Below are 144,179 nucleotides of genomic sequence, written 5' to 3'. Positions count from 1 at the left end.
TACAATTTCAAATCAGCTGTACAAACATAATACCTTAAACGAGAGTAGAAATATACATATAGTATAACAAAATTAACTTTACATTTGTATCAATAAACTAAAATCCATAGCAATGTAAAACACTTCAAACAAGATTTGCTGGGCAGGGGTGGCGCACGCCTTTAATCCCAGCACTCAGAAGGCAGAGCCAGGGAGACCTCTGTGAGTTCGAGGCCAGCCTGGTCTACAGAGTGAGATCCAAGACAGGCACCAAAACTGCACGGAGAAACCCTGTCTCGGGGAAAAAAAAATTCAAACAAGTTGTTGCTCTTTAAAAGTAGATTCAATAATCAACCCTTTTATCCTATCATATCTAAAATACCCCCTTTTCTTCTTTAGAAAGAGGTTGCATTTATAATCAACCCCCTTTAAATCAAAATAAACATTTATAAACAATATTTTAGGAATTTGGGTGTAGCTTCTCATATGACTTCCTGCTGGTTGGGGCTGCTAGCAATATTATGGGGATTCTGAGAAAATTAAGAATTATAGTTAAATCTTGGCTGAGGAGTCTGTAAGGCTATATCAACCCCTCAGGGGGTCTTTGTTGATCAAACCATATTAGCCTGGAAGCAATCCACAGGTAGGTTCTCATCTTCTGTGAAAACAAAAGCTGATCCTCTTTTCCAAAGCCACGTATCCTTAGACACAAATTTTCAAGTCAAGATACCTTTAATATATATATCCATATTGATTTAACTCAGCAGCTTTTACAATCAAATGTCTTTCTGCAGTTAAAAATACCAAAGACAGCCGGGCGGTGGTGGCGCACGCCTTTAATCCCAGCACTCGGGAGGCAGAGCCAGGCGGATCTCTGTGAGTTCGAGGCCAGCCTGGGCTACCAAGTGAGTCCCAGGAAAGGCGCAAAGCTACACAGAGAAACCCTGTCTCGAAAAACCAAAAAAAAAAAAAAAAAAAAAAAAAAAAAAAAAAATACCAAAGACAATATAATCCAGACTCTCTGTGTAATATCCATCTTTACATGGCTTGTTGTTTGCTTGTTTTTTATATTACTTTTACTGTCTCTTTAAAGACTATTTTTTTAAAACTATCTATTTCTTTATATAACTGTTAAATCCTTGAACTGCATGGGTAGGGCAAAAAGCAGCAGCCTTGGCTGCTGACTCCACCTGACTTGGTTTTTCAACATGGCACAGATATCGAGTCGTGCTTACCTCCCCAATTCTGGGAAGTAGTATTAAATAATATGACTGTGTTTTTAAGTCCATGGCTGTGCTCCCAAGCCCGCTGGGAAAAACCCCTTTGTATCACAGCCCAGCTCGTCAGAGACCGTGTGAGTCTGCCATGTTGGCGCTGAAGCCCACCACGACCAGTGGACATGTCTCTGTACCGCAGTCCTGCATGAGACCTGAAGTAGGAAAATGTTTTTAGCTCAATCTTAGAATCTCTTTTTAAATTCTCTCAGGTTTTAGGTGGAAACTCTTGCTCCATGTTGGGCAGCCAAATGTAGCTGTAAATTTTCTCAGGTCCCACCCGGTACCCATGGTCCCTCACCCACTTATAAAATAATCATTCAGAGGCTTAATATTAGTTATCAACTGTATGGTCTACAGCAGGCCTCTTGCTAGCTAGCTCTTATAGTTTAACTCAACTCATAACTGTTAATCTATGTATTGCCACATGTTCCGTGACTTTACCTGCATCCCACTCATTACATGTTGCTCCTAGGATGGCAGTCTGTCATCTCCCCACTCCACCTTTCTCTTTCCTGTCTCTCTCCTTGGATCTCTTGCCACAGGCCAAAGCAGCTTATTTAGTAACCAATGAGAACAACATATATTCACAGCATACAGAAAGACATCCCCCAGCAGGAGGTTTTCAAATTTTTACTCACGAGCTTGTGATAGGTCAGTGAAAATAACTAGCCTAACCCTGAAGTTCATCCCTAGAACCCACAGTGGGACATGAGAATTGACACATACCCCTCAAGAAAAAACTGTCCTCTGACAACTCCTGCCTAAACTCAAACGTGTGTCTCACACACATATGCAATCACACAATAATAAAGGACCATTTAACAGTTTTTAAAGTTTATTTAGAGCTGGAGATATAGCTCAGTCAGTAAAGTGTTTATCTGGCATGCAGGAAACCCTGGGTTCAATCCCCAGTACTGCATAAAACAGAGCATGGTGGCACCTGCCTGTAATCCTAACACTTCAGAAGTAGAGGCAGAAGGACCAGAAGTTCAAGGTCATCCTCAGTCACATATTAATTTCAAGGCCAGACTAGGACGATCAAAAGAAAAAACATAGGGGCACTAGGGAACATGGAAAATAAGGCAGGTGGATTTCAATAAATTGAAGGCCAGCCTGGACTAGAGTGAGACCTTATACCACCAAAAATTATTTTAAAAATAATAATTATTATTATTTGTCTGGAGGGTACCTTACTGTTAGAGCACTTGTCTTGCAGGTACAGAGCCCCTAAGTTCCACACCCAAAACTGTCAACAACAACAACAACAAAAATTCTTGTAATACTGCTGGATTATACAGTGTGTGAGGCTCTGTGTTCAATTTCCCAGTACTGGGGTGAAGGGAAGATAAGTTATTTACTTTGGCTAATATTCTTTATTTATTTATTTATCTTTGGTTTTTTAATTATTCCTTTTTAATTTTTATGTGCATTAGTGTTTTGCCTATATGTATGTCTGTATGAGGATGTCAGATCCCCTGGAACTGGAACTGGAGTTACAGGCAGTTGTGAGCTGCCATGTGGGTGCTGGGAATTTAACCAGGGTCCACTGGAAGAACAGCCAGTGCTCTTAACCTCTGAGACATCTCTTCAGCCCTATCTTTGGTTTTTCAAGACAGGGTTTCCCTGTTAGCCCTGGCTATCCTAGAACTCACTCTTAGACCAGGTTAGCCTCAAAGTCAGAGAATCGCCTGCCTCTGTCTTCTGAGTGCTGGAATGAAAGGCCTGTGCCACCAGCATGCTTGGGACATTAATATTCTTATTTTAGAAAGTACAATATATTTTAAAAAGAGGACAAATTGACTAGTAAAATATACTTCATTTGGTATTTTTTTAGACTTTGGAATTTTTATCCATTTATTTTGTGTGCATGTGTGTATGCGGGAGTTGAGAGCACACGTGCCATGGCACTTGGAGGACAACTTTGAAGAGAGCTATTTCTTTCCTCCTGGAACCACATAGATTCTCAAAATTGAACATAGTCAGGCTTGGCAGCAGGTGTCGTTAACCACTGAGTCATGCCAGCCCTTCATTTCATATTCAGTAACATGGCTTTTCTTTTCCTTCTCTTGCTTTCTTTTTTTGTTTTGTTTTGTTTTGTTTGTTTGTCTGCCTGTCTGTTTTTTCGAGACAAGGATTCCCTGTGTGTAGTCCTGACTGTCCTGGAACTCTCTCTGTAGCCCAGGCTGGCCTCGAACTCAGAGAATCGCCTGCCTCTGCCTCCGCAGTGCTGGAATTAAAGGTGTGCACCACCACCAACCTTCCTCCAACTCCTTTTCTTTGGTGTTTCTTGGACTAAAATGTGAAAACAGAACAGGAGTATATTGTTAAGGAGCCACATTGTTGTAAAGTCTCCATACAAGAATAGGTTTCTATTTCTAGTTAAGAATAAACCTGCCAGGTGGTGGTGGCGCACACCTTTAATCCCAGGACTTGGGAGGCAGAAACAGGCAAATCTCTGTGAGTTCAAGGCCAGCCTGGCTTACAGAGAGAGTTCCAGAACAGCCAGGTATACACGAGAGAAGTCCTATCTCAAAAAATGAAAAACCAAAAATCAAACAAAACAAAAGAATGTTTCTGTTTCCTAAACCTAATTTACCCTGGAAAACATGTTTTTCAACTTACACTGCACTTATGACCCCATGATGTATGACCACCCTTTGCTTTGCTGAACTCATGACCCAATGATGTATGATTGCCCTCTGCCTTACAAAATATGTTTTCAAAATACCTTGATATATACCTTGACCACCCACCCCATAATGTATGACTCCCCTTCTGCGTGATGCATATTCTGGCTTTCATCCTTACTTTTCATTGTATTGTTTTCCTAACAACCAGTTATCCTGCCCCTATAAACACACTTGTAGCTGTCTTCTGTTAACCTTAGCTTTTGCCCATAAGAGGGACCTCAAAAAGCCAGTCAGGGGCTTGCTCTCTCAAATCCTGACTTAGGGTGCGAAGGCCAGATTGCCAGGCCTGGGTGCACCTCTAAAATAAAGTTTGCTTTAGTCGGACAATCATGGCTTTGGTCTTTCATCTCGAATATTCAAGTTTAACAAAAACCCAGAACTTCTTACATAGTAGGCAAAGGCTCTACCACTGAGGTACATTATCCCTAGGCCTTGATCTGATCCATTTCTTGGGGTTTCTTTTGTTGTTCTTGTTGTTGTTGTTGGCTATGAAGACTTAATAGGGAAGGTGAGTTTGAATTCAGAAAAGGAAGAAAACATGGGCTTAATAACATTAAGCACCCCAAAGAGGCCATGGCCCTGAACTCCAGCCTCTAACAGGAAGCCAAGAGGCCCAGGAGATGCCTGGAACCATGCTACTCAAATGCCCCATGCTTACTGAATTCAAAAGGAAGTTTCAAGCCAGGCATAGTGGTGCACACCTTGAGTCCCAGCACTTGGGAAGCAGAGGCACAAGTATCTCTGAGTTTGAGGCCAGCTTGATCCATATAGTGAGTTCCAGGACTGCCAAAGCTATGTAGAGAGACTCTGTCACAAAAAAGAAAAGGGGGAAGAAAAAAAGGAAGTTTCTTTGCAGCATTGACAGTCTTCTTGGGAGATGTGAAAGGAGTCTCCAAGAACCCATCAGTGGAAGGAGCAGGTTTTGGTGGCCACCTAGGTGATCTGACCAGATCTCTATGAAAACAAAAACAAAAACAAAAAAAAAACAAACAAAAAAATGTGGGCCCTGGCCCCCCACTGTGAGTGGTTGCCACCTTGCTTGCCAACCTTGACCAGATGTCCTCCCTATTCAGATTCCCTGCCGGTTTCCTTCTCACCTAACGTTCTACCAGAGGTTCTTTGTTCCTGTATCCTGCATTTGGTGTAAACAGTTTAGATGCAAAAATGTGGCGAACTTCTGCCCTCCGGGGATCCGCCATTGTGCTGTAAGCCTGTATTTAAGGTTTCCTCCCTCTTTCAATAAACGGCATTCGGCTGGCATTCGGCGTTCAGCCATGGTGAATGACTCGCTGTCTCTTGTCTCTACTTTTTAATCCACAGCCCCTCGCTCGGACATGGTGAACGGGTGACGGTAACACGGGCGTTGCAGTTACAAAAAAACAGTTTGATGTGACTGGCAACAAGGTGTTTTATCTCACTTTTGTTTTTGTGTTTGTTTTGTTTTGTCTTTGGGCCAGGTGAAGGGTTCACAACACGCCCCCCACGGTCGGGCGTGTTTGCATGTGCCCGGCGGACACTTCCGCCTAGCCAGTTCCAGGTCAGGATAGCCATTTCCGGGTCAGGGCGTCTCGCGTGAACAGGATGCCCGGCAGACCTGGACACTTCCGCCTAGCCAGTTCCAGGTCAAGATAGCCATTTCCGGGTCAAGGCGTCTCGCGTGACCATTATCCGTGACGTTGCATGGCTACGTAGGTGCGCAGCGTAGCCATGTGATCTACACGCATGTGTGGAGTAGTGAGGTCGACCTGTACACGCCCAGCCTTTAAAAGCCGGCGCCATGTTCCCGGTTCCTTCTTCTCCACACACGTGTTTCCTACAGGCCTGAGCAATCTCTGTCCCTTTTATCTTTAATAAAACTCTTATTAGCGGATTCTGTCGTGTTTCGTGACATTTCCTTGCAGGGTAAGGGCACAGCGCTGCAAATAACTAACATTTTTGGTGCTGTGAAACGAGCGGGCGCTTCCGGGCGCCCTGCACCTGGAAACCTGTAAACCAGGGACTGTTTCACACAAACCTGAAACTCTGCTCCATACGTGACAGACTGCTGTCCATTTCGCCTGACTGCACGTAAATTCCATCCAACACTGCTTTCTCCGATTGGTGAGTTCCCCCACTTTTCGGCCAGTGTAAACGGTTTCCTGAATCTGTGAGAATGACCGTTGATCATCCGGCACCTCATCAAGTATTCTTGAGACCGGGGAAACCCCCGGCCACGGTCTTTATTGGCTATGGTTGGCCCCTATCGCAGGCCTGAGATTTCTAGCCCTCTCCCACGTCTGCAGCCTGAGATATTTCTCGCATTGGGACCACCGCCGTTGGGTGCGTCCTGGGAGCCACATGAGGGCTGATACGTTCATCCGACTTGACGAAGCGGCAGACGCTGTCCGGATTCCTGGGGAATCCTTTCCTCAAGTGGCGGGGCCCCCACTTCTGTGGCTGATGAGCCAAGGAGCGGCTTGTGCCGGTATCCGTCCTTGGCCTTGGGGACGCCTGGGGCCTTGGCTCTGGATCACATTTGTTTTTTAATTTTTTTATTGTTCTGCCTCTCCACTGCAGACATGGGAAACAAAGCTTCCAACCCTGTTAGTCCTTCCTCTCCATTAGGCTGTCTTCTTGAAGCTTTAAAACCTCTCACCTTAGCCGGGCGGTGGTGGCGCATGCCTTTAATCCCAGCACTCAGGAGGCAGAGCCAGGAGGATCTCTGTGAGTTCGAGGCCAGCCTGGGCTACCAAGTGAGTTCCAGGAAAGGTGCAAAGCTACACAGAGAAACCCTGTCTCGAAAAAAAAAAAAAAACTCTCACCTTAATGCCTTACATAAAGATTCCTAAGCTAACCCGTCTCTGTACTAAGAAGTGGCCAAATGGCCAAAGTATGCTTTACAAAACAACAAAAAATGGCCTCCGAGCAGCTCCTTAGATCCCAATATTTTACAGGAGTTATCTAATTACTGTCAGCGTGCAGGCAGATGGAAAGAGTTGCCCTATGTGATAGCATTTTTCTTTCTCAGTGCTAAACCGTCTCTTCTGGATTCCTTCTCTCCTGCTCATATGCTCTTAACTATGCCTAAACCGGAGGATTCTCTGACTCCGGAATCTCTAACTTTAGACCCTGCTAACGAACCTCCACCTGTTCGACCTCCGGCTCCAACTCCTACCCCTAGAGCGACTGTTCCTTCAGCTCCCCTTCCAGATTCTTCTTCTTCTAAAGCTGATCTTCCTTTGGCAGCAGCTGCTGCTCCCTCAGCAGTGGTCGTTTCCAAAGGCCCTGCACGGGCTCCAAACTTCACTCCTCCTACCACTCACTCTCGAACTGCTAAATTGCTTGATTCCATCCATCCAAACCCTTCCACTGTTCTCCCTTTGTGAGAGGTGGCTGAAGTGGATGGACTGATTAAAGTTCATGTTCCATTCTCTCTAGCAGAACTCTCTCAGATAGAAAGTAAGCTGGGTTCTTATACTTCTAATTCTGCTGCCTTTATTAAATAGTTTCAATATATAACTCAATCTTATAGTCTCACCTTTCATGATATATTCATGATACTTTCTAATAATTTACTTCCTGAGGAGTGCAGGCGGGTATGGGAGCAGGCTAGGATCCATGCAAACGAAATTCATCAGACTAACCTTTCATACCCTCCAGGAGCTGAGGCGGTTCCTGACCGAGAACCACACTGGGACTATAACACCCAGGGTGGCTGTCTAGCCAGAGATAGGTTTAGTACCTGTCTCCTGACAGGTCTCCGTAAGGCTGCCCTAAAACCAGTAAACTATCAAAAACTAAAAATGGTAATTCAGGATAAGGATGAAAATCCATCTCACTTCTTAGAGCAGCTCACCAAGGCTCTACTTAGCTTAGACCCGGAGAGCCCTGAGGGCAGGCAGCTGCTAATGACCCACTTTGTCTCACAGAACTTCCCTGACATTAGGGATAAACTTAAACCTTTGGAGAACGGCCCTCTGACTCCACAGGCAGATGTGCTGACAATAGCATTTGAGGTGTACCATGGGAGAGATGAAAAGGCCCAGAAAAGGAACTGCCAGATGCTGGCAAACACTATCTGACCAGCTCCCCGAAAGCCGTCTGGTCCCCGTTTCAAGTGTGGGAAAGAAGGCCATTGGGCCCGGGCATGCACCACCGCCCCACAAAGGGCACCAACAAAGCCTTGTCCAAAGTGTTGCCAAAAGGGTCACTGGTCAGCTGACTGTCCTAACGTCCCAAGGGACATAGGAACGCCAGACGAAGGCCACCCTCCGGCTGACTTTCGAGGCTTGGCCTACAGTGAGGACTGATGCTGCCCGGTTTCCACCCCGGCCACTCCCATCTCACACAGGGAACCAAGGGTAATAATAAAAGTGAATGGGCGCCCCATCTCGTTCCTTTTGGACACCTGAGCTACCTACTATGTCCTGAGAGAGTTTTGGGGGCCTACCTCTCCTGCTCGTCTCCCTATTGTCAGGGTTGGGGGACAGCCTTACCTGCCTCATCAGACACCACCACTCAATTGCATTTTCAGAGGCATCCCTCTCACACACACATTCTTAGTGGTGCTAAGCTGCCCTGTACCTTTAATGAGGAGGGAACTTCTAGCTAAGGTAGGAGCGTCCATTTCTTTCCCTCCACACATTTGCCTCATCCCAGACGCGCCAGCAGCTCCTCTACTTCTCCTCCTAGCCACTCACTCTTCTGACTCTAACAATTCTTTTCCCTTGCCAGCCTCTCAGGTAGACCCAAAAGTCTGGGACACCCAGAACCCTTCTATTGCTAGACACCATCAGCCTGTTATTATCCAGCTACAAGATCCTGCCAGATATATCACCCAAGCTCAGTACCCTCTCTCATTCCAGAGCCTGAGAGGACTTAAGCCTATCATTTCTGACCTTCTCAGGAAAAAGCTGCTCTGCCTAACCTCTTCACCTTTTAACACCCCCATACTTGCAGTTAAAAAGTCCAATGGAACCTACTGCCTGGTTCAAGACCTCCGGCTCATTAACTCTGCAGTGGTCCCCCTCCATCCTGTAGTGCCTAACCCTTATACTCTCCTGTCCACTATCCCTTCGGGAACCTCTCACTTCTCAGTTCTAGATCTCAGGGATGCCTTCTTTTCTATTCCTCTCAGTCCTCAGTCTCAAAATATGTTTTGCTTTCACCTGGACTAACCCCGACACTCACTGGTCCACACAGCTGACCTGGACTGTTCTGCCACAGGGATTCAGAGACAGTCCACACCTATTTGGTCAGGCTCTGGCCTCTGACCTGCTTTCTCTGCCTCTCCCTGGCTCTAAACTAATACAGTATGTAGATGATATTTTACTCTGTAGCCCATCCTTACAGGTTAGCCAAACTAACACCTCTGCTCTCCTAAATTTCTTATCCAGTCGGGGTTACAGGGTATCTCCTTCTAAATTTCAGCTGTCAACTTCCCAGGTCACCTATTTGGGTCTATCCATTACTCTCACTCACAAGGCTATTACTGTAGACAGAAAGCGTCTAATCCAGTCCCTCACAGTCCCTTCTACTAAACAGGAGATTCTGTCTTTCCTAGGAATAGCTGGCTTTGTACGGTCCTGGGTTCCATCTTTTTCTCTCCTTGCTCGCCCCTTATACGAGGCAGCTCAGGGCTCACCGCACGAGCCCCTCCTTCATCCTGTCACTAAACCTTTCCAAAAACTCCGACAGGCTCTTCTTCAGGCTCCAGTGCTCCATCTCCCAGACTTAACCTGTCCCTTCTCCCTCTATGTAGCAGAGAAGGAGGGATTTGCCCTGGGAACTCTAGGGCATCAGCTGGGACCCTCCTTTGCACCTGTAGCCTATCTGTCAAAGAAGGTAGACCTTACCAGTCAGGGCTGGGCACCTTGCATCTGTGCCTTAGCAGCTGCAGAGCTCCTTATTCGGGAATCAAAAAAGCTAAGCTTTGAGTCACCCATTATTGTGTTTTCTCATCATAATCTGTCCCATCCTTTAACTTATAAAGGCTTACAAGCTTTACCTCCTTCCTGGGTTCTTTCTCTCCAGGTGGCATTACTAGAGGATGCCACACTTACTTTCCGGACTTGTCCACCTCTTAATATTTCAAGCTTCCTCCCTCAACCTAACGCTGACTATTCTCTTCTCATTCCTGCACTGAAACCTTAGAGGAACTGTTACCTCACCCTTCACACATACAGGAGGGCACATTGCCTCAGGCTACTTACACCTGGTACACAAATGGCAGCTCCTTCTTATATGAAGGGACCCGTAAAGCGGGTTATGCCATAGTGTCAGATACTGAGATAGTAGAGGCACAGGCATTACCCACACACACCACTAACCAATAGGCTGAGCTGATAGCTCTCACCCGTGCCTTCCAATTGGCACAGGGACAATCTCTAAACGTTTACACAGACTCCAAATATGCTGTTCATATCCTCCTGTCCCACGCTGCTATTTGGAGGGAGGGTGGCCTTCTCACAGCGAAAGGGGGATCCATATCTAACTCAGGCCAAATAATGGCCATGCTGGAGGCTTCCCACCTCCCCAAGGCTATAGGAATTGTCCACTGCCGGTCTCATCAGACCGATAGCTCCATCATCTCTAGGGGAAACAACCGAGCTGACCAGGCAGCCAGGACAGTGGCCCTCCAGGGCCAAGTCTCACCTCACCCACCACAGGGAATCCATACAGTACAGCCTACACCCTCACAGGGAACTCCAGACACTAGACAAATTCTTTCCTATCTACACCAGCTCTTTCATCGTAATAATCTTGCTCTGCCTCAATTCATAAAAGCTCACCTGCAGCACACCTCTGAGGACTTACAGTTCTTAAGAACTATTACTGCCTCTTGTGAGATCTGCCAAAAAACAGATCCCAATGCCAAGTACAGGAGTCAGCCTTTTCCCACCCACCAGGCTAGAGGTTCCCTTCCAGGGACTGACTGACAGCTCGATTTTACCCATATCCCCACCGTCAGGAAAGTTAAATATCTCCTCGTGATGGTAGACTCATTTTCAAATTGGGTGGAGGCATATCCAGTTTCTAATAAGCGGGCTCAGACAGTTGCAGACCTCCTTCTCCGAGAAATTATTCCTCGGTTCGGAGTCCCTGCTTCTCTCCAGTCTGACAATGGCCCAGAGTTCACTTCTCAGATTTCTCAAACACTAGCTAAGGCGCTTAACATTCCTTGGCATTTTCATATCCCATACCGTCCTCAATCCTCAGGAAAGGTGGAGCGTACCAACTGGTCTTTAAAAACTATTCTTACTAAGATGTCACAGGAACTTCATCTCGACTGGGTAAGATTATTGCCTCTAGCTCTCCTCAGGCTCAGGGCTCTCCCTATAAAGCCTCTTTCAATCTCTCTGTTTGAACTAATGTATGGAAGGCCAGTTCTAACACCAGGTCTTTTGTCCAAACCTCCAACTATTCCAGATAGCCTATTAACTCCCCTTTTATGTCACCTAAGGTCTATTCTATGGAGCTATGCAGACTGTTCATTACCTCAGCCATGTGACAACAAATGTCCACCTCCAATACACATTGGGGATCAGGTTCTTCTCTTCCCTCTAGGCCAGCGCCCTTCACCCCTTTTTCCTAAGTGGCAGGGACCCTTCAAAGTAATTCTTGTGACTCCTACAGCTGCTAAACTGGAGGGCTTTCCTCACTGGGTCCACCTGTCTCATCTAAAACCTTTTATCTCACCTCCATCCCAGAAAAATCTCTCTTCATATACAGTGAAACAAACAGGGCCTCTCACTCTCAAGATCCAGAGGACACCAGGATCCACTGCCTTGTCACCAATTCCAGAGGAATAAGGCATCACCCCTTCCTTTCCCAACTAGGGCCACACAGAGCCAGAGGCAAAAAAGACCACCAGAAATATCCAGGCGGTAAGGAAAAATGTAATACAACAGTCTATCATTGTTCAATACTCAGTAACTGATCACCTGCGTTTCCTTAATGCTAACCTAAAAAGGGAAACAGGTGCCTTAAATAAACTACCTCTAATAAGGCTTGTCTCAGATAAAAATTAAGCAGAGTACTAAGGCCAGATCTACCTCAGGTAAATGTCACATGTCTCCATCTGGGCAGGCCAGATCTACCTCAGATAAATGCCAACTCCAAAATAAAATAATAATGATTCTTTTTCTCTAAGCTTTTTCTATGTCAACAGTATCTTGTCAAACAGAAGGTTCCCAGCCACAGCACGGATGGACAGCCGCAGAACGAGGGGACGGCAGAACGTCACTCCAGGACCTCCCCCCATCATCCCAGGACTTCACAAGATACCCTCTCATCTCCTCCCCAAAGAGCCAACCAACTCCCACTATTCAGCTGGAAGCAGTCTTTGAGAGAAACGTCACCCCCATACCCAGTCAACCACAATTCTTTTTCTTTTTTAAAAGGAAAGAGTCAGGGATGAAGGGTTCACAACAAGCCCCCACAGTCGGGCGTGTTTGCATATGCCCGGGCGGACACTTCAGCCTAGCCAGTTCCAGGTCAGGATAGCCATTTCCGGGTCAGGGCGTCTCGCGTGAACAGGATGCCCGGCAGACCTGGACACTTCCGCCTAGCCAGTTCCAGGTCAAGATAGCCATTTCCGGGTCAAGGCGTCTCGCGTGACCATTATCCGTGACGTTGCATGGCTACGTAGGTGCGCAGCGTAGCCATGTGATCTACACGCATGTGTGGAGTAGTGAGGTCGACCTGTACACACCCAGCCTTTAAAAGCCGGCGCCATGTTCCCGGTTCCTTCTTCTCCACACACGTGTTTCCTACAGGCCTGAGCACTCTCTGTCCCTTTTATCTTTAATAAAACTCTTATTAGCGGATTCTGTCGTGTTTCATGACATTTCCTTGCAGGGTAAGGGCACAGCGCCACAAATAACTAACACCAGGGCCTCACTCTGTAGCCCAAGTTGGCCTCAGTTTTGTGGCAATCCCCCTGCCTCAGCCTTCCCTCCTCAGTACTAGAATTAGCCAGTAAGTAAGCGCTACCATGCCTGGCACATCTAACATATAGATGTGTCATAATTTAAATAATTTCCTACTGACTGACAATAAACACTTCTCATTTATCACTGTAATGAGTAATACAGAAATGAGTACTATTTTAATTATGTTTTGAGTACATGTACATGACTATTTCTATAGGATAAATTTCCAAGATATAACTGGTATTTCAAAAGATAAGCACTTTTTAAAGACCTTTCATCTATAATGCCAATTTGCCTGCTAGAAATGTCATATGAATATCTGCTTCCAGTGCTAATCTGTACATGTTCACATTTATCATTTCCCCAGACAACATTAAATGTATCACTTTTATCTTTGACAGTTTGATACTTGAAAAACAGTATCTTAGGGCTATGGATACAACTCAGTTGTAGAGCGCCTGCTTTGTATGTTCAAAGTCCTAGGTTTAATCCCCAGTAACAAAAAGAGTGTGTGAGTGTGTGTGTGTGTGTGTGTGTGTGTGTGTGTGTGTGTGTGTGTGTGTTTTCCAAGGCAGTAGAGGGCAGATTGTGGTATCTCTACTTCCTTAGGCCATCTCCTGAGCCAGCTAAAAGCCACAGTGGCCCAGCAGTACCTGGGAGTAATTGCTGGGCAGGAAGATGGTTGTTGCACACTTGAGGGACATCAGTATTTCTGGAAACTTCTACAGAAACAAGTTAAAGTACCTGGCCTTTCTTCGAAAGCAGATGAACACCAACTCTCAGCCCTTTTTTTAATGAATTGTGCCAGGCATGCTGCCAACACCAAACAAAGCCAGGCTGCCCTGGGCTGCCTCAAGGTGTGTGATGGAATCCTTTTATCCCATGACAAGAAAAAGCTGACCATGGTCTCTGCCACCCTTTGTAACAGGCCCCCAGACCTTAGCACAACTGACTCCCCGTGATGGAAGTACCATTTTGGCCATAAAACTCAGCATATAGACAGCACCACCTGCCAAAATAAAAACAAAGACCTACTCCATCGAAGTTCATAGCTCTGGGAAAGTCTCTAAATGTACTAACTTTGCCTTTTGGCTTCTGTAGTTCTGCTTCTGGCTAACTGTTCTTGTTAACTGAAGTATGTCAACCCAGAACATGGTTTTTGTGCTTAAAAGCTCACCCTGAGATAGGCTCAGGACTACAGTGGGATCCCAAATCCAGTGTAGTCTCTGTGTAAGGGTTATGTCCTTAATTACGTCACCAGCCTGCCATGGCGTCCCAGCCTAAAAAGCGGGCGTGCCCTCTCTGTGCATTCTCTTTTTTCCGCACTCTCTCCTTCCGTATTCTTTTCTCTCCGTGCGGTCTCTTTCTCTGCCTTTGTCTCTCTCTCTCTCTCTCTCTCTCTCTCTCTCTCTCTCTGTCTCTCTGTCTCTGTCTCTGTCTCTCTCTCTCTCTCTCTCTCTCTCTCCCTCTCCCTCTGTCCCTTTGTCCCTCTCTCCCTCTCTCTCGCAATAAAGCTCTAGGAAGGTAACTATGGCTCGTGACTCTTCCGTCACCAATATATCCAGCACTCTGCTCCGTCAGCATGGCTGCCACGGGTGGCGACCAGCCATGAGCGCCGCCGCATAACCAGCACTCTGGCCAGCTAATAAAGGCTTCCTGTTGCCTTAAATTCATCTCGGAGCAGCCTTCTCTGGTGGATACCCCACAACACCTCAAGGTTGTGTGCTGAAGTCTACTATTAAGTTTGCTTACCTGGACTGTCTGCTCATGAGGTCAGCTGGACTAAGCAGGTAGTGAGGGCCACACACCAGGTGGTAAGGGCCACCCTGGAGGAGAAGAGAAGAAGGTTGAGATCTACCACTGGAAGCAGCAGCTGGCAAAGCTACACAAACAAGCAGAAAACAATGTGACTAAGACACAACCACTGCTGATGTCAGCCCAATAAAGACTATATTTAAAAGAAGAAGAAAAAAAGGACTTTTTTTTTTTAATGCAGGGTGGCAGTGGGGTGCTTTTTCTGAGACAAGGTCTCACTGTGCATTCCTGGCTAACTTGAACTCATGATATGGCCCAGGCTGGCTTCAAACTTATGATCCTCCTGCCTCAAGTCCCCACCACCTGCTCACACACTCATGTGCAACGCGCGCGCGTGCGCGCACACACACACACACACACAAAACCCCTGAGATTACAAGTATGAGCCACCATGCCCAGCTAATGAATATCTTTTCAATGTTATATAGTTTCCTTTCTTTCTCTTCATTTTTTTTCAATTTTTTTAAAGCCTAGGCTGCTAAGGATGATTCATGTTTAGTCAGTTTTTTTTTCCAGCACCACAGTCTCCCCTTAATTCAATCAGTCCCCTTATCCTATAATGAATCGCTACAAGATTGGGACAACTTGATGGCATGGGGCAGAACCTCAACTTATCCAAGAAGAATATTAATTAATAAAATAAGATTTAGCAATGTATTTAATCAGGTAAAAACAGAAGAACCAAGAGACCGCTGGAATTAAGAAGTACTATGGGACCCTATGAGGGCCTTATCTCTGCTTACCTCAGCTTTATCAACCTCACATCCATCAAACAATGGCAAGAGTTCCTTAGTTCTCTAGTGGCTGACAGTTCCAAAGCTTTGTTGAGACTGATTACAAACCTAGGTTAGATAAAAACTTAGTGACCAGTTTAAGATGTCCTTTGTCATTTTAAGCAATCCTCCTGTAGGGCCAGCCCAGCAGGGTGAGTCATGCTATTTTGAAGACTAAGATAGAACCTCAAATTTGCAGCCAGCATGGGTAATTTAGTGAGACTTAATCTGAAAAAAAAAAAAATTTTTTTTTTTTTCTGAGACAGGGTTTCCCTGTGAAATGGTCCTGGCTGTCCTGGAACTCTCTGTGTAGACCAGGCTGGCCTTGAACTCACAAAGCTTTGCCTGCCTCTGCCTCCCGAGTGATGGGATTAAAGGCATGACCCACCACTGCTTGGCTGAAAATTCATAAAAAAAATTTTTAAAGAGGAATTGTGGATATAGCTCAGTGGTAAATCACCTGTTTAGAATGTAAGAGCCATGGGCTGTATATAAACCTCAGTACTCCCCAAATGAATCAACATTATGTATTAATTTATGTATTTATTTTATTTATTCATTGTGCTTGAAATTGAACCCAGGTCTTGATTCTAAACATGCTCGCCCTGAGTTCTAGTTTTGTAACTACACTTCATTGTTTGCCTGTTTGAGACAGGGTCCTGCTCTACAGCTCTAACCCTGACCTCTAACCCTGAAGTCCAGGTCCTGGAATTGCAGGTGTGCTCCACTAGGCCCAGCTATATATTTCAGATTTACAAAACAATTGAGAGAGGGAATAGGAAGTTTTACCATCCACTTTTTCACTCTTTCTATCATTTTTTTGTTTGTTTTTTTTCGAGACAGGGTTTCTCTGTGTAGCTTTGACTGTCCTGGAACTCACTAGACCAGACTGGCCTCGAACTCACAGAGATCCACCTGCCTCTGCCTTCCTGAGTTCTGGGATTAAAGGTGTGCACCACCACTGCCTGGCTTTTTCTATCATTATTAACTAGTTCTACTACTGCAATACATTTGCTTCAACTAATGAACCAACATTCAGGTATTAAAGTTCACAGTTCATTTAGATTTCCTTAGTTTTTAGCTACTGTCCTTTTGTTTGTTTGTTTCTTTGAGACAGAGGCTCACTGTATAGCCCTGGCTGTTCTGGAACTCACTATGCAGAAAAAAACTGACCTCAAACTCAGAGATCCACCTGCATCTGCCTCCTAGAGAGCTGGGATTAAAGTCATGGGCCACCAGGCCCCTTCTGTTCTAGGAACCTAAGTAATACATGGTTACATTTGTTAGTTTATATAGCTTGGTTTTGGAGCTAGGTTCTCACTCTTTGGCCCAGGCGGGCCTGGAACACCCAATCTGGCCTCCAACTGTCAGCAACCCTCCTGTATTAGCCTCCCAAGTGCTGAGTTGATGGGCATGAACCACCATACCTGACTATTACAATACATTCAGTTGTCTCGTCTCCGTAGACTGCTCTTGGCTGTGACGGTTTGGAGGCTTCTCTTGTTTTGGATGGCCTTGACAGTTTGGAGGTGTTCTGGTCAGGTAATTTCTAGGACAGTGGTTCTCAGCCTTCCTAATACTACAACCCTTTAACAGTTCCTCATGTTGTGGTGACCCCCAACTATAAAATTTCATTGCCACTTCATAACTGTAATTTTGCTACTGTTATGAATCATAAATATTTTTGGAGATAGAGGTTTGCCAAAGGGGTTGCGACCCATGTATAGAGAACCACTGTTCTAGGGTGTGCTGTTATTAGAATTGGTGCTTTTCTCAGGATTCAACTAGGATTTTAGGTTAAGTGGGGGAGATAACCAAGGGAAGGTGTTCTAGTCATCAAATCATCTCATGAATACATACAATTGGCCTTCTGTATTCTTGGTTTCTGCATTGAGAGACTCAACCAAATTGAAAACACTTGAAGAAAAATTACATCCAAGTTGGTTATGGACACTTTTAAAACTGTGTAACTGTCCCTAAAGAATATAGTAAAACAATCATTTAGGTAGAATTTACCAGTTATTAGAAGTAACCTAGAAATGATTTAAATATACGGAAGGAAGCTGGGCATGGTAGTGTATGCCTGTGATCCCAGACATTAGAAGATGGAGGCAGGAGGATCAGGAGCGTAAGGCCAGACTCAGCTACGTTTCCAGTTCCAGGCCATCTTGGGCTACAGGAAACCCTCAACAAACAAAACAAAACAAAAAAACAAATACATGTAAAAGACAGACAGGTTTTCTTCCTCAAACTCCTCAGACATGGTCAAATTCAACTGCAAATCTATATGGTAGAAACATAAGGAAAGCGGTGTTAGAGTGCGTGACCTAGCCTGTGTGAGACCCTGGGTTTCATCACCTACAGTACTAAAACGTAAGAGTGAGAGAGAGCAAGAAAGATTGCTTTTGAGTTGCAGGCCAGCCTAGACTACCTAGGAGTTCCAGGCCAGTATGAAGTACACAGCAAGACCCTGTGGCAAAAACAAACAAACAAACAAATAAATAAGTAAATAAATAAAACAAACCCAGCCGGGCGGTGGTGGCACACGCCTTTAATTCCAGCACTGGGGAGGCAGAGGCAGGCGGATCTCTGTGAGTTTGAGGCCAGCCTGGGCTACAGAGTGAGTTCCAGGAAAGGCACAAAGCTACACAGAGAAACCCTGTCTCGAAAACCCTACCCAAAAAATAAAAATAAAAATAAAAATAATAATAATAATAATTTGAGTTCAGTGGGTCTAGCTACTCCTAATGGTTAGCCATTGGAAACCATTTCATGTTTATGAACCCGGGAGTCACATTCCACTCAACATAGGTCTTAATATACCATGACTATTAAGCCAAAAAAATAAATAACCTCTGCCACCTAGATTGTTCGGAAAATCATGGAAAGGAATTAACAGAAGAATATGAGAGGAATGGAATTGAAATCGCTTGCCCTGGCTGCACTAGTGTTGGCACAGTCCTAGGATAAAGGCTTGGTATCAGGGTTTCCAACATGTCAAAGTACAAACACTGGTTCTAAAGAAAACAACCCAAAACAATGGTGAAAAGGCAGGGCAGGGTTTTAATTAAAATAGCCATTTTGGCAAGACAGAAATTAAACATTGGGTCGTTTGTGGTTTGGTCAAACTGTGGTCTGGTTGATCACTACATTAGTTCTGGTTCTGCCAGGTGGCCTCTTATCACTTGCAGGACAATATAGTTTCCATGAAAAGCTTGCTTCTGCTTAGGGGGTGATTTTATCATAGGGTGATCTGTGCTTTTCCTGGAATCCAAAGCAATTGCAGGTTTAGGACAATGACTGGACACTTTTAGGGAATGCCTTTTGGAGTACCTGGAACAGACCAAGGTAAAAGCTGATAGTATGCTATCTCAGCTATTACCTTTGTGCCTTCAGCCTTGAAGGGAGATGAGTAGGTTAGGTATTTACCACTTTTTAAACAGGCTTTGAATGATTAACTGCTCATGTGCCTCATTAAGCAAAGGTCTGACCCAAAAGAAAGCAGACAGATTAAAAAAGGGGGGTGGGGGGTGGGGGTGGGCAGAGATGTCCAGGCGAGGAACTTAGTGCTTTTTTTACACAAGGTGTTTTTAATTATTTATTCTACTAGTCCTAAAGCTTATGAAGAAATGTTTAGAAAACTCATACATGCTGAGTGGTTCTCTCCTGAGTCTAGATAAGCTAGGACCATACTGACAGTATAAAACAGCCCCAGATTTGGAATTAGTCACCAGAAAACAAAGGAGGGAAAGGGTTTGGTTTTCTTAATTGCCATTTCTTGTCAAAAATGATCAAAATATGGCCCTTTACAAGGCCCTCCAAAACCCAGGCCTGGCCTCTGCAGGGAATGTGGAGCATGGAGGGTGCAGAGGAATGGCCTCCATCCCACTCCACATATAATCTTCAGTCATATATAGGCAAAAGCTTCCATGTTCATTCAAAATGCTAGGCCAGGCCCTAAGGGGAGCACGCACACTCCCACTTGCATATAATTATTACTATTTCAGATTTAGCTGTAGCTATCGCCTTCCTTAGCAACAAATATAAGCAATGTAAGGAACAGAGTACTTTGGACCTTGTGATAGCCTAAACAGGGGTCTTAGGAGTTCTCTGTACAGCCACCTCCTACTCCAAAAGCCTATGGAGCTCAGGCAACTCCTGTGTGGACCAGGGCCCATCTGCATTCCAAGACTGGTTGATCAGTTGCTATCCCTCCCTGTTCCTGGCTTGGGGAAGAGGGCCGTGCCCACTTGAGTATGGGTGGAAGAGAGAGCCCGTCTGTGAACTAAGACTTCTCCCAAAAGGCCTCAGAGATAGTCAAATTAAAGTGCAAATTCCTGTGGAGAGAACAGATGAAGGAAAACCCCAAAGGAGCCAGGAGTGTAGTTCCACCTTACCTATTTCCTCTGTTCTGTGGCTTCCTCCCAGCCTCAGGAAGGCTTGGTCTGAGTCCCTACTCTGTCCAAGGGGTTGTCAGTAGCACCCAGGCCCAAGACAAGCAAGGGGAGACAAAGGAGCAGTGCTTCCAGGTTTTTACAGACCAGAGTGGGAGCTGGAAATCCCCTGTGCTGCCTGTAGGCCACAATCCACTGGCTTTGCCTCTCCCTGGACTTGGGCCCCCAGGGACAGATAAGAGGGCCTGCTTATCCCCACACCACTGCTTTCTTTCCCCAAACCACCAGATCTTTCTGGTGGGCAGGCACATATTTGCCACAGGAGGAAGTCTAGAGTGTGACAGGAGGCCCTTGCTTCCCCCCACATATACTAGGAGAGTAGCAGCAATAAAAATAAAGGGCTCCTTGGGGGTGTATCTGACCTGTACCCCCAGAATTCACATGTCAGACCCAACACTTGGCCCTATGCTTGGCCAGTGTACACATAGGGGTGCATGTTTGTGTGTGTGTGTGTGTGTGTGTGTGTGTTGTGTCTTGTGTCTCCAATGGCTGCTTTCCTGAATCTTTTAAGGACACAAATTCAGTTTAGAATGGACACAGGAATTCCAGAGAGAGCGGAGCAACTGATCAACAAGTCTTGGAATGGAGATGGGCCCACAAGGGAATTGCTTGGGCTCTACAGCAGGGAGTCCAAGGATAAAGGCTTAGGGAGGGTTGCCCAGGCAATTGCCCTCATTACTTAAGAACCAACCCCCAGACTTCAAAGCGCGCTCTCCAGCCTCCTCGGTGAGCCTCTCCATCACCTGGATTATTGAGGCTCTGCTTCCCTACTGGAGTCCACACTTGCAAACTGCCTAAGCTCCAGTCAACAGCTGCATATCCTGTTTCTTCCCTGCACTGGGCTCAAGTTAATTCACTGCTTTGTTTTGCTGTTTGAGCAGGAGTTGGGGGGTGATCTCATGTAGCCCAATACTGGGTGACAAACTGTCCTCCTGCCTCCATTTCTCAAGGAGTTGATGTCACCCAGGCAGTTAACTCACTTTTGCTTCAGAAATTAATCCTGATGTCTTGTTTTACCCTTTTCCATTCTCATTCCTATAGCCTTTCCCCCATGCCACCCCCAGTTTTGGATGGATTCTAGAAGTATTGGTAGGCAAAACTGTTTTCATTTTTTAAATTGTTAGTTGTTTTAATTGTGTTTAACCTTTTAGGTCTACCGTTGTTTAGCACGATGATTTATAAGTGAAAATGGAGGGTCCTTAAAACTCTGCATGAAAGGTTCAATAGTAGGGTGCTTCCTAGCTTGTGTGAGGTCCTGGGTTCTATACCCAACACCATCAAAAAGAGAGGCCTTGGAATTAATCACAAATAGAATAGCACATTATGTCATCAAAGACCAATCCCTAGCTTGTGTTTTCATCTATTACTGTTATGATAATATACAATGGTCTCCAGGCTAGACAGGAGCTAAACAGATAAAGTAAATGTATAAAGAAGATTGGGAGTGTGTGACCAGATAGTTCAGCAGGTGAAGGTGCTCGCCACCAAGACCTGAGTTCGATCCCCAGGCCCCACATGGTAGGTAGAAGAACCAACACCTACAAGATTCTTCTGACCTCCACAGGAGAGTCGTGGCATTCTCTCAATAACTAACTGACTGAATAAACAAACTAATAAATAAATAAATAAATAAATAAATAAATAAATAAATAAATAAATAAATAGCCATCAATGGCTGTAGCATACCTAAACTCAAGGCAGCTGTGGTTGCCTGTACAAGACCAAGCCAACCAAAATTCCACCATGGGAAGAGGGGTTGTGTTGAGCACCCATCCATAGGGAAGTAGCTGTTGGCAATTGATTCGTTGATTAACTGTTGAGGGATGGAGAGCCATTTTCCTTTGGAGTTGTGACTATTGGTGGGTTGCCCATGCCCAAATGAATGGTCCCATACCCATTCATGTATGGTTAGCATTTATTGAACACAGGTGGTTATTATAAAAATGAAAAGAAGACGTAAATTTGGAGGGAGATGGTTAGAGGGTCCTGGGGATGGACATGAACAAAATACATTGTATCCCTATATGAATATTTAAAATAATAAAACATTGTTTAATAGATGTAAAAATGTTTAACTGTTGCCTGAGACTCTTGGAACATTGCAGGGAGTTGTAGGGGTAGGGATTGGTAAAGTACTCTGTGAATTTGTCTATAAGAGTACAGTAAGTAATTCACATCTGCAGCTTCATGCTTCTCCAGAGGAATGTGTGTTTGTAGTTTCTAATCTTTACCTTCTTCCTAGAGAGACTAAAAATAAGCATTTTATGAGAAATGTTCTACTTTTTTGTTTGTTTATGACCATAGTCATGTAGCCCAGACTGACCTACAATTCACAATGTGGCCCAGGTTGGCTTTAAATTCCTAGTGCTTCTACCTCCAAAGCATAGAGGCTACAGGCCTATACCACCAAGCCTCCCTCCCCCAGTACTGGGGATTAAACCCAGAGCCTTAGGAATGCTAAGCGAGCTCACTACCCTCTATGGAGCTGCATCCTCAGCTCTCCACTTTGTAAATGTTGGCATCTAATTCACAAACACTGTAAAACAATGTGCAAGTGAAACAACTTGTTTGTGAAGCTGCTTTTCTGTCTTCTGGCATAGGAATTCTGATGAGTCAAAATAAGGTGTACTTCCTCTGAGTAGAAAGAATTACCTAAGTGAAGAAAAAAAGGACTCAAATATTGAGTGTGCCTTAATAAAAGTCGAGATCTGTTTTCCCTGTTCAACTCTGAGACTCCTGAACATATGAGAAATTAAATTCCAGATGGTTTGGAGGGATGCAAATGCAGAATCCAGGGCTGGGAACATAGCTCAGTAGTAATGTCCTGTACGATGTCTAGACAGTGGGTTTGATTCTCAGTACTTGTGGGAGGGATGAGGGAAGCAGAATAGTGTTTTCCCTTTTTTTTAGATACAGTCAAGCCAAGTGAGATATCTACAGAAGTTTGTGTCAGCGTGATGTAGGAGTTTCATGGATTTCGGCAGATCGGACTGAGATTGTCTTAGTCAGGGGCAGGACTATGTATGCCACTGTGTCTGAATGTATCTTATTGAGACAACACAGAGTGACAAAATCAATTCTAGAGGCCAAGAGGATCACAGAAGTGGAACGATATTCAGTTAAGTGTCTTTCAGATGAGAATGGTCACATGTACGTATTTGTGAGGTTCACAAAAGAAAAGATTGTAGTTTCCACTGTAAAAATGAGTTGTATTTCTTGAGCACTTGGGTTTATGAAACAAAAAACTATAAAAGCTCACTACTCTTGTTGTAAACTCAGTCATAGCCACGGTTTGACATAAAGTATTGCCTTTATTTTTTTCTGATCAGTTCCCACTGCAACTTCCACTTTTTGTCTTATCACAGTTAACTGTCCATCCTGGGTTTTTGTTGTTGTTATTGCTGTTGTTTGCTTTGCAGTGCTGGGGATGGAATCCAGTACCTTACACAGGCTGGGCAAGAACTCTACCTACCACTGAGCTAGACTCCCAGCCCCAAACTCCACATTTTCATATCTATGAAAGTATGTTTTTCAGAAACTCAATTGTTTTGATTTCTGAAGTATATTTTTTGGAAGCACAGGGACAATTTTATTAGAGAGAAAACAAACAAACAAACCAAAAAACCTCAGGGCAGGGAAGCTGGTGCCTGGAGAATGGAGGGGACAAGGGAGTGAGTTGGGGAACCCTGTTATTAAAGCTGTCTATGGAGATCAGACAAAAGGTGGACAAACAGGAGGATGGGGGCATGAACACCTGACAAAACACTGTTAAGAAAAGCAGGCTTGCCGGGCAGTGGTGGTGCACACCTTTAATCCCACCACTCGGGAGGCAGAGCCAGGCGGATCTCTGTGAGTTTGAAGCCAGCCTGGTCTACAGAGCGAGATCCAGGACAGGCACCAAAACTACACAGAGAAACCCTGTCTCAGAAAAACCGAAAAAGAAAAAAGAAAAAAAAAGAAAAGCAAGCTTTAGAAAGAGAGACAAGTAAAGGAAAAGTCACACTTAAAGTGTGTAGACTTGTGACCCTACCTAGCATCAGTTCATTAGACTGCCTTCTGAAGAGTATTTTTGATTGATGTTACAGAAGCTTCAAACTATACTTAATTATAATGGTTATATTTTCTTTTATATGTAAAGATATGTAAATCCAAACTGTATTATCAATTTCTGCAATTCCATAATATGCTGTTAAAGGTTTTTGTTAAGGGGCTGAAGAGATGACTTGGCAGTTAAGACTACTTGCTCCTCTTGTAGAAGGAGTTCCTGTCACACTGTAACGGCACCTCCAGGGCCTCTAAAGGCACCTGCACTCTGTGCACCATCTCCATATGTATAATTCAAATTTTAAGAAACATAAAACAATAGAGCTGGGGAGATGGCTCAGCAGTTAGGAGCACTGGCTGCTCTTCTAGAGGATCCAGGTTCAATTCCCAGCATCCACATGGCAGCTCACAACTGTCTGTAACTCTAGCCCTAGCGGATTGAAAATTCTCTTCTGGCTTCCATGGACACTTCATGCATGTGGTGCAGATATACACACAGGTAAAACACCCCATATCTATATATAAAATAAATAAATAAATTTAAATCATATAAAATAAGTAAAACATTTTTGATGCTCCTTTCTCAAAATGACTCTTACATATTATACATATTTTCTGGTTTATAATTGTAGATACACTGTATGAAAGCTTGTAAGAGGTGTCTTTTTGCAATTTCTAGTTCTTGCTGGCCTTGGTGGTATGTACCTTCAAACCCAGCACTTAGGAGGCAGAGGCAGGAGGACCACTGAGTTTAAGGACAACCTGGTCTATGTGGTGAGTTCCAGGACAGGCAGAGTCACATGAAAAGACCCTGTCTCAAAAAAACCAAAAAGAAAAAATAAAATTTTTTGTTCCTATTATTAGTATTATTTAATTTCCTATTATTAGCATTGTATGTATGTGTGCATGTGTGTGTGTGACTGTATGTGTATATGCCTGTGTGCCTTGTGTGTGTAAGAAGACAACTTTGTGGAATTGGCTCTTTACTTTCCTCTTTATGTAGGTTTCAGGAACCACACTCAGGTGGCCAAGCTTGCACCATCAGGTGGCAAGCACCTTTACCTGCTGGGCCATTTCACTGGCCCAAGATGTCTTCGAATATTTTTTAAAAGCTAGCAAGATCAGAACCGGGTGTAGTCGCTCACACCTATAATCTCAGCACTTGGGAAGTTAAGGTAGAAGGAGAGATGTATGTTTGGGGGCCAAACCTGGGGTACAGAGTGAGCTCTTGATTAAAAACACCAAAAAAGCCCTTTAGAATAAAACCAAACAACCAAAAAGCTAACAAAGATCAATTATCCAAAGCTATCAGTATAATACAATTAAATTGAAAAGCTTGTCAAACTTAGAGTTTCAGAAACAGTTTTATTTGCTCTAATGGTCTCTGAGGAAATGCTCCTTCATCAAGATGTTCTTGCCCCCACCTCCAAGAAAGTACAGTTTCTCTTCTTGTCTTTTAGTTGGCTTTCTTCTGCTTCATGGCTGTTTGCCTTTATCTGACACACATACATATTATTTGTTTGTAAATTCAAAGGCAATGTTCTAAGCTTATTCTGATGTTTTCACTATCAATTCCTAATGAAATGTGCCAAAACGAACATGTTCAAAGAGTCCACCAGTTGTCTCCCATTCAAAATGCCTGCCCTCTATGGATTTCAACGCGACAACCAAACAGCACATTGATGATGTTTTTGATGGTTTTTCCCCCCCAAGTCTTTTCCTGTCTTAAGATGGTAATTATGGCGACTTAGGAGTAGCTTCTATCACCCTTTTGATTAGTAAGGAAATTTTACAAACAGCATAGCTAAAGAGTAAAGAAGAGGGGCTTAAAAGTACTAAGTACTAAGCGGTAGCCTCAATGGGGCATTCCCTGGCTAGATGTCCAGCTTCGCCACAGCGGTAGCAGCTGACTTCGCTCGCCTTGCTGCAGTTCACTGCCATGTGGCCATTCTCACCACATCTGTAGCACTTAATTTGGGTGCAGTCTTTCTGGATGTGCCCAAATTCGCCGCACGTGTAGCATTTCTGCTCTTCCTGCCGGCCGCAATCACGAGCCAGATGACCAGGTCTACTGCAGATGTAACAGCACTGCTCCCTCTCTCGTTTAGGCTGGGTACAGTCTTTAGCGATGTGGCCTCTTTTCCCGCAGTTGTAGCAGGCGTCCTGGAGATCACAGTCCTTGGCATAATGACCAGTTTCACCACAGCGATAACAGATGTCAGACTGGCTGGCGGAGCTGCATTGAGGACCTCTGCCACGACTTCTTGGTGTTCGCCCTCGAGTTCCTCCTTTAGGACACTCCCGGGCCCAGTGGCCAGAGCGTCCACACTTGAAGCAACTTTTACTGCTCATGGGTACGGTGAGATCTTCCAGTGAGCAGGCCCACACACCGCTGCCACGGATCCCCGAGGCTACCCCACTAGGGTGGCTTAGATACAAATGGCGCTTTTTCCTAGCTGGCTTCTGTGACGTTGCGTGAGCTTTGCACACGGCCTCAGTGGCCTGGCGTCACAGGTTTTTTGATATGCGCGTGTGCATTTAGTTTGGTTTAGTTTTAGTTTTCCCAGACATCTTGACATCATGTCACCACCTATTCCAGCTTGGTCTTGAACTCAAGATCCTTTTGCCTAGGCCTCATGAGCGCTGGGACTATAGATATGCACCACTCACTACACGAGTCTAAATATTTTTCGTTGGTTTTCAACACTTAAGTTATTAAAGTTGACTTTGAATCCCTTTATGTTCAGGAATTCTGACCTGTAGCATATTTCATAATTTAGTTATTCTCCCTAAATGTGGTGGCACAACCCTATAATTCCAGGCTCAGAAGGCCTGCACAACATTGTGAGTTCTACACCAACCTTGGGTACACAACAAGAAAATTTATTTACTTACTAGATCACAAAGAAAGCCCTTTCCATAGTTTCTATGTAATTTTAATTAATTAATTATTATGAGGCAGTGTCTTGCTGTGTAGTCATGGATTACCTGGAACTCACTATTTACGACAAACTGGCCTCAAACTTTCAGGAACTCTCTTGCCTTAGCCTCCTGAGTGCCGGGTTTACTGGTGTACACCATATCCAGCTTTGATAACTAGTGTTTGTTTTTAAATAAAATATGTTTATAAAAATAATGTGTCTACACTAGTGGAAGCCCATGAACTGTGGACTGGTGGCTGTGCAGCCCCCATGGGACTGGACTAGGTCCTCTGGATATGGAAGATGGTTGTTTGACTCGAACTGTTTGGGGGGGCACCCAGGCAGGGGGATCGGGATCTGTCCCTGGTGCATGGACAGGCTTCTGGAAATCTGGTGCCTGTGGTGTGACACCTTGCACAGCCTTGGTGCGGTGGGAAGGGGCTTGGACCTGCCTAGGCTCAGTGTGCCGGGCTTTGCTGACTCCCCATGGGAGAACTCGATTTGGGGGATGTGGGGTTGTGGAGTGGCTTGGGAAAGAGGGCTGAGGGGTGGGAGGAGGGAGGAGGGGGATTTGTGGATGGTATGTGGAGTGAGTAGAAAATTTCTTAATAAAGAAAAATGAAAAAAACAAATAATAGGTCCACAAGGGCTGATGATATAGCTCAGTGATACAGTACCTGCCTAGCATGCACAGAGCTTACATTCCATCTCCAGTAAACAACAAATCAGATAGATATGTATTTTTATTTACTTATTTATTTTTATTTTTATTTATTTATTTATTTATTTTGGTTTTCCGAGACAGAGTTTCTCTGTGAAACAGCCTTGGCTGTCCTGGAACTCACTCTGTAGACCAGGCTGGCCTCAAACTCACAGAGATCCACCTGCCTCTGCCTCCTGAGTGAGTGCTGGGATTAAAGTCATGTACCACCACCACCAGACTTTGGTTTTGTTTTTCAAGACAGGGTTTCTCTGTGTAGCCCTGGCTGTCCTGAAACTAACTCTGTACACCAGGCTGGCCTTGAACTCACAGAGATCTTCCTGCCTCTGCCTCCGGAGAGCTGGGATTAAAAATCTACAGTGAAATTTGCTCACAGTTTAACACATTTTATTACTGCAAACTTAACTTTCCATGTTTGTGGCAATGGGGGGGGGGGGGTTCAAGTAGCCCAGCTTGCCTTGAAGTAACTCAGGATGAACTTCTGATCCACCTGCCTCTACCTCCAAAGTACTAGGATTACACAAATGGCCTGCCATTCCTGACTTGTAATCTTCACTTTTAACATAAATGCATTATTTACGTTATTAAAGAACAAAAATGAAGCATTCAATATAAAAACAATGTTTTTGCTTGGAAAATAAATGCAATTAAAATGAGTTGGCTATACAGCTGACCTGTATAGTACTTGCTTAGGCTGTGGGTCTGATCCCAATCAAAACAAAATGTTTATAAATACATTCAAACATGGAAATTATTTGGGGTTTTTTTGGTTTTGTTTTTGTTTTTTTTTTAAGGATCTCATGTAGCTGGAGATGGCCTTCAACTTTATCCTCCTGGCGCTGCCTCTCAGTGCTGGGATTATAGGCATGTGATACCACACTTACCTTTACTTTTAACGTGGGTGTGTGATGCTGGAGCTCTAACTCTGGCTCTTATACACATTAGGAAAGCACTCTACAACTGGGCTATATCCAGCCCTTGCGGTCTCTCTTTTCTTTATTTTAATGGAGTTTTACTAGATTGTGTGGCTAGGGCTAGTTTCAAATGATCTTTCTGCCCCAGACTACAAGTACATGCCACTCTACCCTCTTGGTCTTCTTTATTTTATGTCTGTATAGATATATGGATATATGCATGTATGTGTAAGAAATAATATCTGACGGTTCATTTTCAAAATAACACTCGAAGTCAGTCAGTTTAGGTCACAAACTAGAGAGAAAGAGGAAACACTAGACCCCTAGGGGTTGGAGCCTGCTAAATCAGCTACCCTCCCCCGATTTCTGCTGGTCTAGCACCCCGTCCCCAACTAAGTGATTAGAATGGAAATTACTAACAGCCAAGCTTGCCTGCAAGGCCTCACAACTGATAAAGTTTAAAATAACTAGGGTGTAAAGCAGAGATGAACCTATTCATGTTTTTTGTTGAGAAAAAGACAAATGTAAGCATCGGGCACTGGTCGCCCAGCCTTTAATCCCAGCATTACAGATGTGTGCCACAATACAGGTTTAAATAGTGTTGAATCTGAAGCCAGGGCTTTTTCCAGGCTAGGCAAATATTCTACCAACTGAGATACGTCCTCAACCCTAAAATACAATTCTTGATACCCCTTATAATTAAAAATCTCAGAGAAATTAAATTATAAGAAAGAAACATCTTGGAACTTTAGAGATGATTTTTAACATTTCTAATTGTGTTAACAATTTGTCGGATGTAAAAATATGTTGTTTCAGGGCTAGAGAGTTGGCTCAGCGGTTAAGAGCATTGACTGCTCTTCAAGAAGACCCAGGTTCAATTCCCAGCATCCACATGTCAGATCACATTTGTCTGTAACTCCAATTCCAGGGCTTCTGACACCCTTGCACAGACATACATGCAGGCAAAACACCAATGAACATTAAATAAAAATAAATTAAAAAATTGTTTATCCTAATGGTAATCTAGAAGAATGTTCTTAAATGTAATCTTCAGACAGAACTAAGCTAGTTTTACAGAAAAGTATTAGGTCGAGCTTTGTAACTACAATCTGTTTTAATTCTGTATGAGTACAACTTTTGTTCTGAGATGCTATCTAACACTTTCACAGTGGACTCCAGGTACACTTAGCTTAAAGGCCTCTTCTATTGCTTAAATTTGGCAAAAAAAAAAAAAAAAAAAAAAAAAAAAAAAGAGAGAGAGATTTTTCATCACAGTCTTCTCCCCCTCAGAGAAAAAGTTCTTTCAGAAATGAGGGAGGGAATTGTGAAAGTTGGAATGTCTTACTGAAAAGGAGTGACTAGAGCTAAAAACATCGAGGTTCTTATGCATGTTACGTATCTGTCCACTAGGTGACGCAATATATTTTATGGCCCTGCCTTCTACTTCCATTCCGCTCATGCTATTTGTTTCAGGTATCAGCATGCAACTGTTTTTCTTCTCCTCCTCCTCCTCCTCTCTCATTTTTGCTTGTATGCTTCTGGTGCTCTCCGTGAAAATGCACACTGTAATGAAGTGCTGGATAGACAGGCGCCGGTCAGATTACACTTTTTCTAGTCTCTCAAGATCTAGGAATGAATAAGAAAAGGGGGTGTGTGTTAAAGAGACCCTTAAAAACTAAGACTCCCCACAAGAAGCAGCATGCTGGGAGTGAAAAGAGCCTGCCCCCAAAGCCCTGGTTCCAGGTATCAGGAAAAGATTTACCCCAGTTTCTGCAACTTGGACCCACATCTAAATCTATATACATCTATTTCCCCTTTTTTGGAGGGGTGGGGGCTTTTGTTTGGTTGGTTTTTTTCTCTCCAGGAACTTTTGTGGCACAGACTGGCCTAGAATCTACTATGTAGGTGAGGTTGAACTCTTCACCTTCCTACCTACTTCTCTTAAATGCTGGAATTACAGGCACTCATCATGGTCAGTTTTTTGTTTGTTTGTTTGTTTTTGTTTGTTTTGTTTTTTTCCAAAACAGTTAGAATATTCGGCACAACAGGAAATACTCAGGGATTCTGCAGAGCTCCAGAGTCGCAGAGAAGGCCACGAAATGGAGGCTAAGTCAGGAAGGGAATAATAAGTTGTGAGACTTGACAACGGAATGGTAAATTAGGAACGATGGGGGAGATATTGACGACAGAAGAACGAGCTGCGGAAGGGATGGGTGGTAGGCGCCACTGCGAGCAGAGAGGTGGGAGAAGCAGGGTGGGCTAGGGACCTGGGTCCGGGCAAGCAGTGAAGGCTGGGGGGGGGGGGGGTTGTTGTAGGTTGTGAAGGGGCGTTCTGAGGCAAGGGGCAGGGGGTGGGGGTGGAGCGGAGCGCATGCGTCAGAGCGCACTGCAGCGCTCCTTGGAGAGGCTGTGGGCTTTCGGCATCGGCGCCGAGGCTGCCAGGGCAGCAGGTTTCCTACCTGGTGTCCATTGCCGTTAATTCAAGACGGCTGCCACCCAGGCACGTCTCTGGGTCCCGCCGCTCCCTCCACACTCTCGGCACGGCTAGCAGTAAGAATTTTTGCCACGACACTCGCTTCAGCAAGAGGTAAAGGGACGACGAAGGGCAAAAATATAACATGGAGGGCGGCAGAGGGAACGTGGGTCAGGAAAATCCTTAATTTGTGCGTCCTCCCCTTTGACGGGAGGGAAAACTGGAGGCCAATAGAGCCCCAGCCCTCCAAAAGGATGTCGAGCATTTACTTATGAAAGACATATTTTGACTCTCCTCTAAGTAGGGTTGAGGCACCTGAGCATCACTCCTTTCCTTGACATCCCTGTTGAAAACAAAACAAAAAACTTTCGAGTTCTTCATTTGTTGCGAGTGTATCAAAAGGATGAGGCCTTATCTGTTTTTGTTGTTGTTTTGGTTTGGTTTAGTTTGGTTTGTTTTTTTTGTCGTCTTGAGACTGACTGATGGGGGCCTCGAACTCGCCACCACCTCCGGCTAAAACTGGGATTACAGGCGTAAAATGCCACGTTCGGCTCTGATGCAGTGGTTTAGCATAAGAAGTTTCCTTGCCTTTGTTCAGGTTGGAGGGTTTTAACTACATCAAGGGTATTTGTGGACCCGGTAGCCTCTCCCTTAGGATGCTGGCGGATTGCATCTAGATTTGGGATATGCTTTATTTTTTTTTCCCCATATGCAATTTAGCTGGTTCATCACACTTAACACTGTTAGGTAATGTTTCTAATGATACCCTTTAGTCACCCGGGGACAACTTTGGCGAGAAACACGTGCAGATGCACCCGGCGTTGAATTTATATCTACACACACACACACACACACACACACACACACACACACACACACACACACACACACACACACACACACACACCACGGGAGGGGAGGCTAGTAAAGACAGGCGCGCTTTGCGTGTACTTTAGTCACCCGGGGACAACTTTGGCGAGAAACACGTGCAGCTACACCCGGCATGGAATTTATATCTACACACACACACACACACACACACACACACACACACACACACACACCACGGGAGGGCATGGAATTTATATCTACACACACACACACACCCCACACACACCCCACGGGAGGGAGGCTAGTAAAGACAGGCGGGCTTTGCATGTTGTACTTTAAGATCCCAAATGAGGAATCAGCACCAAGTGGTGGCGCTCAAGTACTCTTGAGAAAGCCTGACATAAGGGGAGGGGCTCCACTGGCACGGAGATCGTGGCCCGTTGGGTGAGGGTGGGGTGGAGAGGCAAGGAGGAGAAATCACGCATGCTCATTGCAAGCAAAGGCGTCTGCGCGGCAATCAAAGTGCGCATGCGTAAGTGAGAGCCCGGGGACCGGTTGCGTTCAACACTAGTGATGGAGAAGTGCGCCAATGGCTTGGCTGGGAGGGCGGGAGGCGCGGAATGTTCTGGTAATTATGATTGCGAAATAGCGAGGGGTTCGGTAAGTTGTCCTTGATCCAAATCGCCATCTTAGGCTAAGGGGACTTGTAGAGAGGCAAATCTACTTTTCTAGTTGTTGAAGGGCTCGATCTGAGTTGGAGACTGCGGCCAAACTCACTGAAAATCATTCCAGAATCTTAAGTCTCTCCGTGGTCAGTCTGATAATGGGAACTTTAAAATATAGAGAAGATAGGCTGTAAAAGGTTGCCGCCGCAGCATGCTGTGCTTACTGTCTACCCACATTCAGACAAAGCCTGTTCGAAAGACTTCTGAATGATCCTGGCCGATCTTGGCTCTCATTTATCTCACCCACCAGAGTAGCCAAACGCAGTGACTACAGTGAAGTACGCTACTATTGTATGTGTGCCTGAAACGCTTGGACTTTTCTCCCCTACAAAATATAGGCGAGAGGATTTAGCTGTTTCTAAATGCTTATTACATTGATCGAAACCTAAGATCTGGGCGAGTGGCCTCTTTAAATTTACTGACACGTAGAGACACTAAAAGTAAAGGCAGTGGTAATATGAAGGAGTCCCGGGGTTACGCCCCTTCTCTCTCTCTCTCTCTCTCTCTCTCTCTCTCTCTCTCTCTCTCTCTCTCTCTCTCTCTCTCTCTCTCTCTCTCTCTCTCTCTCTCCCTCTCCCCTCTCTCCCTCTCCCTCTCCCTCTCCCTCTCCCTCCCTCTCCCCCTCCTTCCCTCCTTCCCTCCTTCCCCCCCCCCCCCTCTCTCCCTCTCTCCTGCTTGGCCTGAGATTAAGCTGGGAAATTGGAGGTTGGTTGTTTCATTTTGTTTGGGTGCTGAACTGTTTTGATTCTGAGGATTACTACTCAAAATCTACAGTAAATTGCTAAAACTAATAATTTAGCTTTTAGATATGGGAAAGAATAGAGAATTTTAGAATGAGATAGCTTTTCTATTAATCCTGTCAATGATCTTTTGCTGTCACTATTTCATTCTCTGGGCCTGTTTGTCTAATAATATGTACAGATCTATAGTACTTACAAGCACAAGATACCACTCTAAAGGTTTAACTTATTTCATAACCTCCACAATCCTATGGAATAGAATGGTATTACTCATTTTATTACAGATGAGAACTTTGAGGAACACAGATTAATTGTCTAAGGTTTTATAGCCGGTTTGAATGGTCAAGCCTGGGTATTTCTCCACATTTTCTTGTTTCATAATCCTGTGCTCGCAACATTTCTTATCCCTTACAACGAAGGGACACATTTAAGGGAATTATTTCAATTTTTGTCTGAAATCATAAATCTTAACCAAAGCATTAAGAAAGGAGACTGTTTACTGTTTTTACCTCAGTGCACAGTATTACAAGAATGGGAGATAAAAAGTAACTCGATGATTTGGAACCTCTGGGAGTGGCTCTCCTTCTGTACAGTGTCTTCTATATTTTTTTGTTCTGCAGAGGGCATAAAATGGCCAACTGCAGCAGGCTGGACACACCCTTGTTTTTGCTTGATTTATGATATGGGCCAAGGCTTTGGCAACCAGAGTTTGCTGCAGATTAAAAAAAAAAAAACTTACACTGATAATTTGTTGTTGGCTCAAAATTCTTTCTTCTTTGTATGTTTCCAGTTTTATTTTTATTCAAGTAATATTTCATATCTTATTATCTGTTGAAATTTTAACTTTACTGTTGATTGCTCATTAGTGTTCTATTACTCAGATTTTTGTTTTGTTTTGTGAGACAGAGCTTCTGTGTAGCCCTAGCTGTCCTGGAACTAGCTCTGCATACCAGGCTGGCCTCGAACTCAGAGATCACCTGCCTCTGCCTCCCAAGCGCTGCAATAAAAGGCGTGTGCCACCACTGCCCGACATACTCAGATTTTTATAACCCCAGCATTTGGGAGAATGAGGCAGGAGGATTGCTATGAGTTGGCTACATAGCAAAACCGTGTCTTATGAAACAACAAAAATGCATTACGAGACACAGAAAAATTCCATCTTGTCTTTGTAACACCTTCTGAACCAATGGACTTTTTTCTTTTTGGTTTGTTTCAGAATAACAATAATTTTACTACAGCGTAAGATTTGCTGTTCCAGATAAATAATAAAAAATCAGATTTTTGTTGTTGATTTTTGAAGGGAGGAATCTACACTCGGTAGTAAGGGCTGTCTGTGGTGTTTATATTCTGGTTTTGGTTCAGTCAGTTTGCTTATCGACAGTGTCTAAAAACTTAGAAGTGGCTAGAAGAGACTATTGTAAAGAACTGACTATTTGCTTTTAAAACATGCAGCTAGAGCACCATAAAGAGAAGAAAGTACCATTTCCCTCAAAACAAACATCCCGAAGCAGAAAACCCATCATTCCTGAAGTTAACCCTGAAACTAATTTTATTGACAATGTTTTATTCTTAAACCACGACAGGGAAAATTAATAAAAAGCAGGGAGCCGCTGCTTTAAAAGTTGTGCAAAAGTCTAAATGATACTGCATCTTTTGCTGATGGATCCTCTGGATTAGGAGCATTTTTTAAAAAGCCTTGCAGAACTGTGCGCGTGCCGTACTGGGTGGAGACCGCTTATCTTGCAAAATGCACAAACATTTTCCCAACTTGTCTACATTAAAATACACAATTTGGTCATGAAATACACGTGAGATGCTGCCAATGGTTATTCTGGGTATTTCAGGTTTAAAGTCCCTTCCCAAAAATGGAATTCTGAGGGTCGGCACTGACCACGTGGAAGCTCTTTGTTCTCCGGCATTGTACGTCCCCCCCCCCACCCTTGTGGGGTTACGCGGATGGGCCTGCTGGAACCTAGGCTGAATTCCAACTCGCTGTGTAGGCGAGAAGGACGGGAGCGCTAGATCTCCCTCCTCCTAAATGCTGTTCTCGTGATTCTGGTTTAAAGCCGGAAAGATGTTGTGCCAGGCAACTCTGGTTTTCCCTAAAGTTCTCTAGTGGGATGCTCGACCATCTTGTCGACTCCAGACCTCTTCCATTGCTCGAGTGGAAGGCCCAGGATCTATTTCCGGGTGACATCGTGTCTCCGGCCGCTGCCATCACAGCCCCTCGGGAAATGTAGTCTCAGGTTGTGCGCGCGGGCTGAGCCTCCCCCCCCTCGCCCCCCCTCGTCCGAAGGAAGCCTCTTTTCCCGCGCACCGCGCGGAGCGCGGGTGGCAGAAACGGAAGTGACGTGCCGCAGTGAGACGGGGACTTGACCGGCGGGGGGGGGGGGGACCCGGAGCTGAGGCACGCCCTGCAGCGCACGCTGCTGTGCCTGTGTCAAATGGTGGGATTTCCGAAGTTTTTTACGGTGGTAATCTGTCCGCAAAGAGACTCTTACTGTTGCCCGGTTTTGAAGAAGGGAGTGAAAATGTTTCATGCTGGTGGTTTTTGTTTGTTTTTCGAGACAGGATTTCTCTCTGTGTAGCTTTGGAGCCTGTCCTGGAACAGGCTGGCTTCGAACTTACAGAGATCCACCTGTCCCTATCTCCTGAATGCTGGGATTAAAGGTGTGTGCCACCACTGCCCGGCTCATTCTGGTTTTTAATGTACAGGTGAATCAGGTGTTCTCAGACTTTATGGGAAAGGTGGCGAATATTATTTGATTCCTGGAACCGGTTACTCCTGGTCCATATGCTTTGCTTATTTAAGGTTTATTAAATACAGTGGTCAAACATTAATATTCCATATTCATGTCTCATGTATATTTTGCGTTTAATTGTGTGTGTATGTGTGTGTGTGTGATGGGAAATAGTCTCATGTAGTGTAGGATGACCGTTGAAAGTTTAATCCTCCTGCCTCCACTTCCCCAGTGCTGGGATTGTGAGTGGCATTGCTAAGTCTTGCTTTTATTTATTTACTTATTTATATATTTATTTTGACTTATTTTTGAAGCAGTCTCACTAATGTGGCTCGGCTAGTCTAGTACTCCCTATGTAATGCAGGCTTACCTGTTTGTGGGGATCATAACACCCCACACTCCTGGATTGTATAGGCCTGGCAAATGGAACTTTTTTTTTTTTTAATCAGAGTAGGTTGTGGATTTGGGGGTTTATAGGAGCCAGGGGAGTTTAATTGCTTTCAACTACTTAGTTACACTGATTTTAACCTAGTTAGTTGTAACCTTGTTTTTCATCTTTTTTCTAGCTGTAGATAGTATGAAATAAGGCTTGTATGTGGTGGGTTTGAAGGACTGAAATATGAAAGAAAGGCGGTGGGGGGGGAGGAGGAGGTCGTGCTTTACAGAAGGTGGTTGGAAACATCGTTTTTTGAAGCTCTGTGTCTATCTTAAGCATTCCACCCCTTGCCAGCATCTACTTCTCCAATCTGAACTAGGATCGGGAATTAAGGAAAATGTGGAATTATATGAAATGGCCAAACAGTTTTTAAAAGTATTTAACCCTTGATTTGTGCAACTGTTTTTTTTTTTCCCCTCTCCGGTTGTTGCAACACCCAACAGCCTGGAGAAACACCTCCTTGGAAGAAATTTTACATCAGCCGTTATAGTACAACCTGATTAAGTCTTTCAGCACTTGTCTTCTGTCTGTGCACATACCTGTTTTCTTATGTTCTCAACTGTAGGATCCATGAGGGCAGGGGAAATTTCACTTCCAAAGCTCATTCTGGCATATTAGTAGGCCTTACCAATATTTACTGGATGAATAAATGAATTAGTCATCAACAAACATTTGTGATCTCTATAGGTTCCTGACTGTCAACTGTTTCTTCAAAATGATCCGACACTTTTTTTTTTCTAGTTATCTATTTCCTCGGGGATTTTCAAGAGACAACGCTTTTTTTGTGTTTGGATTTCAGGCCTTGGTTTTTCCGTGTGTTTCTGCTGTAGGTTCTGCTGACATTTGCTTCCTTGGTGAGGCCTGGGTGCTAGTTGTTAGATCTGAGCCTCATCCTAACGGCCCAGTGTTTGCCAAAAGCTCCTTTTCCTTGTTTCATTCCTCTTTCAACCCCCCCCCCCCCCCACACACACACACACACACACACCACCACCACCACCACCACCACCACCACCACCACCAGCAGTACTGGAATCACCTTTATAGTATAAAACCATGTAGCCCCTGTAATCCCCATTTTTGCATATACTTTTCTGTTGGAAAAGGAACGTTTTTGTCTCCAGATACTTTGGCAAAGCCTTTACCTTCCCCCACTTCATTTACCAGGGACCCATTTAGCATTTTAGAAACTCATTCAGCAGCATATGGTAATCACAGCATTTGAAAATTGAGGCAGGAGGATCACTATGGGTTTGAAGCCAGCCTGGGATACATACAGAATAACTCCCCCCCACACACACACCAAAAAGGAAGAAAAAAGAAGCTCTGTATTGCTTTTGGCAAGTCTTTTGATGTTGTCTCAGATATTCTGAGAGATTTTAAATTCTCAGCGTCTTATAGTTACTAACTGTCCTTCAGGATCTGCTTTTGAGCACTAACTCTAGACATTCATTTTTTCTTTTGTTTTCTTCCAGGAAGAATAGTTTATTGAGTGCACTGCAAGAGGATGGCCTGCTTCCCCTTTAATATATCCTCCATAATGACTTGAAGCATGTGGACATGGCAAACCTGAATGCCTTCCCACTTGCCTCCCCCCCACCCCCACACACCATGAATTTGCACTGAGAATGCAGAAAGGAAGGACTTTGGAATAAGGCAGAAAAGTAGGCTGAGACAAATATTTAGACTTTGGTCGCTATGGTTGGTTTTGTTTGTTTTAGCAATGCCAGGAGATAGACAGTAGGCCCTTCCTTGTACATGCTAGACATTCTAGCTAAGTGCTGTCCCAATGAATTACAGCTGTATCTCCTGTTAGATGGCACTAAAGCTTTTGCTTTGTTTTGTTTAGATCTGCTTTCTTAGAACCCTAGCTGTCTGACTTTGAGCCTGAGGAGGAGTGCACTTACCCCATGTCTCTGCTCAAGTGCTGGGATTACAGGTTTGTACCACCATTCCTGTTTCATTGTTTTTATTCAGTGCTAGCGGCACAACCTAGGGCTTCCTGCGTGTTAAATGAATACTTTGCCGACTGAACTACATCATCACTCCCCCCTCCTTTTCAAAAAACAAGACTTTACTTTTTTGAGATAGGGTCTGATGTAGGCCAGTCTGGCCTCAAACTCCTGTCTCAGCCTCCAAAGTGCTAGGATTGCGGGCATGAGCCACTTGGCCTGGCAATTGATTGTGCTAATTTTGTTTTTTAACTTTGATTTTTATGAATATGGGTGTTTTGCCTGCAGGTATGTGTGTGCTGTGTTCCTGTAGTGCCCTACAATACCAGAAGAACATCCTGAGTCTCCTGGAACTGGAGCTACAGTAGGTTGTGAACCACCATTTGCGTGCGGGGAAGAGCAGCCAGTGCGCTTAACTGCCAGAGCCATCTCTAGCCCCTAACCTTTTTTTAACGCACTAATTTCTTTTTAAATCAAGTCAACACATTTATTATCAGTTACATGCTTTATAAAAAGAGGTATGGAGGTTGGGTCAGGGTTGTAAAAGCAAAAACAAATAAACACAAGTCTATATACATTCTCTATACCTGGTTGCAGAGATGTCTCCTCTTCAGGAGCCACTGCTGCACTTTTACAAAACTTCTTTGTAGAAGCACTCCTGGGTGCACTTAAAATAGCAGATCTTGTTGCAGGAGCTGGTGCCAGAACTGGATTCATCTGTGGCACAGGAGCAGTTGGGGTCCATGGAAAGTGGAAGTAGCAGCTAGAGATGGGAGACCAGAGCTGGTGTGCTAAGAGGAAGCCTGATCTAAGTTGCCAATTTTTAACCAGAGAAGCCAGGAGTGTGAAGTAATTCACTTACTCAGATTTATTCTGCTAGCCAGCTGGGTGGGGTATTAATAAGAGTTTAGAGCCTGCCCCCGGCCCAAGGCAAAAGCACTGTTTTGGTGGTCTCCCCTAAGAGTCTGTTGTCATTCATTTTGCTACACCGAAAAGTTAAAGATCTATAAGGCAGATGTAAGAAAGGTAAAAAACTTAAAACAAACTCTGCCTCAGGGTGTAGCTTTGTGGGAGTCCAAGGCCCTAAGTTGGACTTATCACCATCACCAAAGCAAACATTAAAAGTAACAAAACCCACCATAATGGGGGTTGAGATTGAAGATCTGGACCAGTGTTGGCTGCAAGGGCTTACTCAATCAATCATTCCTTGCATCAAAAGAAAACCAATGTGGAGAAACATTGTTTAGGCTTATATCGTGATGAGCTCATTCTGGAGGTAAAATGGGGATGGGCCTAACAGTTTTCTTCTTCAAACTACTTGCTGGGTTTCTTCTACCATTTATAAATGTTTTCAAGTACCCACATAGAATGCCTAATTCCTAGATTTATAATGAAAAAAAATTTTTTTGGTGTTTTGTTTTGTTTCCGAGACAGGGTTTCTCTGTGTAGCTTTGCACCTTTCCTGGAACTCACTCGGTAGCCCAGGCTGGCCTCGAACTCAGAGAGATCCACCTGCCTCTGCCTCCCGAGTTCTGGGATTAAAGACGTGCGCCACCACCGCCCAGCTATAATGAAAATTGTATTGTTCTTTATCTTATTTATTCCTGATTGTTGGGTTTTAAAAATCTTTCTGTGCCAGGAGGCGTTCACCTTTAATCCCAGCACTCAGGAGGCCGAGGCAAGGGGATCTCTGGGATCGAGGCTAGCCTGGTCTATAAAGTGAGTTCCAGGACAGCCAGGACTGTTACATGGAGAAACTTAATCTCAAAAACAAAACAAAAACTTTCTGTTTTAATCTCTTTGTATCTGATTTATCAGGGTGCAAAAAAAAAAAAAAAAAAAAAACAGCTTCTTTTGATTCTTAACCTGTATCTTCCAAACTGAGATGAATATTGATTAGTATAGCCTAACTACAAAGTGCAGATTCTCCCAGAAAGGATTAGAGTAGCTAGATAGATAAGCAGGCATTTTGCTTTTGAAAGAATGGCTCCTGGTCATTGTTCGCTGAAAATACTATGAGAAAGGAAAGGTGTTAAACCATGCCCAGTACCTTGTAGTAGACAAGCTTCATCCTTTTTCTGCCTCTGGGGCAAATGGTTTCCTAAATACTTGCTACTGGATAAAAGTCTAAAATAAAATACCAATGAAGGTGTAATTAGCATTTGAAATTCTAGTAATAGGATTTTAAGCTCACCTGCTGCTAGCTTTCCTTTGATCAATTAGAGAAGCGTTCAAAGCCAGCAGGTGGTGGCGCACAGCATTCTCCCAGGTCGGCAGAGGCAGGTAGATCTCTGAGTTCAGGCGAACAGTGCTCATAGCCGGGACTCAGCAGAGAAACCTTGTCTCAAAAACAAAACAACACATAGACGAAAGAAAAGAGCACAATCCAGAACGCTGTTTAATTTTATCTTGAACTCTGGTGACCTCTGTGAGTGTCACCTTAATTTAAATGGAAGGGCAAAAACCATGTCATAGTCATCTTTTTATTTCTCTTATAATAAAGGTTTATGTTCATTGCTACGTGTATATATTTCCAAGCATGTACTTAGGGATATATAAAAAAGTTTCAAGGATGGGCGTGTTCACAGTTTTGATAGCAGTAAATAATGGTAAAACCTATTTATGGATAGGAATTCTGTTAAATAATCTTTTGTGTATTTGTGCACAGTAAAAAAGCCATTAAAGTTAGAAATATTCCTAGCACTTGGAAGGCAGAGACAGATCTCTAGAAGTTCAAGGCCAATCTGATCTATGCAGCAAGTTCTAGGCTAGCAAAGACTACATTAGTGAGAAACTATCTCAAAAATAAATCAATGTAGAAGAAACTCAAAGTAATAAAACTGTTATAAAGGGTTTACTAATAGATTTGCTTAGTAGAATTAGCTAAAATCGATACTCCTTTTAGTAAAGTAACTAATTCACACAAAGTAGAATTAGCTAAGGGAGCATTGCCTCTAAAAGAAAAGTAGGTAGACAAGCCTGTTAGAGAGCAGCAGAAACTTAGGATGCTAGGGTGTAAATGTTTATTCACCAGGGTTGTCCACCCTTTAAGGCCCGTCACCATAACAAAGGAGACAATCCTGACTTAAACCAGTTCTTTGGGCATTCCCTAAATGGCAGCTCAAGGGGGCAGTGCAGGAACATAACCAGCATGAAATCCTGCCTTTCCGTAAAGCCCCAGGTTCTCTCTGGGGAAAAGCTCAATTCTACTAGATGGGAAGATCACCCTGGGTAACAACTACTTGAGAAGAAAACATTGGTATATTTAAGAAATAATTCTGAGCCGGGTGGTGGTGGCGCACGCCTTTAATCCCAGCACTCAGGAAGCAGAGGCAGGCGGATCTCTGTGAGTTGGAGGCCAGCCTGGGCTACAGAGTGAGATCCAGGACAGGCTCCAAAGCTACACAGAGAAACCCTGTCTTGAAAAACCAAAAAAAAAAAAAAAAAAAAAAAAAAAAAAGAAATAATTCTGAGAGAGAGAGAAAGAGAGAGAAAGAAATACACACTGTCATAGCACTCAGGAGGCAGAGGTAGGGGAATCTCTGAGTTCAAGGCCAGCCTGAACCTTGTCTCAAAAAAAATACTGCCCCCCACCACAACAGAAAAGAGAGAAAGAAATAATCCTGGCACTGTCTTTGCTGTGTAAATCTCTCTTTGCCCAAGTGGCCAGGCAGAATCTCTAGGCTCTGTTTATATTGTTCAAAGTGCAACCTGGGCCCAGGACCTAAAAGAGGTTTTAAGGATGACAGCATATGTAGAATGCTTAAGCCTAAGGTTTATAGAAGTTAGTAAAATCTATTCAAGGTGGGCTCCTCTCTGAGCATTAGCCAGAGTTAGATGAGCACTATTAAAGAGGTTTTTCCGTTATTAATCTCTAAGGGTGTGAAATGATTTCTCACTGGGAAAGGGGATATAACAAAATAAGTAAAAAGAGGGTAATAATCTGATAATGGTGACCCATGCCTGGAATCCTAGCACCTGGGAAGTGGAGGCAGCATAATGAGGAGTCGGAAGTCATCTTTGCTACATAGAGTTTAAGGCTAGCCTGGGTTACCTAAAACCCTGCTTCAAAACAAAGGAAATGTCTCATAGATGAATATTGTCTTAGATTACTGTAGTAATTTCAGAAAATGACTGTAGAAGAGTAAATATAGTTGGTTTAACTTTTATAAAATCAGAGCTCCTGTTCGTAGTTACCCATGAAAGTAGTTAGGACAAACGTAGCTCACATGTTACACTTTTTAGAATTCTGGATGGCTTTGTTTCTATCCTTAATAGAACTGTGGGTCTCTTTTTCTTACATAACAAAGGGTTGAGCAGGGCCTTGTATGCATTCAGCTTGGTACTCTTAACACTGACCAGACCCTCAGTCTCTACTGGCACTCAGATGAGCTTTTATTTTTGGTTGGCAGTGCTAGGTATCTTAACTCAAGGCACTGGACTTGGGTGGATTCAGGTACACAAAGCTGTTCCCTGAAGCCGAGTTTGTTTTAAGATTTTAGGGTTTTTGCATCTGACTCTTCAATGGAGCAACCTTAACAGAAGTGGAGTATAAAAAAGATGGTTGCAGGACTTGGAAGCTGGCGAAATTCATTTAGAAAAGAGCTGGCCTGGAGCATGGCAGAAGAGAGCTGTGGAAATAAGCTCTTTTTTTTGTTTGTTTGTTTCCAGAGAGAGGTACTGCCAACTGTGCAAGTGCAGGCATTTTACAGACTCCAGTTTATACTTAACGTTTATTTCCCTGTTAGGTCATGTCCACATTCCTTCTCCCAGCCTTGGCTCTATGGGTTAAACACATTATAATAATAGGGAGTGGCAGCAGCTGCTCATGGCTACACAGATCTTAATCTAGTAAATAGCACCTTTAGTTTCCCTAAGAAAGGGGGAGCTCGGGGCTGGAGAGATGGCTCAGCGGTTAAGATCACTGGTTGCTCTTCCAGAGGACCCAGGTTCAATCCCCAGCACCCACATGACAGCTCACAACTGTCTGTAACTCCAGTTCCAGAGGATCTGACACCCTCACACAGACATGCATGCAGGCAAAACACCAGTGCACGTGAAATAAAAATAAAGAAAATTAAAAAAAAAAAGAAAGGGGGAGCTCAAACTCTTTAAGGTGTATGCTCCCCCCACCCTACCCCACCCCCGCCACCCCGCCACCCGCCCAGTTCAGCTGGGCACCAGACTTTGCACACCTATGGGGAAAGCTTCCAGTCAGGTTTCCTGGCCACTAGTAGACTAGAGAACTGATGGTGTTTGGCTGTTGGTAGGTGGTGGGTGACACTATTCAACTTGAGCCCTAGGACTCTGCTACTTAGACTTCCTGAGGTTTAAGTTGAGGACTGCTTTTGTCTCATGAAGACACAAGAAACCTAGCAGTTTTAGCTGGTGCTGCCAACATCTAATGACAGGTTAATAGCCTAGGTTTTGAGTCATTGTTGAATTGCTAGAGTTTTGCGGTCCTTTTTATGGTCAGCACCTGGAAACTGTAAACATAAGAAGCAGTAGGATTGCCTCCCCAGAACCATGGATACTTGAGGTCTTTGGCTTTTGCTTTGACATCTTCCCTCCCAGCTATTCCACCAGTGAGGAGTCTTGGAGATTAGAAGACTAGCCGCTTTTGATAAACTGAGCAGCTGCTGTTTTTTACTACTACATACCCAGCAAGGGGATGGAATTAGGAATGGCAGTGCTTTTTTTCTTCAGAACCAAGGGTTTTGTGAATCCCGTACTGTCACCTGATGATAACTAGTGAAGGATTGGTTACCTTTTACGGTCTCTGCTTATGTTCCTTTGAGATGGGGTTCCTAAGGCTGTCCTGGAGCTTTTTCAGCCCCTTTGCCTCTGTGCTGGGGATAGCATCCCAGGTTGTATTGGGTTATTTTGGTCAGGGATATGGAATGTAGGTTCATAGACTGCCAGGCATAGAAAGTTGGCCAAGGAGTCACATTTGTCTCCCATTCAAACATAGGGCTAATGAACCCTCCAAGGAAAGATTGGAATTAAATTAAGGTCTGAGTTAGAGTTCCATACATTTGACAATTTACTATAGTTACTTGGTACCTCTACCTAATTTAACTTCTTATTTTGTTTTTCAGAGTTCCAGGAGTCAAATTTGATCTTATGCATGCTTGGCAAGCAGTCTACCCCTGATTTCAATCCTCTAGCCTTTAGGGTTTTTTTTTTTTTTTTTTTTTTTTTGAGACAGTCTTTCTTTGTAGCTCATGCTGGTCTCCTACATAATCCTCCTACCTTGTCTCCAGAATGCTGGGATTACAGGCCTATGATACCTTGCCTATCCCAAGTCAACTTTTTACACATTAAGAAAACAAACATGAAAGAAGAAGAGGCTTTTCTAGGAAGGAGTATGAGGAACATAGAAGGGGAATGAGAAGGTAATGGGATAGTGTGATCAAAACATATTCTATGACTCCCCAGGGGAGACCTTGCCTTGGAGGAAGTGGGAATGGGGGGCAGATTGGGGGGAAGGCTGGGGGGTTGGAGGAGGAAGGACAGGGGAATCTGTGGCTGATATGTAAAATTAAATTAATTATATAAAAAAAAACATTCTATCCGGGCGGTGGTGGTACATGCCTTTAATCCCAGCACTTGGGAGGCAGAGGCAGGCGGATCTTTGTGAGTTCAAGGCCAGCCTGGTCTACAGAGCGAGATCCAGGAAAGGCACAAAGCTACACAGAGAAACCCTGTCTCGAAAAAACAAAGCAAAAAAACCCAAAAAACATATTCTATACATGCACAAAGTGTCAAGAGATTAAAAAAAAGCAAAAATGAGGGGCCGGAGAGATGGCTCAGTGGTTAAGAACACTGACTACTTTTCCAACAGACCCAGGTTCAATTCCTAGCACCACATGGTGGCTTACAACTGTCTGTAACTCTAGAGGATGTGGCTTAATATTCAGTTGTGCCTTGCTATGAATTCCTTGTGCTCATAATTCTAAAGTGTGTATGTGTGTGTGTCTCCGTTTAAAGCGCCTGGATAGTCACATAGACAGAACTTCTGCCTCTGAGCTCCAGGCCCCCTCTTTAGCATTTGTTTTGGGGTATCTGCCATTTGCAAATACCCTCCTTGAGCTACTTCCTAAGATAGAGTCAACCCCAAACAAAGCCTTAAAAGACAAGCAAGGAACAGGTAGCTACCAGGCCATCTGTTAGACCCCTTAAAACTACCCAAACTAAGATGCATGTCTCACAGGCCAAATGCCTACCAACTAGACAAACAAGCTTTGTTTCTTGTGCAAATCAAGGCCTCCCCTCTCTCTCTCACTGACCCAGAGAACCTCTTAGATCAAAGGGAGTTTCCCCTTAGCAGGTGTTTCAAGCTGTGATTCAGATTGACTAGCTATCAGTACTCTTCCCCCGCCCTGCCTTGTCAGGAAACTGGCCACATAGGAAAAAAAATGACAGTTTTAACTTCTAGTGACCTACAGACTTTTCCTACCCTATCACCTGTAAGTCTATAGTTGATGCATTCGTAATCCCTTCACCGAACCACAATAAGGATATATTTCTAGCACGTAAATTCCTTTTTGATTTATCCCAACAACTAACAGACTCCACTCTTATCTCTTCCCTTTTGGGTTGCAAATAGAATTACCAGAAAGCCTCTAGCAGGGACCCCTACAATCTTGTGCTGTATACAAAACACAAGATATTACTGTTTGGGATAGGATATAGACCAGTCCTGGAGAAGGGAGACAGAGAAGGATGGGGAGGAAGGACTGAAGGATGGGGAAGAAGGACCGAAGGATGGAGAATTGAGAGATTGAAGATGAGAGAGAATTAGGATTGGAAACAACTAGGAATGGAGGGAACAGAGAATTGAGGGAATGAAGAATTGAAGGAATAAGGAATGGAAGGATTGAAAAATTACAGGAACTAGGAACTGAAGATTGAAGGATTGAGGAATTGAGGAATAGAGGGAATTAAGAATTGAGAGAACAAGAAGAAGGGAACTAAGGAAATAAAGAGACATCTGAGAGAGTTGAACTAAAGAGCTCCGAGCAACTGGATTCATTCCTGCGACACTGGTAGTGTCTCTCCAGGTTCCCTGGATTTGTATAAATTTAAGGCTGGACCTTAAATATTATACAAAATGGTAAGAGTAAAAAAATACTGGTTTAGTTATAAACATTAAATGTATTTAATTATTCAATTATTTGTTGTGCCAGAAAGTAAACTAAGGTTTGAAAGTACCCTGGAGAGAGGGGGCAAAGGGAGGGAAAAATGAAATCTGTGGTATGATTATGTAGATGGCAAAGGAGGAAAAAAATGAAAATAAGGTTGGATTTCAAACCTTGACTATTCTGTCTTAATGTGTTTCTTGTTCCTGTCTCCAGATGATGCTGTTAGAAAATATGCTGCTTGTGATGAGATACATTGAGCCCTTTGATCCAGTGAGGTTATTAAAGAATACAGTTTTGAAATCATGGTAAAATCTGGGTAAGTGACTCAGTGTCTCCACTGGGCTTGCCTAGCTAAAGAGTAGGGACAGGGAAGGTGGTCTTACTAGGCATCAGTTACTTCACATTTACCCATTATGGAAAATAGATTAAAATATTCAGTCTACAGTAAAGAAGAAAGAAGCTAACCTCCTTTTTTGACTTCCATTTTTATAGATGGTAAAATTGGAAATTTTCCAAGATTTTAGTTATGGTAGTAGATTCGAATTCTAATATGTCTACATAAAAATAAATTTGTATGCTCACTGAAAGATTTTTTATCATTTTAAAAGTCATTATGACTACTTTGGGATTTGGCGGGTATGGGGGCTGGTCATGAACTGGATATGTAACCCAGGCAGGTCTAAGACATGGCAGTCCTTCTGCCTCAGCCTCCTTATCCCTGGTAAAAGCATGAGCTATCAGGCTATTACAGTTTCTAAGATCATATTTTCCTGATGATGATAATTACCATGAGATAACATATGATTATATGCCGGGCAGTGGTAGTGCACACCTTAAATCCCAGCACTGGGGAGGCAGAGCCAGGTAAATCTCTGTGAGTTTGAGACCAGCCTGGTCTACAGAGTGAGGTCCAGGACAGGCACCTAAACCACACGGAAAAACCCTGTCTCAAAAAAAAAAGAGAGAGAAAATATGATTATATATCAAATCACCTGGGATGCTTGTTGAACATGCAGGTTGCCTGGAGGCCAGAATTTTGTCATTGGTGAAGATAAACTTTTAAGACCTGCTCCATAGACTGTCCTGCTCAAAATTCACCAGCACACCAGGATATCCGTTTCCATGGACACCTTTGGGAGACAGTTGGAAAGCCTTGGTAAGTTGTTAGTACTTTTGATGAGGTTTCTCATTTGGTAACAAAAGGAAAGTGGTCACCATGTGGCATTCCAGCCTTCTTCCATAGATAGTAAGTACTACCTGAGATTATTCTAGTTGGTAACCAGACCCTGCCCTTACGGGACTTTCCTTTTTGTGAGGTAGGATAATGGCTAAATACTAAATGTATAGTGTATCATGAATGTTTTATTGGGGTTTCCCCATTATTTTATTTCTGTTTATTTTGGTTTTTCGAGACAGTTTCTGTGTGTAGCCTTGGCTGTCCTGGAACTCACTCTGTAGACCAAGCTGACCTCAAACTCACAGAGATCCACCTGCTTCTGTCTCCTGAGTACTGGGATTAAAGGTGTGTGCCATTATCACCCAGCAGGATTTTTCCCTTTATGATGTGAAAAATAACATTCAATGATGTTAGCCAAGTGGAATGGCTGTAATCCCAGGCAGGTTGAGGTAGGAAGATTGCCATTTTGAGGCCATCATAGACTACATAGCACGACCCTGAACATAGCAAAACAATCACAACAAAGAAACATGACTAATTTTTTTTTTTTTTTTTTTTTTTTTGGTTTTTCGAGACAGGGTTTCTCTGTGTAGCTTTGCGCCTTTCCTGGTACTCGCTTTGGAGACCAGGCTGGCCTCGAACTCACAGAGATCCGCCTGCCTCTGCCTCCCGAGTGCTGGGATTAAAGGCGTGTGCCACCACCGCCCGCCTCATTGCTTCTTTTTTAAGATTTATTTATTTAATATGTATACAATGTGCTGTCAGCATGTATGCCTGCATGCCAGAAGAGAGAGAACGCCAGATATTGTTATAGATAGTTGTGATCCACCATGTGGTTCCTGGGAACTGAACTCAGGACCTCTAGAAGAACAGCCAGTGCTTTTAACCTCTGAGCCATCTCTCCAGCCCCTGCCATTGCTTCTTTACAAAAGGATGGCTGATCCAGCTGAGTGTGGGAAAATCATAGACAGTGACAGACAACCTTTTTGTTGCTCCTTTTTTGGATAGATTATAAATGTTTTTTTTTTTTTTTTAATTAATGGTTGCTGGGACTCAAACCCCCAGGATCTTAGACATACAAAACCATTGCTCTACCACTGAACTGTATCTCTGACTCTGAGGAAGATATCTTTGAAAAAATGTTGTAAAGTTTGCCAGATCCTATGAGTGAATGACCTCAAAAGAGAAGAGGAGGCGACGCCCATCAGTGATAAAGGTAACACAGTACGTAAGGTAAGTAGGGAAATAAAGCCGGACTTTGACCTCACTTTTGGTTAGGGAGACTCTTAGAAATGCCATTTCTTTTTTTGGGGGGGCGGGTGTTGAGACAGGGTTTCTCTGTGTCGCTTTGGAGCCTTCCCTGGAACTCACTCCGTAGCCCAAGCTGGCCTTGAACTCACAGAGATTTGCCTGCCTCTGCCTCCCAAGTGCTGCAATTAAAGGCATGCGCTACCACCTGACAGAAATGCCATTTTTTTCTAGTTTTTATTTATTTATGCATTTTATGTAGGCGTGCCATTTCTTTTTTGTATAAATATTTTTATTTTATAATTAATTTAATTTTACATATCAGCCACGGATTCCCCCATCCTCCCTCCTCTCCCCCAGCACTCCCCCCCAAACCACCCCCCATTCCCACCTCCTCCAAGACAAGGTCTCCCCTGGGGAGTCAGCCCAGCCTGGTACATTCAATTGAGGCAGGTCCAGTCCCCTCCTCCCTGCGCCAAGACTGAGCAAAGTGTCCCAGTATAGGCCCTAGGCTCCAAAAAGCCAGCTCATGCACTAAGGACAGGTCCTGGTCCCACTGCCTGGGGGCCTCCTGAGCAGTTCAAACTAATCAACTGTCTCACTTATCCAGAGGGCCTGGTCCAGTTCCATGGGGACTCCTCTGCCATTGGTTCACAGTTCATGTGTTTCCACTAGTTTGGCTATTTGTCCCTGTGCTTTTTCCAGTCATGGTCTCGATATCTCTTGCGCATATAATCTCTCCTCTCTCGCCAATTGGACTCCTGGAGCTCCAGGAGTGCCATTTCTAAACATAGGTTATCTGACACTGCGCTATATCCTTCTGGAACAGTTTGAGGAAACCATATGTTTCCTTGTCTCATCACCACTGCTGGGGACCAGAAGAGCTGAAATGGCTCCCAAGGGAAGTTAGCTAGATGGCAAAAGCTCCTGGTTTGGTTTTGGTTTTGTGTTAGGTACCTAATGCTCATGTCTGTGCTCTGCCACTGAGTTATACTACCAGACCCCCAAACTCCTGCTTAATAAGGTTTTGTTGGAACACAGTCATCTTCATTATTGTCTAGGGTCGTTTGTACTATAACATAGTTCAGTGGTTGTGCAGGCTGTGTGGTCAGGAGACCCTGAAATATTACCATCTGGCCTCTTCAGGAAGTCTGGCCATTCTCACTGTAAGTTAAATCCTCTTCTCATTTTATTTCTAGGGTACTTGCTTTTTACAGCTGATCCTACAAGTTGAGATCAGTTTGCTTCTGAATTTCGTCCCAGGAAAATGAAGATCAAGAACGCACATCGACACAGCAGGGTATGGTAGTGCACTCCTGTGGTCTCAGCATTCAGGGTCTGAATTCAGGATAAGCAGGATATCAAAACCAGTCTCAGTGACATGAGACCAGTCTCAAAAAATGAAAGTGTTTTCAGACTGAACTATGTATACAGAATGAACTCTGCTTTATATGCCTCATTGTAGTGAACTAATTTATTCTGTATAGTTCTCTCTTCATGGAGGAGTTTTAAAAGCCAGTTATTTCTAAGTTTACAAAAGTTGTAACCTAGGAGTTTCTTGTTTGTTTCTGTTTTTGTTTTTGTTTTTGAGACCGTGTTGCACTATGTAGCCCTGGCTGGCCTGGAACTTTCTATGTGCTGAGATTAAAGGTATTCACCTTCACACACAGCTCTTAAAAAATTTTAGAAATTATAACATGTATGTACATGCACATGTAATATGTGATAATTGGGTTTTTATTGCTTGATACCACTTATTGAGCATCTAGTATAAGACTTAAACATGAAAGTTCTCTTTTGAATTTTTACCAAAAACCGGAACAGTTGTTTTTACTTTTTTTGTTTGTTTGTTTTTTTTTTTTTTGTTTTTTTTTTTTTTGGTTTTTCGAGACAGGGTTTCTCTGTGTAGCTTTGCGCCTTTCCTGGGACTCACGTGGTAGCCCAGGCTGGCCTCGAACTCACAGAGATCCGCCTGGCTCTGTCTCCCGAGTGCTGGGATTAAAGGCGTGCGCCACCACCGCCCGGCGTTTGTTTGTTTTTTGAGACAGGATGTCTCTACACAGCCCTGACTGTCTTGGAACTCACTATGTAGAACAGGCTGGCCTTGAACTCAAAAGAGATCTGCCTGCCTCTCTCTGCCTCTCCAGTGCTAAAATTGAAGGGTTGTGCCACTATGCCCACCTTAGGATTGGATTTGGGAAAAAAAAAAAGATGTATTTATTACACATACAGTGTTGTGCCTGCATGTATCCCTGCAACTCAGAAGGGCACCGCAGTTCATTACAGATGGTTGTGAGCCACCACGTTGGTGCTGGCAATTGAGCTCAGGACCTCTGGAGGAACAGCCAGTACTCTTGACATGTGAGCCGTCTCTCTAGCCGCTTAGGATTGGATTTTTATGTGTCCAGCAAAGGTTCATTTGCTCAAGGCTTGGTTTCCAAATGTAACACAGGATTCCTTTGGAGATGGGTTTTATGCTAGGAAGTTGAGGGTGTGGCCTTGAAGGAGAGACTGTGGCTAGGACCCCTTTCTATTTTCATCATGAGCTGCTTTCTGCCTTGTGCTTTTTGTCATGATGATCTATCTTCCTTGCCATAGGCTGAAGGGAGCAGGGCCAGTTGGCATGAACTAAACCTTTTGAAACTGTGATTCAAAATAAATCTTTCCTCCTTTTGAGTTGTTTTCTCTGGTATTTTGTCATGGAGATGGTAAGGTTACTAACCCCAGTCAGCTTTCTAATTAATGGTAGAATTAGGACTTAAAAGCATAATTCCCATTGCCCTCTCCCACCCCCAATGCTGATGATTCAACACTCATGTTAAGCAACATGCTCTGTCTCTGAGCTTACACCGACAGCCAATTTTCCCCCTGTGGTTCTGGAAATTGTACCTAGGTCTTCACACACATGCTAGGCAAACAGTCTACCAGTGAACTTCGTTCTGAGCCCAATTCCTTACTCCCAGAATGCTGAAGGTAAAATGTATGGCCGTGTGTCTGCTTTATCACTGCACCACACAGCCCCCTCATTGTCTTTAATTTTTTTTTATTATTTTATGTGTATGGGTGTTTTGCCTACATATGTGTCTACCACATGTATGTATGGTGGAGTCCAGAAGAAAGGGGGCTGGATCTCCTAAGACTGGAGTTACAGACAGTTTTCAGCCACCACATCAGTGCGGGCAACCAAATGTCAGGAAAAACAGCTTAACCAATGAGCCATCTTTTTTTAAGCACCAACCCCAACTCTTGCCCCATTTTTTTATTTAAGGTGTTTTGTTGTGTGTGTGTGTGTGTGTGTGTGTGTGTGTGTGTGTGTGTGTGTGTGTGTGTGTGTTGCTAGAGACTGACCCTGGGGCCTTATGCATGGTAGTCAAGTACTTTACCAGTGATCCATTTATTTATTTTCATTTTGAGACAGGGATGTCACTTAATTATCCAGGCTGATATTAAATTCACTCTGTAGCCCCAGCAAATTAAACTTGTGGTTTTTCTGCCTTAGCCTCCCAAAGTAGTTGGAATTACAGGCAATTAAAGGCCTTTGGCACCAGTCTTGAAATCTTGTCATTGGCAGTGCTGGGTTGGGGACCCAGGCATGCTAGACCAGTACTCTACCACTGGACACCAGCCCAATTTTTACATTTTAAAATATTATAATTTGGGAGCTGAGGAAATGGCTCAGTGGATAAGAATACTTGCTATGCAGTTTCAGACCTCAACACCTACATAAAAAGCTCTGTATGCGAGCTAGAGAGATGTTTCAGTGGGTTAAAAAATAAAAAAGGCTTGCTGCTCTTGAAATGGGCAAGAGTTCGGTCCTAGTATCCCTGGTTAACTGGGTCTACAGGTGCATGCCCTGACTAACTTTTTAGAATTTTAATGCCAGATGTAAACTATTCATTATAGTCATAGGTAGGCCAGGCATGGTGGCTGATGCCATTAATCCCAGCACCAGGGAGGCAGAGGCAGGTGGAGCCCTGAATTTGGGCATGATTTACAGAGTAAGTTCCAGGCCAGTTGAAGCTCCATGATAGGACCTTGTCTTAAAAATAGTCATAGATAGAAGAATTTTCAATAAAAGTATGATAGTGTCTGGCTATAAGCCAAGATGCCCTTGCATGAATGTGACAATTTTTTCTATAGCAGGGTCTTAAAATACAGTTTTCCCTCATAGGGTGGATCAGTGGGTAAGATGCTTGTCATCCACCGAAACTGACAACCTGAGTCCAGTCCCCTGAAACCTATACAACTGAAGGAGAGAACCAAGGCCCTCAGGTTTGCCTGCCTTCCATCTACACTGTGGCACATGGCCTAAACACACATCGACAACACACTGTTAAAGAATGGCCTCTATAGAGACATCATAAAACGACCTTGTAAAAGCAGAATACCTCCTTGGTTTAAGACAGCCAAATTCATGGCAGTAGAATTTCCAAGACTGCACGACATTTTTTGGATTGTGGGGAGCAGAGGGTGTTGCTTTGGGTTTGGTTTTTTGAGACATGGTTTCTCTGTGTAACAGCCTTGGCTGTCCTGGAGCTCACTTTGTAGACCAGGCTGGCTTTGAACACACTGAGATCTACCTGTCTCTGCCTTCCAAGTGCTGGGATCAAAGGTGGCTATTTTTTGCATTCTTAAAAAAAAAAAAAAAGCTAGCAGCCAGGCAGTGTGGCACACTCCTTTAATCCCAGCACTCGGGAGGCAGAGCCAGGTGGATCTCTGTGAGTTCGAGGCCAGCCTGGTCTGCAAAGCAAGATCCAGGATAGGCACCAAAACTACACAGAGAAACCCTGTCTCAAAACCAAAAAAAAAGTTAGCTATCTGTCTTTGCAGCATTCATTTGTGTGTTTTTGTTGTTTGTTAGAAACACGGTTTTAGTGTTGACCAGGCTGGCAGGTAGGTACTGCTCTACCCTGTCTCAGCCTCCTGATAGTTTTTTTTAAATCCTTTTACCCTGTCTCCAGAACTGAATTTTCCTCACTGTTATGTTTTGTGTGCAGGTGGGTGTGCATGTATATGTGTCTATGTGGACACAGAGAGATCAGAGGTAAATCTAGAATGGCATCTTTGCCTTCTACCTGGTCTGAAACCGGATTTCTTTGTTATTTACCACCATCTATAGCTGGCCCTTCAGCTTGTATCTCCTCCTATGGGAATGGGATTATAGATGCACACAGTACACAGCCAGCTTGCGTCCTGGGGATTCAGACTCCAGTCCTCAGGCTTGCCTAGCAAGTGCTTTTTAGCTCCCCCCCCCAACCTATCTCCCTAACCCCATTTTGAATTTTTGAGGCAGTCTCTTTTGTGTGTGGCGGGGAGTATTTTGAGACAGAGTTTCGCTGTATAGCCCTGGCCATCCCAGAATTCACTGTAGACCAGGTTGGCCTCAAACTCACAGAGATCCACCTGCCTCTGCCTTTCAAGTTCTGGGATTAAAGACATGAGTTACTATGCCCGGCTCCATTTTTATTTAGTCATTTTTTAATTTTTATTTTTTCTAAAGACAGTGCCTTACTGTGTGTCTTAGGCTGGCCTTGACACATCATCCTCTGGCATGCCTCTTTCCAGTTCAAGAATTACAGGCATGCTCCATATTGCCCAGCTTTTTGTCATTTTCTGAGATTTATTTATGTTTACTTTATGTGTATGAGTGTTTTTCACACATGCATGCATGGTGCACAATGAGGGCAGAAGAGTGGATCTGATCCTTAAGAATTGAAGTTACAGATGCCTGTGGGTGCTGTGAATCAAACCCTGATCCTTTGGAAGAGCAGCCAGAGCCCATAACCAATGAGTCATGTCCAAGCTCCCATGTTTTATTACGTGTTTTGCTTTGTGACAGGATCTTGTTATGTAGACAAGCTTGTTTGTAAATCGCAGATATTCCTGCCTTGTCCTCTCAGTGCTGGAAGTAATGGCTAGGCATGGACCACCACACTCCATTTTCTGCTTTCTTTTCCTTTGAGTATATAATACAATTTTATAATTTTAGCGTTTCCTCCCCTCTCTGCCCTTAGGTCTTATCAAATGTCCCTCCTCCTCCCACTTTCTTTCCAGTTCATAGCTCTTTCTTTAATTAGGGTGGGTGTGGGTGTGGGTGGGTGTGTTCCTAAATACAAGCTGCTCATGTATATGTTTTCCAGACTGAGCATTTGAAGTTAGACAACAAATTAGTGTGACCATGGGGAAGACGTTTACTTCGACTCTCAGCATCCCCTTACTTGACTGCCGTTCATCATCTAGGGTTGAGGCTTGGTGAATTTTCCTCTGCTTTCTTTTCATTTTTTCTTTTGGAATACATTGTTTTATGTGTATGGGTGTTTTGCTTGCATGTAGTATCTGTGTATCACATGGATATAGTGCCTGACAAAGACTTGGATCTCCTGAACTAGAGTTACAGATGGTTGTTAGCGGCCATGTGGGTGTTGTGAGGTTAATCTGGTCCTCTAGACCAGCAAGTGGTCTTTTTTTTTTTTTTTTTTTTTTTTTTTGGTTTTTCGAGACGGGGTTTCTCTGTGTAGCTTTGTGCCTTTCCTGGAACTCACTTTGGAGACCAGGCTGGCCTCGAACTCACAGAGATCCGCCTGGCTCTGCCTCCGGAGTGCTGGGATTAAAGGCATGCGCTACCACCACCCTTTGGCTCAGCAAGTGGTTTTAACTGCTGAGCCATTTCTCCAGCCTTGAACCTACTTACTTAATCTTGTTGTAAAGAGGAGATTTTTTTTTTCTTTTTGTCTGACCCCACCCCTACACCCGTGGCTGTGGGACTGAATCCACAGCCTCATTCAGGCTAGGTAAATGCTCAACTCCTGAGATAATCCTAGTCCCAGTCCTATGTTTCTTTTTTGTTTTTTGAGACAGTCTCTCGGTAGCCCAGGCTGTTCTCAAATTCCCTACTTAACCTAAAATGACTTTGAGTACCCTGATCATCCTATTTCTTCAACCTTCCAAGTATTGTCCTGTCCTTGACCTCAACTGTATAGTGGAAGATGGTTTTGAACTTTGGATCCTCCTGCTTCCACTACGTGAGTTCTGGGATTACAGGCATGTGCCCCCATTCCCAGTTTATGTGGTACTGGTGATGGCTTCCAGGGCCGTACTGTGTGCTAGCCAAGCACTCCACCAATTGAGTTACATCCTAAGCCATCTCCACTTAGTTATTTTTATAAATACGAAACATGTTTAGACTTTGTCTGTTCTTGATCAGGGGACATGCTGATCTTGGTATCATTCCACATTTAGTCTATGTACAGGTGGATTAGGCAATCTGAACGTTTTGAGTGACCAGGCGAGAGGCTCATGCTGTTTTCTATGCACTCCGATCATTTTTGCTCTTGTGGCTTCATTTATTTTCTTACAGCCCATGACAATCTTCAATAAAGAAGAAACACAGTGAAGGACTATGTTAGAGGCACTCTGAGATGGCTCAAAATCCGTCCAATATAGCTCAAAACCAGGATAATGGTTTTGGTGAGATTTTTCCCTGGTTAATCATTGACACGACTTTACAAATGATTATTTTTCTTGCATGCTAGAAATTAGCCCTAGCGCCTTGAATATGCTAGATAAGTGCTCAACCAATGATTGATAGTTCCACCCCTGCATACCTTATTTGACAATATTACCTGACAGAAATAGTTTAAGGGAGGAAGGATTTTTTCTTTTCTTTTTTTTTTTCAGAGCTGAGGATCGAACCCAGGTCTTTGCACTTGCTAAGCAAGTGCTCTACCACTGAGCTAAATGCCCAACCCGGGAGGAAGGATTTTTATGTTATTTTTTTTAATTTATTTATTTTGTATGTGAGTATGCACATTGCATGGTGCACATGGACTTTGGGAAGTTGGTTTTCTACATTCACCATATGAATCCCAAGGATGGGAAAGCAAGTACTTTTCCCCAATGAGGCAACTTGCCAGCCCATGTAAGGATTTGTTTGGCTCACAGTTTCAGAAAACACAGTCCAACATAGTGGGCAATGGTTGATGCTTCCTCTACTGCTTTGGCAATTTTGGGTACTATTTCTTACATCTTGATGCAGAGAATGGGGGAAGTAGAAAGTCTGGGCTAGTACCCTCAAAGGTCTTCTTCCACTAACCTACTTCTCAAAAAAACACTACCGTAACCAAGTCATCCTTGGCTGGGGACCAAGTTTTCAAACACATGAGCCTGTGGGGACATTTTATCTTATTATATTGAATTTTTTTCTTTGATTATAACACTGTCCTGGTAGGTAAGTTAGGAACCATGCTTTGGATGATTTACCATGTCAGTCCCTATATTTGACTTTCAGGATTCTGAGGAGTAATGCGTCCGTGAATATCTCAGACGGAGACATGGACAAAGGAACAGGTATCTCACTCCATTAGGTAAGTGATAGTTGACAATGGAAGAAGCATTTTGCTGGCTCATGCCTGTAATGCCACCACTTGGGAGGCTGAGCCAGGAGGATCCAGGCAGGGCTGCATAGTTAAGACTCATCTCAACTGAAGAAAAGGAGTAAGGAAGGAAAAAAAATTACCCCTTTTCCCTTTGGCTATTTTGTGGTATTTGTTGTATTCAATAGCTTTTCTAAGACTGAGCTAGCCTTACATTTCTGGGAAAACTCTACTTCCCAAGGCTTCTGAATTCCGTCTGTTAAATTTGCTATTTTTAATTTTATTCTTTTTTTTTAAATTCATTAGTGTTTTATTTCCAATTTTGGGTGGGGAAGGTTGAAAGACTTGTCATTTGATGGAATCATTACTGATATGGATTTTGCCTGCTTTTTCAAACTAAGGAGATCTCAAACATATGCCATGCCATTAAATATGCTTTAATGGCATCATTTTTAAAATGGCACACAGTATCCACTGTATGAATAGAGGACATTAATTTACATTTGCAGTTTCGACTCATCTTAGTTACTGTTCTGCCTTCCTCCTTTTCTGAGCTGCAGATCGAATCCAGGACTGTTACAAGCTAGGCAAGCATACTTCTACTGAGCTACGCTCCTAGCCCAAACTGCTCTCTTAATTGTACTTATATAGAAAATGCTACAGTTAGCATCCTTGTAGGTCAATTGTTCAATATCATGCTTATCTCCTAAGATTTGAAGAAGTGTACAGTCCCTCTAATGAATATGACAGTAACCATTTTTCCACATTCCACATTGACTCTAGTAAGCCATATTAAGTGTTTTTTGAAAAAATTCACCAATTGCAAGATAAATGTAGTAGTTCGTGCCTATAATGCCAGAAATTGGAAGGCTGAGGCTGGAACATCACTGGAAGATGGAGTCCAGCATGTCCTATGTTATGTAATTCTGTTCTCCAAAATACCACAAACAAGAAAAGAAAAAAAATTTTTTTTTTTTACTGTTTGTGAAAGCAATTGATTCCTAATGAAATAAAACAGCCATAGTGTTTTTTGGCTCTTTGAGTTTTATTCCTTTTTTAAAAATTTTTTTGTTGTTTTTCGAAACAGGATTTCTTTGTGTAGCCCTGGCTGCCCGAGAAGTAGCTCTGTAGACCAGGCTGGCCTTGAATTCAGAGATTTACCTGCCTCTGCCTCCCAAGTGCTCGGGATGAAGGCATGTGCCACCAGGCCCAGCCTCCATTTATTTTGTAAATTATTCTCTTTATTGTTTGTATTTGTGAATGAGTTAGTGAGTACAGATGCTCACTTGTATGCAGTGTGTGCAGAGAGCAGAGGACAACATTCAAGAGGTTTTTTTTTCCCTTTTGTCTTACTGAGGCAGTTTCTCTTGTTTCTGCTGTTTGCTTGTCTTCATTTTTACTGCTGTGCACTCCAGGCTAGTTCGCTTGGGAGCTTCACGAAGTTTTACTGTCTGTACTTTTGGAGTGCTGGCTTTACAGATAGGTCCACTAACTCCATCTTTTTACATGGTTAGTGCCTTTAGCCACTGAGCCATCTCCTTGACCCTCCTTAACTTCTCTTGCAATGCATGGTCTCAAGCATGTTAGGCAATTTGAGTTTCCTTTTTGTTTGTTTGGTTTGGTTTGGTTTTTCAAGACAGAGTTTCTCTGTGTAGCCCAGGCTGCCCTGGAACTCGCTCTGTAGTCCTGGCTGGCATCGAACTCAGAGATTCACCAGCCTCTGCCTCATGAGTGCTGGGGTTGAAGACGTGTGCCACCACTGCCTGGCTATCAATTTGTGTTTCTTAGACTGAGTTGCAACTCTGTTTGATTTGTTTTTGTGAATTTGACTTTTTATTGGGGTTTAAGACATGGGATGGAAATGATCAGCTTTGGAGACAATTGTTTGCTTTTATTTGATGTTTTTGAGACAAGGTATCATAGCTTAGGGTGCCTTGGATCTCACTATGTATTCCATGCTGGCCACAAACTCATGGCAGTTCTCTCCTCTTAGTTTCTTAAGGGCTGGTATTAAGGCTTGAGCCACTAGGCTTGGTCCTATATTGAAATTTATTATCTCCTATTTCAGATATTTTGTGTGGCCTACCTTACAGATCCTTACGTGGCTAGCCCTAGTATCCTTTTCTTTGCGACTTCTTGCCTGTGTATTTAGATTTTTGTTTGCTTGTTTTTCTTTTTTATTTGAGGCAATGTTTTGCTACTTAGTCCAGTCCAACCTCAATTCATAATCCTTCTGCCTTCTCCTTCCAGGTACTAGGATTACAGGTATATGCCACTAATAATATGCCCAGTTTCCACTTAGTTTTTATAAGATGAACATAAGTATAATTTCCTGTAGTTTATAATCCATTTATTTTTGCAATTTTTATGTTGTTTTGGAATGGGTTCTTTTTAAATGACATTTTTATTAATTGTTTGAGAATTTCATATACTATATTTTGAACCTATTCTCCCTCCTACCCCAAAAAACAGGATGTTACATAACCCATGCTGGCCTTAAACTCAATGTGTAGCCTAGGATGACCTTGGATTTCTCATTCCTATTTCTACACTCTATGATTAAAGGCCCAGGGCTATTTTTTCACTTCAATGGTTCTGGGCATCGAACACAGGGCCTCGTGAACTACTAAGTTTGTACATGCTAGTGAAACAGCAGTCTGCCCTTGAGCTCCACATATTTACCCTCTCTTGACATTTTCTTTTGAGATGAGATCTCACTGAGGTGCCCAGGCTCTTATTAAACTCACTCTACTATAGCCCAGGCACTCCTTGAAAATTGGAATTGTCCTAATTTAGCCTCAACCCCACTCCCCGTGCCTGGAATTGTAATGTGTGCCATGGGGCTGGAGAGATGGCTTAGAGGTTAAGAGCCCTGGCTGCTCTTCCAGAGGTCCTGAGTTCAAGTCCCAGCAACCACATAGTGGCTCACAACCATCTAGAATGTGATCTGGTGCCTTCTTCTGGTGTGCAGACAGAACACTGTGTACAAAATAAATAAATCAAAAAAAAAATGTGTGCCATGATTTGTGACTTATTTCTGGATTTGGTGTATAGTTTTCTTATTTATTTTATTATTATTATTTGTTTTGGGTTTTTTGTTTTTTTTGTTTTTTTTTTGTTTTGGTTTGGTTTTTCGAGACACGGCTTTTCTGTGTAGTCCTGGCTGTCCTGGAACTCACTCTGTAGAGCAGGCTGGCCCTTGAAGTCATAGAGATCTGCCTGCCTCTGTCTCCCAAGTGCTGGGATTAAAGGCGTGCGATACCACTGCCCAGTGTCATTTTCTTTTTTAAAATGTTTATTTATATTAGTTGTTTTCCTACATATATGTGTGCACACCTCAGGGGTGCCTGGTACTTTGGAGGCCAGAAGAGGGTGTTGGATTCCTTGGAACTGGAGGAGCTATAGATAGTTGTGAGCCTCCATATGGGTGCTAGGAATTGACTCAAATCCTCTGAAAGAGCTGACAGTGCTCTTACCTTGTGAGCTATCTCTCCACCCCGTGCCCCCCCCCCCATAATTAGTTATCTTAATGTCTAGCACATTCAGGGTTGGGAGGTGCACTAAGGGTATTTGTGAGGACCTCAGTAGTACTGAGTTTCAGAATCTCTCCAGTGTTCTGCTTCTAACATAATATACTGTTCTCCCAGCTCCTCTTTCTTTGGATTGTCTGCTCAGCTTTGCTACCACTGGCTTATGCTTTCATGGGCATTTGCAAAGTTTTCATATTAGGTATTATAGTTTCATTTTTATGGGCTGTATGGGTTTTGCTGTTGTGGCACAAAAACAAATATAGGCGGTGCATAAACACGTAAGTCCATTTGTGTTCCAAAAAAACTTTTATAAAAAGCTTTATTATATATTTTATAAAAAGCTTTATTATATATATATATATATATATATATATATTTTTTTTTTTTTTTTTGGTTTTTCGAGACAGGGTTTCTCTGTGTAGCTTTGCGCCTTTCCTGGATCTCGCGCTATAGACCAGGCTGGCCTCGAACTCACAGAGATCTGCCTGGCTCTGCCTCCCGAGTGCTGGGATTAAAGGCGTGCGCCACCACCGCCTGGCCTTTATTATATATTTTATAACAGCTTTATTGGTGTGGAGGCTGCAGTTTGCCCACACCTGTTTTACTACGTTTTGCTCTTATAACCTGTATTTCTGTTTCCAATGTTCATGACTCTGATTCTCTGCTATAACTTTCTTTAAGATACATTTATTTTCTGTGAGTGTTTTGCCTACATGTATGTAAGTGTATCACATGTGTGCAGTGCCCTCAGAGGTCAGAAAAGGGGTGTTAGGCACCTACCACTGGAATTACAGAACCTGGGTTCTTTGTAAGAACAGAAAGTGCTCTTAACTGCTGAGCCATGTCTCCAGCCCCACCTTTGTAAAATGTTGGAAGTTTTTTGTTTGTTCATTTGTTTTCATTGTTGTTTGTTTTCTTTTCTGAGGCTCTGGCTCTTTAGCCCAGGCCTAGAACTCACTGGGTAGCTCGGGTTGATTCGAAACCTGCAGTGATTCTCAAGACTCCACCAGAATTAGAGATGTTACTGTTCTCAAATGACATGCGTTTAGCTCTTCAGTTTTTCCCTCCAGTTTGTGGCTACTGATGACCTGTTTCCATATCACAGGGTTTCTCTTTGTTTCTTTCAGAGAACACAGGTCTTAGCTAACTAACCTCGGGAGTTCCGGTGTCATTAGTGGCCTGTACTGTGTTGTGGAAGTGATTGATTGTATTACTTCAGTATAATTCCAAGTAGCTGTATTCCTTCTGCCGTAGTTTGCTTACTCTGAGAGTGATAAATCATGGTCCAAAAAAACTTGGCGAAGGAAAGCGTTTATCTAACTTACATGCCATAGACTAAAGCCGAGGTAGGAAATTAAGAGACCATGGAGGAATGCTAACTGGCTTGTTCCCCTGCATTGCTCTGCTATCTTTCTCCTACAGCCCAGGCTCACCTGCCCAGCAGTGGCACGACTAATGGGCTCTGGCCCTGTGCATCACTCGGCAATCAAGAGAATTCCCTCAGATATGGCCACAGGCCAGTCCAATGGAGACAGTTGCTCAATTAAGGTGCCATCTTCCCAGGTGTGATTAAAAACCAAAATTACCTATCACCATTTGAAAGGGTATTCCTCTCACTCCATATGTCACTGTAGGAGCAGGCTTAAGTTTCTGAAATTTGTCTCTTATGTAGTATCATGACTTTCAGCTTGTCTCTGGTTCTCTGTGCATGTCACCTTGCCTCTGCTGCCGACAGGTGTCGTCATACTGTCTCCTTAAGATCTTACCTCCATGTGAAGGTTTTTCCTTCACTCCTCACTGGAGCTTTTTTTGTGATCTATGGGCATGGCCTTCTTGTTCCTGCGTCTTTCTCTGTCTAGACTGTGCTTTAGCTCTCATTGCTGTCCAGTGTCTTCAGTTGTTCAAACTGATTCCTCAAGGCTTGTGATGTTCCCTGAGACCGTGGCTATGGCGATTCCTATTTGTCAGGTCTCGGCCATTTTCTACAGTTGTTTGTTATGTGTGAATGTCTTTTCTCCCTGTGTATAAATCAAACTTGCTTCATCCTAAAACAGTCCAGTTAATGTAAGTATAACTAATATTATTGAATTGCTTTAAAACCTGAAAGGCAACCCAGCCTCGGGGTGGTGTCATATCTGACTGTCTTTGGACCTTGACAGCCTCACAGATAGCTCTGCAACCCTGTTCTCCTAGCATTGTCTCGCTTTCCCCCTGCTGCTAACTCACTTCCTCATCCTTTTTACCCTACTGTAGACGAATAGTTTCTGCTGATTTATAGCTCTTGAGTCATTCCTTTGCAAATTGGTTCATAACTTGATCTGAACCCTTTCATGATTCTTCCATGGAGTGTAGTGTTTGTTTTCTTTCATATATCCATTTACTCCATTAGCTGACTTTTGTTTCTTTCTTTTTGTCTACTTTGTTTTTGAGACATAGCATCCTGGAACATAAGCTGGCATCAAAGTTGCTTTGGTAGGTGAGGCTAGCCTTACATTCCTGATCCTCATGTCTCTGCCTCCCAAAGATGAGATACAAGTGTATACCACCATACCTAACTTGTGTGCATTTATTTATTCACTGATGCTAAGGATTAAACCTAGGGTCTCACACACGCTAGACAAGTGTTCTCCCATTGAGCTGTATTGCAAGTCTTTGTGTTTTGCAACTTTAAATTATATAGAATTTTGTCACCTTGTCCTTGTTAGAGGAAAATTTTGTGGTATGAAAAGTCTTGGGCTGTTGACCAGCTTATGGGTACATGTCCTAATGTCCTTGAATCTGATCCCTTTTTTTGGGAGGGAGGGTGTGGGGTTGTCTAACCAGTTGTGGGTTTAGTGTATACATAGTTAGCTACAAGAATGGTTTCTTTAGCCATGCTTATTTGATTGTTTTTTCAAATTTCTTTAAAAAGAATTTGGGCATGGGTAGGAGTGATATTGTTTGTTGAATTCTGAATTGAATTTAAAACTTTCTGTTGCAGCAATTTTCACATCTCTCAAAGATTCACTTTCTAGTGAACATAAGTTGTTATTGTTTGTTTGATTTTACTTTGTTTTAAATATGGTTCCTCCATCTTGTGTTCCTGCTGAGGGCATTCCAGGTTTAAGTAGAATTTGACTTCCTTGATGGAAAATCTTATGGAAAACTACCCAACTCTATTCTAGAAACCCAAGGTCAGGATGTCCTAGGTAACTTATCTTACCTTCTGTTAAACTGTTTGTGCAGGAACCCCTTCAAGGTAACTGCTTATCTTAGTGACTGTTAAACTGCCTGCCTTTTGCTGGACCCCTCCAGGTAATGACTTATCTTAGAGAATGCCTGCCTTTTGCCGGAACCCTCCAGGTAATGGCTTATCTTAAGAGACCACCTGACTCTGCAGGACCCCCTCCAGGTAATGGCTTATCTTAGTGACTGCCTGAATCTGCAGGACCCCCTCCTGGAATGGCTTATCTTAGTGACTCCCTGGATCTGCAGGACCCCCTCCTTCAATGGCTTATCTTAGTGAATGCCTGACTCTGCAGGACCCCCTCCAGGTAATAGTTTATCTTCGTGACTGCCTGAATCTGCAGGACCCCTTCCTGGTAATGGCTTATCTTAATGACTCCCTGCCTCTGCAGGAACCTCTGTGGGTAAGCTTATCTTAGTGACTCACTGCCTCTGCAGGATTCCCTCCAGGTAATGGCTTATCTTAGTGACTTCCTGCCTCTTCAGGACCCCTCCAGGTAACAGCTTATTTTAGTGACTTTTTTAACTGCCTGCTTCTGTGAACTCCCCCTGTAGCTGCCAACTGAGATGATGCCAGAACATGGATTTTGCTTTCAAAAACTTTGTGCTCTGGACACTCAGGGCTTTTCCTAGGTGCCCAAATACTTGGGTATTGTCCCAGCCAACGACAATGAAGACTTTCATTTGACTATAAACTCTTTGAGTGGTCATCTCTAGGAGGCTACTGCAATCAGCTGCTCACCAAGTGTGCATAGTCGGGTCTCCTTTCTCTTCTTCATTCCATGGCAAAAATCTAGGAATTTTCTTTTTTTCTATTTTAAGATTTATTTATTTATTATATATAGTGTTCTGCCTGCTTGTGTTCTTGTAGGCCAGAAGAGGGCACCAGATCTAATTGCAGGTGGTTGTGAGCAACCATGTGGTTCTGGAGGACCTCTGGAAGAGCAGTCAGTGCTCTTAACTACTGAGCCATCTCTCCAGCCCCCGATCTTATTTTTTTTAATGTTCTTTAGGACTATCAGAAAATGAGTCTAAATTTCCACTGTGATGAACTTTGTAACTCAACTGGTAGAGCACTTGCCCAGTGTCTGTGAAAGACCTGGGTTCAATGCAACACTCTGGGATGGGTCAGCCAAAAAGAAAGATAGGAATGTTTTGGAGACACTTTCTTTCCTTTTCTTTCCTCTTTTTCTTCTTTCTTTTCCATCTTTGTTTTCTTTCTTTTTTTCTAGGACCTCTCTGTATATCCCTGTCTATCACGGAAATCACTCCATAATTCTTACTGGCTTTCAACTCTCAGTCATTTTCTGCCCATGCTTTCTGGGTGCTGCGATTATAGATGTGTGCCACTATGCACACCTTAGTAGCTCAGACTTCCAAAATTGTCAGGAAAAAAAGGATTTTCCAAAAGTTCCTAACCAATTTGTTAAACCATGGCTCCACTGGGAGGCTACCCCGCTTTGTTTTGTTTTGCTTTATGTTTTGGAGCTGGGGTTTTACTACATCACCCATGCTGGTCTGAAACGCAGGAGAATCCGCCTGCCTTTGCCTCCTGACTGATGGGATTTGCAGACCTGAGCCATTATGAGCTCTGTTGTCCTTCTTGGTATTGCTTCCTCGGTATAACTGCTCTGCTGAGCTCACCTAATGACAGGTTTTTGGCAGTCCTGCTGTAGGAAGGTCATGGTGACTGGGATAACATGCAGTTGCAGGTGTAAGGGTACCTGGATATGGTAATGCCACTTAGGGATGGTAGTTGGTTCAGACACAGTCGAGGAAACCGAGCATCAGGAGTACATGTTCATGCTGGCCTGTGCCGTTGATGTAGCTAGCTGAGCTACCCTGTCTCTGCTTAGTGTTTGTGTTTTATGCCTCCGACTAGGAACCAGCTCTCCTATCCACGTCTGTGTTTCTCTAGTTCATATATTTGGCCAGCTTTCCTCTTGCTTCTTCTTTCTCTTGATTTGCTTCCTTGTGCTTTCTCATTAGCTTAGGCCCTCATGGCCTCATCTTTGTGTTGCGTGCTGGCTTGCAATGCATCCTTTTCCTTCACCTCCGTTCACTGATTCCTTTAAATAGCCCAGTTCCAATAACTGAGAACTCAAATTGCTAGACCTGCCCAGTTCTAGTTTAGCTTTGTTTATATGATGATGCCTCTACTTTTATTCTGCTTGTTTCTTCCGTTTTCTATTGTACAGTTAACAACTGACTTCTCCCATCCTCTGTTTCAGGGGTTTCAGTTGCAAATGGCTGCAGGATCCAGATGGGGTACATGTGTGAGATGGTTCCTGGTATTCACTGTCTTCCTTTTCCTTGAAAAGCTGGTTTTTGTGTTTTCCCTTTGCCATTCTTTAATTTATCGTGAAGATTAATGGATGCCAAGAGACAAGTGATTCTAAGAGGATGGAGAGTGTTTGAAACCCTGACCAACCTAAATGTGCAAAACACATCTAAAGGGAAAGGCTAGACTAGTGCTTGGCTAGTGCTAATGTCTGGTAAGGTCGATCCAAGTTTGCCAGAATATCTGGCTCTACAAGGAAATATGAATAGCTTGAAAGGATTTTTGCTTCCAGTATTTTCAGGACAACAGAGTTATGTTTATAGCTGCTTTAATAATCTCACAGCCTCCGCTTCTTTGTAATTGTATCATTGTCATGTTACTGTATTCTTATGTTATGAAATAAGGGGATGTAGAACAATTGCTGTCCAATTCAGGTTGAAGGCTGGTAGGTTCCTTTGGGCAGAGGTCAGAACTACTGGACCACAGTTGTGAATGTATTTGAGTAAGTTAGAATGAAATAATCTAGGAAAGAAAAGATCATTATACGTACATAAAAACAAGAAAACAGTAGCCTCCATTGGGTTACTAAGAATAAATATTATTGTAAATTTTTTTGTCCTAGCTATATGTTTGTGTATCTTTCATTTAGTGTAATTGTTTTCCCTACTGTGGGTTAATTTCCTTTACTAGATACTCAATGAAATGCCATGAACAAACTATCATTTCCTGTAGACACGTCTTCTTAGCAATACAATATTGGTTTAAAGTCAAGTGACATTTAATGTTTACCATACTGTATGGTAAGCTGTTTTCCTTTTTCATGTTACTTACCCAGCTATTTAAGACTTTTAATTTTTTTCTGCGGGGTATGTGTGTGTGTGTGCGCGCGCGCGCACGCGTATTTATCTTTCCATGTGTATTGGTGTGTCTGTTGATATCATTGTCTTCCTCAAATACTCACCACCTTATAATTGAAGCAGAGTCTCCGTGAACCCAGAAGCCTCCAGTTTGGCTAGTCTAGGTAGACAGCTTGTTCTGGGCAATCCCTGTTTCTACCTCACAAGCACTTGGGTCACAAGTGAGCTATTATGCCCACACTATCCAACATTCAGCTTGTGCTAGGGATCCTAACCTGGGTTCTTCAATTTTCACCGACTGTGCTGTGCCACTGAGCCCTCTCTTCAGCCCCAGGTTGTTACTGCTTTACTTTGTTCATTAGACGGGAGGGAGGGGAGACAGGGAGGGGAGGAACGCGTACGAGGGAGATGTTGATTTGTTTTTTGTGTGCCCGTGTGGAGGGGCCATAGCAGGCTCCTTGAGGTCAGAGGACATCATGCAGAGTCTGTTCTCGCCACCTTGTACATATTGGGGGTTGAGCTCAGGTTGTCATGTGCTTTGGCAGGTCCCTTTACCTGCTGAGTCATCTTCACTGCCCCCATAGGTTTGGTTTTTTTGGTAGTTTTTTTTTTCCTTCCTGTGGTTCTAAGATAAGAACCCAGGACCATGTACCAAGTGTAAGCTAGGCAAACATTCTATTACTGACTTGGCTACATGCATCCATGCCTACTGGGAATTAAAAGTGCTAGGTACTTGGCGGTGGTGGCGCACGCCTTTAATCCCAGCACTTGGGAGACAGAGGCAGGTGGATCTTTGTGAGTTCGAGGCCAGCCTGGTCTACAGAGCAAGATCCAGGAAAGGCACAAAGCCACACAAAGAAACTCTGTCTCGGGGGGAAAAATGCTAGGTAAGTGCTTTGTGAGCCATGGCCTTAAGCCCTCTTTTAAGTTCCCCAGGTTGGCCTTGGTCTTGAAGTGTTTCTGCCTCAGCCATCTGAGTAGCAAGAATTATGGCCATACGCAATCAGCCCTCTCCAAAATCCTCGTTAATAATTGTTGAGACAGGCCCTTTCTGTGTAGCTCGGGCTGGCCTAGAACACAATCCTCCTGTCTCTTTTTGAAGGCTGGTGTGCCAAGGCTAACTCACATAAGTCATTTTAAGTATATGGTGTTTCTCAAGAATTTAACTAGAAGTTCGTCAGCCCTCTCACAGATAGTAAAGGATAGGGATCATTGAGAACTCCATTGATAATTTACCATCACTGAAAAAGTTTTCTCATTCATAAGTCCACTGTAAGCAGCCAATGCTGTGTTGCTCAATGTTTCAGGTAGATTTGTAAGTTGCCTTGGTATTAAAGTCTTGTGATAGTGCTCCTAATCTGTTTCAGCTGCATTTTGCTGAGCTTTCCACATCACTTCCTGTCTAACTTTATTTCATTATGTACCCAAGTCCTAATTAATATTTGAGGTGAAGTCTGATGGTATATTTCAATTCTGTTTCTAGGGGCTGTGCCCCATTGCAGGGTATATATATCTCTGGCTGCATTCCTCTGAATGTTAATAGTTGACTCCACGATGTGGCAGCTAAAAATGTCCCTATATTTGGCAGGAGGGAGACTTAACCCTGCAGCCTGAGGAGGTCCCTTTCTACTTAGAGAATGTTACGAAGGTAAACCTGGATGCTTGAGTTTCAGGGTGAGCACAGTGAAGCAAAGTTAGCAAGCTTATTAAGTATTTAAGCTCATGGGGTGGTGGGGGAAAATACAGTACATAATCTCAAGGCCTCTTGAGAGTTGAGATTAGATATATTTACAATGTCTACGTATATCTCCTGGGGCTTTTGAAACTACATGTCACAAAGGATTACAATAAGAATTAAAGATTAATCAAAGCTTAAACTTTCAAGTTTAAACGTTTAGTAAGAGTATTTGAGCTGGTTTACTTATTTCCAATCTTCGAGAATTTTCTTTTGTAAGTAAAATTGTAATGTGGCCTTATGTGGTAAGGGAGTGTTGATTCATCCTTTGAGTTCCTGCTTAAGGTGATGTCATGGGGTAATCAATCTGGCTCTCAGGACAAAGACCTGAGACAGACTTTCAGGCACCATTCAGGGGTCTGGCACAGGGCATTATAAAAGCTGACAATGAAATTCCTTAGTCTTATCTTTGTGCTTTGAGTCTTAAAGATAAGATAGGTTAGGCATCTCCAGATTTTAAATAGTCATGGATGATTAACATCAGCCATCTAATCAAAAGAGAAGAAAACAGAAACTAAAGGCAGAGATTTCAAGGTTCTGTCCTTGTTTTAGTGACCTCTGGACCAAGGTGAGCACAAGAGCCATTCCTTTTAGCAAAATAAATTCCAAGTCCTTGTTACCAAAAAGCAATGCATGGTATTTCATTACATAGAGTCAATATATTAAAAGATATTACATGTATTGGTTAACATATAGACGAGCAGGTACACACTCAAATTTTTTTTAAATAAAAGGCACATGACCATCTTTTCAGTTTGCCAATTCTTTGTTTTTTTAATGATTTATTTAGGTTTTTTTAATTTGCGTTGGTGTTTTACCTGCTTGTATGTCTATGCGATGATGTCAGATCTTGGAGTTATAGACAGTTGTTTGCTGCCGTGTGGGTGCTGGGAGTTGAACCAGGATCCTCTGCAAGAACACCTGGTACTCTTAACCACTGATCATTCTCTCCAACCCCCAGACGGCCAATTCTGAGTCTCTGAGTTCAACTGTCTGTTGTATCACATTTGTTTATTTATTTACTTTGTATAATCTGTGGGTAAAGACAGTTTTGCCTTTTTATTGCTTGAAAAAAGCCAAAATATTATTTCATAACACATAGGAATTAGAAATTCACATTTCAATGCCTGTCAGTTAAAATAATATTTTATCAGAGCTTAGCCACTCATACATTGAATATACTGTGGTTGCTCTTAAGCTACTATATAGGAGAATACGGAGTAACTGAGACCCCAGAGACCTGCAAAAGCCTCAAACAGTGCTCATTGACTAAACTGCCATGTGATTCTGTATTGTTTTTAGTAGCTTTAAATGCCAGGGTTGAGACTTCGTTATTGGCCAACAAAATGGTCCTCATTCTATTACACTGAGAGCAAAGGAGACCACATTTCTTTACTCCCAACTGTTCCCCGTAGGCTGCCAGGACCTAACCCTCTAAATTCCAAATTGCTTGCTGGATTTAGAGAAAAGCCTCTATGAATTTTTGACTCTGGGTGGTTATTGCCTCAGAATTTTGGCTCTATCTTAGGTTTTTCCACTCTGTCAAGTTTTTGTGCTATACAGTCGGTTCCCCCCACTTTTTTTTCTTGTTTTGTTGTTGTTGTTTTTGTTTTGTTTTGTTTTGTTTTTATAAGGAATTTCTCTGTGTAACAGCTCTGGCTGTCCTGAAAGACCAGGGTAGCCTCAAACGCAGAGTCCAGTACTGTTTCTGGCCTCCCCAGTGCTGGTGCTAAAGACGTGCGCCTCCACCACCCAGTTAGGGCTTGAATTCTTTTTTTTTTTTTTTTTTTAAGATTCATTTATTTATTTATTATGTATACAGTGTTCTGTCTGCACATATCCCTGCAGGCCAGAAGAAGGTGCCAGATCTCATTACAGATGGTTGTGAGCCACCATGTGGTTGCTGGGAATTGAACTCAGGACCTTTGGAAGAGCAAGCAGTGCTCTTAACCTCTGAGCCATATCTCCAGCCCCCAGGACTTGAATTCTTAAATGCTGGCAATCCAAGCATAGCACCACTGACCCCAGCAATCGAGCCTGTTAACTCAGTCACTGTTGGATTGTTGGCAGGGAAGGTCTTAGACGTGAGATACTTCGACAAACGAAAAGAACATAAAACTAATACAATCTTGGTTGACAGTTTAAGTAATATGAACATATGACCTGAGTTCTGTATGGGATTTCATTGACCTAGGATGATTCCTCTGTCATTAGAGTAAATCTGTGCATCCCAAGTAGTTCAGTTTGTTTGTTTGTTTGTCTATTTATTTATTTATTTTTGGTTTTTCGAGACAGGGTTTCTCTGTGTAGCTTTGTGCCTGTCCTGGACCTAGCTCTGTAGCCCAGGCTGGCCTCAAACTCAGAGATCCGCCCGCCTCTGCCTCCCAAGTGCTGGGATTAAAGGCGTGCGCCACCACCGCCTGGCTTCTCGTAGTTCAGTTTAAAGTAATTTATTTCTGCTTCAGTTCGTATTTGTATGTGTATTTGCATATGTGTTGGAGTGAGCTTTCATGTTTATGCAGTCCTGAGGTTCAAAGTCTGCTGGGATAGGGGTTTTTTAATCTAGATTTTACTGATCCACCTTTGTTGGCCGAGCTAGCTAGCCCCAGGGATCCTTTGTTTTCCACCTCACAGCCCGGAGTTCTTTCCTTGGTTTTTTCATGCGCTCTGGGGATCCAGAGGCAGATCCTGATTCGTGAAAGGTAGGACCAACTGAGCCATCCCTCTCTGAAGGATCTCAGGTTTGCAGTTCAAGAGGGACACAGACAAATTGTCCTTTTAGGTAAGACATTTGTTAATGTTACATACAAAAGGCAGCCAGGGCTCTAAGGAGAGTTTATGCCCCAGCAATAAACAACATGGCCAGGCCTGTGAGGAGAGCTAAGGTTCTTGAGGCAGACAAGGGATCTCTCCTTCAAGTTCCCAGGAAGACCTATGTCATGTATTCTTGTCTAAGCATTTGGGGAAGCGGAGAGGAGAAACATCTTGAGTTAAAGAATTCACATTCTGGTGGCCCTGATATATTAAAGTCTCGTAATTTGAGCCTAGAATCAAAATTGGGAAGTGGAAAGGCATTTTTTTTTATAAGTGCGTACCTCCATTCCCATGGAATCCCTATACTTGGAGAGAATGTTCTGGGTTACAGATTCACGAACAGGCTGTGTATAGGATGCTTACCATTTCATACAGCAGCTGTAAGGGTACCGGGACAAAGAACCTATTGCAGGGAGATATGACCTAACTGCTTAAATCTGGCTGATCCACAGTAGGTGCCCAGTAAAGTTGAATTAATGAGTCTCTTGCCGTGACTATTAATATTATATGAATCATCTCTTAAATATAGTTTTTTATGTTACAAGTGTAACATGTTTACATCATTCAGTTGCGTTGGGAGGCAGATGTCCATGCAGGTCAGAAGAGGGTATCGGTTCCCCTGAGACTAGAGGTATAGATGATTGTGAGTCACTATGTGGATCCTGGGAAATGAACCCAGATCATCTGGAAGAGTAGCCCGTGCTCTTAACTACTGAGCCATTTCTCCATCCCTTGATAATGTGTGTTTACTTTTATTTGTTTTTGTGTTTTTGAAACAGAATCTTGCTATAGCCTGTGCTGACTTTCTACTCAGTATGTAGCCCAGGTTGGCCTCAATTTCACAGTGATCTTCCTGCCTCTCAGCCTTCTTGAGTGATGGGATTACATGTAGGTGCATATCATGATAGCCAGCTTTGGAAACATTTTTAGGGTCCTATTGTCAGGAATATTTACAAGCTTGTAACAAACACATGCACTTCTGAGATTAAAGTAGCAGATCCAGAGATGAGCTACATAAGTTTGAGCTGCATGAGATCTTGTCTCAATCAGTCCCTTCCCAAAAACCCACAAAACAAAACAAAACGTAAAAAGTTTAGCATGTTCTTATGTTTCGGTTTGAATACATACAAATCTATCATTGGACAAACATAATCTTCTCAGTATAATTTGTAACTTATAAATCTTAATAGTACCAAACAGAGTACCCTCCAGAGCAGACCTTAAATCGCCTCAAAACGTTTAGCCTACCACACATAAGATTGTACCACTATTATATCCGTGGTAATTACCATTTTGGTCATTTTAGTTTATAGAGGTCATAACTGGGTTCATAACTTTTCCCCGTAACAGCCTACATAGCACCCACCAGTACTATGAAAGTTAGGCAACAGGAATGAAGCTTTTTGGTCAGTACATTTTATAAACAGTATGTGTGGTGTCTTCAGCAATAGGTATACAGCAATCCCACTCCCCAAGACACGGTTTCTCTGTGTAACAGCCCTAGTCCTGGAACTCACTTTGTTGAGAAGGTTGGCCTCGAACTGAGAGATCTGCCTGCATCTGCCTTCTCATTGCTAGGATTTAAGTATGCACCACCATTGTCCGACAGGTATACATTTTTTTAAACAGTATTTTGATAACAATGGGTAACTTTTTGTGATGGTATATGAGTAGCCTAGGGTCAAAGTATGCTATAAATGCTCTCTTGCACTATTTAACATCCCTGGCCTTTAGAGAGTAAATTCTAATATGTCTCTTTCTGATGGGCAGTTGATGTTACTCACGCTCAGAAGCATTGCTCTCAAATATCCCAGAAACTTAGTCATGCTAAGCTTGGAAATAATAGTGAGGTCCCTTGGGACTTTTCGGGAATATTAGTAAGTAGGGAATGTCAAACTTTCTGGCTTGTCTATAGTACTTGTCTAGTAAGATCCCGAGTCTGACCACAGTACTGGTAGGAACTCTGGGAGGACTAAGTTTACTAGCTCTGCAAAGGGCTAATGAGTGCTCCTATCACTTTAGCATGGTTCAAGGTGAACACGCCTTTCTGAGTGGAAGGTCCTTGACCAACTATTTGACTCTGCCCATCTGGATTAGTTTGTATGGGAGGGGAGAATGGAATGCCTGCACCTCGAGGTAAATGCCATTCTTTTGGCTGAGAGATAATAGCCTTCCTTTAATACGCTTTTAATGTCACTGTAAAATTACTGCTATTATATTTTATTAGAAAGTCATCAAACTAGTTAAGTGCAGAATTCAGTCAAAGAGTACCTTCTGGTAACAGTAGATGCCATTTCTGAACCTTAGCCTAATCTAATAGAGAACTCCCTTTACTAGGAAGCCAAGCATTTCTGGAGAACAGCATGTTTACTTAAACATTTTAAAAGTTATGGTTTTTTTTTTGGTTTTTTTTTGTTTTTGTTTTTTTGCCTGATCATGTTACAGAGGTGTTAGAGGATAAATAGGTAGGTGTCTGTTCTTTCAACATATGGATCGTGGGGATCAAACTTGGCAGCACACATATTACCCACTGAACAGTCTTACCAGGCAAGTTTACTTACTTAAAAATATGATCCCCCTACTTACGAGTTCAGCATCTCTGCCCAGCTAGTGTTGCAGCTGTCAGGAGCAAGAAAAACTGGCCTCTTGGTTTTTGGCTAGATCACCGCCCAGCTTTTTCTTTTTCAGGTTTGCCTTTTGATCCATTATAAAACTACCAAGACAAAGATTCTTTATAGCAAGTGCCATCAATCAAGCCCTACATGGTTTTTCTAGGTCCAGTCCCCCTAGATCTTCAACTTCCTTTTAACATTTTAGCTTTTCTCTACATAACATTCTTTTTCTCTTTCTCTATGGCAGTCATTCTCAATGTGTGGGTCAAGAACCCTCCTTTATGGGTCGCCTAAGACCATCAGAAAACAGATATTTACATTATGATTCATTACAGTAGCAAACTTAGAGTTTTGAAGTAGTAATGAAAGTTATTTTAAGGTTGGGTGTCACCACAACATGAGAATTGTATTAAAGAATTGCAGTCCTAAAAGTCACTACGATTTACCCTGCCCCCTGAGCCATTCCACATATGAGGCTTGTTGCATGGTTACTCAGCCATTTGACCTTTAATGTACTCTGGAAGCAAAACTTGGGCACAATCTGGGAGCTTTCTTTACTTAAAAGATACAAAGTGGTCCCCCAAATGACGGCTTGGTGTTAGACTTACTTACCCTCAGGGCAGCCTGTTGTGTCTTAGGAAGCCACATCTTTTTGGCCATTGCTGACCTCCACAGTCTTAACACAAGGGTAAGTGGTTTGAGAAAAGGGACACAGATCCTTATATAGAGTGTCTGCTCAATACAGAGTTCTCAGAGTAGGACCCATTGATTTTTAGGTATGAGCATATCTTAACTATGGTTGCCATAATCGGGCTCCTTTCTATCTGTGAGCTGACTCAAAACTAAAGCAAGCAGTATTAGTACTAGCTTGATTAATAGCTTGGCTTCTCATCTATTGCAGAGCAAAATGGAAATTCTAGGAGAGGAATAGTAAACTAGTATTCAGGAATTCTGTTCCGAAGTTGATGGGTACAAGAGATAGGTAGTTGTCGGGTCCTTGACGGTTTGGGATAAGAGGTTAAGAACATCAATTTGATATATTTTTCAAAGAAGAAAAAGGCTGCATAGTACTTCAAAGAGCTAACAATCTAAGAAGAGTGTACCCTCAGCAACTACTAGTACCAGTCCTTATCTAGCTTACTGACTGACCTTTCGAGTGTTGAGTGTGTAGTTAGCCATCACTTATGGCGTAGCAAGTTGACTTTAAAGACTAGTTTTCTCTTCACAATTAAGAATATTCTTTTAAGAAGTTAACTAACACCTTATTTGTTCCTCAGGGATAAAATTCTAAGTTAACCATTAGTCATTTATGTGTGCTGGTGAAATTTCAAGTTTCTCTTGTTCAGAAACTAGAGAAGGTCTTTTTCACATGACTGTAGTTTTCACTCGTCTCTGCGACGTAAGCACGGGGAGTTGTTTATACAAGTGCTATTATCTGTGTTTTCCTTGGAGACTTGCTGTACCCTGCCTTTTAAATTAGAGGAGTAGTATATATTCTGAAGGACACGGTTTGTGCTTGCACTTGAAATTAGGTGGACTAAGAAAACCAATAACGTTAGGTGTAGACAAGATAATATGATAATTCGATGGTTTTATTTTCACAACGGAGCTTGTGGGCATTAACATTATTTATGAAAGATTTGTTTTTTGTTTGTTTTTTCTAGACAGGGTTTCTCTGTGTAGCTTTGCTCATTTCCTGGAACTCACTCAGTAGCGCAGGCTTGCCTCAAACTCCGACATCCTCCTGGCTCTGCCTCCCGAGTGCTGGGATTAAAGGCGTGAGCCACCACCACCCTGCAAGATTTGTAATGAAGAAACTAAAGAATACTCTTGTCATCAGGAGGAGGAATGAGCCTGAATGTAGTAGTGTCCTTTACTTTCCTAATCCATGTTAGAAAAGTTCGTGATAACACCAAGGAAGGTAAATTTTTTGTCACTGTCATGTAGAATGGCTAAAATGAATTGTATTCCTCACACAATATTCAGTTATGACCTTGGAGATGAGGTGCTTAGTGGTGCCTATTTTTTTATGACCCTGAATGTATCCATTGTACTTACTCACATCCCAGTATCATCACATTAAAAGGCATACAGGAAAAGAATGATATGTTGTACTTTAATCTTGAGAAGTAGCAATGTTATAATAGAAGATTATTCCACGTTGTCCATTCCTCTACATGCACTCACACGTTACATACTCAAGATTAAATAATAATAATTTTTAAAATATAGCATGATTTGGCATAATGATAAATTCATGTTACCTCTGCTTTCAAGTACTTGAGGCAGGTGAATTGCCCCCTTCTTGATTTTTAAATTCAGATTCCAGCACCTAGGGGACCTAAAAAAGTGCTAGGTTATGGAAGGGCCAGGTATACAAGAGGACACCAAGAACTACTGATAACTAAGGAGTTTATTAGATGCGTTATTAATGCCATGGAAATAGAGACAATGAAGCGATACATGTTGACCTGCTTCCCACAGCATACTGAGAAGCATTTAGTTCCCAACAAGAAGAGAATCAGGGGTCAGAGGGCATAGCAAGGGGTTTTTTATTTGTTTTTGAGGATGATGGTAGCACAAATCTGTAGTTGGGTTTTCTGACTCCCATTCAACAGCTCAGAAAGGGGATTTGGGAACAGGATGTGGCACTGGATATCTTGCTACTAGCAAATTAGCTACCTTAGGGCTAACAGAATATGTCCCAGTAGGGTGCCTGTCCGTATCTATTAGAGAAGGCTTGAACGGAGTGGAGAATGCTTTATGGCAGGTTCAAGAGAATAATTACCTTTTCCCCTGTATTGTAGAGTGTGGGTAGTATTTCTGTATTTGTTTCTCTACTTGTCTGCCTTAGTAATGTTGAAATGCCCCATGTGAGACATAAAGACTATTTTTTCATTGGAAAGTAAGGGTGTGTTTCCTTCATTTCTTGTTTACCTTGAGCTAAATCTCACAATTTAGAAGGATAGTTTGTGTTGTACTCTCTTCTCGGTCTCTCACATAGATCCTACCCTGAAGGTGTTTTCCAGTGGAGTGCCTGCAATTGCACCCATTAAGCAATCAGATTTGGCCAGTCACATATGGAATTTGACTAAGGTCACGTAAACAAAAGTGGATCATTTTATCACAAATGCAAAGCAGTCCTTAAAGTTTTGGGATTCCTAGCAGCCACTGCCTATCTCCTAAGTATGTGTTATCTAGGAAACTTAAGATACAATTCTGCCTGGTATGCAGTATCCCTACCCTTTGGGAAACATCAGTTTACCCAGTGGTCAAATGATAAAACTCAAGGCCATTGTATCATTTGCAAATGATCAAGTATGCATTAGTAATAGCACTAAAGTCCTTTACCGTAATCAACTAGGAATTTTCTGCTGTGGTTTCAACATTATGCTGATAAACTGGGTTATATTTTGCCCATTAATTTATTGTTTAAGGTGGTCTGAGGATATAATGACTCATAGTATTAGTAGTTTCTCATTAATGGTATTAGGGTAATTTGACTGCTTTAAGGGGTACGAATACCAAAACTTCTGTTCAAGAATTCTAGTAAGAATTAAGTTTATGTGAAGCATAAAAGTTGAGATTTTGACAAGCTTCATAGCTACAGCAGGCTTTATTTAATGCCAGAGACATGGTATCTGGATTTCTGACAACTCCGTGATCAGCCACTCAGTGACCAAAGTTCAAGAGAATGCTGATTATGTGCTTTAAAGTGATTTTGATTATTTGTTTTTGTTTTTCGAGACAGGGTTTCTCTGTGTAACCCTGGCTGTCCTAAAAGTCACTCTGTAGACCAGGCTGACCTCGAACTCCGATAGATCCCTCTGCTCTGCCTCCCAAGTGCTGGAATCAAAGGTGTGCGCCAACACAATCTGACTTTAAGCTGGTTTTGGTTGTTTTGTTTCCAACTAAGTACAGTGAAGGGGGACAGGGTCTTTTGTTACGTACAGAAAGGGTTTTCGTTAGTCAAGTCATTTTTGACAATGCAGGGTTTGTTGTCTCATTTTGTAACCACCAGATGTCTGGGGTAAGGGAAACCCCCAAATATCTGGCTTAGTAGAACTTTGAGTTTAGTTTTAGGGCCTTGGCTTTGTGTGTAAGTGGGTGTTTTATCCCATATCTTTATATACTAAGGAAATGGAGTATCACTGCTGGTGAGCGCAGCCTCTTACCACGTTTTTTGGGCTCTAGAGTGATGAAGACCTAGCCTCCTCACAAGCATGCATGAGCACATGTACCTGTGCACACACATGCATACACCCCATACACCCAAAAGAACATTTTGTTTGTCATTTCTGTGTATTCATAAAGGTAGTATTGTAAGATTTTCTAAGTTTCCACTTTCTAATGTATTACTGAACAGTATATTGTCTGCTTAGGCAGCAAGCTATGTATATTAACCAGTGTTAACATACTACTAAGTTTTTTTCATTTGTTTGTAAGACCTTTGATCAAAAAGAGGCCTATTTTTCCTCTGGAGAAACATGTGGTGTCTCCAGTTTTCTTTTTAGTGGGTTTACTGAGTGAGACATAGAGAAAAAAACATACCGCCAAGTTTGCTACTCAAAAATATCCAACAGAAGCTGGCCTGTGGTGGTGCACACCTTTAATCCAGCACTTAGGAGGTCAAGGCAGGCATATCTCAAGAGTTGAAGTTCTGCCTGATCTACAGAGGGAGTTCCAGGACAGCCTATCTCGAAAACACCAAAAACAAGCAAGGAAACAAATTTCAATAGAAGCCTCTAAAGCAGCCAGCTGGAGTTCCCAATTGAGAGAATGCTGGGCAGAGCAATGAATCCTCTTATGTGAGTGTTTCAAGTAAAAGAACAAACACTGATATTATAGCTAAGATAAAACATTATCAAATGTGGAACACAGGAGAAGCTTGAAAATCACATCAGTTGTTCCCAGTGGTTTCTTTCCATGATTAACCTCTTTCCACTGTTGACCCCGCTACGGGATAAGCCGTCCTAGATGTTTTGCGGGCACGATGACTTCAATTAATTATGAAAGCTAGGCCTTAGCTGAGGCTTTATTCCAACTAGTTCTCATAACTTGAATTAACCTGTCTCTATTAATCTACATTCTGCCATGGGCTCAGTTCCTCTGTCTTCAGAGTATCGCTGGAGTCTCTGTAGTGCCTATCCTGCTTCCTCTGAGTCTGACTGGTGACCCACCTTTCTTCAAATCTTTATTAAACCAGTCAGAAGGCGCCTTGGCAAAGTCAAAGTGTAAACAAGTATTCCACAACAGAACACTTGGAAACAAACATGCTTGTTTGTGAAGCGTGGGGGAAGGGGAATCATAACCTCTCTTCCCTTACTTAGCCTTTCTGATCTCAAACAACACTTGGCAATTTACCAGTGTAATATCCACAACACCCGAGCTCACGCTGAACTTAGATTCTCCAATTCCAGCTTCACCAGTGCTGGGAATAAAAGCAAGTGCCATCATAGGGACGGGTTTTTGAGTGTTGTGGTGACTGGCGTTTGCAATACTTTTCCTTCTATTACTCCTGTATTAGAGTGTTTAGTTGCTTAATTGGAAGACTTAAACATCCTGATAGAAATAAATGCTTTCAAATTTTTCTTTATTTTGAGCCATGCGCATTATATATATATATGTGTGTGTGTGTGTGTGTGTATGTATGCGTTTGTGCGTATGTGTGAATGACATTTATTTTTTTTTTAATTTTATTTTATTTTACCGGTATGTTTATAGAGCACTTTGATACTGTCACAAGTCTTTTACAGCACTTCCTATTTTTTGGCCTTGAACTCCCAGGGATCCACCTGACTCTACCTCCCAAGTGCTAGATTTAAGGGAGTATGTTAACACCACCCTGTCTGGCATATACCATTTTTCCCAAGCCTTATTCTCTTTATTCAATATTTGTTGTGCTGATTAATACGTATCAACTTAGTCTCCCCCAGTCTTCACTCTCCTTGTTTGGTAAATAGCTATCGTGAGTAAAATGCTGTTTCTCATAGTAATGTTTTGGCTCCCCCACCCTTTTTTCTGATTGTTCTAGTATTACAATTAATCTTTTACCTTGAAATAATTGTTTTCAATTTAGTAGTAAAGTTCACTGTGTCTCCATTTCCTTTCCAACTTTTGTACTATATAAATTAAATCTGTATATGCGAGGCACATTAACATGGCTTTCTCGTGATTCCATTAACTAGTTATAGTTCAACTTGACGATGAGAATGATGTTTTCAGCTTTACTGGTGCATTGGAATTTCTGCCTCCTGTCCTGGAGGGCTTTCTTTCGTCCTTTTGAGATGATGTGCTGCTATTGAATTCCTCTTCCTTTTGTTTACCTATGAAGGAATGCTGCAGGTTCTCATTTTTCATGAAGGTCGATTATCCTGGGTAATTTACATATTTGTCATACTTGGTTCGTGTAGATTTTTTTTAAAATCAAACTGAGTGTTTGACCATTATCCACATTTTTTATTTCTCATTTGCACTCTCGTTTGTGACTTTCATTAAATCTGCTGCTGACTTACTGTGGTTCTTCTAAGATACCTCATGGTTGTGTGCAATACTTAACTCTTGTCAGTAGTATTGTTTACTCTTTATGTTTGATTTAAACTTGGTATTTCCCTTTCAACAACAATTTGTGGTAATGTTGAAGCTTCCCCACTTTAGCTTCTTTGAGCCATGAATACATTATATGATGCAGTCCTTTTCTATATCTAGAGTGTCTTGTTTTCATTGCTCAGGTTTGAGGCCAGGACCTTGCATATGCTAGGCACATATTGGACTTGCACACCCCTAATAGTGAAAATCAACTTGACTCTTTAACTTCTTTGAAGGGCTCATTAGAAGAATTTGGTGAAATTGGAAGGCTAGAGTCTACTAGTGTACCTAGTTTATAGGTTGAAATCAAGCTCAGAAACTTGTGTATCGGGAATATTATCTTTTTGGAGGCTGTTGCTGGGTCTTAGTGACAGAGGACTTCCCTAGCATGCGTGTTGCCCAGGACATAGCATTGAAAAAAATTGGGGGAGATTATTCAATTCAACCTACATATAGTATTTGGAGACGCTTTCTATGAAAATAACAATCAAATTTTCTATACATACTTGATTGGTGTTATGGGAGAATCTCATGTGAGATACTTTCCCTTTATATACTATAAATTTGATTGATACTATCTCACTATATTAGGTAAAATATCATTTTTGCAGACATTAATTGACGGTTCTGACAGTTAAAAAGAAGATTTAATGTTGTAAGTAACAGATTGTGGAGGAAATTTGCATTCTGACATCCTTATTGGCCTTGGATTCATGTAGGGTATTTTCTGCTCCTGAACTAAAGGTTGATTGACAAGAGGGCTACCAGAAAATGGGTTACATTGAAAGTTTTCATTTCTTTCAGTGTGGATGAGAATTAGGCTTCAGACATTATCTAGAAGTACGGAAGCTACTGTTAAGTGCAGAGAAATGACTATTAGATTTATGAAAATTTGTCAATTTCAAACTTTAAGGATAGAAAGGCTTCAATTTCAAGTAAGTTGTGAGACTGTAAACTGAACCCCCAACCCAAGTTCATTAAGTAAGAACATTGAGAACAAACTTTTTTTTTTCATTTACAAGTAACTTCATTTGGTGGGGAGGTGCTTTTTAAGAGTCTCTCTCCTTCCCTCTCTCTGCCTCTGTCTTTCTCCTCCCTCCTCCCAACCCCCCTCTCTCAGACTTCTTTGTAATGTTGAGCTCAGTATGTTTCCCTACAGTTCAACTCATTTATTAGTAGTTTTTTGGACCCCCATTCAACAATCCTGCTTTCGTTGTCCTTTGAACAGCCAGGATACTGAATTTAGTCACAGTTCCTGCCCTATGTGAGTTATCAATCTAGTGAGAGAGATCAGCGTGGACATAGAATTCGAGCAATTTGATATATATACTCTTTAGGGAAAAGACGTACAAAGTGCCCTGTGGTTCAGAGGAAAATCATTCTACTAAGCCTAAAGATGCCAGAGGTCCAGGTAACCGATGTCTTAAAGGTTGACTACTTAGTCACTGAGAGGTTTGGGATAGGATATCTAGAGGGACCCTGAGATGGATCTTAACAGAGAGGACGTTTGGTGAAAAGCATGAACATGGACTCGTGAATTGGAAAATAATTCATGACATTGGGCTATAAATGTTGCTAAGCTCAGGGCCTTGGCTTGGATTTGTATTATGAGAATTTCCAGACAGGGAGGCTTCTGAGGATTCTAGTGGTAGTGCCGAACAATTAAAGGCAACAGTTCTTGTAGTGTATGTAAAAGGGTTAGCTAGAGGCAACTTACTGGATAACTAGAGAAGACAAGCAAGAAAAATAAACCAAAACTTCATGATTGTGAAGAATGTGCACCCCTAGTCTTATCACTTTTCTCTCTCTCTTGTTCCATCGATGGATGTTTAGTTTACTTTTCATAGAATACATTAAATTATTGGAAACAGCCATACAGCAAGTAAGTGCTGATTCTCAGTGCGACACTGAAATAACAGCAGGGCTGTTAGCATTCTCATCCCATCTACTCTACTTTCACTGGCAGTTTCTCCACATTTTTTTTGTTGTTTTTTTTTTTTTTGGTTTTTCGAGACAGGGTTTCTCTGTGTAGCTTTGCGCCTTTCCTGGAACTCACTTGGTAGCCCAGGCTGGCCTCGAACTCACAGAGATCCGCCTGGCTCTGCCTCCCGAGTGCTGGGATTAAAGGCGTGCGCCACCACCGCCCGGCCATCCACATTTTTATTTGTTATTTGTTATTTTTTTTTAGACAAACATTCCCCCCCACCCCTCCGGATCTGGGGACCGAACCCAGGGCCTTGCGCTTGTTAGGCAAGCGCTCTTCCACTGAGCTAAATCCCCAACCTCAGATTTTTATTTTGTTCTAAATAAAATGTGAGGGATTTAAAAGAAATAAATAGTCTTTGTTATTGGATCCATTGCTTCGTTAGAGACTTAAAAATGTTTATTGTTTTATTTTCAAAACACAAATATATGCAATAATTGAAACTAGCCAGTGTTGACTTTCTCCTCTCAAAGCAACTTAAAGCGTGGCATGTTGTCATATGCATATAATCCCAGCACTGGAGATGCTTACATGGGAAGATGACCTTGACTTTGATGCCAGTCTGGGATTCATAACAAGACCCCAACTCAAACAAAAAAAACCCATAAACATGATTTCTACTTCAGACTTGTACTATTAATCTTTAGGATTCAAGTAATGGATTTATGACTAGAAGAAATAGTAGGTGGCTTTTTTTTTTAAGAGCACCTATATTAATCACTAACTTGGAGTACTTCAAGGGGAGATTTGGGAAAGGAAGCACTGAGCTATGCAGGAAAACAGTGAACCTAGACTTTGGGCCTTGGCATTAGCTAGCCTGTTCTTAGACTGCTTCCATAGTTACTGATGTCATTTTTTCCCAGTAGTTAAGATTGCTTAGAATGTAAGAGGTTATTGAATTTGTTCAAGTCTGTAGAAAAGGCAAGTAATAGTATACTGAAAGATATGTCAGTTACAGTTACTGTTAATAATGGTGTTTACTATGACAGGGATTAAAGAAGAGAGATAAGTACCACTATAAATGTTGAATTGTCAGTGATATTAGCAGAGAGAAAACTTCTCTTCAGTGATTCTCGTGTAAAATCACTTTAGATATTTTTTCTGCTAGTCCATGTAGAAAACTAGACGGTTTTTCCATCCTTATTCTGATTAATGATCTATTGCCTTTGCTCTTTGTTCTAAGTTAAAAACTGTTGAAGACCTGCGTTACACCTGAATGAAGACGTTTTTATAACCACAGAAAAGGCTGCTTTGGAAACCGTCACAGCAAAACTGAAACCTAATTCTAACTGTTCAGTAGCTATGTTATGTAACGCTTATACCCAACACGCCGAACATTGGTTTCAATCACGCCGTGCTTAATTTTCAGGGTTCCATGAAGATATGTGTGAAGCATATCATAGGCACTCTATAATTAACAGTTTGTTAGTTCTTAGGACACTCAACGCATGGGAGAAAGAAACAACAGCACACTTTGGTGCTCAGGACTTCATGGATCCAGCAGCAACCTGGAGTGGTGCTCACCTGAAGAAATCCTACTCGGATGGATATAATACAACCTGCTAAGTGTTCTAGCACTTAGCAGGTTGTATTATCATTGTCCGTGGCTATGGCTCTCGTCTATCAGACTAAATCCTTAAGGGCAAGGACGGTGCCTTATTCATCTTTGTATTCGCAGTGCCTAATCCAGTGCACATTGTAGGCCTCATTAAATGTTTGTTGAATGAAAAAATGAATCATCAACAGACATTAATTGGGCGCCTGCTCTGTGATCTCCATGGGCTCAGCTTGTTCCTGCCAGTTGCCTACAGCATCCGAGGTCTCTTCAACGTACTTCTGAAGCTTAATCCTGTCTTCTCATTCTTGGAATGAAGACTGTTCTGTGTAGTGTAATGATAGTGAATATACTTTATCTTGTGGACCATTTCCAATTGACTGATAATGTGTGTCTCGACTGTGTTTTATAAAAAGGATTCTATAGCAAGTTCTAATCTATGCTGAGGGTGTAAAAGGGAGAATAGAAGCCCGAATACCTTAAATGTCATATTTGATCATGTGTTTTCTATGAAACATTCAGTTTATATGCCTGTGTTTTGGAATTGCCTGCGTTTAGATGTTGTGTAGCTCCTGTTGCTACTATAATTGCTACCAATTACTCCCTAGGTTGAACCACAGTGATCATTGAGTAAAAGCTTCATCCTTGCAATATGGGGTCTGCTGTTATGGTTGGTATTCAGTTTGTCCTTTTCAACTTTGCCCAGCTTTCCCCTTAACTACATTTATTTCCCCCCCCCAATGTAAAAGTGAAGAGCCTTTATTTTCTTTTCTTTTTTATTTTATTTTTCTATTACCACCTTGATACAGTACAAATTCTTATCCTAAGAGTGAAATGTTTCACTGAGGCTTGCCCAGTGATTGAGTAAAACCAGAGCTTATTATGGGTCCCCCCTGCTAGGTAGCCCCTTAACTACATTTATAGGTAGACTTCCACAGTCCTGTCTACCAACTACTAAACTCATGTTTCCTTTTTCTTATGTTTACTTAATTTCTAGTATCCCGTAAAATATCTTTCTGTTAACGTATGTGACAAAGAGAATACATGTTAACCAACCCTTTCAGCACCCTACAGCGAGTCATATAGTCACCCTGTTCCTATGGGAGAAAATCAGCTGTGTTTGCAGACCTTCAAAGAGACATTGTAGATGGGAATGAAGGCCTGGGTGATACATATGAGCGTTAGAGAGTATATTAGTTACTTTTCTAGGGCTGTGAACAAAAATGCCATGCCCAAAAGCAAATTGAGGAGAACACGCTTTATTTTGCTTTTAGCTCCAGAAGGATATATTCCACATTGGCATGGCAGGGAATACACAGCAACAAGCAGGGAGGCATGGCTTCAGGATCAGCAGGTGGAACAAGAACAGGAAGTGAGGCAATCCAGAAAACCATCTTGCCCCTAGTGGCATCCCTCTAGAGAAATTCCACCCCTGAAAGGTCCCATAAAATTCCCAAAAGTTACCACCAACTGAGGACCAAGTGTTCAAATACATAAGCGTAGTAGGATTGCTTTTTCAAACCACCCAGGAGGGTAAAACCTACATCTCGGTAGAATATGGTAACTTTAGATGAAAGGAACTATCTGTTCACTGATGCATGCCGATCTATAAAGGAAAGACAACTTAAGAATGAAAGCTCTCCATTTCAGACATGGGCTGTGAGGAGTCAGCTATCCAGGGACACAGTTACAGAGATGGAGCTGCTGTTAGGTGAACTGCAAAGTATGGATTAGGAACACTTTCTAATGACTCCTTAGGCACAAAGGCTAGAGTAGACAGTTGACATGAGAATATAGGGCGCCTATCTGGTGATTACAGAAGAAAAAAAAACAGCTTTATTGAGCTTAATTGTTGCCTTAATTGCCTTAATTGAGGAGGGCAGCTAGCAAGAAAAGAAATGGATTAAGTGGTCCTGGAAGAATCTGAGGTCCGGAGTAGACTTTGCCTAAAAACCATAATGGAGAACATACATGGTTTTCCTTCTTGGTTTGAAGCAAGATCTATCCAGGTAGTCCTGACTGTAAACTCCTACATAGGTCCGGCAGGCCCCAAACTTGTAACAGTCCTGCTTCTACCTTCCAGCTTTGTGATTATGGTCATACATGGGCCACCGAACATGGCTCATGTTGACTTCTGGAGACATAGGACACTGGTAGAGCATTTGCCAAGAAAACATCAGACATGTAAGGTTCAATTCCCAGTATGGCCAGGGCTGATTATATACAATATTTTAAAAGTGCGTAAGTTCATTAAACAAAACAAGGTGGGTGAAATTTAACAACTTACATCACCACCAATAAAAGCCATTCTTGGATCAGGAAACATCCAATTGATTGGCTCACGTGCTCGTGTTTTCCTATTGCTGTTGGAAAATGCAGAGAAATGGCATTGAGGATTTAGAAGATAAAACACAGAAGAAAGTATTATGAATGAACACTGCAAGCAGACTTATTTGCTGTGTATCCTTGTTTCTCATGCTTTCTTCCGTCCTCAACATGGAGTCTTTTGGCCACAGAGTTTCTCTCTGTGTCCCTGGCTCTCCTGGAACAGGACCCTTCGTTTCAAGTTACACAAGGGGAAAAATAAGAAAAGAGCAACAGGGTTGCCTAAAACCTCGTGATGCTCACCAGAGAACAAGGGGCTTTTTTCAGTTACATGCCACTCCTTTCTTGTGCATTTATGAATGTGCACGATTCCTTCCCAGTGTTCCTGGTAGACTACTTACACTTTTAGACCCCCCACAGTCAAAAAATCCCCAGTCTGCAGTGCAGTATCAGAAGACAGGACTCTAAAGCTGTATTTGGGTTTTAGCAGTAAAATACCAGCTTTGCATGAAGATGGTGGGCAGTGCATTTGAAAGTAGCTGCACAGTCTGTTTATAATTCTTTTTCATTCACTAATGAAAGCTGAACTTATCATGACCGCTGCTATACTATAGAGTGCTCATTAGACCGATAACACCTCTTTTGGCAACTGCAGAAGCTATACGCAAGGATAAACTACAGCCACAGTAGCCCCTCTCTTTTTTGCTTGGTCATCAGGTACTAAAATTTGTTTGGTGGTAACTATTGAGTAAATTTTTAAAGTTTTAGTCAATCGTGGACATTAGGAGATTTGGTTAATCTCTTGTGGGTGCTTGGAATAGGACATAGATTTGCAACTTTCAAATATTGTCCCAGTGAATTCCCAGAAGACATTTAAATCAGGCTTTATGTCTTGTCTTGGATCTTGCCTCCTCTTGTTGTGTGTCCTAACAGAATTTTTGTTCTCTTCCCCCACCCTGATGTGTTTCAGGAATCTGTCTTCCTTTCCCTGTTCAGACATGGATCAGTTAAAAGCTCCATTGTGGATCAAAACTCAGTGAATGTTGGGAATGGAATCCATGTTGCTCTTTGGATGTACCAACGGGAGTGGTGCCCAAAGATAATGTAGAGGAATGTTGTAACATGCCCTGTCCAAATCACAAATGCTTAACATTTTTGGCAGATAATGGACCTTGAAAGCTTTTATTAATGGAAGGAGTAAACTTGGGATCTCTGATATTTGTGAATGAATTTAGAAGGCAACTGTTTGTTTCCCCTATGGATACAATGAGTGAAGAAAATGTACTGAATGAGCTCTCTGTCTTCTGTGGAGCACACAATGTGGCTTCATATAACCATAGCTTTTCAGTATCTTGTCACTTTTAAATGTCACTGCTTTTATGGAGATTTCTGTTTACCCGATTAGCAAACAGCATGCTTTCAATTGAGTCTGATACGATGTTAAAAGGCTCAAGGAGAGGAGATAGGACAAGAAGTGCTGAATAGCTGAGTGAAAATGTAGAATAGGGGGACCATGTCCAGGAGACAGTGTCCCGACCATCCTCAGAGCTGCCATAGCCATAAAATGTTAAGCTGGGATCTGATACTTGTCAGTCTGAAATGCGTGATGGGAGATCCAAAATATGAGGAACTGCTACTTTGGAGAAGGATTATAAAATATTTATTTCACATTAGAGGTTTAGAGGAGGTAAACTCCCAGTTTCACATTATTCTCTGTGGGTTTGAGGATTCTTCCCACTGTCAGCTCACTGGGCAAGGTGAAGTGAAAGGTTTGATGCTCTCAGGATGTTGTTGCCTTATCACCTTAGCAGGTGTTGCCCAACAATGGGTCCAGTACATGAAGGAGCAAGAAAGCCAGTGCCCAGTGGACAACAACGTGGCCTTTTGAGTGAAGATCATTGACAAAACAACTTCACTCAGTTGGACTCTAAAAATATAAAGAAGATGCATAATTTTATAACAGTATATACTTGTTACTCTATATTTTTATTCTGGTATTTTTTTCATTTCAAAATTTAAAAGTTATATTTCTATGTCATGTTCTTTGATAAAGACAATATAAAGTCTACATAGAATATGTACTTTACTGCATTTATTTCAATTTTACAGGATTACTGTACTTTTGGACCTTGCCCATTTTTTTTATAACATGTAACATTGTATATTCATTTGTTGGAAAATAAATTTCTACCAATGAATTCTTTTATTTGAAAACTTCTTGGAGCATCATAAAGGTGATTTTGACTTATTCACAATACAATTGTATAAATAACAGTACTACCAGTAGTGAATAAATGTGAATATTTCATTAAACGATTAGAATATAACTTCTCTTTTTGTAAGGTTCTACTCATTTCATAAGTATTGTGTCTTTTGAAATTTTTAATTTATAACTTCAGCAAAAGTTATTCTGGTGTTATAGATATGTATGTAGATATATGTAGTATATGATCTATAGTTCATGCAGAATATTTCTGTCACTTTAGGCAATGGGGTTTGGTTTTTTATACAGAGGATCTGTGTTGCCCTGCCTGACCTTGGATTCTGCAGTAGAATTACAAGTACATGCAGTCATACCCAGCAGTAGGAGGTCTTTTCTATTCATTCCCTTCTTACCTCTATACATGGGAACAACTGATTTATTCTATATACGTAGCTGAAGTTTTGGTTTCTAGAAGGTCAAATAAGCAGAATCCTACAATGCGTTGAATTTGGTGTCTGCTTTAACTTCCTAAATGTAAATTAGATTTACCATTGCTGTTACATGCACCATTAGAGCAATTCCTTATTGCTGAGTAGTGAGTTCATTGTGTGGGAGGACTACAATTTCGGTTGCATTCTCTAGTTGTTCAACATGTGTGATATTTCTACTTCTGATAATTATGAGCAAATTTCAGAAAGATGTGTAAGTATAAGGTTTTTGACGATTTATTTTAACTTTATGTGTATGCACATGAGTAGCAAGCCTGTGGAGGCTGGATGTCAGAGGTACCAGGAGCTGCAATTACAGGCACTTAGAAACTGCCTGACATAGGTGCTGGGAATCCAAATAAGGTGCTCTACAAGAACACCATGCCCTCCTAAACACTAAGTCATCCCTCTCGCCGTCTAGGTACAATACAAGTTTTGTGTGGTAGCAATGTTCATTTCTGTAGTAAGAATGGGGATGAGTTCAGTTTTCTTTTCAGTTTTCATGTAAGACAATTGTTGTACCTCTGCCTATGGAAATGTTAGGCATTAGGGTTTGGTCTCACAGATCCTTGAGGGCTTCAAGTATTTGAGTTTCTTATCTCTGAATTCTCTGCTCGAGTGTCCCTTGTTCCCCTTTTTAGTGGATTATTCCTTTTACTGTTGAACTTTGACATTTTTCATTCAGTCTTGATAAAAACTATGTTATGTGGAAATATGGTCTTCCTATTGGCTTGTGTTTTCAATATTGATGTTTAGTTATCAGTGGTTTTGAATCATGGATTATTGTTTGGTATGTTATATATCAGAACCTTTATGAATAGTTTCATCTGGGGGTTTTATATTTCATGTTTTATACATGTATTCTTTTTATTGTATTTTTCCTGGGGGAAGATCAAATTGTAGGCCAAATACATGCTAAGCATGTGGTCTACTACTGAGCTGCACTCTCAGTACTCTGTGTAACAGCTGTGTCCTGGAACTCACTGTGTAGACCAGGCTGGCTCTGCCTCCCGAGTGCTGGGATTAAAGACGTGCGCCACCACCGCCCATCTAATAAATAATTTTTGTAAAGAGTCACAGTTGAAGTACTAAAATATGCCTATGTAGTTATACCATTAGTTGCAAGTCTTTCTTGTCCATTGAACTGCTTTTGCACCTTTTTTTAAAAAGATTTATTTATTATGTTTACAGCATATATGACTGCAGGCTAGAAGAGGGCACCAGATCTCATTACAGATGGTTGGGAGCCACTATGTGGATGCTGGGAATTGAACTCAGGACCTCTGGAAGAGCAGCCAGTGCTCTTAACCGCTGAGCCATCTCTCCAGCCCCTGCTTTTGCACCTTTATCAGAAGGCAATTGACCATATTTTTACAGAGTATTTGGGCTGCCAAATTGATCCCATTATCCAGTACCTCTACCTCCCTAGTGCTAGAATTAATAAATTAATTCATTAATTAGTGAAAGTCAGGGCATGTGTAGTGAAGACGGCCAGAGCTGTTTCACTGAGTAACCCTGTCTTGAGAAACCAAAAAACAAACAAGCAAAGAGACATAGCCTCCCCAGCATGGAATCCAGTTTGTTCCAAGTTCTTTACACTGTAAGCATTTATAGAACATTGTTCTAATTGCAGGCCAAAGTGTTCTCTTCTTCTGAATTTTTTGAATTTGTGCTTCATACACCCTCTTGCTTAAAATATCTACAAACCAACCTGAGGTCTTCATACAACTACCACCACCACCACACACACACACACACACATCAATACACTCTTGGGAGCACATGTATATTTGCATATATCTTTGGACAGTATTTCATGTACCCCAGGCAAGCCTTGAACTTCTGGTCCTACTGCCTCCACCTCCCTATTGGTAGGATTACTGGAAGGTATCCCCATCACCAGTTTATTCAGTGCTGGGGAGCAGGCCCATGGCTGCACTCGTGCTAGGCAACTATTCAGCTACATCTCCAGCCCCTGCTGTTCTCGTTTTAAATATCATTTTGTCTGTTTGTTTGGGGTTTCATTCTTTAATTTTGTCTTTTTTTTATTTAATTTTTTTTGACATGGTATCTCTCTCAGCTGGCCTAGAACTTGCTATGTAGACTAATTTGGCCTCTAACTCCTTAGAGATCTGTCTTCTGTCTCCCAAGTACTCCAATTAATGGTATGCAGCACCATACACCAATACATTAAAGGCGTGTGCCACCATTCCCTGGCTTCTGCTGTTTACTTATGATTCAAAAGGTGGTTTGGCTTATTGACTATTTCATACACCATTGAAACCAATATGCATTCTCTCCTTTAATTGCAGTGCTTGTGTTTTCTCTAGCCTTACAGAACTTTTTCTGCTTTTATAATCATTCTTTTTTTTAAATTTTATATCTTTATTTAAGTAGATGAATGTTTTGTCTTGCATATATGTCTGTTCATCACATATGTGCCTGGACCCTGTGGAAGTCAGAAGATCCGCTAGAACAGGAGTTACATGTGTGGCTCAGAGCCTCTGTGTGGGTGATGGGAATCAAACTTGGGTCCTCTGCAAGAGCAGCCAGTGCTCTTCACAGCTGAGGAGCCATCTTTCCAGCCCCTAGAATCATTCTTTTTAATTCAATGTTTAGGTATTTATATGTATGCACTTATAATGTGTGTGTGTGTGTGTGTGAGTGTGGATGTGCAGGCACCACACTGTGCGTGTGCAAGTCAAAGGACAACTTTCCAAAATCAGTTCCCTCCCACCAAATTAGAGATCTAACTCAGGTTGTTGGGCTCACATCGGAAGCCCTTTTACAAGAGCATCATGTATCTTGCCAACCTCTTTCTACTTCTTTTATCAATTACTGCGTAATCTTCTTGAATATATGAAACTCTTTCTCAAAACGTTAATGTTTAATCTCCCACAAACCACAATTTTCATTCCTAGGTGAGAAAACAGTCTTGCTGGTCATCAGGAAAATAGTCTATTTCATTTATTTATGCTCTCACTTTTATTATTTCTTGCCTTCTACTAAAGTTAGTCTTAGTTTGTTTCTTTGTCTAATTCCATGAGGTGTACAGTTTATTTCAGCTCTCTCTCACTCTCTCTCTCTCTCTTTGGTTTTTCGAGACAGGGTTTCTCTGTGTAGCTTTGCGCCTTTCCTGGAACTCACTCTGTAGTCCAGGATGGCCTCGAACTCACAGAGATCCGCCTGCCTCTGCCTCCCGAGTGCTGGGATTAAAGGCGTGCGCCACCACCGCCCGGCCCCAGCTCTCTTTTTTGTAGTGTTTGTTGCTGTGAGTTTCCCTTTTATAATTTTATTTCTTCCATTTCAAAGGCTGTGATATGTTGTGTTTACATTTTCATGTCTCCAGATAGTTTGAACTTCCATTTTGATTTCTTCTGTGACCCACTGACACTGATTGTTCAGTAGTATGTTGTGTCATTTGCATGTAATTTTTCCAAAGTTCTTCCTGTTACAATTTCTCAGTTCATCATTTTAAGGTCTGAGGCATTATTTTAAATTATTTCATTCTTTCTAACTTTGTTGAAACTGTGGCCTTGCATGTGATCTGTTCTATAGCATTTTCTGTATGAGCTTTATAAAGTGTGTATGCTTTTAGTGATGGAACGTTCTGCATGTTTTCGGGTCATTCGCACTAGCATTTGTCTGTCAGTATTTCCTTGAAATTCATAATTTGGATCAATCTTGACTATCTGTCACTTCAGGCAGGTCCTATTTTCTGCGTTTCAACAGAGTCCAAACATATTGTGGACCTTTTGGCTACATTTTCCACTTGGGTAATAATGTTAGTGATATCACTCTGTTAATTCTAGTCCATTGTCCAGAGTGCCAGGAGCATTTTTTTAAAATATATATATATTGGATATCTGTTCAAAAGAGTATTTTGCTCCTCGTGATGCCTTATCTTGATTGTCAGCTTCACTGGATTGAGAGTCACCTAGCAGATAAACCTCAGGGTCTGTCTTTGAGGCTGATTCCAAAGTGGTTTAACTGGGGATGGAAGTTTCGTTTTGCATGAGTTGAGAGTCTGGGTTGGAGTAACAAGGAGAAAGTATGCTGAGAGCCAGAATTCATCTCTCTCTGCTTCCTAACATTGGGCACAATGTGATCAGCCATCCTATACCCCTGTCATCATGACTTCCCCAGAGACTCTTCTGTCCTTATGGCTCTGATGTTGCTCCTTGTCAATTATTTGGTTGCAGTATAGAGGAAAGTTTACTCACATGCTCCCTGATATCATAAACTATTAGTGTGTCCGTGTCATGCTCTAACTTGGAGGTCAGGCTGAATTTGTTTTTTGTCGTTGTTTTAAGACAGGTTTCTCTGTAGACCACGCTGGCCTCGAACTTCCTCTGCTTCCCAAGTGCTAGGATTGAAGGCATGTGCCGCCACACCCATCAAGTTATTTAATGCCGTACACGCACAGATACCTAAGAGGATGCACTAGGCCATAGTGAACATATGTCCCCTATCCTAGGGCTTCCTTATAACCATCAGCTAGAGAGGCAGTGCCACTAACTGCCTTTCTATAGGCCACACATAGTGTAACCTTCTTCTCAGTTGCTGTAATGATTTTTTTAAGAGCAGTTTTTCCAGTTTTTGTTTTTGGTTTTTGTTTTTTTGTTTTTTTGTTTTGAGACAGGGTTTCTCTGTGTAGCTTCGGAGCCTGTCCTGGAAGTCACTTGGTAGTCCAGGTTGGCCTCGAACTCACAGAGATCCGCCTGGCTCTGCCTCCCGAGTGCTGGGATTAAAGGCGTGAGCCACCACCGCCTGGCAGTTTTTCCAGTTTTAATATTCATGCTTTTCCAGATTTTCTTTCAGCATTTTGAAGATATCTTACTTTCTTCAGGACTCCAAATGTCTTCTGAGAAGACTGACATGCTTTGCTATTGCTAATTGCAAAATTCTGTCTTGTCCTTGACCTTTAAGAATTTGTATGGGCTGCTTTGAGTTTATCTTATGCCCTTGGGCTTGGAAAATAGGGAAATGGGATGTATAGCTGCTTTCTGAAATGAGGATAGGCGGGCTTTGTCTTTTAAGTTTGTCAATTTTGGTTTTGCAGTGTTAAGTAGAATATCCAGGGTCTCATTCATGCTAGGCAAGTGCTCTACATTTAACTATGCCAAGTCTTTGCATGGCCTGTTGTTGGGGCCACAAGGGAATGAAGAAAAACAGACACAAAGAAAGAATTTGGTTCAGATGGACTGGAGAAATCATAGCATCCTGGAAACTTACGTTTCTTATGTCATAGTCCAGGCAAGAAAGTTACAGGCCATCACAAAGTTAAGACCTAAGTAGAGCTCTTTATTAGCTGGTAACCAAGAGCAGGCTCTTGCCACACAGGACACTTGGCACTGAAGTTCATGGTTACAATGTTTATAAAGGCAAAATCCACAAACCCCACAATGATGTCATTGCCAATTGCAGGTCAAGGGAATCTTGTCACATTTGCTTTGGCAAAGCACATCAGTTGTTTTGGTTATACATCTGGGCCGTCATCGACAGTCTGAATATGTTGCTAAAGCAGATGTGGCTGTTCAGGGGGTATCTTAATTACTATTCTATTGCTGTGAAGAGACATGTGAACAAAGCCTTTTATACAAGGTTAGTTCGTGATCATCACAGTGGAAAGCATGACCAGCATGGCACTGGAGCAGTAGCTAAGAGCTTACTTCCCAATCTGCGTGCGTGTGTGTGTGTGTGTGTGTGTGTGTGTGTGTGTGTGTGTGTGTGTGTGTGTGTGTGACAGCATTTGCTGGAAGCCGCAAGGTTGAAAGCACGGGGCAGTAAAGAAACCGACAAGGCTACTTCATGGTTAGAGGGAATGAATTTATTGTAGATAAGCTAGCCAAAGGCATCTGGGGGTGTCTGCCATGGCTATCTCGCAGGGACTGAGAGGAGCAGAGAGAAAAGGCTGGAAGATAGGCAGGCTGGCAACTGCCATGGCTGTGAGAGCAGGGAAGACAGCAAAAATGGGAGAGTCCTGCCAATTAAATCGGCTTATGTTGCAGTGGGAGGAAGGCGGGTTAGCTGAAACAGCCTGGACCTAGTGTCGGGCTCTGAACTGTTGGAGGTTTGTTTGAGTTAATAGAGAACCAATTCCCTTTCCGGAGGTTGGGGAGCTGTAGGAGCAGATAAGAAGGGAATGGCTTTTCCGGGCAAACATGCCTCAGAAACCCACTTTACAAGGTTTCTGAGGAATGCTGAGTGTTTACAAGGTCAGAGTCCAGCCTGAGCTGAGCCCAGATTGCCATCCTGGGGTGTTGGGACCTGACATTATCCCCTCTAAATGTTGAAAGCAACATGTCAATAACAGCCGTTTGTGATTTTGTATGCTACTGTGGGTCTCTATAGGATCGATAAAGTAACTTCTTCCCCTGCAAAACTCTGGTTTAAAAAAAAGTTCTAGCCGGGCGGTGGTGGCGCACGCCTTTAATCCCAGCACTCGGGAGGCAGAGGCAGGCGGATATCTGTGAGTTCGAGGCCAGCCTGGTCTACAGCACGAGATCCAGGAAAGGCGCAAAGCTACACAGAGAAACCCTGTCTCGAAAAAAAAAAAAAAAAAGTTCTAGACAAAGATTCCTTATCTCTTCCCACCATGTTTAATAAATGTTTGATAAATGAAGAGCACAGCTCTTAATCCCAGCACTCAGGAGGCAGAGCCAGGCAGATCTTTGTGAGTTCGAGGCCAGCCTGGTCTACAGAGTGAGATCCAGGACAAATGAGACAGATGAGATGCAGAGAGATGTGGTTAGATAGGTCAGGGTCATGAGGGATTTAAATGACCCCAAGGGTGAGCCAAGGGTCAGGTTCTTTTCTTTAATGTTGCACCCCTCAATCTTCCAGGTGTGGAAGGGCTATGGATTATAGCTAGGGCCTGCCTCCCTTCCTTCTTTCCTTCCTTCCTCTTTTTGGCTTTTTTGTTTGTTTGGTTGGTTTTGTTTGTTTGTTTGTTTTTGGTTTGGTTTGGTTTGGTTTTTCAAGACAGGGTTTCTCTGTGTAGCTTTGAAACTTTCCTGGATCTTGCTCTGTAGACCAGGCTGGCCTCAAACTCACAAAGATCCACCTGCCTCTGCCTCCCGAGTGCTGGGATTACAGGCGTGTGCCACCACCGCCCAGCCCCTCTTTTTGGCTTTTTGAGACCAGGTTTCTCTGCCAGCCAGGTAGTGGTAGGACACATCTTTATTCCCAGCACTCAGGAGACAGAGGCAGGCGAATCTCATGAGTTCGAGGCTAGCCTGGTCTACAGAGTGAGTTCCATGATAGCCAGAGCTACACTGAAAGACCTTGTCTAGGAGGGAAAAAAAAAGATGGGTTTTCTCTACACAGTCGGGCTTTCCTGGAGCTTGCTGTGTAGATCAGGCTCGCCTCTAACAGAGAGATCCTCCTGCCTCTGCCTCCCAAGTGTTGGGACTAAAGCTAGATGCCACCAGGCCTGACTCTAGGGTCTGTTAATTCTAGCTGGTGCTAGAAGCAGGTTAAGAGCTGGTCCCTTCAGCCATGTCTTATAGTGCAGTTAAAAAAGATGAGCCATGGGGACAGATTCTTGTCAAAGGCTTCCCTGCTGTGCCACCAGAGCTGCTGTGGCCCCCTTGAGCTGCCTGGGGCCCTGGTAGCTCCTTACTAGTCCCAGGGGGACCCTGGTTTGTGCACCTGTTTGTGTGGCCAACACTAAGCCAGGGACTAGCCCTAAAGGTCTATAAGAGTACAGGAACTCACAAAGATCCACCTGCCTCTGCCTCCCGAGTGCTGGGATTAAAGGCGTGCGCCACCGTGGCCAGCCTGGTCTACAGATGGAGTTCCAGGAAAGGCGCAAAGCTACACAGAGAAACCCTGTCGCAAAAAAAAAAAAAAAAAAAAAAAAAAAAGAGTACAGGAAGCAGAGCATTGAGCTTGACACCAGAGGGTGTGAGGCCAGAACGCAAGCAGTCTGCCCCCCTCACTGTCAACCCTGTCAGCTCTGCTTTGCTCCTGAAAACCCAGGCCACAAATCTCTCCTCTCCCACCTTGACGGAGAATAATACAGAATGGAGCCCACCCCTCATGTCTTCTTCGGCCACAGCTTCTCTCCTGCTCCTTGCCTGTCAACTCTGTCCATTTCTCACTCAGGCACTCTAGCAGGGTGTCCCCATGGGTAGTGAATTGCCACTGCATGAGTGTTTTAGATTCCCAGAACTGTTATATCAAGGGTGTGTTGTCACCCACAGGGCTCCTTTAGCCACAGAGGTTTCCTTAATCTGCCCACCAGAGCTTCTGTGGCCACCTTGAGCCTCGCTGCCTGGGAGGACACCTAACCCTCACTAGTCTGGACACCTTCTCTGGGAAATTCCTGGATGTAGAACCTCAGGATACACGCAATGCAATGGATTTTATTCCAAAGCTGGCTGAACAGCATGGAGTCACTGTCACACTAAAACCTTGCACTGTGTAGAAAGCTTGAAGAATGGTGGCTTTTACCTCAGCTGGGACTACCAGCCTTTTTCTCTAATATCGGTGTCATAATTGAGACCTGTAATCATGCTTTGAACTTAGTTAACTTTAAATTTTGTGACAGGGTCTCCCTACACAGTGTAGCATAGCCATAGCCCCTTCCACGTGAGTGCTGGCTTCCCAGATGTGTACTTCCGTATGTGGCTTAAAAGTGTTTTCAGTATCATGAACTTTTCTTTCTTTCTTTTTTCTTTTTTTGTTTGTTTTGTTTTATGGAGACAGGGTTTCTCTGTGTAGTTTTGGTGCCTTTCCTGGATCTCACTTTGTACACCAGCTGGCCTCGAACTCACAGTGATCCACCTGCCTCTGCCTCCCGAGAACTGGGATTAAATGCGTGGGACACCACCACCATCTTTTTTTTAATGTACGTTGGTGTTTTGCCTACATGTATGTCTGTGTGAGGGTGTCAGATCTCCTGGAACTGAAGTTACAGACAGTTGTGAGCTCTCATGTAGGTGCTGGGAATTGAACCCGGGTACTCTAGAAGAACAGCCAGTGCTCTTAACCTCTGAGCCATCTCAGAGATGTTTCTCTTAACAGCTGGACCTGGGAAGAATCCTGGCTTCACCTCCTGAGTCAGGCCCCTGGCAGACTCAATGCAGTGCCTTCCTTTCTGGATTCCACTGCTGCTCACTTAGGTTCTCAGTCCCCATCGTCCTTCTGCTGCCTTTGGTCCTGTGTTAGTGGCCTAGCCTGGTTTACCAGCAGCTGTTTCAGCCCTGACTGTCCTTCGAATGTGTAGTGATCCTCTGTCCAGCATGCTTTCCCGGGATCTGCTGGGCTGGGGTTCCTACAGGCCTGGCCCTGACTCACTCTACCAAGCTGTGGTTCAAAGATGACACATGTGTATTTTTCTCTTTCTCTGAAGCAGCGTCACTGCTGGAAAGTAGCAGCCTGCACCTCCAAGCCACTTTTAAGTCCATCTTCCTTTTTGGTCCAACTGATTTCTCTTCTGGTATTTTGAGACAGGGTATGTAGCCGGGCTGGCTTGGAACTTGTCCCAATCATCTTGTATCTGCCTCCCAAGTGCTGGGACTGCAGGTGGGCACTGCTACCCAGCTCATCTTTTTAACTGTAAGAAATGATTGAGATTGAGATCTGTTGGACCACCTGAATATCGCAGAAGCATGTCTTGCTGCTGTTGGCACATTACACTTGGGTATTGCCAACTGAATAGGCCAATATCTCAGTTTGAGTACCAGGTCACCTGGTACATACAATAAAGATATCCCGTTTGACTTTGGAAGTTCCCTTTATTCACCCATAGCAAGGTTGAGACGTGCCTGTCCCTAAACATCGCTTCCAATGTTGGTGTGAATGGAAATGCACGTTCGGGCTTTGCATGACACGGTCGTCAGAAACACTTTCATTTGAGCAAAGTCTCCCTGCCAAGCACTGTTTCTAATCACCAGCCAGCGCATCTTTTTCTTTTGTAAATCTATGGATCCTTGCCTCCTTCACTATTGTTTCCACTTCTAGTACTGCTACCATTCAGCTCTTCCTTTCCGCTTTCCTGAGGTACCCGGAGATGCAGAGCTGCAGTGGAGAAAGTGATCAAAGGCTCCAACAGTCACTTGCTCATAGAGCAAGTCATTACTGAGGGACTTGGGAAAGAAGTGGCACACTAAGTCCTCGCAGCACCTAGCCTTGGCTACAGCTAATGGCATGTTTTCCTTCTTCCTCAGAAACCAGAGCTTCACCAAGATTCCTCAAATCACACTAAAAATACCCGCTCTCAGGCGGGCGGTGGTGGCACACACATTTAATGCCAACACTGGGGAGGCAGAGGCAGGTGGATGTCTGTGAATTCGAGGCCACCCTGGTCTACAGAGTGAGTTCCAGGACAACTAGGGCTGTTACACAGAGAAACTCTGTCTTGAACACCCCCCCACCAAAAAAATACCTCTCCTCTATCTTTCCTCCGTGTGTGTGTGTGTGTGTGTGTGTGTGTGTGTGTGTGTTTCCACACTGCAGGTGGAGGTGGAATCCAGGACATTCTACAAGTAAGGAGGGCTTTGGGACTGAACTACATCCCAGCCCTCACTTCTTTACTAAATCTAACATTTAATTTCTTGATGCATATTCTTAAGCACTGTTTTCTGTCAAAGGTTTCTGGCTTTTCATGTGAAAAAGTGAAAAGGTCCTGCCGACATTTCTAAAGAGCCAGTCTCCAAACCTTCATGTGGAACTTCCTCAAGGACAAGAATCATCACCGTCTGACCAGCATTCCTTGCTGCTGTCTTAAGTCTCCAACTTGTCCCTTGTGCCCTCTTGCTGATGGAATTCGCTGAGGGCGATCCTTCATGCACCCAGAGTGTACAGCTTGACCTCAGATAATAGTGAACCCAACTTGTGGACATTCTCCACATTGTCTGTAGACACACCGGGTGGGCCCATACACATTGGTTGGCCTCTAGTCATCAGGGCAGCTGTTTGGCCATCCTTCCAAGCTCCTTTCAGTGTCTGCAGAAAGTTGCTAAGGAGTGGGGTACATCTCTGTCACAGCTCCAGGCTGGCCAACCTGGCATCCATCAGGGCATCCAAGTTCCCGTCATCCACAAGGGATGAACTTTGCCAGGTGACTCTGCTGTGCTGCACAGAGGACAGGACTTCCCTTTTCTGTGCCATTTCCTATGTGTGAGCTGTCTGGGGCCAGCCTAGTCCAGGGAGGGGCTTCTCTCAGTGTTCGGCTTGTGTGTGTTTCTGTGGCTCCTCAGAAGCAAGAGCACTGCTGGTCTGTGCTGGAGTTTGCTCTGAGACAGGCCTCACCCTGTAGCTCAGGCTGAACTTGGACTGGAGATCCTCCTGCCTCAGGCCCCCAGTACCTGGATTACAGGCATCCCACTATGCTGAGTTCTAGCTCTGGGTGTGGGGAACTGTGCTTTCTTGTTGTTTGTTTTTTGGTTTTTTGAGACAGGGTTTCTCTGGGTAGTTTTGGTGCCTGTCCTGGATGTCACTCTGTAGACCAGGCTGGCCTCGAACTCACAGAGATCCGCCTGGCTCTGGCTCCTGAGTGCTGGGATTAAAGGTGTGCACCACCACCGCCCGGCTGAACTGTGGTTTTTAGCAAGGTCTCCAGCGCTGTTTGTACTTTTCATCCGTGGGCTCTGGAAAGCCCGGGTGTGCACCTCGGTGTATTGGGGGCTGCTTGTGCCTTTGCTCATGTTCCACTTCCTGCTCCTTTCTCCCCTGGTGGCTGTGCCTGTGATGAGCTGGTGAAAGCTTGGGTCAGCACTTCCTTGTGGAGGCCTCCCCTTTAAGGGAAGAGGGGAAGCTGTTGTGCTGAGGGCTGCAGCCGGCGGGGTGGCTGCAGTGGCTGGCTGCAGTGGCTCCTAGGAGCCCCTGGGGCCTGGTTCGCCTGCCTGAGCTGTGCTCCTGCACGTAGGCAGCAGGCCTAGGAGTCTCAGTGCACAGGCCGGTAGGCCGACGGCCCGCCCCTCCCCCACCCCTGCCCCACTTTTATTTTTCTCCCCTCCGGGCCGGCAGGGATTTGGCAAAGGCCTCATTATGCCTGCTACTGGCTCTGCCACCGAAGCAGAGTGCCAAGCCGTGTCTACAGGGTTTTTTTTTTTCAGGTGCTGCAAACATGCCATACTTTTGAAAAGCCCGTTTTTGCGGTCCCCCAGACCACACCCACACAGTGATATAATCAAGATTATGGATTGGTGCGGTGTTATGAAGTCAGGAACCACAGGCTAGGCTATCTGCTGGATGGAAATGCTGCATTTCAGTACGTGGGTTGGGGGGAGGGCCTGTAAGCCCAGAAATCCAGATGTGGAAGCTGGACAATCAGGAGATGAAGGACAGTGAGGCTACCTAGGGAGGTAGAGGCCAGCCTGAGCTGCATCAGACATTGTTGTCAGCCAGAAGAAACACCACAAAGAAAACGCTGAGTTTTCTTGCACTTTCCGGTCTATGCACGGCGTTTTGGAAATGGCGTTTTGGAAAATGAAAGGATGCTGTTTGGTACCCATTCTCCTTCATCTTTCTCTCAGTTAGAGGAGAAGCTGTGAGCCGGGCTTCTTCCTTTCTTAGCTGGCCGCCCTACTGAAGCAGCGCTATTCCTATGCCGAGGGGTAGACACTGCAATCTGTGAGACAAGCAGCTTTTGTATCCAGAGTCTCACGCTGAACCAGCCGCAAGAGTTTGTGTGACTGCCACACGCCCTCCTTTGCACATCTCAGTCTGTAATTCCCGGCCTGGTGCAGCTAAATGCATGTGTCACTGAATGACCTAATTCCTTCCCCACTACAACTTCTTCCTGTCAGGATGCCTGTGTTTCCTAGTGCCGGACATCCACCCCTAAACAGGACAGATTGTGGAGGAAAGGGAGTCTTTTTCCTCCCAATTCATGTGCATGTATACACACTTGACTGCATTGAACGATAAACGGAGACTATCCAGTGCAAGACCTGCAAGCTACAGTGTGTGTGTGTGTGTGTGTGTGTGTGTGTGTGTGTGTGTGTGTGTGTGTGTATATATATACTCGTGCACGCCAACATGCCATGGGTCATGTGTGGAGGTCAGAATAAGAACTTCCTGGGGTTGATTCTCTCCTTCCATGGAACTCAGGTTGTCAGGCCCTTCTGGGGTTTGTTTTTGTTTGTTTCTTCCACCTCCTTGTGTATTTCTCCTGTAGCCAAGGTTGGCCTGGAATCACAGTGTAGCTGAGGATGGCTTTGAACTCCTAATTTTCTTTCCTCCACCTCCCAAGTGCTGGGCTCCCAGGCATGGATCCCATTGCCCAGCTCGAGTGTCTTAGAGAGAGTGGAATGCAGAAAAGGCCTCCAGGAAAATGTAGGTTTCCTTCAGTACTCCCCAGGTTCCAGTGCTGGCACCCCAGGAGACTGTAGCTATTCTGTCAAGGCTGCAAGAGGCTCTGTCATTGCCAGATTTACAACTAAGAATACCACTGGGGTGGGCACATGCATGCCGTGTTTTAAGCATGGTGGTAATAAGACAAACTGAGGGGATCTGTTCTCTCCTTCTGTCTTTATGTGGGTTCCAGAGATCAAACCTGACAAGTGCCTCAGCCCGCTGAGCCATCTCATTGGCCCTTAAAAATTATTGGAGACAGAGATCTCCAGAAAGAGAGAGAGGTCATGCCTCAGTGTGCTGTGGAGGTATAAGAGTACAGCTTTCAGAAGTTGTTCACTCCTTCCACTGTGAACTCAGGGACTGAACTCATAGGCTGCATTTGCTAAATACACTATCAATGAATTCTTGGTAACGCTCCCTTGGAGAAAGAGAAATATTAGTATTACTTTTATATGATGGAATATAATTCAGGCGTTAAAACTGAGACAAAACTATGTGTTGCTCTCACTTGTATTCCTAGTACTCCGGAAGTGGAGACATGACGATGAGGAGTTGAAAGGCAGCCTCGGTTGTCTTGAGTTGTTTTACCCCTGTACAGATTGTTAATCCTGAATGGACAATTGAGTGCCTTCAGTCCTTCTGTTTTTACTCCTTGTTGTCTTCCCACTCCATTCTTGGAGGAAGGACGGACAAGAACCCGGTAGAAGATAGCCATCTTGCTACCTTATCACAAGAATTGCCGTGCTTCAGCTCTCCAGTAACATGTCTCGAATTTCCATCCAAGCCCTCATCCAAAGCACCTTTAAGATTCAAATCCCTTCACCTTCCATCTTTGTCTGGGACAGGGTCCTGTTATGAAGCTTTGGCTGATCTAGGACTCACTCTCTAAGCCTGGCTGGTCTTGAACTTGCAGCAATCTTCCTGCCTCTGCTTCCCAAATGTCTATTTGTCTGATCCAGAGGACGAGGCCTCTCCCCCAGATTCTAGCTAGCCAGGTATCTAATTCTTGGTGCCCAGCATTCAACTTCTCAGAGCTGATTCCCAGAAATGAGATGGCTTGGCCACCACTTGGGTGGGTTCAGGAGACAGAGGATTAAACAAAAGTTTTATTTTATTTTATTACATTATTTTATTTTGTGTGTATGTAGGGAAGAATACGCATGTGTCATACATGAGGCATTCAGAGGACAGCTTGTGGGAATCAGTTCTCTCTTTCTACCATGTAGTTCCTGGGGATTGAATTTAAGCCACCAGGCTTGGTAGCAGGTGGCAAGTCCCATTACCTATTGAGCCATCTCACTGGTCCCAAACAAAGAGTACATTTGAGCCCTAAAATCAAACAGAATTTGCCCTTCTAAGTTTTGGACTTGCATGGAAGCTTTTGTGATTTGAATATGAAACATCCCCCATAGGCCCGTGTGTTTCAGCATTCAGTCTCCAATTGGTGGTGCTGTTTGGGAGGTCGTGGAGATCGTTGGAAGCCCTAAGTTAATGTGTGTCATTGACGTGGGCACCGCCATGTCAAGAATCATAGCCTCAGCCCCACTGAGTAACCAAGTCCCCTCCTCATCCCTATGAAGTTCAGAGGGACAATAAAGTCTTCTTTAAGGGTCGGAGTGCAAATGCTGATGATAGTATGTGCAGAAAATGACCACTATAACTTTCTCCCCCCTGGATATTTATGGCCTGAAGAATGGTAGACTGTGCCTACTGAGACTAGCTAAACCTCTCTCCTTGATCCAACTGTATACTATAAACTCTACCTACCTCCTTGTTTATCAGTGTGCAATAATCCACCTCCCTATTGTACTCTATATAATAAACATGCTGTGCTTCCAGGCTATTGTGAGTTCTCCATCAGAGAACCCAGTCCAGTTAACCCCAGCTTGTCTGTGTGTCCATTTGTCTGTCTTTATTCCCTGGCTGCCCCCAAGTTAAGTCAATCCTTGAGGCCATGCAAGATTGTAGCAGAATGTTATGGAACCTTCAGGAGGTGGAATCTTTTGAGAGGAAATAAATCATAAATCACTTGAGGGTTTTGAGGTTTCATAGTCTAGCCCTGTTTCCTGTTTCTCTTTGATTCCTATGTGGGGCTGAAATGTGATTTGTTGCCTTCCCAATGGCCTGGTCAAAGTAAGGTGCTACTTCAAAAATGCACAAACTCATGAAAGAGGATTGGGAATAGAGTAATGGCGGAGAGACAGTAAGAGTTGTGAAGCACAAAGGGAAGACAGTGTGAAGACAGGGAGAAGACAGTCATTGGTAAGTCTGAAGACGATCCTTTCCTCGTGTGGCACAGAAGGAACCAAACGTTCTGATGCTTTGGCCTGAGGTGACTGCCCCTAGAACTGTGAGAAAAGAAATGTTCTTTGGACGTATGCTTGATGGTCTTGCAGATCTGTCTCTAGCTTCAATAGTGTTGGGGATTTAAACAATGAAGGAGCAGCCGGGAGATGGTGGCGCACACCTTTAAACCTAGCACTCAGGAGGCAGGAGGATCGCTGTGAGTTCGAGGCTAGCCTGGTCTACAGAGCGAGTTCCAGAACAGTCAGGACTGTTGCAAGAGAAACCCTGTCTCGAAAATAAACCAAAAACAAAGAAAAGAATCAGGGAGCTCTTCTCTTTTCTCCACACTAGTTTGCCTTTGAAACTTCCTGACCTTCCGGATCTTCATGGTCATCTATGTCCTGCACCAGCCAACAGCAGTTTTGTGTGTGTGGTCAGCCCTTTGCTGGCCAGCCAGGAGCTCCCACACACAGCAGTTTTCCCTCCACTAAAGTGGAGGCTGTCACCCGTCTCCTGGCAACTGGCAGCTGGGCGCCCCCAGCAGCCTTTCTCTGGACCTCCACTTCATCTTCAACAGCATGGCTCTGATGGGAAAGGAGCCACTCTTTGTGGGGTGGCTCAGAAGGAGCACGAAGGCAATGAGCAGCTTTTGAAGGTGTGAAACCCCTGCAGCGGCGTGTCCTGTTCCACAGTGTGCAGAAGCTGGTTTAAGACGGATGCAGTAAAACTCTGGGTACCATGCATGAAACCCTTTGAGAAAAGCTGGATCACATCTTTTCTGAATGGTGGAGCCTAGAGTTCTGTCTCACACGGACCCCCATCTTTTTTTTCTTGGTGCCGAAACCTGGGAGAGACCCCCATCTTTATGACTTCCTGCATAGTTACTTCTTAGGTAAGGGAAAATTCACGAAGAAAATGGCTATCAGGGCTGGAGAGATGGCTCAGTAGTTGAGAGCACTGGTTGTTCTTCCAGAGGACCCAGGTTCAAGTCTCAGCACACCCGTGGCCGCCAGCAAGCATTTGCAACTCCAGTTCTAGAGGATCAAATGCCTTCTCTTCTGGCCTCTGCTGACACTGTATGCGTGTGGTGCACAGACATACATGCATGCAAAACATCTGTACACATCAGGAAGGGGAAGCTATCACCTGACCAACCTCCATGGGCTGCCTAGTTCCCAGGCCAACTTACCTCAATAGCTTATCCTCAAGCATGATGGAGCATCAGGGACCCGGCGGTTTTGAGGCATCATATCTCCTAGTGAGACGGTCAAGTCTTCCTGTAGGATTCTTGTCTTGCTTCCCCTACATGATTGGGGTGCTGAGAGAGAGGGCTAAGAAACATTGACTAGGGGTTGGGGATTTAGCTCAGTGGTAGAGCGTTTGCCTAGCAAGCGCAAGGCCCTGGGTTCGGTCCTCAGCTCCAGAAAAAAAGAAAAAAGAAAGAAACATTGACTTTAAGGACTTGTATTTGGCACTCCAGAGTGACTATTCAGATGGGAAAGTAGAAACCCTCAAACTCTCAGTGACTGCAGGATGCCAACCAGGAAGAGTGAGAGTGTTGTAGTTTTAAATCCTTGACGCCTTGGCATGGCAACCAGGAGCTTGCCAGCAACTGTCAGGGTCTGAGAGCAGCCCTCTGCAGAATGAGTCTCCAGAGGGCAGGTCGAGGATGAGTGGCAGAAATGGCGGGTGTTACATTTCTGAGGCAGCGTAAGCTACAGGAAGCGGAAAGAGAGACCCATCTGACTGACCTCAGCAGAATGGACTGTTTAGTTCCAACAGCTGGGGGCAGACACAGAGGGCAAGGGCTGTCGTCAGAAGGGGAAGGAATACTTGGAGTTCATATAGGAGGTTTGGGGAGTGCATCTGCCGGGGCCAAGTGCAAGCCTGAAGTTTTCCCCTCCTTGAGCTGTTTGGCCAGACAAGGCCATTTTATCTTTAGAAACTGCCTCGGCCCAGGCTATCAGGAGTCGCTTCGTAAGGGGCCACTGAGTTTGGCAGTGGCAGTGATGTGGAAAGGCCAGGGCTAGAGTTTCACTATAGGGCCTTGGTCAGGGACTGGAGCAGTTTGTTCAAGGTTTACTCTAACAGTGGGTCCCTGGCAAAGGCCCGTTGGCAGATCATCGCACCCGGGCTGATGGCAAAGCTGCTGTATAAGCTCAGGCAAAAGAAGTGTCGACTAAGGTCGGATCAGAAGAATGACTGCCAGCCCGGGAAGTGAACAAAGCTGGGAGGGTTTTCAATCCAGGCTAGTGCTCGTCCCCTCTCCCTCTCCCTCTCCCTCTCCTCTGTGCTCCAACAGAGGGAAGTGGGGGAGGGGAGGGGAAGAAGAGAAGGGAGTAGAAAGCTGGGCTTTCATATCTTCCTGCTTTGGATTGCAGAAAGCAGTTGTTTGATCTCCGGCTGCCAGCTAGAAATGCCAACCTTTGCTGGCCTTCCGTCTCCTGCTGGCTCTGGTCATCTAGGCTGTCCACACAGCCTGTTGCACCACCAGGAAGCCCCAGACCTCACTGGGCACCCCTCCTGCACTTACTTACCATCAGCAGCAGGACTTCCGCCGGAGCCTCTTTCTCCAGCCTAGGCAGGTTTTCTGTCACCTCTACACCTGGAACGAAATAGAAAGGATGCATCTTAGGACTGGGCACATAGCTCAGGTGGCAGAGTGCTAGCAGGCACAAAGCCCTGGGTTCCATCGCTAGCCATGGGCAAACCGGATGTGGTCGTGTGTGCCTGTAATTGCAGCATTGAGAAAGGGGGAAGCAGGAGGACCAAGAGTTCATACTCATTCTTGGCTGCATACATAGGCAGTCCAAGGACACCTGGGATACATGAGACCCTGCCTTAGAAAACAAGAAAGTAAGAGAGAGAGAAAGTATTTGCCCCAAATAGACAACAACAGTAAAAAAATAAAAGCCCAGCCTGGCAATGGTGGCCCACGCCTGTAATTCCAGCACTCGGGAGACAGAGGCAGGTGGATCTCTGTGAGTTCGAGGTCAGCCTGGTCTACAACGTGAGTTCAGGACAGCCAGAGGTGCTACACAGAGAAGCCCTGTCTCGAAAAGCCAAAATAAATAAATAAAAGCCCTTATTCTGTGGTGATTTGGAATTGTAGTTCTGGCCAACTGGGAGATAGTAGAGATTTCCCGTGTTTGGAAAACTTAAAGGGGAAATGGCAGGCATTTATCCTGGCTTCCTAAAAACACTACAGCTCAGGTTGAAGAACCCATACACACGTGATGTGTGAGGGGATAAATCGCCACTGAAACTCAAAGTTCTAAAATATATAGGACTTATAATTTGTTGTGACTTTTCCTGAGGAGATATGAACACACATCTGTTCTTCCCAGATGGGGCACCAACAGCAGACCAAAGAAGCAACACATCCAAGTCTAGCTTGGTGTTCCAATGAATTTCCTGGGGTTACTTCAGGAGCACTAGGGAGGGGCTGTTTACAGGAAGACAGGTGACAACTCACTGACCTGTATCTCTGGACTCCCTGCACAACTCACAGGCAACTTGGCAATAAATCTGAGGCTCTCAGGAGAAGAGAGCAGCAGTTGTTTTCTGCTTTTATAATTTTCGGGATGAGGCTTCTGAGGCTTCTAATTTCGGAGCTTCCTGTGTTTTGTGAACCAGTGTCTTCCCTCTAGGACAGAATGTTTCAATTTAGAGGAACACAACTTAAGTATTTAGTGTGTCAAATCCCACTGAAGACATCCTTAATCTAATGTCATACCTACCTGGGTTTCTGAAGAAGGGTAGATGTCATCAAAATCTTATATGCGAGTTCTAGGAAGATGAGTGCAAAGATTCGGTCCTTAATTACGTCATCAGCCTTCGATGGCATCCCAGCCTAAAAAGCGGGTGGGCCCTCTGTGCACCCCTCTCTTTCCTTTCTGCTCCTTCCTGCAGTCGGCCTCTCTCTCTCTCTCTCCCCCTCTCTCCCAATAAAGCTCTAGAAAGGTAATCATTGCTGTGATTCTTCCAATCAGCACTCTCCTTTGCAGGCATGGCAGCCACAGGTGGCGGCCACCCATGAGGAGCAGCACCACAGCGTAACCAACAATGAGTCAGTAAAAGTGTCTTCCACACATTGTGAAAATCTGTTTTTTTTTTTTTTGGGTTTTTTTTTTTTTTTTTTTTTGGTTTTTTGATTTTTTGAGACAGGGTTTCTCTGTGTAGCTTTGTGCCTTTCCTGGAACTCACTTGGTAGCCCAGGCTGGCCTCGAACTCACAGAGATCCGCCTGGCTCTGCCTCCCAAGTGCTGGGATTAAAGGCGTGCGCCACCACCGCCCGGCGAAAATCTGAATCTGAATCCCCAGCACCACATAAGGGAGGCTGGGAGAGCAATCTGTAATCCCAGCACTAGGGTATGAAGATGGAGACAGAGGATTCCTGGAGCTCAACAGTCAGCCTAGCTGACTCCATTAAGTCCAGGTTCAGTGAGAGACCCTTACTCAAAAAGCTAAGGTGGAGGCTAATTGAGGAAGGCACCCACACAAACTTGTCCATATGTTAGTGACTAAGCAAAGCAGGTACCTTCAGGTTAATGTGTTAATGTCCCTTCAAAATATCCTTCCTGTTATTTTCAGCTAAAACCTTATGGTGTAAAGCTGAGCATGCCCACGGGCGTTTCTGTTCTTCTTTGGAATATGTACTCTCTGAGACTTTGAGCTAAACAGCAAACATGTCTACTGTCTTTTCCTTTGAAAATTGTAATCTTTTTTAATTTTAATTTATTTTGCAATACAATTCAGTTCTACATATCAGCCACGGATTCCCTTGTTCTCCCCCCCTCCCGTCCCCCTCACCTTCCCCCCAACCCCCCCCCCCATTCCCATCTCCTCCAGGGCAAAGCCTTCCCCACAGACTGAGGTCAACCTGGTAGACTCAGTCCAGGTAGGTCTAGTCCCCTCCTCCCAGGCCGAGCCAAACAATCCTGCATAGGCCCCAGGTTTCAAACAGCCAACTCATGCAATGAGCACAAGATCTGGTCCCACTGCCTGGATGCCTCCCAAACAGATCTGTTTGGAAAATTGTAATCTTAAACTGAGGAAGGTCTGTAATGTACTCCCAACCAAACTGAGCATGCTTATGACTATGTATAGCCCCCTGAATTGAATCTGCATGCTTTTCTTGTCCATGGAGAGCATCACTTTGGAAATGACTCCCTTGCTCTCTTTGCCTACTGCATGGAGGTAATGAATATTTACCCACTCTTTTGTGTCTTGGCTGCGCTTATTTTGGCTTTGCATTCACCAAAATGTAAACCTACTGCATGTGATTACACATACACCACACACACACATACACACACACACACACACACACACACACACACACACACACACACATCTCATGTTGCATAACAATTTCTACAAATTAATACATTCCATCATTAAGACCAAGGATTTCTAAAGGGAGACTCATTAGACTCAGGAAGCCCCTGAAACTAACCAGATGCATCATGCCCCTCTTTCCCCAAGCTTATTTATATAGGCAATAAAGACTGTTGAGAGACATTCTTGGACGAACCAAGCTGCCTAGAAGAGGCAGAGAGCAGCCAGTCTTCTCTGATCTCTGACCTGTCAAGCAGCTTGCGTGTGGTGCAGTGACCCCTAACATCCCAGCTTTCAGGGGCTGTCATCCGTGCTGGGATGGGCTTTGGGGATGCAGCTGCCTTTGAGTCATCGCTTCGGCTGTAAGTGACCCCAATAAAACCCTTTGCTTCAGCAAGCAGGACTTTGGTGGTATCTTTGCTTTGTCTTGGATAATTATCTGGGGGTGAGTAAACGTTTGTTCATGTCTTCCCAGGAGCACTGTCACCCAACACACACACACACACACACACACACACACACACACACACACACACACACACAGACCATATATATGCAAAGCTGTTTTTACTTGCTAAATGGGGATGTAGAAAAGGCATGTATATACCTTTGGACATGGAAGTAACCTGAAAGGCTGTTGAAATGAGCACTGGACAAAACTGATTGCACACATTTGTGAGAGTTATAAGAATTATTGATTATATCTGAATGGAGCTGGTAAGTTTTTTAATATATTTTTTATTTTATTATTTTGTGTGTATGAGTATTTTGCCTGCACATATATACCACATGCAAGCTTGGTACCAGAGGAGGTGGGGAGCCTCCATGTGGATGCTGGGAATCCAACCCAGGTCCTTTCCTGGGTTAAATGCTCTTAACCATTGAGCCAACTCTCTAGCCCAGGAACTGGTAAGTTAATACTATTACAATCTTAAGGCTATGGTCCCATCTATCAAGGACACCCTTCCCAACAGCCAGTACACAGCCTTAAGGTTGTAATAGAGGTGTCCTTCATTTTACATCTGTAGGGAAATGTACGGATGGACTTCAGGTTGGATAATAGATACTTTGATCTTTCAAAGTGGAAGCAGTGAGACAATCACCCCTTTATCACTTAAGTTTTATGTAACAACTTTAATCCTTGAAAATCCTACTTTAACTGCATTATGCCTTTCTTTCTTTTTTTAGACATTGTCTTACTATGTATCCCTGATTGGCCTGGAACTTGCTGTGTAGACCAGGCAGGCCTCAAACTCACGGAAATCTGCTTCGGGTCTCCCAAATGTTGGGATTAAAGGTGTGAGCCACATGCCTGGCCTGGAGTATCATTTTATTGAGCCACTTTGTAAATGCCAAAGACTTGTGCCAACTTTTTGTTTGTTTGTTTGTTTGTTTGTTTGTTTTGTTTTTCGAGACAGGGTTTCTCTGTGTAGCTTTGCGCCTTTCCTGGAACTCGCTTTGGAGACCAAGCTGGCCTCGAACTCACAGAGATCCACCTGGCTCTGCCTCCCGAGTGCTGGGATTAAAGGCGTGCGCCACCACCGCCCGGCGACTTGTGCCAACTTTTATTGTTCATGTGAGAATATTTATGTGCCATATAAGCATTTTACTGCATTAATGTTATAACTTTGAAAAATTTAGTCAAGCAAAGAGCAAAGGGTCAGCATTTCAAGTATGTCCCTTTTTCTATATATTCTACTTCATTACCACTTTAAGATGAGAGGGATCAAAATAGTTATATATTTGAAGGATATGCAGGGACAGCTGTAATTTGAGCTAAGATGTGATTAATCCTGTGACTTTTGTCAATTGGAACAGTTTCACAATTGTTATTTATATTATAATGTACATTGTAAAGACACAAAAAACAATCAGGATTGGGAATGAAGTCAGGTCAAAGAGACCTTTCCTAGCATTCACAACTCTCAGCATGGCATAAAAGAAGAACAAAACAAAACTGTGCCTCCTGTTTTTTATGCAGTGGTTTATTAATAAATTAATAAGTAACCTGGGCCTAGTATTGTGTTTGCTAGACGAGTGTTTACTCAGTACTTAAGGTTCAAAGTTCTCTTTCTTTACTCGTGGACTAGTAACTGCTTTGAGCTGAAGCTGTTTCTTTGGTTCTTCACGTGTTTAAGACCAGAAGTTTACTTTCCTGGCTGTGTTTGTAAGTAGGGCCAGAGCCTTCAGAGGTACTCCCCCAAAAGCAGAATAATGGGCTCCATTATTGACTGCCTCCACTTTGACTCGTGTTTCTCTGTGAATTAAATGTTTTTCTCCTCTCCCTTTGGATGTTTACCTACCACATTCCTGGGATTCCAGCTGACCCCATTTGAGTGGTAGCCCCTCTCTTTGTTTTCAGTCAGCCACCCCCTCTGGAAAGTGCTCTAAGGACTTGCACCCTTGTTTGAAGCAGACCCACCAGAACAAAGAGGGCACATTGTTTGTAAGTTCCCTGAGCGCTCTGCAGAGCTGGGGGCACTGAACCGGCATTTCCATTTCTGTAGCTGGCCAGCCTCTCCAGCAGTCTCCAGGGGCATTCCTTCTATGCACTTAGTTGGTGAGGGGAATCCCCTTGAAAGAGGATGTCATTATCATAGTGCCATACATGTGGGTCTAGAGAAAGGTAAACACCATCTAGAGGCAGGCATGGTAGCTCATGCTTGTAATCTTAATACTCAGGAGACAAAGACAGAAGGATTATGGCAAATTCAAGGCCGTCTTTGGCTACGTAGTGATTTTCTGGTCAGTGGGGGCTCCATAAAAAGATCCGGTTTTGTTGTTGTTGTTGTTGTTTAATGTGTGTATGTATGGAGAGACAGAGACCATTTGAAGCTGTTGACCATACCTCACAGACGGTCTGCAGAAAGTGTGTTTTGTCCCTTCAGAGGTGTGGCACACTACAACTGGAAAGCTGTACGAGAGGCACTGAACAGAGCAAAGCAGGAAGCCTATTCTTTAAGATTCAAGGCAACACAAAGATTAAATGTGTAGAAGGCAATGTATAACCATAACGGGGACCCCAGTATGGGTAACCTGATGAATGTCTGTCCAGGTACAGTTGAGCAATTACTAACATTAAGCTATATCTCATGTATGTTGTACATTCAGAAAACTTAATTCTTACCTTTTTTTAAAAAAAATCTTGAAGTTTCACAAATTCTTTCCTATATAATTTAGCATGCAAAGTATGGATTTCCAGTTGCATGCCATTATGTAATTTTCTAAAAATTAAGTTACATGTTGAGGCAGGAGTTAGCTCATGGTAGGCAGTAGGGAAAAGAGCCCACGGTGAAAAGTACAAGTTATTCTGTATACTCCAGTGAGAATGGATATTAAGGTTAAAAGGCAATGTAAGGATTAAAACAGTGAATCCAGAAGCACCAAGAGGAGACTAAGACATTTACAGCTGGGAATGAGATAGCCCAGCAGGCTTGACAAGAGAGGAGGAAGCTCAAAGAAGCTAGGCCAGTGACAAAGGCTGGCTAGCTTTTTGGAGACGTTTCCCCTTTGGGAAGCACACGCTAGGCACTGTTGGTGTATTATATTGATGCTTTTAGTTCATCCCCTCTAATGTAGCTGATTATAAGAGACTAAGCTGTAAGTAAGAGACTAAGCTGTAAGTAAGGATGGCTTGTAACGACCCCACCACCACCATTTCAGGAAAGAGACCCCAGTCCATCCTGTAGACAAAGAGATAACCAAGAACAATGCAGTTGCTTTTTGGCATCTGTGAGAACAAAGAAAGTTTAATTAACAGCACTCAAGACACCTGCAAGGTCAAAGTTAGCAACAACAACCAGTAAAAAGTAGTAGACAGTCGAGGACAACTAAGACAGCCAGAAGGCTTGGTGTAATGAACAGCAAGACACCTGTAAAGTTGCAAGGTCGTGATGCTGGCCAAGTGACTAACAACTAAGCCAAAGTCAGAGAGGGCTGGGGTCCGGGCTCTTCAATACCCCTAACTGGGTGAGCAGGACACAAACATCGAATGATCAGATCATCTCTCTGATTGAATCAGGGGGATAGGCATGTGGATCCTATTGGCTCAGCCCATGACAGTCCAGAGAATTAACCAGTTTCAATAGGGATTACCTTAATCTTTGTCCAGTTTCTATCATTGGCCTATAAAATGATTGAACAAAGGCATTTCAAAGGCTTTTTCCTCCTTTGGAAATCCCTCGCAATTCTAGAGAGTTCCACTCACTTTAACTCAATTTCTCACTTTCCTATAATTCTTAATAAATCCTACTTGCACCAGCCGTGGTGGCACACACCTTTAATCCCAGCACTCAGGGGGCAGACGCTGGCGATCAGAGAATTCAAGGCCAGCCTGGGCTACAAAGCAAGTTCTAGGACAGCCAGGGCTACACAGAGAACCCTGGCTCCAAAAATAAACCAAACAAACAAAAAATAAATAAACAAATACTACTTGCCACTTTGCACACTCCCACAAAAATCTACTTTATTAATTGCGTTGGTACAACGTGAGCTCAGAGCCGGTGTCTCAGGACAATCTTTGATGAATGTGAGTGTCTGGCATCTTAGGTCCTTGGGTCATGCACAAGCGGGCTATAAAAAGATCTCATTGATCTCAAAACCCTGCATCAATATGATGGACACCTGATCACAGTTTATTATGTGTTAGCATTAAAATGATACATGTCTATAATTTGATTTTAGCTTCCCATTTGTCTTCTCTAGTGGTTTGCTTACAGAATGGTGAGTAATCTAGAGGAGCAATGTGCTCCCTACATGTGGTGTTTGCTCAGTAATTAAAGTTCAGAATTCTCCTTTTCTTCCTTTGGACATGAAGCTGGTATCTCCTCAGGGTTCTGGTTTGATTTCCTTTGAGTGCAAATCGAAAGGACTGCTGGGTCATGTGGTGAATTCATTTGTAATTTTTTTCAGTACCTTCCTATACTATGTTATATACCAAATTACATTTCTACTCAGTGTACCAGGATCCTCTTATTTCCTTGGCCTTTCAAATATATGTTTATCTTTCTTTTTGTACAGGCAGGAGGCTGTGGGAAATGTAAAAGAAGTGTACTGTCTTTTCTACGAAAGAGTTAAAGTAAGACAAAACTCCATTACCATTTTTGTGGGGGTTTGTTTTGTTTTGTATTAATAAAGAAGCTGCTTGGCAGAAATTCAAATTTACTCAGGGTCAGCACTTCTTGAAATCAAAATATGTGCTCGGGTTTCATTTCTCCCCAGAATCTGCAAATTGTAGAAGAACATGAGGCACAGGACCTCCTTTCCCTTATAAATAAAAACCTAGCGGGGCCCCACTGGACATGCTTGCCTGATCGATTTGGCCGAGCCATGCACCCTTCTGCAGAAGTACAACTTTTTGTCTAACCAAAATAACTTGAGTAGTGTGGTCAGTCATTTTCTTGAAACCTCACACCCATCTCTTACAACGTGGTGCCTAATGTACAGCTCTCTCTGAGACCAAGGATCTTGAGGACAGATTCTCATCCTGGAAGGTGAACACCACAGTCTTGTTGGAAGGGTCCTGGCTGTGGAGACACTCTCAGGCTCCAAAATCGATGGAAACCCCAAATCAAAAGTAAATCAGAAAAAAAAAATGAACCCAGAGCCCAATGCGAGTTCAACCAACCAGCTCAACATGGCCAGTACTGCTATGGTACTTTTGTGACTAAGCCTCCAATGTGGGGTTGGGGGGTGGGTGTTGTTGAGTAACTCCAGGAAGGACTAAGATTTGAAGATTCTCCCTCTAACATTCCACATGATCCATTAGGATAAGTGGTGAGTTTCTGGGAACACCACCCCTGAAGCAAAAAAATGAAATAAAATAAAATAAAATTGAAATCTTAGAACTGCTTTGGTGTTCAGGACATCTTAAAAGTTTCTTGACTATTATTCAAAAATGTGCTCAAGGTCAAAGTGCCTGTGGACTCTCAATCCAAGCTTCTCAGATAGGACCTGGCCGGAGATGGAGAAAGCAGTTTGGACAGAGTGCAAGAAACCTCCATGTGGAACCTACGGTGGTGCTGATCTGGAGCACACCCACATATGGCATAAGGTTGTCTACATGGACGCTGTCCTCGAGCTACCTAGTCAGGAATTTTCGGTGACCCACCACTAGCCAAGAAAGGCCTCTGTGAAGCTTCCTGACAGTTTTCATGACAGGAAAAGGGAGGAAGAAGGTTGAGCCTCTGATCAAGGCATCACGACCCTAAGATAGGGATGGGAAGATGGGCGTCCTCTTCCAGCAAGGGGAGAGATAAAAGACCTGAGAGCAATAAGAACAAATCTTCCAGATAGGCCTCTGGTGCACATGCTCCAGTAATGGGAAGATAATCCTTGAACAGAAGGGAGCTGATACCTCTGATGGAGGATTCCCTGGTATGGGATGGCAGATCAATTGGATCAGTTTTGGGGGCCCAACTCTATACCTGGCTAGGGTGATGTCTCTCTAGTGAAGAAAACTAGGATAATAATAGAAATAATAATAATAGAGCTGATAATAGGAACTGAAGTGGTTTCTTGGGAAAGACAAAGGATGTTAAACTATAGTTATAACTAATAGCTAACCAGGCTTAATTCACAACACCCACATGACAGCTTACAACTGTCTCTAATTCCAGTACCAGGCGATCTGACTTCCTCTTCTGACCTCAGTGGGCACTGCGCAAATGTGGTGCACAGACATATGAGCGCACACAGCACCCATACACATAAACTGTATTACACATAAAAAAAATGAAAAAACAGTAGGCTGTACATAGCAAGAAAGTTAGAGAAGATATGAGCGTGGATTTGTTGGGAGAAGAAACGACTTTTCTGGCTTCCTTTGGAGCTGCACATTCTGCTGTAAACCTAGCTAAAACAGGGCAAGTCAGGCTCCATCGTCTCCAACCATAACTACCGTGCTAGCCCAGGGAAATTTGAAGCTCTGCATGAGCTTTCTTCCCTACTTCTTCTTGTGTTCAGGGACTGTTCCTTCACTTCAAGCTCATTGACTCTTGTGCTGGAATGAAAGTTTTTCCCTAGCTCAGACTTAAATAATAAAATAATTAAACCGGGTGGCAGTGGTACAAGCCTTTAATCCCAGCACTCGGGAGGCAGTGGCAGGCGGATCTCTGTGAGTTCGAGGCCAGCCTGGTCTAGAGAGTGAGCTCTAGGACAGGCACCAAAACTACACAGAGAAACCCTGTCTCGAAAAACCAAACATACATACATACATACATACATACATACATAAACAAACAAACAAACAAATAAATAAATAAAAATAATTAAGCAGTTAAAGTCCAGGGTGGAGAGGAGGCTTTCTTACCCCGTGGAAACTTAGAGAACTCTCTTGGATAGACAAATGTGTCCTGAATTTTCCTCCCATAGGTCTCCTCCACATCATGATTGTGATGATATATACTAGGACATTCTATACTGTGAAGGCAGGGTCCCACTGACGGACCCCAAGTCCCATGGCACATCCCTTAGAAAATGCCAAGACAAAATCTGAATAGTGAAGGGCAATGTTCCAGGAAACAGCAAAGACCGTCTGTGTAACCCTTAAAAGAAAAAAAAAAAAAGCAAAGACTCAGACCAGCGATCCTTCATCACTGGAATATACGGCCTACATGTATGTGAGTTTTATCTAGGAAATAGACAGATTCTGGGGACATTTTTCTGTAAGTTCACTTACCCAAACTCAAGCAGCGATTCCTAAAGATAACTCAAAAAAGTAGTTAAAATTAAAGACTTAAGTCAGATGGTAGTGGCACATGCCTTTAATCCCAGCACTCAGGAGGCAGAGGCAGGAGGACCTCTGTGAGTTCGAGGCCAGCCTGGTCTACAGAGAGAGTTCCAGGACAGCCAGAGCTACACAGAGAGAAACCATGACAAAAAAACAAAAACAAAACAAAACAAAAATTTAAGACAGATAATAGGGGTTGGAATGGATCAAATATTCTGTCAGCACATTAAATAGGTACTATTGTTACTCTTGTGTGGCAGGGAGATCACAAGCTCTTGCTCAGATGGACATCAGACACCTTAGGGATGACATGCATGCATGCTCATCCTTTTCCAGGATGAGATGACCTGGGGAAACCTGTCTTCTAAATCCTAGTCCCTTATGTTCCCAACCACAAATGGTAGCTAAAGGGGCCCTGAAACCAACTTGAAAAGGACCCTTACATGGTGATTCTCTCCACTCCTGTGGCCATGAGGGTAGCTGGCATTACATCATGGATCCACTAGACCCAGGTCAAGAAAACCAAAGCCATAGATGATGACACCAAACGGACTGTCTCCAGACAATGGACCCATTAAAATGAAGATTTCATTGGCCCTGAGCCCCTCCACTCCCTGCCCCTACCTCCTCCCAAGACTTGTGTTTGGTATGAATACAGGGTCATGGTCCAACCCCCACCACCCTCATTGCTGGACCTTGGAACTGAGGAAGACAGATATGGGGGAGGCGATAGCTAATATGACTACAGACTCACTGACTTAATACAGACTATCAATTAGGACTCTGCTTGTGCTGAGCGGTCTTTGGGTTTCTATCCCACAATGACAGTTCAGGAATAAATGACCCTTTTTCTAGTCTTGGGAAACATTGGCTTGGAAAGTGAAAGAAGGTAATGACTTCAGTCCTGTTGTTGTCCTAGGAATACAGTTGGATGTCCTATGACCCCATACATACAAGAGTTGTTAGTCCAAAGACTATGTAAAAATGCCGTCCTTGATAAAATGTTTCCATCATGTCAAAAGAAGGTTCCTGATGAAGACCTCAGAATTGGCAAGTCAGGCGATGTTAATTCAATGTGAAGACAAGAGCAAAAATGTACTGTAAAAGAAGGGGAAATTTTCTATCAAAGGATTCAATAAGAGAAAATTCCATTAAAAAAATGTAAAGAAGCCACTTGGCAGAAATTCAAATTCCTTCAGGGTCAACACTTCTTGAAATAAAGTATGTGCTCAAAATCCAGATATAGTGGCGCATGCCCTTAATCCCAGCATTTGGGAGGCAGAAGCAGGTGGATCTCTGTGAGTTCAAGGCCAGCCGACTCTACATAGTGAGTTCAAAGACAGCCAGAGCTAACACAGTGAGAGCCTGTCTGGGAAAACAAACAAAATGTGCTCAAGTCATTTCTCCTTCGAGACAGTGTTTCTCTGTATTAGCTAGTCACATGAGAATGTGACCACTTACATTCACAGAACCCCCTTTACCCTAATAATAAGAACCAGGATGGAGCCCCACTGGGTGCGCTCTCCTGTTGGACTTGGTGGAACGGTGGACCCTTCAGTAGAAATAAAATATTTGGCTTTGCTGAAGGACGTTGGATTGTGTGGTCATTTTCTTCGGACTCCACACCCATTTCCTTGATGCTAATATCTAACTGTGGATTCAGGTGGCCATTCTCTGATGATTAGTGCTGCTGAGACCCTTTCCACACACCTGTCATTTCGTGAGAAGTGTCTGCTCAGCCCTTTACTAATGTTTTAATTAAGTTGCTCCTTTAGTTCTGTTTTGGACTTAGTTGTCTGACTTCCTTAGATATTCTGGATATTAACTTCTTATGACATATATTCTAGTAATATTTTCTGTCAATTTAGAATCTGATTTCGATTTTGTTCGCTGTACAAAAGCAAGACAACTCCCACCCCTCCAATGCACGAACCCTAATCCTTGCCAAGGACTCTTCCCTAGGAGTTTTAAGAGTTGAGGTCTTAGGTACACCTAGTAGCACATGCTGTAATCCCAGCTACTCCTGAGGCCAAGGCAAGAGGATGGATGGCTACTGCAAGGCCTCCCTGGGCTACAGACCCAAACAAAGGAAGTCTGGGAAACAGTAAGAAGATGCCTTAAAATTTTAAGTTAAAAAAAATAAGTTAAAGTCAGGCAGTGGTGGTACATGCCTTTAGTCCTAGCATTCAGGTGGCAGAGGGAGGCAGATTTCTGAGTTGGAGACCATCCTGTTCTACAGAGTGAGTTCTAGGATATCCGGGACTGTTACACACAGAAAATCTGTCTCTAAAAACAAATTAAGTTAAAAGATATCACTCAGGCTGAGTGTGCTAACACATCACTTTAATCCCAGCATTCAGGAGGCAGAGGCAGGAGGATCTCTTTGAGGTCTAGCCTAGCAGCCTAAGGTGGTCTACAGAGTGAGTTCCAGGACAGTCAAAGGCTACATAGAAAAACGCTGTCTCTCAAAAACAAACAACAAGAGATGTAGTTCATTGGTAAAGTGCTTGCCTAAGATGTGTGAAGCCCTTGGTTTAATAACCAGTACAATGAAGGTTGCAGATTTTACATTTAGTGTTTTGTGTTTGTCTGTATATGTTTACAAAGCTCCTTATAGCAGGGCTTAGCTGGACCGTAGCACCTTATACCCAGCCCTGTTTTGCTTCCCGGACTGTACGTAGGCTAGGGTGGCCCAAAATTCATGGTAATCCTCCTGCTTAATCTTCCCCAGGACTGGGTTTATAGGCAGAAGCTAACAACCTGCCTGTATATGCTGGTATATGATACGTTCTGTGCCTGGTGTGTATCCTGGACTGATAGACTAGGGTTCTATAAAAAAAAAAAAAAAAAAGAAGCAGGCTGAGCAATCCACATGGAGCAAGCCAGTAAGCAGCACTCCTCCATGGCCTCAGCATCAGCTCCTGCCTCCAGGTTCCTGCCCTGTTTGAATTATTGTCTTGGCTTCCTTCAGTGATGAACAGTGATGTGAAAGTGTAAGCCAAATAAACCCTTTCCTCACCAAGTTGTTTTGGTTATGGTGTTTCATCATAGCAGTAGTAACTTTTACTAAAATAGAATTAAAAAGGATTATTTAATCCTTTGACGCTCCCATCTTAAAAGAAATAGGATTTTTTGTTTGTTTGTTTTTTGAGACAGGGTTTCTCTGTATAGCTTTGTACCTTTCCTGGATCTCACTCTGTAGACCAGGCTGACCTCGAACTCACAGAGATCCCCCTGGCTCTGCCTCCTGAGTGCTGGGATTAAAGGTGTGTGCCACTGCCACATGGCCCAAATCCCATTTTCTGAAATGGAACCAGTTTCTGAAAGGTTTATAGTTATACAGAACAAAGAAGGTCATACATCAAGGCAAGTTTAAAATACACTGATGAGTACCCCAGGGAGGCAAGTGGAATGAGATGGGGAGCTATTTATAGGCCCAAGATACTATCTGGTGGCAGTCTTGGATTGCCAGAAGCTAGTGTCCTACTAAGTTAATAGCTTCTATAGGTTTTTATTTATTACCACAAGATGTTAGTTCAGACACAGAGTAGAGCAGGAATGGCTGTTCTAGAAGGCTAAAGTAATTTGCCTCTGAAGCTACAAAATTCCACTCTCTCCACAGTACTGAAATTCCAATTGGTCCATCATTCTCTGAAGACACAGAATCCCCTTCCAGGAGTTTTTTGTTCACAGCAAGACACAGCTTCATTTCAGGAATTTTTGTTCACAAATAATATGAACACAAGCATGTAAACATGCCACTAAATAGTAGTGGTGATATAATGAATTGTTGCATATAATAAACAACATTCTGCTTAAAAATGACAGGTCACCTCCTCTCTGGGTACTGACAACAGCCTCTACCAGAAGGCTTACACTTAGTAAGTGCCTCTGTGGCACTCATATTTAAGAGCAAACATCACAGGTCACAGGGATTTCATGTGTATGACATTAGAAAATGAGCCACAGGCATCCTGACAGGAAGAAGTTGCAGTGGGGAAGGAATTAGGTCATTCAGTGACACATGCATTTAGCTGCACCAGGCCGGGAATTACAGACTGAGATGTGCAAAGGAGGGCGTGTGGCAGTCACACAAACTCTTGCGGCTGGTTCAGCGTGAGGCTCTGGATACAAAAGCTGCTTGTCTCACAGATTGCAGTGTCTACCCCTCGGCATAGGAATAGCGCTGCTTCAGTAGGGCGGCCAGCTAAGAAAGGAAGAAGCCCGGCTCACAGCTTCTCCTCTAACTGAGAGAAAGATGAAGGAGAATGGGTACCAAACAGCATCCTTTCATTTTCCAGAACGCCATTTCCAAAACGCCGTGCATAGACCGGAAAGTGCAAGAAAACTCAGCGTCTTCTTTGTGGTGTTTCTTCTGGCTGACAACAGTGTCTGATGCAGCTCAGGCTGGCCTCTACCTCCCTAGGTAGCCTCACTGTCCTTCATCTCCTGATTGTCCAGCTTCCACATCTGGGTTTCTGGGCTTACAGCCCCTCCCCCCAACCCACGTACTGAAATGCAGCATTTCCATCCAGCAGATAGCCTAGCCTGTGGTTCCTGACTTCATAACACTGCACCAATCCATAATCTTGATTATATCACTGTGTGGGTGTGGTCTGGGGGACCGCAAAAACGGGCTTTTCAAAAGTATGGCATGTTTGCAGCACCTGAAAAAAAAAAACCCTGTAGACACGGCTTGGCACTCTGCTTCGGTGGCAGAGCCAGTAGCAGGCATAATGAGGCCTTTGCCAAATCCCTGCCGGCCCGGAGGGGAGAAAAATAAAAGTGGGGCAGGGGTGGGGGAGGGGCGGGCCGTAGGCCTACTGGCCTGTGCACTGCGACTCCTAGGCCTGCTGCCCACGTGCAGGAGCACAGCTCAGGCAGGCGAACCAGGCCCCAGGGGCTCCTAGGAGCCACTGCAGCCAGCCACTGCAGCCACCCCGCCGGCTGCAGCCCTCAGCACAACAGCTTCCCCTCTTCCCTTAAAGGGGAGGCCTCCACAAGGAAGTGCTGACCCAAGCTTTCACCAGCTCATCACAGGCACAGCCACCAGGGGAGGAAGGAGCAGGAAGTGGAACATGAGCAAAGGCACAAGCAGCCCCCAATACACCGAGGTGCACACCCGGGCTTTCCAGAGCCCACGGATGAAAAGTACAAACAGCGCTGGAGACCTTGCTAAAAACCACAGTTCAGCCGGGCGGTGGTGGTGCACACCTTTAATCCCAGCACTCAGGAGCCAGAGCCAGGCGGATCTCTGTGAGTTCGAGGCCAGCCTGGTCTACAGAGTGACATCCAGGACAGGCACCAAAACTACCCAGAGAAACCCTGTCTCAAAAAACCAAAAAACAAACAACAAGAAAGCACAGTTCCCCACACCCAGAGCTAGAACTCAGCATAGTGGGATGCCTGTAATCCAGGTACTGGGGGCCTGAGGCAGGAGAATCTCCAGTCCAAGTTCAGCCTGAGCTACAGGGTGAGGCCTGTCTCAGAGCAAACTCCAGCACAGACCAGCAGTGCTCTTGCTTCTGAGGAGCCACAGAAACACACACAAGCCGAACACTGAGAGAAGCTCCTCCCTGGACTAGGCTGGCCCCAGACAGCTCACACATAGGAAATGGCACAGAAAAGGGAAGTCCTGTCCTCTGTGCAGCACAGCAGAGTCACCTGGCAAAGTTCATCCCTTGTGGGTGACGGGAACTTGGATGCCCTGATGGATGCCAGGTTGTCCAGCCTGGAGCTGTGACAGAGATGTACCCCACTCCTTAGCAACTTTCTGCAGACACTGAAAGGAGCTTGGAAGGATGGCCAAACAGCTGCCCTGATGACTAGAGGCCAACCAATGTGTATGGGCCCACCCGGTGTGTCTACAGACAATGTGGAGAATGTCCACAAGTTGGGTTCACTATTATCTGAGGTCAAGCTGTACACTCTGGGTGCATGAAGGATCGCCCTCAGCAAATTCCATCAGCAAGAGGGCACAAGGGACAAGTTGGAGACTTAAGACAGCAGCAAGGAATGCTGGTCAGACGGTGATGATTCTTGTCCTTGAGGAAGTTCCACATGAAGGTTTGGAGACTGGCTCTTTAGAAATGTCGGCAGGATCTTTCAACATGGAAAGCCAGAAACCTTTGACAGAAAACAGTGCTTAAGAATATGCATCAAGAAATTAAATGTTAGATTTAGTAAAGAAGTGAGGGCTGGGATGTAGTTCAGTCCTATCTTGTAGAATGTCCTGGATCCACCTGCAGTGTGGAAACACACACACACACACACACACACACACACACAGGTGCGCGCACACACGCACACGCACATACACAGAGGAAGGAAAAGAGATAGTTGTTTTTGTTTTTCTCCAGACAGGTTTTCACTGTGTAACAGTTCTGGCTGTCCTGGAACTCACTCTGTGGACTAGGCTGGCCTTGAACTCACAGAGATCAGTCTGCCTGGGCCCACTCCCACTCCCCACAGTGCTAGGATTAAATGCATGTGCCACCACGGCCAGGCTGAGAGAGCATATTTTGTAGTGTGATTTGAGAGAGAACTTGGTGAAGCTCTGGTTTCTGAGTAAGGAGAAGGAAAACATCTCATCAGCTGTAGCCAATGCATAGTACCTCTTTGCTCTTAAATATTCTGAATTTGGTCTAGGTGTAATAACACAAAGAAGGAAAAGTTAAACTTAAATGTTCAGCAATTGTACATTAAACTTGATACAGTGAGAACCACTAAAAGTAGTTAGTATAGCTAGCATAAACAACCCAGAAATTAACCCTCATAGGAGTGGTCAGGTAATTTTTAACTAGAGTGCCATGACAAATTAATGGGAAAAGAATACTCTTTTCAAACACAAAGGTTTTTGGCTAAGCTGCATGTGCACATACAAAAGAGTGAGGTAGGGTCCTTATTTGCCATGACATGAAAAATTAAACTCAAGCCGGGCAGTGGTGGTGCATGTCTTTAATCCCAGCACTTGGGAGGCAGAGGCAGGTGGATCTCTGTGAGTTTGAGGCCAGCCTGACTACCAAGTGAGTTCCAGGACAGGCACCAAAACTACACAGAGAAACCCTGTCTCGAAAAATAAAAAAAAAAAAAAAAAGAAAGAAAAGAAAAGAAAAGAAAAAGAAAGAAAGAAAAGAGAAGAAAAGAAAAGAAAAAAAGGAACTCAAGGGCCAGGAAGATGGCTTATAGGCAAAGTGCTTGCTGTCCAAGCACAGGACCTGATTCAGATCTCCAGCATCCACATAAGAACATGATGGCACACATCTGTAATAACATTGCTGGGGAGGCAGAGACAGGTGGAGCCCAGAGTCAATGGCCAAGCAGTGTCACTGGACCTGTGAGCTTCAGGTTCAGTGATGTGCCTTGTCTCAAAAACTAAAGTAGAATGTGATGGAGGAAGGCATCTGATATCAATCTCTAGTGCACCCAAACGGGGAAACACACACACACACACACACACACACACACACACACACACACACACACACAGTCTCAAATACAAGGAACTAAAAATGCATCAGAAACCAAAATAGACCAGTTAAAACCATAAATGCTGCCAGGCGGTGTTGGCATAAACCTTTAATCCCAGCACTCGGGAGGCAGAGGCAGGTGGATCTCTATGAGTTCAAGGCCAGCCTGGTCTACAGAGCAGGTCCAGGACAGGCGCCAGCACTACACAGAGAAACCCTGTCTCGAAAAAAAACAACACAAAACAAACAAAACAAAAACCAAAAATAAAGAAAGAAAAGAAGAAAAAAAAAAAGAAACAAGGTTGTGTGTGGTGGCACATACCTGTCAATCCTAGAGCATTGGAGGGTGAGGTAAGAGTACCTCAAGTTCAAGACCAGTCTGGAGCACATCATGAGTACCAGGCCAGCCTGGGCTTTAGAGAAAAACACTGTCCCCAAAAAAGAAAAAGAAAAGGCTTATGTAGGCGGTCCTCAAATAGCAGTTAGATTTCCATCCTGTGCCAATATATCATTCTTCCAAATAAGTACATTTACAAGTTTCAAAACAGGAACATCATACTTCCTAACTAAAATAATCTTGGATAAACGTGATTCACCGGAGGAGCACATATTTGGTGCTCAATCAGAAATCATTCTTTCTTTCTTTCTTTTTTTTTTTTTGATTGTTTTTTAAAGATTTATTTATTTATTTATTTTTGTTTTTTGGGGGGATGTTCAAGACAGGGTTTCTCTGTGTAACAGCTCTGGCCTTCCTGGAACTCACTTTGTGACCAGGCTGGCCTCGGCATTGAACTCACAGAGATCCACCTGCCTCTGCCTCCCAAATGCTGGGATTAAAGGTGAGCACTGGGGCGGGCGGTGATGGCACACGCCTGGCCAGCCTGGTCTACAGAGTAAGTTCCAAGACAGGCAACAAAACTACACGGAGAAACCCTGTTTAAAAAAAAAAAAAAAAAAAGGTGAGTGCCACACCACCCAGCAATATTTATTTATTTATTTATTTATTTATTTATTTATTTATTTATTTATTCATTCATTCATTCATTCATTCATTCATTCATTTATTTATTTATTTTATGTTCATTGGTGTTTTGCGTGCATCCATGTTGGTGGGAAGGTCCTGGAACTGGAGTAACAGTTTTGAGCTGTTCTGTGGGTGCTGGGAATTTAACCCGGGTCCTCTGGAAGTATAGCCAGTATTCTTAACCACTGAGCCATCTCTCCAGCCCGAAAATTATTATTATTCCTAATGCAATATCACATGAGATTCAGTTTCACCGTGTGCACGTAAATTGAGGAAAACAGAATCTCAGGCTGAAATGCGATTTCAGTAGTATTTTATTTTATTTTATTTTTTGGTTTTTCAAGACAGGGTTTCTCTGTGTAGTTTTGGTGCCTGTCCTGGATCTCGCTCTGTAGACCAGGCTGGCCTCGAACTCACAGAGCTCCTCCTGGCTCTGCCTCCTGAGTGCTGGGATTAAAGGCGTGTGCCACGGCCGCCAGGCCTTATTTTATTTTTTATTTATTCTTCTCTCATACAATACAGACGGTCCACAGCTTCCCATCCCTTCACTCCTCCCAGCCGCCTCCCCCGCCCCCCCCGCCCCCCCTCACTGCTCGCTCGTCCGCCCCCCCATCCCCCCGCCCCCCCACTGCCCCCCGCCCCCCCTCACCGCTCGCTCGTCCGCCCCCATACACACATACTCCTCCCCTTGGTGAAGCAAGAAGCCTTTGAAAAGGCGCGGGCCCTGAGCATTGCAACTTGTGATTGGCTTAGACGACATTTTCCCTACCCTGCAGACCTTCCTCATTGGCTGCCTACATTGCCTCGCCTACTCCGTGCTTGGCTTCTTCTCCTTCCTTTGCCTAGTGGCGTGCAGGTTAGTCTCCGTGCTCGGCTCGCTTGCTCTCTGCACTTCCGGTCTAGCGCCGGACATCGTCGCCCTCCTGTCGCCACTCTGCTCTGTTCTGCTTGGCTTTGTGCTCAGCCTCCGGAGTCTCCGAGTCTCAAGGTTTTCAACTCGAGGTCTCATCTGGCCCCACGGTCTAGCCTCGCATCAAGGTCAGTTTGCCTCCTCTTGGGTCTCACCGCCTCTCGGTCTAGCCTCGCAGCAAGGTCAGCTTGCCTCGTCTTGGTCTAGGTCGTCTCGTCTTGGTCTCACCTTGTCTCGGTCTCCTCCATCTCGGTCTCGCCTCGTCTCGGTCTCCTCCATCTCGGTCTCGCCTCGTCTCGGTCTCCTCCATCTCGGTCTCGCCTCGTCTCGGTCTCCTCCATCTCGGTCTCGCCTCGTCTCGGTCTCCTCCATCTCGGTCTCGCCTCGTCTCGGTCTCCTCCATCTCGGTCTCGCCTCGTCTCGGTCTCCTCCATCTCGGTCTCGCCTCGTCTCGGTCTCGCCTGCCCGTGTGGTTTCGCTTCCTCGTTTATCTCTTCTCCACAGATTTGTGCTCTGCCCCATCAGCCATGGAAAGTGACCTAGTGGATCCAGAGGGCAGCCTGGATGCTGTCAGAGTGGAAGGAGCAACGGCCTTGTCACCCCCACTCCAGGCCCCGCCTGCTGTAACTGCCACAGCACACTCAATTGCCAGGCAGGGCCGGTCTGCCCAGAGCAAGAAAAGGACTCAAGACCGGTCAGGATCCAGGCTTCCTAACCGGGAGAGGGAAGGGGCCAGTCGGGAGGAGCGCCTCGTTTCTCTCTCGGAGCTGACTCCGTACATCTCCTGTTCTGTTTGCAAAGGTTATTTAATAGATGCAACAACCGTTACAGAATGTCTTCATACCTTCTGTAAAAGCTGCATCATAAAACATTTTGAACATAGCTATAGGTGTCCAAAATGCAACATTGTAGTGCACGAGGCCAAACCTCTTAATCACCTGAGGTCGGATCCACAATTACAAAACATAGTGTACAAATTAGTGGCAGGTCTAGAGGAAAAAGAAAAAAAACAAAGGCAGGAATTTTATAAAGAAAATTGTCCAGAAACACCAAAACCTGATGCTGTTCCACAGCCAGGCCCTTCAATCGAAGGGAACACTGAGGAACTTGTGGAATTGTGCCTTAGTTCACATGAACCTAGTATTTCTTTAATGCTAGAGTCTATGGGCACTAATGCAGACACTGAGCATTTTAAACCACTGAAAATGAAGTTTGTGCAAATCTCAAGAAATACAACCATTGGACAGATAGAAAAATTTCTCAAAAGAAAAATGGGTCTTGTTGAAGCTTATCGGGTAGATATCACGTGCGGTGGTCAGTTGCTGAAGGACTTTCAAACTTTACAAGAAGTCCACTGTATAGTAGGGGATGCTGGGATGCAGGGTGATTTGCTAATCCTGTATTACAGTATTGTGCTTTCTCCTCTGAATGTGACTGGCTAGGGCTAGTATGAAAGTAAGAAGGCCTCTGCAGAACTGCATTTTACTGAAGAGTTCTAGAAAACGTAGAATCATTAGACTTTGTACTGTTTCTGACACACCTGTATCCTGCACCTGGCATACTAGCATTTATAGGTACAGCTTGGGACAGTGGGATAGAAGACATGGACTTTTTAAATTCCTTGGGATTCCAAGAACTGTGAAGTTGAATGTTGCATCGCATCTTTGAGATAAGTTGTTGACAGTTTTCTTCTTGGTTGAGATTCTGCTGTCTGCAATGGCTTCCAGTGGTAGATGTTTTGGAAAGCAACGTACTAGAGGTTCAAGGCCAGTCCTCCATAAATTGCAGCATAAACTCACAAAGACTACAATTTTTTTGCTACTTTTGTATGTTGTCATCATATTTTGAAGTTAACCTGTTTTTGTAACTGACATCAATCCTGAAGAGACATTATTCAATTCTAAAAGGTAAGAATTACTATATTATGGGAAGAAACTGTCTCCAGTAGGATGTATGACTGAAGCCATTAGCCTTCAGTATAGTAAGAACTCTTAACATGCCTTAAAATAAGAGGTGTTCTTCATGATTTATACATATATAAATTATTCAATATATATTAAATATATATGTTACACACACACACACACACACACACACACCATAGTTGTTCTCTGTGCTACTGGTGTCGTGACATCATGCAAGATCCTCATAGAATGATTACTGATGCCTTGTGATGGTAATGGTACCACTTCTAAAATAGAGAAGTTCAGGTTAGCTTGTGACGTTTATAGAGTACTTACTTATTGTGTCTTCAGCATGACACTTCTTTTGTTGTTGTTGTTGTTTGGTTTTTGTTGTTGTTGTTTGGTTTTTCAAGACAGGGTTTCTCTGTGTCATTTTGGTGCCTGTCCTGGATCTCACTCTGTAGACCAGGCTGGCCTCGAACTCACAGAGATCCGCCTGCCTCTGCCTCCCGAGTACTGGGATTAAAGATGTGTGCTACCATCGCCTCGGCTCAGCATGGCATTTTTACTGATTTAATGTTTGCTGTCTGTTTTCCTATTATTTTGTCACTGGGATTAAGAAAATAAGTTTGAGTCGGGCGGTGGTGGTGATGCCTTTAATCCCAGCACTCGGGAGGCAGAGGCAGGATGATCTCTGTGAGTTCAAGGCCAGCCTGGTCTACAGAGTGAGATCCAGGACAGCCACCAAAACAACAAAGAGAAACCCTGTCTTGAAAAACCAAAAAAAAAAGAAAGAAAGAAAGAAAGAAAGAAAAGAAAAGAAGGTTGTTTGTAAACTCACTTTTAATGTAGAGACTTCACTTTTAAACACTTTTTTTTTTTGCCAAAAAATTCACGTCATGGTGCTTTCTAAAAGATACCTTACAGGCTCTGTTTCATGGAAGAAACATTTTAAAATCTGTATTGGAAACTTTAAACATGGGACAAAGAATGGTAATTGTAAAGAACTTGTGAACTTGCTGGGCATGGGCGCACATGCCTGTAATGTCAGAACTTGGGAAAGGAGAGGGGATGATGGGAGTTCAAAGTCTCCTTCAGCTACAGAAGGAGTCTGCATTATTGGGAGATGTTGGAAATGGCGAGCAGGGTAGGAGGGGGACTAGAGCACTAGCAGTGTGAGCCTGAAAGTAGATTGTGATACCCCTGTTCTCTTCTTTTGACCATGAGTTGACCGCTCCCTTTCATGCTGTGCTACCTGACCACAGTCCCAATTGCAACAGGAACAAGCAACCAGTGGATTGGAACTGTGCAAACTGTGAGTCAAATGAACGTATTCTCTTTTTAGCCTGATTATATCAGTTATTTACTCTAATAACAGAAATCTGACTAACACCATAGTCTCGCATTTACAATTGATGTTGAGGTACTAGTTAGTGAATTGTAGTGGATTATTACAATTCCATGTTGTTGTAGTTTCCATTTTAATACAAATTGGATTAGTGAAGGTGGACACACGTTTTCTACTTCTGCCTCCTTCCAGGTTTTCAGTGTGATGCATCCAGATTTGTACAACACCCTGGTGTCTACCTCCCTATGGGACAGCTCACAAGCCCTTTGCTCAGGAGAAGACCCCCGTAGCTGGCATCCACTGTACAGACAGGCTACACGAAGGACCTCTTAGTTACAGCATGACCCCACCGAGCGTTGGCAGCGATGCCGGCCTAGTTGTTTTTGCTATTTGGGTTTTTGTCTGGTTTAGTTGTTTTGTCTTTTTCCCTGCCCACTGCTTGAGCAGGTGTGTATTATACAGGCCAGTGCCCTTGGCCTGCGGTTGCTGTCTTTTCTCTTACGTGTGAAGAAATACAAACTGATTCTGTTACTTCATGTATGTGTCTCTGTGTTTGTTTCTGTACTGCCTCTTCTGTGTCATGGTGGACTGGCACACTGCAAAGAAAAGTTCTGGGGAAAGGCTTTGGTAGGTAGTGGCTATCAAGTCAGTCAAGAATCATAAGGGTGCACACCTTTAGTCCCAGCACTTGGGAGGCAGAGGCAGGCGGATCTCTGTGAGTTCAAGGCCAGCCTGGGCTACAGAGTGAGTTCCAGAACAAGCTCCAAAGCTACACAGAGAAACCCTGTCTCAAAAAACCAAAAAAAAAAAAAAAAAAAAAAAAAAAAACCAAAAAAAAAAAAAGGCCAGGCAGTGGTGGTGCATGCCTTTAATCCTAGCACTCGGGAAGCAGAGCCAGGTAGATCTCTGTGAGTTCGAGGCCAGCCTGGTCTACAGAGTGAGTTCCAGGACAGGCTCCAAAGCTACACAGAGAAACCCTGTCTCGAAACCCCCTCCCCCCACCAAAAAAAAAAAAACCACTCATAAGGGTATCTTCCACAGCCACAAATTCTGCAGCTCCATCAAGGTCAGGCTCCAGGGAGACACTTGAAGTTCAAGTTAGAGGAAAATAAATCCTTGTCATATCATGGAAGTGTATGCCCCTGGTTTGAGAGGCATAACAAGATGGGATCAGACTCATTTTGGCTTATATCTGGTCCTCCCACCCGGCTGAGACCATATGGGAAGGTTCTGGGGTTTGCTGATGTGTCTGTGTTGCTGTCCACTGAGACCTGTTGTGTTGTCTTGGTCCAATCTTACCCATTCCCCAGCTAAACTGGAGGGGTATAAAAAAGGTCTGAATTCTTCCCAGAACCCAAGGATTTCCAGTGTTCATATCCCAGTGAGGGTGTCCACGTGGTACTGTTGGTCATTTTGAAACGGAGCTACTAATACAGTCAGATTGAGTCTACTTTCAAGGCTCCGTCTGTGCTCCAGTGGTTTGTCCCAGAGAGACAGAAGGGAAAGGGTAAGCTCCAGTGAGCAGCTGTCAGGTAGATGCTGGCCAGGTATAAGGACTGGCGGATTGCAGGAGACTCACATTCTGACCACCCACTAACTTGGTGAGGCGGTAGATGAGGCTGGAATTTTCAGCCTGTCTCATTCACTGGGGAGATGAGAATCCTCACAGGCCACAGTGGAAAACCTGCATCTTTGAGGGTAAAAGTCAGGAGTGGGGGATGGGAGACACACCAGCAACTTACAGCACCTATGAACCTAAAGGAAATAATAGCAAAAGAAAAAATCCTGCTGCTCTGGTGGCCTCATGTCCAAGGGCAAAAAGGGAATTCTGGGGGCTGGAGACACGGCTCAGTAGCTAAGGGCACTCGCTGCTCTTCCAAAGGACCCAGGTTCAGTGCCCAGCACCCATATGGCAGTTCGCAATTGTCTGTAACTCCAGTTGCAGGGAATCTGGCATCCTCACACAGACATACATGCAGGCAAAACCCAAATGTACATTTAAAAAAAAATCTTAAAAAAAAAAGATTAAAAATAAAGAATTCTGGACTTTAATTACTAAGTAAATACCACATGTAGGGAACACAGTCCTCTTCCAGATTACTTACCATTCTATAAGCAAGCCACGAGAGAAGACTAAAGGGAAGGTTAAATCATTATAGGTACACAGCATTTTAATACTAGTACATGTTAAATTATATTGGTACCCCGGGCGCACACCTTTAATCTCAGCACTTGGGAGGCAGAGCCAGGCGGATCTCTGGGGAGTTCGAGGCCAGCCTGGGCTACAAAGTGAGTTCCAGGAAAGGTGCAAAGCTACACAGTGAAACCTTATCTCGAAAAACCAAAAAAAAAAATTATATATTCATGCATCCATAAAATAGAACTAAATTTTCAAAAAATCACATACTTGGATTCAAAGCCGGTTTGGATACTTTCACTGGTTTCAATTTGAAGAACCAAATCAAACAATTTAATTCAGATCTAGCAAAAGGTGAGGCTCCATGCCTTCAATCTAGTAATACAAGCCCTACAACTCAAACTCCACCACTTATCGAAGCAGCAACTGATGTATCACCACATAATAATAAACCAGTTCCAGGCCTTGATTACAGGCTAATGTTCCCTTGTTTTGTGAGCTAGGGGTCCCTCATTGTCCTAGGGTTCACTGCTTAGGTTGTTTGGCTGGCTACCTGCTTATCTCCAACTTCTCGAGTGCTGGGAATGCAAATGTGCATTTTTGTTGTTTTTGGTTTTGTTTTTTTGAGACAGGGCTTCTCTGTGTAGCCCTGGCTGTCCTGGAACTCGCTCTGTAGACCAGGCTGGCCTTGAACTCACAGAGATCCGCCTGCCTCTGCCTCCCGAGTGCTGGGATTAAAGGTGTGCGCCACCAGCGCCCGGCTTTTTTTTCTTTAATGTGGGTTCTGGGTGAAGGAGGGTCAGGGGTAGTTGGGCCAGTATGGAAAACAGGGACTGACTGGTTCCTTAAGGAGGAGCTGTTCCCTGCTCTCCTCCCCCAAGGATATTGGATCCCTTACAATTTGCTAACTGAAGGGGGACAGGACCAATGAGGGAGAGAGATCTGCCTGCCTTTGTCTCCTCAGTGCATTAAAAGCCACCCACTAAGCAGGTTTGAACTGCTCGCCCTTGCTTTAAAAAAAACAAAAAAACAGGGTTTCTCTGTGTAGCCCTGGCTGTCCTGGAACTTGCTCTACAGACCCAGCTGGCCTTGAACTGAACTCACAGAGATCAGCCTGCCTCTGCCTCCTGAGTACTGGGATTAAAACATTGCACCACTACCGAGCATCCTGAATTGCTTTTTCAATGGCAGTCATCTGTAGATTTATCACCTGAATGATGATATGAAGTGACTAAGGTAATGCCATCTTGTTCTGACTCCATTTTATGTCTGCTTAAATAGACCCCCACCCCCACCCCCCCACCCTGCACCCCCATGCCGGCATAGCTACATCCACCCTGGCAACATTTAGGGACTGTCTGTGACCCTGACCATGGTCCAGATGTATTAACCAAAATAATTAATGCTTATGTGAGATAAAACTAAAATAACTAGAGGAATCTTAAATCAAAAATAATTGTATTGTGTCTGAAAAATACTGCTAAGTTCTGCAAAAAGACAGATGTTGCAAGGTTACTCCAACTCCAGCCCCTCCACCCGAACACTGATGTGATTGTCGTTTTTGTGGGTTTTGTCTTTAAAAATACTGTACACCTAAGCTTTGGCACCAAGAGTCATTTTGGAGGTGTTAGCTTAGTCTTGGTCTGGTTGTTATTAAAGGAGGGTCAGGGGTAGTTGGGCCAATATGGAAAACAGGGACTGTATTTTTTTTATATTTATTTTTTATTTTTTAATGTGCATTGATGTTTTGTCTGTGTGTATGCCTGTGTAAGGGTAGGGGTGCTGGATCTCCTATAACTGTAGTCACAGACAGTTGTGAGTTACCATATGGGTGCTAGGAATTGAACCTGCGTCCTCTGGAAGAGCAGTCAGTGCTCTTAACCGATAAGCCATCTCTTCAGCTTCAGAACTCATGTTCTTATTTGGCTTAATTAGTGTGGTTGTCACTAATTATCTGACATGGATCATTTCAGATAAAGCCTATACTTTTGGTTTTTGGGTTTTTTTTTTTTTTTTTTTGGTTTTTTGTTTTCCTCAGAGGGTGTCATATAGCCTGGGCTGGCCTCAAGCTCATTTTGTAGCTGAAGCTAGCCTTGAATTCTTGAGACTACAGGTATGTGCCACTTATGGGGGTTTTATTCTTGTTTGGATTGCATCCATTACACAGTATCATAAAGTAGGGGGGAAGTTGCTTTGAGGTAGTTTGGGGCTTACTTTGGGCAGACAACGAAGTATAGAGAAGTGTTAAAGGAAGCAAAGCCAACATAAATGATAGTGGCCAGGAGGGACAGAGTGGGACACTTTACATTCTATTGTAAGGGTACATGGTACTTTAGATTATAGGAAGGCATCTGCATGGATATGTTAATGGCTTAACTTATGGAGTGTTAACCATTTGTTCTGAGTTAACTCCCTTCTCCTAGGACAGATGCCTCTGGAGGAATACAGGTTGATTGTTGTTACAGGTCTGACCCCAGAGATGAGCACTCAGACGCAGTTCATAGCCAATTGAAAGTCTTTATTCCAGGCAGTCGGGACTACACTCAGGTATTCGGGACCCAAGTGTAGCCTTGAGTGTTTAGGGTAAGGGGTTTTAATAATTTATTTATTTGTATTTTATGTACATTGGTGTTTTGCCTGCATATATGTTTGTAGGAGCATCCCCTGGAACAGGAGTTACAGACAGTTGTGAGCTGCCATGTGGGTGCTGGGAATTGAACCTGGGTTCTCAGGAAGAGCAGCCAGTGCTCTTAACCTCTGAGCCGTCTCTCCAGCCCCTAGGGTAAGGGGTTTTTAAAGGTCAAATCCACATCCTGGTATCTCACTTGGCAGTTGCGGGGTGGTGGTGGGGAGGGTCTGCACAAGCAGGCAGTTTAACAGAAGCTAAGACAAATTAGCTGGGGCATCTTGACCTCGGGTTCCTAGGACAGAGTTGGGTAAATTTCCACAGGATTCTCCATCAAGGAGCTCAAAGTCAAGTTAAAACTAAAATGGCCTCAGCAAGAATCCATGGTGCACTGTCTGGCCCTGTCATTATTATCACCAAAAGCTAACTAGACTTGGTGTTTGTCCATGTGCTTGAGCCCAGACGTCCACAGAATAAGAGAAAAAAAAATGTGCCTGAGCCCAGACATCCACAAAATGAGAGAAAAGCCTGCCAGGGGTGATAACAAGACAAGCTCAGGCATCACAGGTCTCAGAAATGTGGCTGGCCGCCTGACCAGAGGGGCAAGCTTGAGCTCTGGAATGACTGATTCCCCTCTTTCCCCTGCCAGCCTCCTTCCTGTCGCATGTGCTCTGGAGAGCTGAGGAGGTGAGCGGGGGCTCTTTTGTTTTGATTCTTTGTTTTTAAGACCTACCTTCTCAGACAGCTGGCTCTTTTGTGTAAAGCACATCTTGAAGAGTCAATTCCTGTCTCTGCTCTGTGGCCTTTGTGGGGACAGCCAGAACAAAAGGCCAGCATCCTGGCTACACAAGAATGTGTGCTTAAACGGGCCATGCTACAAGTAAATGAGGAGCCCTTAAGGGTGTTCTGTGTCTGATTGAAGGCCATGAAAATTATTTACAATCACACGTGCATCATCCGGGCCACACTCCCACTTGCCCCTATGTTTTGTAGCAATTTCCTAAGAACTGAAGCATTCCCTCCAGGGGGGAGAGGGCTTCATGGGGGTGGGGGTGGGGGTGGGAGGTGGGGGGTGTCTCTTGCAAATAGAAACTTGCAAGACTCTCAAAGGCTTCTTTCTCCCCAGCTTCACAGAAGCAGTAAACAACTATTGGAAGAGACTGACTAGCCCAGCTGTCTAGAGGCTAGATGAGCTCTGGCAGGTTTTGCAGGGCTCCAGGGAGGTGTACCTTTCCCGAGGGTGAGGGATTCACTGCTTTTGGTTAGTACATGTAACTAACCACTCACCCATACTCCTGTCGGGAAACCCCAATTAAAACTCAGAACCGGTTCCCCAAGTTGAGCTTTGGTACAGTCTTACTTTGTTCTGTCCTGTGTACCCTTTCTGGGTTAAGTAGATAAGTATGTGTTGCAATCCCCCAGGAACAGTTCGTCATAACAAACTGGGTGACCCAACAGGGACTTGACAGAACCAAGCATAAGGTGGGGAGAAGCTATTGCATGGTCCTGTCTATCGATAGCAAGGCATGTAATGGAGGTTGAGCAAGCTGGAGGGGGGAGTGGAGGCTCATCTGAGGAGGAAATTCCATACAGCAGTCTCCTCACACCTCAAACACCCCCCCACCCCCCACCCCCCGCCCATAAGGTCCACTTCTGGTGTACCTTTTTGCTCTGGCAGTGGTCGCATGGTCCCTAACTAAGGTTGAGCCATTGGGAGTTGGCATGTGAGAGGAATGGCAGGAAGGCAGTCTTCATCTTTGTGATTTGGGGTGGCATGCCTGGCTGATGAGTGGAATCTAATGCATGACTATGGAGATGGTCTGAAACAGTGAAAGATTCAGAGTAAATTTTGGTCTTCAAGAGTAGCACGGGGTGGGGGGGGAGTGCGGGAGGGGGGAGAACAAGGGAATCTGTGGCTGATATGTAAAATTAAATTAAATTATAAAATAAAATTAAAAAAAAGAAAAAGAAAATTATAAATTAAAAAAAAAAGAGTAGCACAGAAGGGTTGAAAGTATCAGCTAGCATCTGTGGAGATTGCCTGGCTTTTGCTGTGTGTAAGAAATGCTTCTGAGGCAGGGATTGCAGCCCAGCAGGAACCTGTTAGTGTAAAGGAGGAATTACAAGAAAGACAGACACATCTTCCATGTTAGCCTCTGATTTGGCAGGTATATTTGATAAAAAACAGATGAGATAGAGGTGTTGGTTTGCCATTTCTTACTTTCTTTTGTTTTTCGCGATAGAGTTTCTCTGTGTAGCCCTGGCTGTCCTGGAACTTGCCCTGTAGACCAGGCTGGCTTCCACCTGCCTTTGCCTCCCGAGTGCTGGGATTGAACGTATTTGCCAGTTTTGCCATTTCTTATAGCTGTGGCAATGAAAGGAATGTACAAGTTAGGTGCGTGCTGAAGAGTCCTTCCTGGGATCGAAGAACTTGGAACCCATGGAACCCATGGGAAGAACTAAAAAGTGAGGAAGAGGAGGAGAAGGAGACTTTGGTAGAAATGAGAAGAGATACACCTTGAGTCTAATCTTTAATAGAGAAGAAGGGAAAAAAATCTGTGATCCAACATGGGGAGAGCAACCCTTAACAATATTCCAGCACAAAACACCTATCATGCTGGTTTTCATGTTTTTGTGGGTGCATTGTATGCACTGGGGATTGAACTCGGTTCTCAAGCTTGCCTGGCAGGCACTTTATTAGCTGAGCCATCCCTCCATCCCCTATCTCAGATTTTTTTTTCTTTTTTGAGACAGGGTTTCTCTATGTAACAGCCCTAGCTGTCCTGGAAATCACTTTGTAGACCAGGCTGGCCCCGAATTCATAGAGTCCCTATCACAGATTTTGACATGCCTTCCCCACTAATCCTGATCACTTCTTGCTTTTAGTTTAAAGATACATGTCTCTTCTTTTCACTTGAACACAGAGGCTGTTGGAAGGCTACAAATTACCCTAATTTAATATTGCTATGTATCAGGGAATAAATAGGTAGGCCCGAAAAAACGGGCAGATGTGGGACTCGCTGATCAACACTACAATCAGCCACATAGTCATTTATTAAGTTCATAGTCAGATAGAGTTCAAGGTACTGAAAAACGATCACAATGTAACTTCAAAAATAACTCAACTTCCAACATCTAGGCAGATAGGAGAACGTTTTAAATACCATGAGAATTTAGGAACAGACGCAAAGAAAAGAAGTTAACCCAATGAGAGAAAAAAATAGTGCCACCAGGTAAGGGTTGCCTGGTGCAGAGTGCTGACAAGTATTCAACTAAAAAAAAAAAATAAGTATTTGGAAAGTACAAGCTAAATCAAAAGAAAACAAAGTATGCCTGTATTTCCCGAGTTCGCTAAATGGGTGCCAGCAGCAGGGATTCGGTAGCTTCAGCAGCTCGCTCCCAGCCCCCCAGTGGAAAGGACAATTGAGTTAGTTGTTTGCTTCCGGAGTTTAAAGAGCTTAGGGCCGCTTGCAAAATGGATGGTTCCACAGTAAGCATTCTATTAACCCCTTACTGAGGAGCTCAGTCGGGATTCACACCTAGTCCGTAGAAATGCAAAATACACAGAGCAGGTAAAAGATCAGCTTCCCACACCCTCACCCTCTACAGGACGGTAAAAGGAAAATTGACATTAGCATCTCACTAGGGGTTAAGACCTTACTACCGCAACTTGCTTCGACCATGTTAGAATCCTTTCCTACAAGTCATAGCGAGTCAACATGAAATTTGCAAGATAGCAATTGTTCAGAATACTAACTAGAAATTTTCGCAACTGATACATATTTAGGAAACCAGTCTCTTCCTTTAAATAACATATTTTGGTACATTATTAAAACTCATATTCCTATTTTTTAAATGCAATCTAAATGTACATTTTATGTAAGGAAGTAATAGCATACATATTACAAGTAGCAAACAAAAACAAGTCTTTTTAACTCCACAAAACATACAAAATATGAAATTATAACACTATTTAAGAAGCATTTTTTTCTTTTTCTTTTTTTTTTTTTGTTTTGTTTTTTGATTTTCGAGACAGGGTTTCTCTGTGTAGTTATGGTGCCTGTTCTGGATCTCACAGAGATCCACCTAGCTCTGCCTCTCGAGTGCTGGCATTAAAGGTGTGCGCCACCACCGCCCGGCTTTTTTTGTTTGTTTGTTTGCTTGTTTCCGAGACAGGGTTTCTCTGTGTACCTTTGTGCCTTTCCTGGATCTCACTCTGTAGACCAGGCTGGCCTTGAACTCACAAAGATCTGCCTGGCTCTGCCCCCTGAGTGCTGGGATTAAAGGCGTGCGCCACCACCGCCCGGCTTTATCTCCTCTTATTCACAGTTGTCTCACACTCAGATGGTCCTACAGCAATCCAGTTCCATCTGTCTGGGTTCCTCGATCATCCTCCAATGCCTGGAAGTCAGCAGGAGTGGAGACCCTAAACCCCTTTACAATCCCAGTGTCAGCTGGAAGCAGCTAGATTGACTTGATGCCTATATTCTAAATAACTTTAGAGTCTCAACGCTTGAGGGGAAAATACTAGTTAGCTAGATAGATGTTAGCAGTCTTGGAGGCTACTCTCTCCCACAGAATCTTCCTCCTTCAATATTTCCGAGACTGGTCAGGCAGTGGTGTCGCACAGCTTTTATCCCGGCCCTCAGGAGACAGAGGCAGGCAGATCTCTGAATTCAAGGCCGGCCTCCTCTACAGGGTGAGTTCCAGGACAGCCAGGGCAACACAGTGTAACCTTGTCTTGAACCCCCACCCCCACCCCTACCCACCCACACATACACAAGCACACCAGGTCCCATTGATGAAGATGCCACTCTTGTCTAGAGAAAAGAGTTAACCAGGATGACAACTGTGCCCACCCCTTCACCTGTTGTGAGAAATAATGGAACTCACTTTATAATAACAGTACTGGAGGGTTTTTACAAGAACAAAGTTGAGTGGGTAGGATTGGGCAAATAGATCTAAAAGGAGTGGGGGGTAGGGGGTGAATACGATCAAAATACAGTGTAGGAAAAAGAACTAAGAAAAATAAGGGAAAAGAGAGTGTTGGAGACTCAGAGCAGTGAAAATCAAGCAGTTTCTGACTTTGCATGAATCTGGAAGGGCAGGTGGGCTGACTGAGTGCACTGAGAAATTTATACACCCCAACTCGCCACCTTTCCTCTGGAGGGCCCAATCTTTACACTTCAAAGGTTTTATCTTTCCCTGAGTTGCATTTGTTTTTTTTTCTCAACAAAAAAGCTATGCATGGCCGGGTGGCAGCAGTGGCGCACGCCTTTAATCCCAGCACTCGGGAGGCAGAGCCAGGCGGATCTCTGTGAGTTCGAGGCCAGCCTGGTCTACAGAGAGAGTTCCAGAACAGCCAGAGCTACACAGGGAAACCCTGCCTCAAAAAACAAAACAAAACAAAACAAAAAAAGCTATGCATGGGTTCATCTCTCCATTTTATATCTTGTTTATTTGAAGCTTATCAGATGCATAACCTTGCAGGTAAGTTTGGCTATGAGTAATTTAATTCTCTACTTTTCTAGGTGGTGGTGGTGAGTGTAGTTTAGCAGAGTTTGGGGGGTAGGGAATACCTAGTTCTAGCAAGGACTAGTGTTTTCTGCTCATTTGTAGCCGGACTTAAAGCTTGATGAACCTTTTTTTTTTTTCTTTTTCTTAATGAACATTTGAAAATGAACCATCCTATGGTATTCTAACACCTATCTGAGAGAAACCAAAGGCAGGAATGTTAGTCAGGGCCATGCTATTTTGCAACATTCTTCCAACTTGTTTTTCTGGATTCTTGCTCTCTCCACCCTCATAGCTGAGCTGATTCAGCTTATAGGCCCCAGGCTAACAGGCTCCCTTCTTCTCCACTGCCAGCCAGGATGAGACAGCAAGTATGTCCATTAGTCATGTGGTGTAGGACTTCTCCTTGCCTCTAAAATGATAAGAGGGACCCTCTGGCATGTGGGCTTTATCATTCCGAAGAGCCCCTGCCATGCTGCCCTGTCCATCAATGGAAAAGCTGAAGGTCTGTGCGTCCTTCACAGTGTAGATTATCAAGGAGATGATCTTCAGCATAGCAGCAACCAGAGCCAGGAGGTCTCCAGTCACTCTCAGGAAAACAATCATTTGGGGGCCACAGAGGGCAGAGAAAGAGAGGACGAAACAGGTGGCCAGGTTGATGAGTCTGCGAAAGAGTCCACGAGGCTCTGGCAGCCATCTGAATCAGAGCCATCCCTCCTCTTTGAAGCATCTCCACCAAATCAAGGACATTTGGAGGTGACGCTCCAAATGTCTGACTGCAGCCAGCCACCAGCAGGATGATGATGGTGAAAGTGTTGAGCAAGAGCAGGACAGGATCCACCTGCAGCCTGCAGTGCCTACAGGCCAGGCTGCAGCCAACGTGGCCAGGGGGAGCCGCCACAGCCAGCAGCAAAGAGTTCCCCACAAATGACATTTTGTGCAGATTCTATATCATGCAGCTTGGCTGAATTTGTGAGTTCTAATATTTCTAAGTGGAGTTTTTGGGGTTTGCCATGTAATGTTATGTCGTCTGCAAGCAGTAGTAACAACACATCCTGTCTTCCAGTTGGGTGCCAGTCATTACTTTTCCTTGCCTAACTGCTCTGGTTAGTACTTCTGCTGAATAAATGTGGTGGAAGTCGGAATTCTTGTCTAGTTCCAGATCTTAGAAAGCTCCCCCCATTCAATATTAATTAGTGTCAGCTGTAGGATTATTATACGTGGCCTTTAATATGTTGCACATTCATTCCATACCTGTTTGTTAGGAAAGCTTATCCTTCCTCTACTGGAAAATTTTGCCCTTCATAATGGTGATTAACTACTTTATGTTGAAGCATCATTGCATCTCTGAGATCACTCTTACTTAACTGTGCTGAATAAATAGCCTTGATAATGTTGTTGGATATGGATACTAGCATTTCACTGAGGATTGTTGTGTTCAATAAGGATGTTAGCTTGCAGGTTTGTTGTTTTGTGTTATTTGGTTTGGATACTGTTGGGAACCACACTGTCCTCCACCATGACATGGCCATTGCCTTCCTGAACCAGAGCAGCTGTGATTATCAACAAGGAGACATTCCTTCATTGAAGGAGGGGAGGGTCATTGAAACTCTGCTGAGGTTTCATTCACTTCTCTCCAGCATCATGCCCTAAACTGCTTGTGATCCTGCCAGCTGCCTGTGGTCTCCAGTGCTAGAGTATATAGGAGGTGAAAGCTGGACTGAATGGGGAGGGACCTCCATCCATGCAGCTTTCAGTAGGTTATCATCATCTATGCTGGGATGAGACTTTTTGGGGATAGAGATGCTTCAGAGTCACTACACTCCTGTAAATAACCCCTCATCAATGCTCCTGTAAATTAGCTTAGTAAATTCACTGGTTCACTAAACTGAGCTCAGATGGAGTCCTTTTTTTTTTTTTTTTCAGATGGACTGTTGCCCTGAGTGGGGTAAATAGATGTTTGTTTTCATACCCCCAGAAAAAGTAACACAGCAATGTAACAGTAATGTTGTTCAACATAGAATGATTTTGGAAGAATTACTCTCTCCTCCTCTCCTCTCCTCTCCTCTTCTCCCCTCCCCTCCCCTCCCTTCCTCTCCTTCTCTCCGATCCCCTCCCCCCTTCCTTTCTTCTTCTCTCTTATTTTTGAGATAGGGTCTCACTATGTAGCTCTGGCTAGTCTGGAGCTCACCGTATCCACCAGGCTGGCCTTGAACTAGCAGTGATTCTCCTGTCTCTACCTCCCAAGTGATGGGATTATAGGAAGGCACCATTATGCCCGGCTCTTTCTTCTCTTTTGTTGAATAATTTGAAGATTGGAATACTATCTAAAACATTTTTAAAATATTGTCATGAGAACAATGGAACAGTCCCCAAAATGGGGTTAACAAAAAAGCCTTTTCCAACTGTACATTAGACAGAGAATTAACATCAACCAGGGATTAACAAGTTCTTTATAAAGAACTTTACAAACTGAACCCCTCAAATTCCCACAAATTATCCAGCCAGTAAGTGAACCAAACACACACACATAAATGTAAATGCAAATGGTCAATATTTGAAAATGTGTCCATCATCCTAAACCATCTGGGAAATGCAAATTAGAACGATTTTGATATTCCATGTCACCCCAGTGACAAGGATGTGGAGAAAGAAAAACCTTTATTCACTGTTGATGTCAAGCATTGACTGGTACAGCCGCTATGGGAGTCAGAGTTCTGAAAAGATTAAAAATAGAACTATTAAGCTAGGCATACACATTTAATCCCAGCACTCAGGAGGCAGAGGCAGGCGGGATCTCTGTGATTTTTTGAGGCCAACCTGGTCTACAAAGCAAGATCCAGGACAGACAAGGTTATGTAGAGGGACCCTGTCTCAAACCACCCCCACCCCCAAAAGAGAAGAAAAGAACCAAACATAATGTCGTATATGGATGCAAATGCTGCAGTGAAACCCATTGATTTGTTTGCTAATTTAAAAAATTAGTTTCAAGGACTTCATGAATAGGGAGGTAGAATAATATATTTGTTATGTTGTTATAATATATGAAGT

General features: G+C 43.6%; 2 protein-coding genes and 2 long non-coding RNA genes across 25 annotated transcripts; 2 read left to right on the top strand and 2 right to left on the bottom strand.

Moving 5' to 3' along the window:
* Window positions 1–25,290: 25,290 nt before the first annotated feature.
* On the bottom strand, window positions 25,291–29,690 carry Zcchc13 (zinc finger CCHC-type containing 13). The gene has a single exon (XM_052734282.1). It carries the CDS (start codon window positions 26,294–26,296, stop codon window positions 25,787–25,789), a length of 510 nt encoding a protein of 169 aa, XP_052590242.1. The 5' UTR covers window positions 26,297–29,690; the 3' UTR covers window positions 25,291–25,786.
* A 1,184-nt stretch (window positions 29,691–30,874) lies between these two features.
* On the top strand, window positions 30,875–89,173 carry LOC128107960 (uncharacterized). Of its 22 annotated transcripts, none has more exons than XR_008217260.1 (11): window positions 30,875–31,087; window positions 38,293–38,382; window positions 46,753–46,855; window positions 47,556–47,695; window positions 47,956–48,932; window positions 50,164–50,264; window positions 53,136–53,236; window positions 56,322–56,431; window positions 57,252–57,327; window positions 66,323–85,187; window positions 87,813–89,173. It is a non-coding gene; the product is annotated as an uncharacterized LOC128107960 (long non-coding RNA). The 22 variants fall into 22 exon arrangements; XR_008217262.1 differs by adding an exon at window positions 44,659–44,790 and having other exon boundaries at window positions 30,877–31,087; window positions 66,323–89,173; XR_008217264.1 differs by adding an exon at window positions 38,684–38,759 and having other exon boundaries at window positions 30,877–31,087; window positions 66,323–89,173.
* Window positions 89,174–123,395: 34,222 nt separating this feature from the next.
* On the bottom strand, window positions 123,396–126,364 carry LOC128115121 (uncharacterized). Its single transcript, XR_008220013.1, has 2 exons — window positions 125,988–126,364; window positions 123,396–124,322 (listed from the first exon to the last, which is right to left on the bottom strand). It is a non-coding gene; the product is annotated as an uncharacterized LOC128115121 (long non-coding RNA).
* Window positions 126,365–128,107: 1,743 nt separating this feature from the next.
* On the top strand, window positions 128,108–129,556 carry LOC128115105 (polycomb group RING finger protein 6-like). The gene has a single exon (XM_052745641.1). The coding sequence runs from the start codon at window positions 128,127–128,129 to the stop codon at window positions 129,039–129,041; it is 915 nt and encodes a 304-aa protein (XP_052601601.1). The 5' UTR covers window positions 128,108–128,126; the 3' UTR covers window positions 129,042–129,556.
* The last annotated feature ends 14,623 nt before the right edge of the window (window positions 129,557–144,179 follow it).

This window comes from Peromyscus californicus, unplaced genomic scaffold (assembly GCF_007827085.1).
Source record: "Peromyscus californicus insignis strain IS unplaced genomic scaffold, ASM782708v3 Scaffold_10__1_contigs__length_136768540, whole genome shotgun sequence".
Lineage (NCBI taxonomy): Eukaryota > Metazoa > Chordata > Mammalia > Rodentia > Cricetidae > Peromyscus > Peromyscus californicus.
The sequence above is the reverse complement of the archived record's forward strand: the minus strand, read 5'-3'. Positions and strand labels throughout refer to the sequence as shown.

Bases quoted from the DNA above. Each gene is read 5' to 3' on its own strand.
- LOC128115105 (XM_052745641.1), top strand. From the start codon at position 128,127: ATGGAAAGTGACCTAGTGGATCCAGAGGGCAGCCTGGATGCTGTCAGA.
- Zcchc13 (XM_052734282.1), bottom strand. From the start codon at position 26,296: ATGAGCAGTAAAAGTTGCTTCAAGTGTGGACGCTCTGGCCACTGGGCC.